This window comes from Sorex araneus, chromosome 8 (genome assembly GCF_027595985.1).
Source record: "Sorex araneus isolate mSorAra2 chromosome 8, mSorAra2.pri, whole genome shotgun sequence".
Lineage (NCBI taxonomy): Eukaryota > Metazoa > Chordata > Mammalia > Eulipotyphla > Soricidae > Sorex > Sorex araneus.
Genome location: NC_073309.1, coordinates 26,414,163 through 26,558,341, shown reverse-complemented (window position 1 = coordinate 26,558,341; position 144,179 = coordinate 26,414,163). Strand labels below are relative to the sequence as shown.

Below are 144,179 nucleotides of genomic sequence, written 5' to 3'. Positions count from 1 at the left end.
CAAAGCCAGGAGGAACCCCTAAGCATTGCTGGGTGTGACACCCCCCAAAAATGGAGGTGGGATAACTAGCTTAAATCAGCTAGAATTGCATCTTTAGGCAGCAGTGGCACAGCCATTGATTCCTTTGCTTCAGATATCAGGAATCAATGGCTGTGGCGCATGGCTGACTCTGGTTCATTCTCAATACCTCTAGGAGTAATTCCTGAAAATCTGGCTCAGTAATTCCTGAGCCATACGTCAGCCCTGGGCACCACCAATTGTATCCCAAAATCTCCCACACCTCCCCAAAACGATCAGAGTAATTTATTTTTCCCAAAATTACCAACAACCCAATTCTATTGGGGAAGATTGTGTTGGCTATGTAGGGAAAATTGTGTTGATGTATGGGTGTAAAAATCCATGTAGACTTATTTTGAGATTAGGTCAGTATTATTGCCATTGATATTTTAAAGATGGGGACTGGGAAGTTTGTACAGGGGGTAAGATACTGGTCTTGCATGAACAGACCCATTTCGAATCCCTAGCACCACATATGGTCTTCCAAGCACTGTCAGTGCGACCCAAAACAAACCCCCAAAATTGATATTTTGAACATCCCCTTATAGCCTCCACAGACCTGATGATCTCCAGAAATTTCTTGTACTGAATGTTTTTAACTTGCCCCTCTTCATACAAATTAACTCATTTCTCATGTTCTCATTTTGCTAGGCTTATCAGCACCCGTACCTCGGGGTCGAAAAGGGAAGAAAGTAAAGACTCAAGCAAGTTCATTTGATATACAGAAAGCAGAATGGCTTCGAAAATATAATCCTGAGCAGTTACTTCAAGATGAGGGGTACAAAAAACATATAAAACATCATTGTAACAAGTAAGTAGTAGGGTATTTTCAACTGTTTTTGAAATTGTGGTTGTTTTTTTTTTTAATTTCTTTTGATTGTTAAAATGTGCAGATTTTATGTAGTGACAGTGTGGTTGAGGACCGTCCTAATCTTAATCTCACAGGGTATCTAATCGTCAGTAAATTATGGTACCTCTGTGTTTCTGTGTGCATCAACAGAGAAAAATAAAAATGGCCTCCGAAAGATAATATATTTTATTTGGATATTAAATAGTGATTGTGAATATTTTTGTGAAACCTATTTCATATATATATGTATGATCATAATGAAATTTAATTGGGAGTAACTACTATTATAAAAATCTTGTGTACAAATTCTTTTCTGGTTTTAACTCCCTAGATTTTCTTAACGATTAATACTTCATGTCTTTTGCTTCTCCCTGATTTTTAGGGTTTTGCTTCGTGTCAGAATGCTGTATTACCTAAAGCAAGAAGTCATTGGAAATGAATGCCAGAAAGTATTTGATGGAGTTGATGCAAGGTAAATTAAATGGCATGTTTATATTGATTTTTCAGTAGCATTGTGTGGGGAAAAAATAATGTGACTAGACAAATTGTGTGTTGAGTGGTTCCTTTCTCGGTGAAACTCACAGGAATCAAAATCCACCAAAATCATTCCGTGCCAGTTTGTTGCATTTCTTCTATTAATCTCATCTTTAACTCTGCCACTAAAGGTTATACATAGTAATAGCAGTAATAACTACAGCAGTGATTATTAGATATACAAATATCTTAGTCATTCCTGAAACACTTTTTGAGCTCTCATTATGTAGGTGCTGTAAAACTCTAGTGATACAAAAACAATGCAGTCCTCATCCTTAAGGAAAATTTGACTTCAATGAGGAATATACAGACCAACATAATTGTAACGTAGCAGTGTGTTACGTGCTTTGTTTACCAGCAGTTGCATCTTGGTCTTTAATACTATAAGTAATTCTTCCCATTTTTCTCAGCCCACTGTCTGTAGCAGTTATTTTTTAAAACCTCCCTGCATACATTGAACTCACTGGCCCTATTTTGTAGAGGAAATGTAGGTACCCCATCAAACAGAAATTAATTCAGAAACAAAAAGGAACAGGAACTTCCTGGCTCCAAATCTAAAGCTTAATCTCTCTGTGCTCATTTTTTGCATCTTGCCTGTTATGTTTTACTGGAAGAGATTTGATGGTGATTGACTTTTGTTGTCTACATGTGACCCATCCAACACCCTGCCTGGTCTCTCAGTTCCTGTCCTTTATCTTCCATCATCTTTTTTTTCTCTCTGCTACGACCACATACATAAGTTATGTACTTAAACTTGGCATCATCAGTAACAGTGTACCACTTAAATCTGGATTTCAACCATCACAGCCTTCCTTCCAACTTGCTTAACTTGGGTACTTTTCATTTTAAATCTCTAACTAGATCATATTGCTCCCCATCATACTACTGCCTCACCGGAGTCACTGCATTCGTGTTTCCACTTTCCTCATTATTCAGTCTATATTCTCTATATCCTGATACTTGTCTCACTAATTGAAGTCCTTTGCCTTTCTTTCTCTCTCTTCTATTTACTTCTTGCTTGCTCCCAAACAGTTGAACATTGCTGGAGAAAATCAAGCAAATCCTGCTATATCAAGGCACTTCAAATTTATGAGCATTGTCCTCAAGTGAGATTAAACACGAGCTGTTTAACCCTGGTAACTGGTAAATTTTGCTTTCCTACTCTTGAAGAGGACCATTCCACCCTCTCTCTGCAAACCATCTTTCCACCCTACCATCGCCTTCCAGTAATGATTTTGCTATATATTTCTTTTATTTGGGGGGTTGGGGCCTTCCAACTCTAGTGCTCTGGGACGCTGAGGCCATCCTGGCAAACTCAGCCAACTGGGCTGGCAGTCCAGTTGCTACCTACCATCATTTCTACTTGCACATTGCATGGCTGTTTCTGCTGTTCCTTTCCTCGGGATAAAATAGAAGTGTTCCCTTCTCCTAAGGCACGTGTGTGTCTTGGAACTCTTCTCTGACCATGTTTTTTGCTTTTTGGGGTTTTTTGTGTTTTTTTTTTTAAGGTCACCTGGTGGTGCTCGGGGGACCATACAGTGCCAGGGATTGAATTAAACCCAGGGCTCCCGCATGCAAGGCTTGCGCAGCAGCCCTTTGAGTTATCTCCCTGGCCCCTTCTCTTACCTTCTGAGGACTTATTCCTGTAATTCTTTCCTTTCTTTCCAGAATTATTATTTTCATTTTCTTTATTGAATTATGTTGGCATAACATACGTCTTAATATTCACTTGTTTTTAAAAAAAAATAAAGGAAGAAACTCCTGTAATAACTATCATACTACTCCATCTCTCTGCCTCTTTTCCAACACTCCTTAAAACATCGTTAATGATCCCCCTGCAATGCTTGGGGGTGGCGCATGGTGCCAGGGGCTGCTGCAAGCAGAACTCAGCTTGCAACTAGCCAGCAGTGCTAAAAGGCTCCCAGGGCCTTCCTGGGCAGTGTGGTGCCAGGGATCCCACTCAGCTTTCCCCTGACTCCTGCCTCTGCTACTTTGTCATGTGTTTTCTCTTCAACTTATTCTTTCATCCCTACTATCCTCATGAGTATGGTTCTTAGCAAGGCCACCACTCATGACCTAAAGTGTGACCAATTCTCTAAATTTCTTCTCTTTATCCCTTTTTTGGCTGGAGCGATCGCACAGCGGGTAGGGTGTTTGCCTTGCACGCAGCCGACCCGGGTTGGAATCCTCCGTCCCTCTCGGAGAGCCTGGCAAGCTACTGAGAGTATCCTGCCCGCATGCAGAGCCCACGGTGTATTTGATATGCCAAAAACAGGAGCAACAAGTCTCCCAATGGAGACATTACTGCCTCGAGCAAATTGATGAATAACGGGACGACAATGCTACAGTGCAGTGCTATCCCTTTTTAAAAGGAAAACTAGGTATTCGTGCTGCACTATATAGGTCTGTGTATAAGTATTCATGCTGCTTATACCTATCTGGTTGTCCTGAGCTCTCTTCACAATCTTTCCCTTCATTGAACTAATCTTATAATGGTCTATAAACAGACGACTCTTAAATTTGCAGAGTCATCCTAGACTTCTTTCCAACCTCTAAGCTCTCCAAGTCCAATTGATACCTTAAAATTTCCAGTTATCAAAATTTTGTGGTACCAGGGATTGAAGTGTATGTTCTGCACACCCAGTCCAATGGTGTCATTCCTGATTCCTCTCTACTCCTTAAATCTTGTGAAAAGACTTGTTAGAGCATATGCCAAATCTGAACCATCTTCACTGTATTTTCTTCTAAATCCATACATAGTCCAAGACTTCATTGTCTCATTTAGATTTTTTCAATGACATCCTTATTTGATCTCTTCAATAAGAGATCAAGCTTTTGCCTCTCTAGCATCCGCCCTTTATAGAGCAGCTAACATGGTTTTTCCGGAGCAGCAGTCAAGCCATAGCACTTTTATTCTTAAAATCTTTCAGGTGTTTTTCATTTCTCAATTGATAAAACCCAAAATCCCTACAAGACCCTGAACAACTCTGATCTTGTCCTTCATTCTCACTTACTCACAGTGCTTCAGTCACTGGTGTTTCTATTCCTCATATCATAAGCTCATTCTTTGCTATTCCTTGTAGTACAGATTACTCAGTCCTCTGATTTTTTCATAGAACCACCTCTTCAAATGCACCTCTTTAAATAATTCAGACCTTACCTCCTTAGATAGCTATTTCCTGTCCACCCTACTTAAAGCAGCCCATCTGTCATTCTGCACTATTAATTTTATTCATGATACACTTTTTTTCAACTTTGTTTAAACACCATAGTTTACAAAGTCATTCATAATAAAGTTGTTATGGGAATTCGATGTTCAGACACCAATCCCACCACCCATGTGACCTTCCCTCCATCATTGTCCCCAGTTTTCCACCCACCCACCAAGCCTGCACCCATAGCAGGCACAAAATAATTTATTTTTATAGTGCTCGATACAATAAAATGGCTAATGGAATTAATGAAAAATACTTCACTAAAAGAAAATTTGTAAGTATTGTTTTGTCTCACAATGGGGTCATTCAAGTCATTGTTGGTTGACTGAGCTCTTGGTTACTAGCTGAGCCTTCTGTTTCTGCTTTTATTAATTTATTTAGTCAGCTCTGTGCTTCTTTTCCATCTAATTTGCTGTGCTCCTCCTGGGCCGTCGGTATTGTGGAATTTGGAGGTTTCCTGACTGCATGCTGCAGGAACTCCAGGATCTGTAGAACTGGGTCGATGAATTTCAGCAGTTTGGCTTAGCATGCATCTTTGCAAATAAATTAGTCTTGAAGCAGTGAAGCTGGGTTGTTAGTTGGTAGCTGTAGGGTGTGGGTGCAGCTGCCAGGGCTTCTACAAGCTGGGGGCTCGGCCTGCCCAGGCCCAAGCATTTTCAGCTCGGTGTATTGTGTACCTGTGCATTTAGCGGCTTGACTTGCAACTCTTCTGAAGAGTTTTGCCATCAGGCATGACGCTGGGCCATTGTGTTTACATGGCAGCAGCAATGGGATGTGTCTGTGTCTGTGGCTGCTTGGGCTTCCAGCAGTAGGGAGTGTAGGGGGAAGCTGCCCCACCATGACACATTTTAATATTAAAATATATATATATATATTTGTGTACTATCATTCATTCAAATTTGCCTTCATTATAATATACCTTCAAGTAAGTTTCTTGAAGGTAATTATTCTGCTTTATGACTAGTCATGATAGTCATGCGTCCAGTCCCCTGAATATGGACAATACTAAATTAGCACTTAGCAAACATTTGTTGACTTTCACTTGACTTGGCTTGATCAAATGCACTTGTGATTTCCTAGAACTGCTCTCTGTGAATTGTTCCTTATTATCTTTGATTTATCTCTCCCTTTCTTGCTTCATCTCTATTTTTACTTCTCCCTCAATATGCACAAAGTCTCTGGTCATACTTTTGGACGCAGTATCTCTTCACACTTCACCATATTAATACTCTCCTTGATTTCACAGCCTGCCTTCTGAGAAAAATCTGTGTCTGCCCTCAGCTTTTCTCTCTTCTCCCACTCACTATGCATTCTTCACAGTTGTGCTTCTGCCCTCTCTGCCAGCACTTGCAGTTGCTTACCAAATTCTTGGTGATAAATTTGATGATACCTAGATGTTTATCTTATTTCCCTTATTCGACAACTTCCTTTTTTCTATGTGTATTCTACTTTTAATCACAACACCTTAACATGGTTATAATACCGGGGTTTGATGTACAAAGTCACTTAACCTCAATACCACCAAGACCTTCCATCACTGTCCTTGACTTAATTTAAATTGGCCTCATCCAGCCCACCCCCACTATTCCCCTATTATTTGGTAATCTCAACTTTATAACCCAGGACAAAAGGTTTTTCACTGTTTCAACACTATCTCTTCCCTTGATTTTTTTTTCTCTATGTGACAGATGAATGAGATAACTTAATGACATCCATCTAGTTCTATCCAAGTTGCAGAGAACTGCAAGATTTCATTTTACCCTTAGAGCTGTTTTACTAGTCCTTTTTGTGTATATATCACAACTTCTTTTTACATTTATCTGTCATTGGACATTTGGGTTGTTTCCATATCCTGGCTTTAATGCTTCTGTGATACCATTCTCTTAGAGGTTTTCGCTTTCTGCTTGTTACTTTTGTGCATCACTCTCTTCTTTAAATGTCTCTCAGATGTTTTTAGTTCTTTCCTTTTTTACTTACCTTCTTAGGTGATCTCATTTGTTTTCCAGTTCATTTCTAAACTAATGTCTCTAGTCCACATTTCTTCAGAACTTCAGATCCATATTTCTCAAAAATATGCCAGGATTTCTGTTGCTTGTGGATCTTGGTGGGGAGGGAGGGAGACAAACCAGTGGTGCCCCTTCCCCTTCCTAGTTCTTTGTTCATGGGTCACTCCTAGCAGTGCTTGAAGGTATTGTGTGTGGTGCCGGGGATCAAACTGAGGTAGACTAAATGCAAGGCTCTCCAACCCCTAGAACATGTGTTCTTGGTGGAACATCCTCTCCCCTTCTTTCCTCCGTTCTCTCCCTTTATTATTCATCTGGCTTCAACTTAGCCTGACCTCAAGTCAGGGTTAGGCACTTACCCGGAGTCCCCTTTCATTGCATTGCATTCATCACACAACATCGCAATTACCTCTCCCGAAAGACAGGTGAAGCTTACTGTGGCCATTATTAACACTTTGTGAGCCCTCTATATTTTGAATGGCTTATATAGCCTATAGTTGTAAAGGAGAATTTATGCAGAAAATATCAAATGTGCTGAATTTTTGAACAGAAATAAATAACTGGAACACATGTGCCTTCCTATATTCCTTTTCCTACCAATTAATGGAGACTTAACATACACATGGCACTCAGGTTCAAACCATGAGGAATAAACAGTGCCTTCTGCTTTGTTCAAACAGAACCCTCCACCTCAGATGATAATCATGTTTTAAACTTAGAGTGACTCCTGATGGTAATGAAGAAGAGCTGCGTGACACCCTTTCCCCTCCTCCCCACCCCGCGTTTAGGGTTCCTGTCTCCTGTGTTCTGTTCTCATTATCTCAGTTCCTAGGCTTCGTTTTATCCTTGCGAGGAATATAATTTTTGAAAAAAAGTGGAAAAAACTCAAAGAGACAGAGGGATAGTACTAGGCTTAGGGCACTTTCCTTGCGTGCACTTGACCCCAGTTCCATACCTGGCACCAGATAAGGTCCCCCAAGCACCACCAGGAATAACCTCTCTGCACAGAGCCAGAAATATCCCTGAGCACTGCCAAGTATGGCCCAAAAACAAACAAACAAAAATTTTAACACATTTTTCCTCATTTTCAATTTTATATAACCACAGGAAAATGTTTTCCTACTATTATCTAATAAGCTTGGAATTTTTTTAATTGTCGAATTAAAAATTTTTAATTTTTAAATAATAATTTGATGTAAGGTGTTTGTTTTAAGTGCAGGAAATTTTCTTTAACAATCTAGAAAGGCGTCTTTACTCATTTCTCCATATCCCCTGGATTAAAACACTTCTGGTAAAACATTAATGAAAATTTTAAAAGTAACTTACCAAATTTTCATTCTTCGAATCTTATAAGACTTTAATTTTTGTTACCAATTTCTTTTTGATTAACTGTATCCATGATTAAATATTTATGGGTTCTTACAGACTAGCCTAAGAACGTAACTATATCAGTTTATTTCCATACGAAAATTTATTTTGAATTTTGCAAAACAGTCAACTTACAAGTGAGCCTTATCCACACAACTTAATCCTAAGTACAAAATTCACCATTTTTTTTTAAATCTGTAGGTCTTTATTAGTTTAATAAAATTATGGCACCAAGACTAAGAGATTTAAATTCTACTTAGTATAATTGGTATGTAGTTTAAATAGTTTTCTAAATTGATGATTTATGTATATCATTAGGGAAATTCTTGGCTAGATTATTTTATTTCCTGAGGTTATTTACCCTGATTCTCTTGATTATTGAATATAAAAGTGATACATGAGCCTAATTATTATCTTCACTTGCTGAATCTCATCAAACATTCCCCACATGCTACTCTAAAGGAGACTGTGGTTAAAAAAAATCACTGGCAAAGAAGTGCATATTTCAGTTCTTACATACCTATCATGTTTTCCTCTTTTGATGTGATACTCATTGCACTTGTAGAATGTTTCTAGAGAAATAATAATTTCAGATGATAAGAAGAGTAAAAGAAAATTATGTTTGCAAATGCTACAGTTGTCTCATACTTAGAAAAGCAGCCAAATTACTGAAATACCATAGAGTTACTATAATTTTAGTAGTTTATTACATTGTCATTTTGTGACATGGTGTTATATGCAACATTAAAATTATTCTTTGAGTGTTTTAATCAAATTATGAACCAGAGACCTTCCATTTCCTTTCCTTATAAGCAAAACTAATTTTTTTAAGTATGCTTTTCTTAGCAACAATTTTTTTTAATTAGCTAATAACCGTCTTTAAAAGACATAATTTGTCTTGTAGCATAAAGTAGTTCACTTAACATTTTTGGGTCTCAGTCTTCTAGTATACAAGATGAAATTTTTGAGCCAGATTATTTTTGTCAAATTAACTGTTGACAGTTGACTCCACTTTCCAAGAAAAGCTTTGTCTGTATCTAAAGGAAGTCAGTGGAATTAATAGAAAATAATGGAAATAATATTATGACTCCTTAAAAGTCAAATAAACCTAATGAAGCTTATTTCTTGTTACACTCAATAATACTCATTTGTTTTATGGTAACTGATAAAAGTGAAATAAAATAATTAAAAATTTTTTATTGTGGTAATTGCAGAAAGTAGAATTCTTAACTTCAGTTTCTAAAAATTGCAGTGCATTGCACAGTAAATTTCTGCTTCCCCTTTTACTTGTTTGCAATAATTCATAATGTTATATTGTGATTTTTTCTTTTTTAAAGTGATATTGATGTTTGGGTCCCAGAACCAGACCACTCTGAAGTTCCTGCCGAGTGGTGGGATTTTGATGCTGATAAGTCACTCCTAATAGGAGTTTTTAAACATGGTAAGTCAGACAGACTTGAGGTAGTCTTTTGTATATTGTAATTCAACCAGTTCCGTGTATTCATTGTTTCACGTAAAGCTTTATAGCAGTAAACATGACTGTTACCAAATACGTGATGCAAAGCTTATACTGCCAAACTGTCAGCCACTTCATTTCCTCATGGCACACTCGCTCTGGTTCTCTTAGCCTCAAGAGAAGTCTCACAAAGCATTCCCTCTCAGGGGTAGTTCTTGACCGAAACGTGTTTCATATGTGCCTGTGTGATTAGTGTTTCCTCTTTTTAATTTTGGCTGGAAAATGTAACCTAGACTTTAAAATATACATATTTCCAGATCATGTAATGTGTGTGATGATTTCTAGAAAAGTTTAACCTGTATGTATCATTTTAGCCTCTAGCTTTTTTATTCCAAGACTTGTTGTTATCAGTTTGAGGAATGCCTGTGTTTCTAACTTCGTTTCACTTTTCTTTAATTGGTGATTTCTCCAGGTTATGAAAAATACAACACCATCCGAGCAGACCCAGCATTGTGCTTCTTGGAAAGAGTGGGGAAGCCCGATGATAAAGCAGTTGCAGCAGAGCAGAGGGCCAATGATTTTATGGATGGGTGTGTGCCTTTCAGAGTCCTGAATTTTCCATGTCTCTATCAGCATCCGCTACTCTATACAAGTGATGCTTGGTTTAAAACAATGTAGTAGTAATAGAACCGGAGCAGCTTATAGGCTAAAAAGAGATGTTGTTACTCAAGTAAATTAGCACTTTCCTCTGGCCAACCAAGAAAGTAGACCTGCTCCACACTCATTCTTTTTTGAGGAGTCCCTTGATTTTTTTGTTTTTTCCATTCTTTCATTTTTTTTTTCTGCTTGTGGGTTTTTTTATTTTCTTTGGGGGGGTCATACCCAGCAAAGCTCAGGACTTCCAGCTTTGCTTAGGGGATCACATGGGAAGCCAGGAATTGAGATTGGCCAATAGATTGGCCACGTGCAAGACTGTATGCACCCTACCTTCTGTGCTATCACTGTGGCCACAACCATTTTTTTTTTTCATTGTTAATTGTCAAGACTGTTAATGCCATAAAATTGTAGGGACACAAGGGGAAAGTAGAAACAAGATTATGGTTGGAAATGAAATATTCTACATCTTATAATATTGTTTATTATAGTTACTATAAGATTGTTTTTTAAACCAAAAAAGAAGTTTATGATAAAGTTATTAATAGTACATTTAAAATTGAACATGGGAGCTGGAAGTATAGAACAGGGGTTGAAGTGCTTGTCTTGCCTGTAGCTGATCCTGACTCAATCCCCAGTACCACATAAAGTTCTCCAGACACCACCAGGAGTGAGCCTTGAGCACAGACAGGTGTGTGTACGTACACACACACACACACACACACACAGGATTAGAAGTTAGAACTATCAGATTTCTTCATGAAACTGTGTTCATATTATGGCCTGGGCCCCTCTGACTTAGTTTGACCTTTGTAACATACCAAAATGTCCTTCACAAATTTCTGCTTGTCCTATTGAGAATTTTTAAGTCCAGTACAATTAATTTTGGCATTTGTTGCTACTTTAACAGGGATGTGGAAGATCCAGAATACAAACCTGCCCCAGCTCTCTTTAAAGATGACATAGAGGTATGCATTGGATCTTATTTTGAAATCACCCATTCTTGCTATCCTATGATTTCTTTTGTTTGCTTTCTTTGCAATTTTTTCCCTTATGGTGTTTATTATATACAATTCTCCTGTTGCTGAGCTCACTACTCTGAGTTAACAGATACCACGAATATTCATTCTGAATTTGCCTGATCTCCCCTTTCTAGGTAAAATGAAGGCTAGTTTGGGCATATGGATGAACTAGGGCTTGCCCACATGTTACATTACTAGAAAATTTAAGAAACACAGAATTTCCTTAGCTAAGTGAGAACTAGATACTAAAGGTACACAGTCAAATATTAAATGCCTCTTTTTTTTGTTTGTTTTAATTTAATTTTATTTTATTTTTAATTTAAATTGTATTGAATCACCATGTGGAGGGTTACATAGTCTCAGGATTATGTCAGTTATACAATACTCAAACACCCTTCCCTTCACCCGTGCCCATATTCCATCACCAACCACCCCATTATACCTCCCGCCCCCTCCCGCCCCCCCAGTCCCCGCCCTTGTAAAGTGATAAGTTTCACTTCATTTACGCTTTATCTTGGTTACAGTCCATGTTTCAACACATAACTCACTATTGTTGCTAGGGTTTCCCCCCAAAAAAGAAAAGACAGTCCCACTGTCAAGGAAGCATTTGATGGCTCTCCATTGCTGAGAATGTAGAGATGTTAAGTCCCGCTGTTTGTTACATAACTTTTCTATTTTTTTCCCCCCTCGTCCCGTGCCACCGAGTTCACACCTGTTTAGTAATCACCACGCTGCCTGACAAAGGGAAAACAAACCAAAAAAGATGGTTATTTCCCGTCATCAGCCGGCGTGGGGCTCTGGCTTAGTTGATAGTCTGGTAGAATGTCTGCAAGCAGTTTCTGGAACCAAAAGTAATACGCTGGTATCGGCCCCAGCTCGAGATTCCACCAGCGTCCCGCTGTTCCAAGTACATAATAATTTATTCCCTTGTATCCCATTCCCACGCCACCAGGTGCGTGTCAGCTTAATGGACATCATACTATGGTTAACGCCACGCCGCGTTTCTTCCCGAGAAAGAAGGATATTTCTTCTCAGCCGGCATGGGGATATGGCTTAGTTCAGTCTATAGAGATGGCTACCACTTTGGTAGCCTTCAATATTTCAGCAAAAGACTTACTATTCTTGTTAGGATTTCCCACCAAAGTCCGACCCATTAAAAAGGAACCATTTCATATTGGTGATGATTAAATGACAATAGGTTGCGCGGCCATGGCAGCGGCCTCGTGGCTTTGAATTTCTGTATAAAGTCCAGGGAAAGTACAGCCAGAAATTACACGTCGCTACAAACTTTAACCCTATTATGGTCCCCCCAAAGTCCAACCCATTACAAAGGAACCATTTCATATTGCCGATGATTAGATGACACTAGGCTGCCGCGGCCTCGCAGTTTTGGGTTTCTATATAAAGTCCAGGGAAAATTCTGCCTAAAATTCTATCGCTACAATCTTTTACCCTTCAACAAAAAACTCAGTACTGTTGTTTGGAGTTTCCCCTCAACGGTAAGCCCTGCCAAAAAGGAACATTTACACGTTGCTGACAATCAAGAGATATTAGGTTGTGTGGCTGCTATCACAGCCGCGCGGTTTTGGATTTCTATATGAAGTCCAGGGAAAATTCTTTTGGTAGTTGCATCACTCGCTGGCAGCACCTAGGCCAGTAGCTCCGAGCACACAGTTTGGAGGCATTTTGGGGGCGCCGCTCGTGTCCAAAGTGGTTCAGTTGCCTCCAGGGTCGATCTCGCGCAGGGCCGGAAAGCTAAATACCTCTTTTTTTCCCTGATGCCTTTGGTTGAATCCCTCCTCCACCTAGGTCTCGTATATATTTGTGGAACATTTGTTCTAGGTTTTTACCTGTGTTTGCAATCCAGGAGGTTTGAAATGGAAAGCTAGAGGAATTCTGAGCCAATAATTGCAAGTGCCCCTTTTTTTAGAAATTCAAAGGGGAAAAATATTGGTGAAAATAATCTGTGGAGTAAGGTTGATTGTGTTAAGAAATGAGGAATTTCTGTAGTATTTATTGCAAGATCATGATAAAGTACAAGATGATGGCTATAGATATTAAGTTTTTTTAGCTGAAATTACTCTTACAGGCCAAAGAACTTAGATAGTGATACCTAACACAAGGGCAGAGATGAGTCTTTTGCCAGTGTGTGATGGCAAAAACTGAAACTCATGTCCTTCACTGAGCTTTACATTCTGATAATCAACACAGAGCAAAACAAAACAGAAAAAAAACATATCTCAGGTTGACTTCTGGATAAAAATAATCTCTCCTCAGAACTCCCTAGCCATAAGCCTGCTTAAGAGAAGTCTTAAGATTATGCATAGTTTCGTTCTTATACTCTTAACAGATGGGCGATAAATCATTAGACTGAAAATTTTTTTTGAAAGAGGTGCAGATGATGGAGGTTTGGTTCAGTGATAAGAGTTTATGTATGATGTCCTAGATTTGATCATTAATCCATATACAAAACAGATATGAGACCACTGAGCACTTCAAGGATAGCCCTTGGACTCCTGTCACTTCCCCGCCCAAGTAGGACCACACAACTGAACCTACATGCGAACCTTGAACCCGATTGGCCGTTGCCTCTTGACCCCCTGGCCAGTGCTATACAACTTTATAAAGTTGTTGGAATTTAAAACACAACATATCAGTTTGACATTATACTAGAGTAGATTAGATAACATCTCATGAGAAAAGAAATTCAGAAAGTAGATAATGAGGAGAGTTTTGAAGTTTGGGGGAGTTTTTGGGAGTTTTTTGGGGTTTGGGTGTTTTTGTTTGGCTAGTGGACACTAAAGAAGCTGCCGGCCCTGCAAAAGCTGACTCCGGAACAGAAGCTGATACTTCACAGTAGCTGAGCAGTAGAGGACCACCAGAATCAGACACTGACTCCTGACATTCCCAGTACTTCCCCATATGCCAGTACAGCACCACAACACTGTGTGTAATCTCCAACACACCACCACTATATAGTCACAATAACACCAAAGGAGAAAAATATATATATATATATACATATTTATATATATATATTTAAAAAGCAGCAAAATTCTTTCCTCCTACAATGTTTGTTCAGCTCCTTCTTCTGACTAGCTGAGAAAAATTACTTTAGACTCCAGATCCATTTTCATATATCCAGCAAACAGTATGGGAGGCAGCATATGGGGAGCTGAGAGACAGTAAATCAATAACCAGCATAATGGAATATATAAAAAACTGTTTTAGAGACAGGACATGATAATGTCTGAACTATATCCACTAGTCTAGGAGAAAGTGGAACACATAAGGGAAAGGCCCTGTTCTTAAAAATATCAGTTTGAGAGTATTCTGACTTGATAAAAGACGTGAATTCTCAGACTCAAAAGTAAAATAAACCTTGGCAGGATAAATAAAACTAAATTCCCTCTAAAAAATGTTCTGATGGAACTGCAGATAAAACAAAGATAGAGATGATTTTGAATGCAACGGGGTGGGGGGGGCGGGAAACACATCTACAAAGGAATCAGGATTCCAACTTTAGGTCAAACTATTAGTCTTGGAATTGGAATAAAGTCACCAATTTTTTAATTTGTTCAATTTATGGTAATGTTGGGCTGCTTAATTGGTGGTGTATTGTTGACAGATTAAAAAGTTAGATACTTGGCAAAAGCAAACTGCTAAAGCTAAAAAGGAAAGATAAACAGGTAATCAGATAGTAATTGATTATCTCTTACTTGGTATAGAGAATAGAACTAAAATTAATGTTAGTGATAAAATCTTCAACATATTTACAATTAGAGGAAGGATGGAGGGGGAAAACATTGCCTAAAAATAATCATAGAAAAGAAAATGATTTTAGAAAGTAATGACTGTTCTACGTGTCAGAGGCAATGGTGAAATATGAAAGGAAAATTTAGAATAATACATTTAAACTTTCGTTTTTGCTAAATTGAATTACTAAACAAAATATTTTAAAAGATATTCTCTGTTATGAGATTTGATTTTCTTATCTAGATCTTAAACCCATTGTGATAAATTTCTGTTTTCTTTTAAAAGGATGATGTTTCCTCACCCGGAGATCTTGTTATAGCAGATGGAGGTAAAAGTGCTATTCCTTTCCTTAATTTAACTGTTATTATGAATTAACATTTTCATGAGGCCATAAGCACAATAACCTAGTGTGCTTTTACATTTGTGGTGCTCACAAGCCTCTGTCTGTCAGGGCTTGCTCCGGGCAGTATCCTGGGGATAATGAAGTGGTGGAGATCCCCGGCCCCCTGCGTGCAAAGCATATATTCTCACACACTGAGCTGTCTCTCTAGCCTTATTTCTTTAATGTTTTGATTCCTATTGGAATAATTTTAATATGAGAGAATTTTGTTCAAAGAGTTTCTTTTCAGCTTTTCATGAATTTTTACTTACCTTGCAATTTATTTAAGACAATAGTGTCGCCAGCTACTGATCATATACCTGACTTGCAACCATGGTATTTTCTGTGCAAGTGAAACTCCCTTTAGGTAGATAACATGGTGGGAGCCTAAGAGACAGAATATCAGGTAAGATGCTTGATCTGGTTCGCCCTGGCACCAAAGATGCACCCACAAGCCATGACAGAAGTGTTCTGGAGCACAGAGCCAGCAGTAAGCCTGGGCATAGCCAAGTGTGGCTCCAAAACAAAGCAAAAAAGAACCAAGGAAGCAATATATAGATGTTTTCTGCTGAGTGAATTTTTGCTCCTCTGGTAACCTGCTTACTTGGAGCTGCTCTTAAAGTCTGTTGTATTGTTTTCAGGGCTGTAATTAAAAGAAACTTTTGTGATTAAAGGATTTTCATTTCTTTTTCCACACAGTCAGTTTGTAAGGAAAATAATTTTGTTTTGTTTAGGGGCCACTCCCTGGGTGCTCACTCAGGAACTTTTTGTGGTTCTGTGTTCAAGACTGTCCCCTGGTCATTTGCTTAGGGACCATATGCAGTGCCAGGAATTAAATGTGGGATAACTACATGCAGGCAAGATCCTTAACTGGCCAGCCCTTTCTCCTGGCCCAGTAAAAAGTTATGTTTTTTGTCTTTTCTAAATGTTTATTTGTTTGTGGGTCACACCCAGAGATGCTCAGGGGTTATTCCTGGCTCTGCACTGAGAATTACTCCTGGTGGTGCTCAGGGGACCACATAGGATGCTGGGGATCAAGCCTGGGTCGGCCATGTGCAAGGCAAGCACCTTACCATCTATACTTTCTCTCCAGCCCCCCAGAAAAAAATTTTCAAGTAGGAAGGTTTTGCTCTTTATATGTTTCATTATAGTATCTGTTTAGTTTTGTTTTTGTTATTCTCAATTGACTTGAGTTTCTTTCACCTTAGATGGTCAGCTGATGGAGGGGGATAAAATTTATTGGCCTACTCAGTCAGCTTTAACCACCCGTTTAAGGCGTCTCATCACTGCTTATCAGCGAACTAATAAAAACAGACAAATCCAGCAGATACAACCTACTTTCTCAGTGCCTGCCAGTGTAATGCAGCCTCTTTATGAAGAAGCCACTCTGAATCCTAAAATGGCAGCCAAGATAGAAAGACAGCAGAGGTAAGATTACAGCACAAATTTCTAATATAAGACCTCTAAATATCACTGATAATTCTGTAGGTTGTTAGAGTGTAATTATTTCAGGTATAAGAAATACTTACGGGTAGTCAAAAATGTTATGCTTCTATACATGTATAAATACATGCTTGCACATACACATATATATACATATATATGTACATATACATATATATGTATATATATATATATATACACACACACAGATATGGTAAACCTACTAAAGGTTACTATGAATTTTGTAGTTCTTTGTCATACTTTATACTTAATTATTCTTTGCCATGTTTGTGAACTAAGATTGAAAAATGTCAAGAAATCTCAATAAATCATCAGGGTAAAATATATTTAAACTACTCATCGCATTTCTTTTATCTTTTCATTATGAAAGTATAAAATAAAAGCATTATGGAAGACAGTACTGTCTGTCCTTTATACAGAGGATGAACTTTTGAACTGAACTTGGAAGAGTCCATATTAAGAGAGGCAAGCTTCCCTAGTCCCAAAGCCGTAACTTCTTAAAAAGATAGTATACATGGAAAAGAATGAGTTTTTTTTGTTGTTTTGTTTTGTTTTGGGACCACACCCAGCCAGTAATGCTCAGGGAGCAATCTGCACTTAGGAATTACTCCTGGCAGAGCTCAGGGCACCCATATGGAATGCCTGGGATTGTACCTGAGCCCATTGCCTGCAAGGCAAATGCCCTACACGCTGTACTATTACTCCAGACCCATGGATACTAATGTTTAAGAATGTTTCCTGAGGGGGCTGCAGCGATAGCACAGCGGGTAGGGCATTTGCCTTGCACGCGGCCAACTCGGGTTCGATTCCCAGCATCCCATATGGTCCCCTGTGTACTGCCAGGAGTAATTCCTGAGCGCAGAGCCAGGAGTGACCCCTGTGCATCGCCGTGTGTAACCCAAAAAGCAAAAAAAAAAATGAATGTTTCCTGAGTCCTTGGATGTTATCTGGAAGATAAATCTCCTTTGTCTCATTTGCAGCCCATTCACTGTAACAAGATTTAATCTGAAATTTAGGTTTTTAGTTCTCTTAGAAATAAACATTCATATACTACTGCCTGTGCGAATACAGAATTCAGTTATAATTGTATAATAACACCCATCCAATATCACAGTATCAGTATTTTATTTCTCCCAATTCTATGTTGCATTTCTTCTGCTTCTGTCTTGTTGACTGGAAGGTCCAATATGGCCTTTCTCCTAAGTTTTTTGTTGCTGCCAGCTGGTAGTTCAGATTCTAAGGAGCATTCCAAGTAGCAAAATCAGAAGCCTGATTGCTGAGGTCTGTCCTCAGCATTTACAGAGTATCACTTCTGCCATTTGTTGTTGGTTAAAAAAGAAAAGAAAGAATGAATGAAAGAATTACAGGGCAAACCAAGATTTAAGGGAAAGAGAAATAGTTTGTACCTGTCACATACTTCCGTCTTTTCAGACCTGGATTTGTCTCACTAAAGTACTGGTTTTACCTTGGTTTTCAGTTACACTTGAGTACAGAGGTTTCTGGTACATTTCTCACATTGTAAATGTGTGAACAAATATTACTGTCTGATAGAAAAGAAGCATGGACGGGTCAACTCACATTTTTTATTTATTTTTTATTTTTTTATTTTTAATTACTGAATCACCATGAGGGTACAGTTACAGATTTATACATTTTTGTACTCATGTCTCCCCCATACAAAGCTCGAGAACCCATCCCTTCACCAGTGCCCATTCTCCACCACCAGTAAACCCAGCGTCCCTCCCACCCTCCCCAGTCCCGTCTCCCCCTACCCCAAACTGCCACTATGGCAGGGTATTCCCTTTCGTTCTCTCTCTCTGATTAGGTGTTGTGGTTTGCAATAAAGGTGTTGAGCGGCCATTGTGTTCAGTCTCTAGTCTACATTCGGCATGCGTCACCCCTCCCCCGCATGACCTCGGACCACATTTTACTTGGTGTTCCCTTCTCTGAGTTGCCCAGAATGAGAGACCAGCCTCCAAGCCATGGAGTCAACCTCCTAGTACTTATTTCTACTATTCTTGGGTGTTAGACTCCTAGTCTATTATTCTATAGTCCACAGATGAGTGCAATCTTTCTATGTCTGTCTCTCTCTTTCTGACTCATTTCACTTAGCATTATACTTTCCATGCTGATCCACTTATATGCAAACTTCATGACCTCCTTTTTTCTAACAGCTGCATAGTATTCCATTGTATAGATGTACCAAAGTTTCTTCAACCAGTCATCTGTTCTCGGGCACTCGGGTTTTTTCCAGATTCTGGCTATTATAAACAGTGCTGCAATGAACATATAAGTGCAGATATCATTTTGACTATACTTTTTTGCTCCTCTGGGATATATTACCAGCAGTGGTATTGCTGGGTCAAGTGGGAGCTCAACCTCTAGTTTTTTGAGAATCGTCCATATTGTTTTCCAAAAGGGCTGAACTAGTCGGCATTCCCACCAGCAGTATAGAAGGGTGCCTTTCTCCCCACATCCTCTCCAACAGTGGTTGCTTTTGTTCTTTTGGATGTGTGCTAGTCTCTGTAACTCACATTTTTTAAATGTACATACAAGGCAGCCACAGATTTAATTAATCCTTTAAAGTGTGGGGGACTTGAAATGCTTCAGACTTACTATTGTCATTATATTCATCAGTAATGAATTCTTTAGTGAAAGATATTTCATATTTCAGTGTTGCTTTTTCTTTAATCTGATTCAATACAGATGGACAAGAAGAGAAGAAGCTGACTTTTATAGAGTTGTATCAACGTTTGGCGTGGTATTTGATCCTGACAGAGGGCAATTTGATTGGACAAAATTTAGAGCTATGGCTAGACTGCATAAGAAAACTGACGCTAGTTTGGAGAAGTATTTGTATGCGTTCATGTCTATGTGTCGGAGAGTCTGTCGTCTTCCTTCCAAAGAAGGTATTTTATGTAACTTTTCCCCTTGTTTCTGACAGGAAGCAAAATTACTAAAATCAGAAATTTTATAACTCTTTTCTTCACTAATTTTTTACCAATTTTTCAGAACAGTAAATCACGATATTAATCCTACATTAAAATGAGATCTAAAGAGAATAAAGGCACATGTTGAATTTTGAGAATATAGCCAGTGTTTTTACTTAGTATGAGGTTGGTGATCAAGGGGGCAGGTGGAAAATAAAGGATAGCTTTTGGTAAAGAGGACTAACATATTTTTCACCTCCCTCTTACAGAAACTGTGCTAAAGGACTTATTTACATGAACGATCTTTACAAAAATGGAAGCCTCCAGTCAAAAGTTTTTATAAAGGATTTCAGTAGGGAAAAAGTTACTCAGGGCTTTTAGCAATAACAACCACCAAAAAATAAATAAAAATAAATACCAGCTAAGGAACTGGGATAAATATTGTCTTCAGAGCCCACAGAAATAGCTCCTGTCAGTAGAGCAGATAAAGCTATGTTTATGCAGTTATTTTTGTTATTTGTTGAAAACATCCCTGCCTACTCTGATTGCACAGTAAAATATAAATTGCATATGTATTTTAATATATGGGTGGTTTCATAAAATATATGGGTGGTTTATTAACTTGCAGTGGGTTTGGTTGGGGGTTTGGGTTAGTTTGGGTTAGTTTGCTTTTGGCTTATGGACCACACCCAGTTATGGTCAGGGCTTACTCCTGGCGCTACTCTCTGGGATCACTCCTAGCAGTGATCCCGTGTTGGGGGTTGAATCCAGATTGGCACCCTGCAAAGCAAGTACCTTACCCTCAGTATTATCTCTTTGGCCCCTTGTCTGTTTATTTTTATTTTATTTCCTATCAGGTTTTGTTGTCAGTCCACTCAACATGGTTGCCCAAATACCAGCCAGTATCAGAGTGGATTTTAATCTTACTTTAAATCTGTTGTAAAACCATACATGCATTTTAAAAAACAGATAAGGCAGAGAGAGTACTGTGTTGTGCTTTGTATTTATGATTTCCAATAGGCCTTCTTTTTATTATTCTTAATTTCCATCAGGAATATAAGTTACATCAGTAAATTTTTCACTTTTGATTCTAGGGCAGTTGTGGGGTAGAGGGGTGTTTGGGCCACACCCAACAGTGCTCAGAGCTTTTTCTGGCTCTATGCTCAGGAATCATTTCTGGGGACCACATGTGATGCCAGGGACCAAACCAAGACCAATCTCATGCAAGGCAATCACTTTACCGTCTATACTATCTCTCCTACCTCTTTGGTTCTGGTTTTAAAAGGGAAAGGACTGATTACTAATACTGGTCAACAGATGCTGTTTCCTTGTTGGAAAGTTTCCCAAACTTCTCCAGTTATAATCCCCTTAATGCCTCAATAATTGTCTTTCACCTAAAGCCAGAAAGTCTGCTCAATGCCCTGGAGGTCTAATAAGTTCTGTTTATCATCTGTTCATCTATCCCATTGGTTTTTTGACCTTTATCTGACCATGGTACCCTTCTAACCTTGTTTCCTTCCTCTGACCCCCGCCCCGCCTCATGCCACCATAGTGTCACACCATGGCCCCTGATTTCCACAATTTTCACCTCCTGTGGCATCTTTGGAATATTGTGGGGGCCCACTAGGGAGTCATATAGTTGTGTTACAAACATTGATCTAAATAACCTAATAAGTGTGACCTAACAATCTTGGTAATTTTTTGAAAATGTAGCAAATTAAAAGGACTAAAACTAACCACATTTACATACCAGTGGGATGTGTATGGTTACCGGGCCCCATACCTTGGAAGTGGAATGGAATTGTTTCTTCTCCTACATGGTCCTTTTTTTCTTGGTTTTTGGGACAAACCCAGTGATGTTCAGGGGTAACCCTTGATTCTGCACCCAGGTATTACTCCTCGCGATGTGCAGGGAACTGTATGTGGTGACAAGGATTAAACCCAATCAGCTGCATGTAAGGCAAGCACCCTGCCCACTGTACTATCTCTCCAGCTCCACAGTTTTCATTATTTGCAGCTAATGTTTGATTACTCTCAATTAGAAAGCGTCCCATTTTGGTGGTCTGGGGACTGCCCTCAGGGTTCACTCCTGGCAGGGCTCAGGGGACCATATGACATGCCAGGGATCGAACCCAGGTTGGCTGCAGGCAAGGCAAGCACCCAACCCATTATTGTTCTCCTTTAAGTTTTTATTTTGAACTACTTTTATGCTTTTGGAAAAGTTGCAAAATACAGGGAGTTTCCATATAACTTCTCTCTGCCTCACATAAAGTTAACGTTTTCCATAGCCACATTATTGTATAATTATCAGATCAGGAAATTAATATGTGCGTAATGCTTTAAACTATCTGTTTCAATCTTATCAGTTTTTCCATTGATCTTTTTTGTTCCAGCATTCCACATTGTATTTATCTTCCTTTTTCCTTAGCCTCCTGTTAACAGTCTGTGAGTGCTCCTTAAAATTTTTCTTGTCATGAAAGATAACCTTGAAACTAATGATCAGCGATGTTGCCATGAATCTCAGTTTGTACAGAGTTTGCATTTCCCATGACTGGATTGAGGTTATATATTTTTACAGGAGTACTGCAGAATGATGAGTCTTTCTAAAGCATAAGATCTTGGTGTTTATTAGGCCAATGTGTCATTACTGTTGATGTTGCCTCTTATTGCATGGTTTAAGTAGGTGAAGCTGTTTTGTTTTTTGTTTTTTTGTTTTTTGTTTTTCAGTATAAAATTATCCTCTCCTGCAGTTAACAATTATCTTGAAATATGCTTTTTGTCCTAAAACTTTTTAACCTTTTGACTGTTGACCATGACAGTTTTTACTATAAATTTGTACTACAAGTAAAAACTATTCCCTCCCTCATCTGCTTAATCAGTTATTCCTGTCAGTTTCAGCTTACAGTTGTTTATTTTATTCTACATCTTAGAACCCAATGCTATCACTTATTGTGATTCTCATTTTGTTCCAAAGTTAACAATTAGACTCTCCTTTAGGTGGCTCCTGTGTTAGTTCCAGTTTTAATTCCCTCTCTGTTTTAGGACTTCTCATTTCAGGCATCTCTCCTCATAAAGTAATGCCCTCAAGCTAGGAGCTCTGACCAGTATTTGACACTTGTCCCTTCTGAGTACACTGTAGTTCCCTAGTTACCTTGGTACGAGTAGAGAGGAATGGGCTTATGTTTATGGATAATATTTAGTAGCTTTAATCCTTTAATATACAGCTTAGTAAAGACACAGGATGTAGAGAATTTCTTGAAAGTAAATTCTTGGCAATATGAACATTACAAAATTTTCTATTATTTTCCAAAAAGCCATTGTTATATAGTTTGATTTTTTTTTTTATTTTTCAAACCTTTTACATATGCCTCCTTGTTTAGTAATATTAAAAAGAAATTCTAGAAACTGTATGCTTATATTTAGTAAAAGTATTATAGAAATTGCATTATTTGTTTTAAATATATAGTGACAATAGTTCTGAGGTTAACATTTTTTGTTCTTGCCCCAATGTAGAATTGGTAGATCCGAATATTTTAATCCAGCCAATCACAGAAGAACGGGCGTCTAGGACTTTGTATCGTATTGAACTTCTAAGAAAAGTACGGGAACAGGCCCTCAGACATCCACAGTTGTTTGAACGCTTAAAGCTTTGCCATCCAAATCCAGATTTACCCGTTTGGTGGGAATGTGGCCCTCATGACAGGGACTTGCTCATTGGAGCTGCTAAGCATGGGGTAAGCCGGACAGACTACCACATCCTCCGTGACCCTGAACTCTCATTTATGGCAGCTCAGAGGAACTACAGTCAAAGTAAGATGGCTCACTCAAGGACTCCTACCCCACTTTTACAGCAATATCAAGTAGCACTTTCTGCTTCTCCCCTTACCTCTCTGCCTAGGCTCCTTGATGCTAAAGGTATTCTAGAGGACATGAAAGTTAAGAGTGAAAACCTTAAGGAGGAGCCTCCATCTTCTGAAGAAGAATCTATGTCTTCTGAGGAAACCAGGACATTAATAAAGTCCGAGCCTGTGAGTCCAAAGAATGGCGTTTTACCACAGGCTACTGGCGACCAGAAATCTGGGGGAAAGGGCGACACAGACAGGCGCATGGTGGCAGCCAGAACAGAACCCCTGACTCCAAACCCAGGGTCTAAGAAGCAGCAAGTCCACAAAAGAGGATCAGAATCGAGTTCAGATTCGGATTCGGATTCTGAGAGATCATCCTGTTCTTCCAGATCGTCATCATCTTCGTCTTCATCCTCCTCTTGTTCTCACTCTCGGTCAGGCTCCAGTTCTTCTTCATCCTCCTCCTGTTCTTCAGCTTCGTCTTCATCCTCGTCCTCCTCCTCCTCTTCCTCCTCCTCATCTTCATCTTCATCCGAAGAAAGTGACAGTGAAGAAGAGGAAGTCCAAAAGCGAGGTATATGCTTCAAGTATATTTGCTACTTTGCAGACACTGTTGCAAGCAGAGAATGGAAACAATAGATTCAGAGACTTAAGCATGTTTAAAAATATATATCTACAAGTTTTCCCTAGAGAAGCACTGTTTAATAGCAAGCTTGAATTATGGTCTGCAGTCCATGTTTAGTATTCCAAGTTAGAAAATAGAGATTTTGCATAATTTTATTCCTTTGTGATTGCCTTATAGTCAGAATTTTATTTTTTTTATGGAACAGCTTTGTCAGTGAACAGATGTCTGGATTCTGTAATAGCCACAAAGACTCTTCAGTTAAAAAGTCAGATCTACATGTTCTCGTAGGCTCTGCGTGGCAGGTCCCTACTCAAATGACAGGAAGCATATATAGTTTGTCAGTCAAGTAGTGGTAGATGGGTCCTCTGCTATGGATATCCTTGTGGTAGTCCAAAAGGTCAAGTGAAAGAAAATAATTGGCATCAGATAGACACAGGAGTCATCCTGACTTTAGTGTCTGGAAACCACCAGGAGCCAGCATCTATCCCAGAGACATCACTTTCAGAGCAAGCATAGGGTCATGCCCAGTTATAAGTGTCATCCTCATCAAGCTGTATTATATCCCAGTTATCCCCGTCAGGTACTGGTGGTCTTCCCTGTTCAGATTGCAGTCTCAGCCATTTTATTTCCAGGGAAACAAACTCAAGAATTAACTGACGGTCAAGTATACAGAGAGGAATGTTTGCTTAACTCTTTGACCTTAGAGTCCTTAATATACCATGGTTTTAGTTTTTATGCTCATTTTTTAAATAATGGATACTTTTTTGTATTCTAGGTGAATTGTAAAGATTTGAAATTGTTAAAAATAGACCTTTAAAATTTTAAAGCAATTTGTAGAACTGTTTTATTCAGTCTTTCTTTATACTGTTATTGTTCTTAGCAGAAGGTACCCCTCATATGAAAGCTTATGATGAAGAAAGTGTCGCATCTCTGAGCACAACACAGGATGAGACCCAGGACAGTTTTCAGATGAACAATGGGACACCAGAGTCAGCTTATATCTTACAAGGTGGATATATGCTGGCAGCTTCATATTGGCCAAAGGTAAATGAATTAACTGAGTTAAGCCAGTTTTGAATTTCATCTGATAATCACTTTTTTAACAAAGAAAATCATGTTTCACTTGTCATTTTAATAACAGATATTATGTAGAAAAACAGGTCACTGTAAAATGTAGGATAATATCTTGATATTATCAAAAATATCCATTATTACTGAAGTAAGTTGACTACCTAGCTGTGCTTATTTCTCAATATATGACCTCAGAATATTTAGAATAAAGCATTATGTTTACTTAAAAGCTAATAAGCAAGTGCTTCTTTATAAACTAAGGACCAGGAATGTAGTTAATTGTAGAGCATTTTCCTTGCATATGTGAGGCCTTGGGTTTGATCCCTGGCACTGGAAAATAAAGAGAAAAAAAGAAATTTCTGTAGCCAGTTGTAATGTAGAAAAAAAAAATTAAGTACATGTACATGTAAAAGTTAATATAGATTAATACAGTTCTTCCAAAGTAAAAATAGATTGATACCAAAGGACTTAGCATTTAGAAGTGAGATTGGGTAATGGGGGAGGTCCTCAACTCTCTCTCTATTCCTAAGTTGTCTTAATTTTTTTTTTTTAATACTGGTCACTCCAGGCAGTACTTGGGCCCACTGGGAGCCTGGTGGTGGTAGGTGGGGAGGAGGCATGTAAGATAGCTCTTCCTGAGTTATCTTCCTGGCCCTAGTTTGAATTTTTTTAATAAAACTTCTATATTTATAAAAACAGAATATAGTGGAGCTGGAAAGATAGTATAGTGGGTAGGGTGCTTGCGTTGCATGCGACTGACCTGGGTTTGATCTCCAGCACCCCAGATGGCCCCCTGAGTATTGCCAGGAGTGATTCCTAAGCTCAATACCAGGTATAAACCCTGAGCACCTCCATTTTTGACCCAAAACACATAACAAAATTGCAGAAAAGTATCTTTGCAATACATTTTTTTTTCTTAATTTCATCAGTGAGTATATGTATTTGAGTAACTTCTTAAAGAACTCTTGTTCAGCAGAAGCTAGAGCCACAGAACAGCGCTTAGGATACTTGCCTTGCACAAGGCTGGCCCAGGTTCGGTCCCTGGAACCCCATATGGTTCCAGAGCCCAGCCAGGAGTGATTTCTGATACTGGTTATGGGACTGGGAGTGGGAAATTGTATGTTTGGAACTTGATCATGAGTGACTTTGTAAATCATGATACTATGAACAACTTTGTAAATCACAGTACCTCAATTTAAAATAAAAGTTTATTTTAAAGAATTCTAGTAAGTATCTGAAGGTGTGTATGCATACCAAATGCCCCTTAGTTATACCAGCATTAAATCGATCCCACCTCTGAGCCTTTTCATTCCCCAGAAGTCTAGCCTAGTTTTTTGTTTTTTTTTTTTTTTTTTCTTTTTGGGTCATACTCGGCAGTGCACAGGGGTTACTCCTGGCTCTGCACTCAGGAATTACTCCTGGCGGTGCTCAGGGGACCATATGGGATGCTGGGAATCGAACCCGGGTCGACCACATGCAAGGCAGACGCTCTACCCACTGTGCTATTGCTCCAGCCCCATAGCCTAGTTATTAAAGTAGAACTTTGATGTTACATGCTTTTCCAGGATCGGGTGATGATCAACCGGTTGGACAGTATTTGTCAAACAGTTCTGAAAGGGAAGTGGCCTTCAGCTCGAAGAAATTACGATGCCAACACAGTGGCCTCTTTCTATACCACAAAACTGCTGGACAGTCCCGGAGCAGCCACAGACTACAGCGAGCCCAGTGTCCCCACTCCTCCAGGTGCCGGTGTTAAAGAAGAGCATGACCAGTCAGCACAGATGTCAAAGGTGAAGAAGCATGTACGAGAAAAGGAGTTTACAGTGAAAATCAAAGACGTATGTTTATTTTTATTGCCCTAGGGCCTGATTGCGATTGCGGTGTGCAGCATGCTTTTCCTGCAAATGGCTGCCTGCTCTTAACTCTCACTTCCTTCACATACTTGTTTTCTGGTATTTGGACTGTTTTCTTTTTGACATCCAGGTTATTAAACTTGAACAGTCTACTAGGAGGATCACCATTAACTGTTTCCCTACCTAGACCTGAAAATAGTCCTGCTGATCAAGACGCTTTCTTAAAACAATCTGACAATTTCTAGTTGTTTGGGTTCTTTTAAATAATAGATGAATGGTATGTCAGTACACCTTCGGTTGAAACATTCAGCATGCCAGTTACATTTTATTTTTCAGTATTACTTTTGAGCTAAACTGATTAGTCGGTGACTGAAGCGTAGATTAGATTGCATCCTCTCAGCTGTCGTGTGAATAGGAGATTTGTGTCTGGAGCTGAAAGTATCACATGTACTAGTAATATTTTTTTGAAATAAATACATAACTTTGTTTAGCTCAGGAAAGTAGAGGTAGGGCCTTTATTTTCCAAAGATTTAAGAAAGAAATTTCCGTAGTTCTTACCCCCGCAAAATGATGTTTTCTTCAGTTGATTTCTGAACAAGAAGAGAACATGAATGAAGTTTCAGGACATTTTACTTCTTTTTTCCCTAAGTAAAAATTTTCTCTAGCTATCCTGCAGCCAGACTCTCGTGTTTTAATCGTGTCTTTGTCAATAATGGTGTTCATTTCGCAGGAAGGTGGCCTGAAGCTGACCTTCCAGAAGCAAGGGCTTGCCCAGAAGCGGCCGCTGGACAGTGCCGACGGCGCTGCAGGCCAGCAGCAGTACCTCACGAGGCTCCGGGAACTGCAGAGCGCGTCGGAGGCCAGCCTCTCCACCTTCCCGAAGGCCATGCCAGTATCAGGTGAAGATGCGCAGAGCAGCTGCCTTAGAACAAAACATCCCCTGTCACTTTCACATCTTTTTCTTTTGTGATTAAAAATGCTTTTTTTCCCTCCCTGTACAGGATGGTAGGGATCTCTTTTAAGTCAGTGCAGTAATTAATACTTACATTTTGGGGGATTGGGTTTTATGTTTGTTTCGTTGTTGTTGTTGTTTTGGTTGTTTTTTGTTTCCTTGGGGTTGTGGGAGCATACCCAAATGATGCTCGGCGCTCGCTCCTGGCTCTGCACTCAGGACCCACTCCTGGCAGTACTCAGAGCACGTTGCTGGGGATTGAACTCGGGTCAGCAGCGTGAAAGGCAAGCAGCACCCTGCCTGCTGTACCATCTCTGGTCCCTGCAATAAAATTTTAAATCTAAGTATTTATCGGGGGCTAGAGAGTTAAAGTTGAATGGCCGGAATGCGTGCTTTGAATATGGGAACTCCAGGTTTGGTCCTCGGCAGTGTTGCCCTGGCAGTGTCACATAGGAACGATTGCGATCGTGAGCACCACTCTATATGTCCCCTGTGCCCCAAGCGCCCTCCCCTCCCTGCGTCCCGAGCGCCCTCTCCCCCCCAGATCATTGTTGGGATTTTTTTAATGTGTGTTTTAAAGAGTAGATAGTAACTTCATGTGTGGAGTTTGAATGCTAGGAAAATGTTTTGTCAGTTTAAACATTTAAAGTTCAAGCATTTCTTTTTTTTTTTCTTTTCCTCTCTTTCTCCAAAATTAAAGCACCCATTCCAAGATAGCAGAACTGAGTAGGACCAGAGTTGGTGCTGAACTCTTCCCTTTTGTTTCTTGTTTTATCTTGCTTGTTCTCTCGCCCCTCCCCCACCTTGGATTCTAGTATGCAATCAATCAGTAATGTTTATAAATATCTCACTATTAAGTTAAGATAGTTTTTCGATTGTTCTTTTAGGTTTTTATGTTTGTGGGGTTTTGGTTTTTCATTTTTTTTTTTTAATTAAGAAGTCAAGGAAGGGGCCAGAGAGATAGGCCAATAGGTAAGGCACTTGCCTTGAATGCAGCCAACCAATAAATTACAATTTAGTTATTTCCTAGAGTGAATTAAGGTACCTTTGCAGTTAAGATATGAAAACAGCCAGCAATCTTGATTTAGTTACACAGCCAGCCAAAGGGCAAAGGAAAATTAAGGGATCCATAGGACTTATTTTAAAAGTTCTCCTTAAAAGCTGGAGTCATAGTACAGCGGTCAGGGTGCTTGCCGTGCATGCAGCCAACTTGCATCATACCCTTGGCACACCTGGTACCCCAAGCAACACCAGTAGTGATCCCTGAATGCGGAGCCGGAAGTAAGCTCTGAGCACCTCTGGGTATGACCTGTCCTCCCCCACCAAAAACTGTTTTCCATAAAAGATGTGTTTCTGGGGGCTGGAGCGATAGCACAGCAGGTTGGGCGTTTGCCTTGCATGCGGCCAACCCGGGTTCTAATCCCAGCATCCCATATGATCCCCTGGGCACCACCGGGGTAATTCCTGTGTGCAGAGCCAGGAGTAACCCCTGTGCATCGCCAGGTGTGACCCAAAAACCAAAAAAAAAAAAAGTGTTTCTTACTATCAACTGCTATTTTAAAGAAGCATCAAGGGTGCCAGAGGTTACTGGGTTAGCCCTGTGCGAGGGCAAGCACCTTACCCGTTATACTATCTCCCCGGCCTAATATTTTCCTTGAGCAAGGGGGTTCACGATTACTTGCTCTTTGAAGACAGTAACTGAGTTTTACTCTTCTTTAAACCATCATACTATCTTATGTATAGTTATTTGATGAATATGTGTATGAAAATGTTAAAGGCATGGAACTGTTTCATACTTTTATCAATATTTTTATTGAGTGCATACTGAAATAAGGAATGAGAAAGTTTAATTTGGCAAGTAAATAGTGTAATCTTTTTTTTAAAAAAAGTAATGCCTAAAGGGTGCGTTTATTACAGGAATGGAGTCTAGAAAATTTTAAAAATTAGATATTAAAAAGAGGACCACAATTAAGACCAATGTTTCAAAGTTTTGAGAGTTAAAAAAAGATCCAAAAGTCAACCTAATTTAATATTTTGACACAAGAAGTAAAGGTCAATCAAGCTTTTTTTAGAAACAAAGTAGGGATTAATGGGTTCAAAGCAAGGAGACAAGTTTTTTTCTCACACCTGTGAGGAGAAAGTCATACTTCTTTCTCTACAGGGGGATGTAAGAGATGTCTGAATATTGGGGAATGACAGGGGGCAGAGTGGACAGGAACCCAGAGGGTGACATAGTAAGACCGAAAATCCAGCCTGGACACTTGCCTCATGTTGAACAGTCCTGGCAGCTCTGCTTTTTTGTGCCTGGCAGGTCTTGGGTGGTCACCATAGCTAAATGTGTGACTGTGACAGCCAGGTGGGGGTGTGTAACACGTGGTCCATTACGAAAGCAGTCAGACAAGGGAAGGGGGAAACAGGAGACAAGTCAAAGGTGGAAGAGGGGCGGGCCAGTAGCATAGCACTTGTGAGACCCTCAGCCTTCTCTGGGGACTCACACCCAGTCGAGAGAAGCCTGATGTGATGGATAGTCACCAGCTCCATCAGGGTAAACAAAAATCAGGAACCTGAGGGTTTTTTCCCTTGACTTGGAGTCTTAACTGCTCCCTTTTTATCTTGTGTTTCTTTTTCATAATTTCTCCTCAACATCTGTCCTTGTAATTTCAGTCATTTGCATTAATTATAGATTAAGCATTTATTTCTGAAAGAAAAAATAGAAGTACCTGCCTTGCATGCAGCTGACCCAGGCTTGATCTCTGGCACCATATAAGGGTCCACAGAGACCTTCCGGGTGTCACCCAGAAACAGCACCAAAGTGGAAGAGGCCTAGGTGACAGTTTTCCAAGATTTTAAATGAGAAGCAGCAGTGTTTCTGGATTGCTTGCAGTGTGGTATGCAAATAAGAACTGACACCGTGTGTGTGTGTGTGTGTGTGTGTGTGTGTGTGTGTGTGTGTGTGTGTAGAGAGAGAATATAATATATAATTTAAAAACTGTTATGCTTTTTTTTTTATTTGATTAGGTTCTTCCGTTCAATCAACCCTTGGTGCCAATGGAGTTATATTAGACAACCAGCCTATAGTCAAAAAACGACGGGGAAGGAGGAAGAATGTGGAAGGTGTTGACCTCCTCTTTTTTAACAGAAATAAACCGCCTAATCATGTAAGTAATGCAGTGCTTAGAAACTGCTGGTCCTGTGGCCAGAGAGATAGCCTAGGGACCAGTGGCACCTTCCTTGTATGCACGAAGACCCAAAGTTTGGTGCTTTTGAGCACCAAATGATCACAAGTCCCACCAGATGCGCAGTGGCTCCTCCCCCGTACTCCTGGGCCCAAGCTGCTCCTTATCTTCTTGGCTTGGCATTGAATCACCTGCCCCATCAGCTCAGTATTGCCAGGAATTAGCCCCTGGGCTTCTGAATACTGCTTGGGAGTCCTAGAAAAAATTGATTCACAGCTCTGGGGACTGGAAGATACCCCAAATGACTTTTGCACATGCTTTGCAAGTGGGAGGCTCAGGTTCAACCCTCAACACTACATGGTCCCCTGTGCACAGCTGGGTGTGGCAAAAAAAAAAAAAAAGGCAACGACTGATCCTCGGGTACAAAATTCAGTCCTAGTAAATGTACATTTTCTCTCTGTGAATGTTTGAATAGTAATAATAATTAGGAAATTTTAAGAATACTGCATGGTTTTAGATTATTACATCTTCACTGTATCACTGTCATCCCGCTGATCAACAATTTGCTCATATGGGCCCAGTAACGTCTTCATACATCCTAGCCCTGAGATTTTAGCAGCCTCTTTTCACTTGTCCTTCCCAACAGTGCCGTATTACATCTTAGTAGAATCTAATACTAGCCAAGATCCATGAAAAAAAATTATTTGATTTAACAGAATTTTTAACAGTTCATTGGATCAAAACATAAATAACAAAGTACGGGATTAAAAAAAATTGTTGGGGCTGGAGAGATAGCACAGCGGGTAGGGTGTTTGCCTTGCACGCGGCCAACCCGGGTTCAAATCCCAGCATCCCATATGGTCCCCTGAGCACCGCCAGGGGTAATTCCTGAGTGCAGAGCCAGGAGTAACCCCTGTGCATCGCCGGGTGTGACCCAAAAAAAAGCAAAAAAAAAAAAATTGTTGTTGTTTTTCTACAGGTTGCTTTAGGCTTAACCACCTCACAGATATCTGCAGGGATCAATCCAGCACTATCCTATACTCAGTCTCAAGGAATTCCTGATGCCGAAAGTCCCGTTCCAGTTATTAATCTTAAAGATGGCACAAGACTTGCAGGTGATGATGCACCGAAGAGAAAAGAATTGGAAAAATGGCTTAAGGAGCACCCAGGTTATGTGGAAGATTTAGGAGCTTTTATTCCCGTAAGTGATATCTTATAAATATTAGGATATTCACGGCTCATGAAACCTAGAGTGATGCAACATAAATTCTCATTCATATAAGCTAAATATCTGTTCTGCCCAAGATCTAGAAAAGTTAGCAGGAAAAAAAAATCATTGCAGTGTTTCACAGGATACAGGAGTCATATTTCATTTTCTCATTCTTCATTCAGTAAATTTTAACAATAAAACTCTCCTTCAGTATACAGAGTGTTAGAACCACTGAAGGTTGTAAAGATATAACACTTTAATTCCTTTCCTCATTTCTACTCCTTTACAATAGCTGTAATAATCATAGAAAAACACTGATAGACTTTGCTATTTTACAAAGAAACTGAAACACTGATTTTTGTTTTTTTTGTAGTTAAATAATCTAAGGCCACGTTGTTTAAATTCTATGTGTGGGGTGTGGGATATTGGGGACATACCAGGTGGTGCTCTGTGCTCACTCTTTTTTTTTTTTAAGGACTCTTGTCTTTTTTTGCATTTTGGGTCACACCCGGCGATGCACAGGGGTCACTCCTGGCTCTGCACTGAGGAATTACCCCTGGTGGTGCTTAGGGGACCATATGGGATGCTAGTAATCGAACCCGGATCATCCAAGTACAAGGCAAACGCCCTACCCGCTTTGCTATTACTCCAGCCCCCTGTGCTCACTCTTGACTCTGCTCAGAGGTCAATCCTCAGTGTGCCAGAAATCAGACCTATTCTGGCCACATGCAAAGCAAGCTCCTTAACTCCTGTGTTATCCCTCTGGCTCCTAAAGTCTTAAATTCTTGTCCAATCTACTACTCTTAAGCTCTTCTTCATATTATAGAACTTCAATTTCTATGTCTTTTTAGATGTACAGTGAACTTTATTAGAAATGAGAATTAGGCTGGAGAGAAATTACAGCAGTTAAAACACTTAACACTCTGCCTCAGTTTCATCCCTCACATTGCGTATGGGCCCCCAAGCCCCTCCAGGAGGGAGCCCTGAACACAGAGCCAAGAGTAAGCGCTGAACACTGCCTGATGCGGCTCAAAACCCCACTCCCTCACCACAACCCCCAAAGGAGAATTACTACATTTCACTTACCTTCTCATCATGCTCTTAAATGTTTATTTCTTTTCTTTTGCTTTGGCTTTTTTTGGGGGTGGGGCAAGGGGCCAGGTTGTTTGTGGAGCAACAGGCAGCGGTGCTCAGAGATTGCTCCTGGAGATCTCGGGATCATATTGGGTTCCAGGAATCAAACCTGGGTCAGCCACATGCAAGGCAAGCCCCTTACCCACTTGACTGTCTCTCCAGTCCTCATTCATTGTTTCATGGGCATATAGCTTTTTTTACTCATAGAAGTCCATTATTTTGTTTTTAAATATTTTTCTATCCTTGACATATAAAATATTGTGTCAGTCTTCTTGATATTTCTGTGGACTTCATATTGTAAAAGAGTTATGGCATAACTGCTATGCCAGCATTTCTCAGCCTGCAGGCAAATGGCCTCATTAGCCCCCAGGATATTCCAAAGGGGTCACAGGTAAAAATTATTTAAATGGGAGATCATGGCATGAAACTTAGAGGCCAAGCAGTAGGACAAGGGGGACACAGGTTGACAAAAAGATTAAAACAAGAGTGTGGTTGAAAAAAAAGGTAAAAGCACTCTGCTGTAGGGGCGGGTGAGATGGTACAGTGAGCAGGGCCTTACATACCAGACCGTTGGCTTCCAAGGCAGGTCCTCTAAGCCAATGTGTTATTTGTCCAGGCCCTCCCACCCCACCCCCGCTGCCTCTTTAAATTTTATTTAAATTCTTAGCCTCAACCCCAAGGGTTCAAACACTACTCTGAAAAGACATTTCCTCCTATGTTCATTGAAGCGCTTTTTACAATAGCCCAAATCTGGAAATACCCCAAGTGTCAAAGAGGAGATGACTGAATAAAGAAATAGTGTATATACACAATGCAATATAATCATACAATTTGCCACTATCAGGGATAGATTTAGAGAGTCTCATGCTGAGTGAATTAGTCAGAAGGAAAGGAACATACACAGAATGATCTCCTGTCTATGGGATATAAAGAAACATAGTGAGGAAATAGTGTTCTGTGACCAAAGGCAGCAGAACACAAGAACTGATCTCTAGAACTAAGCTTACCAAGGGCAGGGTGTATCGGGATGGACAGGATGGGACCCTGGGAGAGTAGAGGGAAGTGAGTATGCTGGAGGAGGGAGAAGTAGTAGAACATCATATACAGGAAACCCTGTCATTTGCAGAATTAAGAACCACCGTGCCTAAAATGGTTCAATTATATAAAATTAGTCCAAGCCTAATTTTCAAATGCAGAAATGAGCTAGTATATTCAGGCTTCTAGAACTTACACTTTTCCTGTGGTGGTAATGGTAATTTTGGTGGGTGGAGGCCCACACCTAACAGTTCTCAGAGCTTCCTCCTGATTCCTTGGCAGGGTCCCAGAATCCATGTGGGGTGCCAGGGATTAAGCCCAGGTCAGCCACATGCTAAGCAAGTGCTCTAACCAGTGTACTATCACTCCCGTAACACTCCAGCCTCAAAAGTAGTATTTTCTATCAAAATTAAATCTTCCTTTCTTCTGTAGTTGTCGGATTGGGTTATTAGTTTGAGCCCTTTATTTTTTTAACTGATGTAAACCTCTATTGATATGAATTTACTCTTTAGTACTGTTTCTGTTGTGTCTGATAGTTTATTTCATTATTTTCATTTGTTGAGCATAATCTTTTTGTTTCTTTTATTTCATCCTTAAGCCAGTGTTATTTAGCAGTCAGTAGGTTGATTGGTTTCAAATTAATAGAGTTTTCCCCAATCTTTTCTTATGCCTAATTCCATTCCTACTTTCCTGGCATTATGGTAGGTGAAGGCGCTTGTTATGGTTGCTATTTTTGTCACTGAATGGGTATTATATATATCTCTTAGATTGGATACTTAAATTGAACTCTATTGTACAGTTTTCTGAAGAATGTTCCATGTGCACTGGTAAAGAATGTATGGTCAGGGGCTGGATAGCACAGCAGGTAGGGTGTTTGCCTTGCATGCAGCCGACCCGGGTTCGATTCCCAGCATCCCATATGGTCCCCTGAGCACCGCCAGGAGTAATTCCTGAGTGCAGAGCCAGAAGTAACCCCTGTGCATCACCAGGTGTGATTCGAAAAGCAAAAAAAAAAATAAAAATAAAATAGTATGGTCAGATTATTGTGAATGGGGAACCCTGTATATGTTGGTCAATCCCAGTTCTTCCATGTCCTCATTTTGAAGGTCCTATTTCCATATTGTTAAGATACTGTGTTTTGTTGGTCATTCAGTGGTGAGAGTTCAGTCTCCCACTGCTGCTGTGTTTTCATCAGCGTGCTGTTTTAGGTTGTTAGCAGTAACTTATAGCTTTACTGCCCCGTCATATATGTGCCTCCTGCATATATCCTATCATAAGAGTTACATCCACTTGCCCTATTGATCCCTTAACCTTTAAATAATGTTCATCCTGTCTTATTGCTTTCTTTAGCTTGAATGCTATTTGTTTTGATACAAGTGTAGCTGTCCCTGCTTTTATTTGCTTATATTATGCCTCCCAGTGTGGGTGGCAGCCCTGGAACAGCCCGGCCTGGAGCAGTCAAGCCTGGGAGCATGCAGAGCTGGAGCGGTCAGTTACCCCCGCTATGCCAAGGACCCCCAGCTGCAGGCCCTGTTGCCTTTCCCGAAGAATTCTCCTGCCAGGGATTTGGAGAGCATCTTGGAAACCGCTGGGGAGACTCAGAATCTCATCCAGCAGACTGAATTATTTTAGTACTCAGCAAATGGTGGATATATTCCCTAGTCTCTCCACGAATGTGTCATTGGGAGAGTCTTAGAGACAGGTGGATTGTGAGACTGGTGGCTGCATTATTTGGGTGTTGTCATTTAGACTTTGGGGTCTCTGCCTTGATATCCTGTCTATTTGTGGAGGGTGGTGATGGGAGGTTTGGGAACCTATGCTGCCGCCCAATATCTCTCTGCCATAGATAATCTGAGGAAATTCTCGCTCGGTCTCTATTCTAGACTCTCATCTCAGGAATAGGATAGAGGTTGGCTCGTGTTCTCACACTGTAAATTACCTCTGCCACTTTTGCTCTATTAAGACTCCTTTTTTTCCTCATTAATCTCATATTTTCAGAAAGACCCTTTCTTTTTCTCCTTTGTAATACCAACATCAGTGATCAGCCAGTTGGTTTAGAAGTTTAAGTACAAATAAAGAAAATCTACGTGTTTGCCTTTGAAAAAAGCTATCTGCCCTTAACATTCCAGATATAAAAAGAGTTCACTATGTTCAGCATTGTGGAATAAAGTGTGAAGAGGCAAGTGAGAATAGAATTGTAAGGCATACTCATAAAGCAGTGAGTAGTCTGACATGCCAGAATTATGTAGAGAGATGAACGGGATAACACTAACTATATTGAAAACGTAAATTGGCATCAGGCTGTGATGGGACTGGAGAGTTAGAGCTTTGATCTCTTAGATTGTTCTCATTGGTTCAGAATGGCTACGAACATCGTGCTAACAGTTGTAGAGGTATGCAGCATGATTTAGGGAAAGGAATTTTTACTGCCACTTGCCAGCTCTGTGACCTCAAGAAAGTTGACCCGCCGAGCCTTGTTTTATTTGTGAAACAGTATCTTATATGGCGAGTGAGGTAGCTCAGAGGTCAGGGGTGTGTGGATGCTGGACATAAAAGTTGATACCTCAGCACCACATGGTGTTCCCCTCCTGCGCCCCACAGGCTGTCGCCCTGGTGGTCCTGGGCATCCTTGTGTCCTGGCATTGAATGTCCAGCCTGCTTGGCTGAGTTCCACCAAGGTGTCTTGAGCACTGCCTGGGAGGACACCCCCATCCCTCCTCCCCAAAATATTAAGTAAAATAATTTAAAAGAATAACATCGTAAAGAGTATAGAAGGGCTATTAAATGAAAAGGAAAGAAGAACCATGAGCACAACTGTCACAGCTGTAGATTGTCTCACAACACAGATTATCTGATGTTTCGGGTGAAATTTATCAGGAAAAAAGAAGTGAAGAAATGTACATTGTAGAGAAACTACTCAAGCATTATGGGTAACACTTCAGGTAACGTTCTTGGGATACCGTTGTCTTTGATAGTATTTGAGGAAAGAACTGTGTCATGCTCATTTCATATCCTTTGGTAAAGCATTATTCCTTACTAGGGCGATAGTGGGAAATTATCACTCTGGGCAGGAACTGAGTGCTGAAAGGAGATAAAGGGATATACATGATAACCTTTCAGTACCTGTACTGCAAACCATAATGCTGAGAAGGAGGGAGAAGTGAGTGAAGGAAAGAGGGAGGAGAGAGGAGAGAGGCCAGGGGGAGGGCGTACTGTAGGGAAATTGGGGACATGGGTGGTGGGAAATGTGCACTGGTGAAGAAGCAAGTTGTAGGAGCATTGTATAACTGAAGCTCAATCATAAGCAACTTTGTAATTATCTATCTCATGATGATTCAATAAAATTTTTTTAAATAATAGTAAGGCAGGCCGGGGCTGGAGCGATAGCACAGCGGGTAGGGCGTTTGCTTTGCACGTGGCCGGCCCGGGTTCGATTCCCAGCATCCCATATGGTCCCCTGAGCACCGCCAGTAATAATTCCTGAGTGAAGAGCCAGGAGTAACCCCTGTGCATCACTGGGTGTGACCCAAAAAGCAAAATAATAATAATAATAAGGCAGGGAGAGATGGGGTGGGGGGAATTACTCCTTTACATGCTTGCCTTACACATAGCTGACCTGCGTCTGATTCCTGGCGCACAATATGCTCCCCAGAACCCACCAAGATCTCTGAATACAGAACCAGGAGTAAGCCCTGAGCACAGCCAAATATAGCCACACACCCTCCTTCCACCCCATTCCCCACCCAAAAAATTTCTTGGGCCAGAGCAGTAGTACCAGGGTATATAGTACAAGTGGTCAGCCAAGCCTTGCCAGGGGTGATCCCGGCAGTAAGCTCTGAACATTCCCAAGAATGGCCTAAAAACCAAAATCTAAAAACTGCAATTGTTTTTATAGAATAATTTTGATCATTATGATCACACTATCACTGTATCATTGTCATCCCATTGTTGATTTACTCAAGCGGGCACCAGTAATGTCTCTATTACACTCAGCCCTGAGATTTTAGCACCCTTTCCTTACTGTCTTTCCCAAAGATTGGAGTCTCTTTCAGGGTCAGGGGAATGATGGTTATGATGGTCTTAAGTAATGGTTTTAATATATTAGTTGTTGAAGAAAAGAAGATCTTGTAATATTTACTAAAGTTATGTATTTTTTATTTAAATGTTTTGCATCTAAATATTTAAAATGTAACTAGAGTGTACAATTTTCAATAGTCTTGTCTCCATATAATACATATTTTATATATTAAAGATAAAAGACTATAGTATTTACAAAATAAAGATAGTAGTAATATTATATTTTTTATTATCATAGGATTAAATTGCTTGGAGCAACTCATTCGTACTATTTGTACTGATAAAGATTTTAAAGCTATTTCTTTGTCTATATATTTCAGAGAGTGCAGCTCCACGAAGGGAGACCCAAACAGAAAAGACACCGTTGCAGAAACCCCAATAAACTAGATGTCAACAGTCTCACAGGAGAAGAACGTGTCCAGCTGATCAATAGAAGAAATGCCAGAAAGGTATTTATATACACATTAATCTCTTTATATATGTGTGTTTAAATATTTATTTATTTGTATATGTTTTATATTTTTTAAGTGTATTTATATGTATGTTAGTCTTGAACATCTTTAGATCTTAACTTAATCTTTAGATCTCCAAAGAGGTCTTCATTCAGTAATTGTAAAGATCTTGATTTATTTTTTTCCCTTGTCCCTTACTATTTTTTTCTTTTAATTGTGAAAGACACTCCTTGTGGTGCTGGGAGGGCGGGAGCCCGGCAGGGGCACGAGGCATGTGGTACCAGGGCCTCCAGGAGTCGCCAGAAGTCTCCGTTTTCTGTTGTGAGCCCAGGGATCACGCAGCCGCAGCGTCCCTGGGGTCCCTCGCAGCATTTGGGGCTGTGCTAGAAATGAACCTGAGGCCTCGAGTGTCATGTTCTGTGAAAATGAAAATATTGCATAAGTTTATAAGAGACATAAAAAGTCTTCAGAACTGGTCCCTGTTGTGCTCATCTTCTTGCTTTAATGAGTGGTGGATGGTAAGTCAGGTTTTTCTAACTACTGCTCTGCACATTTTCCCAAGTCATTTTTATCATGATCTGGATTAGATATTTAGCCATTCTTGCTTCTCCGAGTAAACCAGAGAACACTCATTCATGTAAGTTTATAGCTTTGTTGTCTTTGATTTTCTATGAATTTGATTTGGGTTTTATGGTATTAGAGCTAGAACCCAAGGCCTCCCATGGGTGCAAGGCATGAAATATACCACTAAGCCATATTCCTAGCCGCTGGCTTTTTTGTTTGCGGGTTTTGGTTGTTTTTGGAGTTTTTTTTTTTTTATTATTAATTAGTGAGTCACCATGAGGGTACAGTAACAGATTTACACATTTTCATACTTGTGTTTCCCTCATACAATGTTCGAGCACTCCTTCCTCTACCAGTGTCCATTCTCCACCACCAGTGAACCCAGTATCCCTCCCACCTCCCAGTCCCATCCCCCCCACCCCCACCCTCCCTGCCTCTGTGGCAGGGTATTCCCTTTTGTTCTCTCTCTCTCCTTTTGGGTGTTGTGGTCCGCAGTAGGGGTATTGAGTGGCCATCGTGTTCAATCTATAGTCGACTTTCAGCATGCATCTCCCCTTCCGAGTGAGTCCTCCAACCAGAGCTTAGTTTATGTTCCCTTCTCTATCTGAGCTGCCTTTTCCCCCAGCATGTGAGGCCAGCTTCCAAGCCATGGAGCCAACCTCCTGGTACTTATTTCTACTATTCTTGGGTGTTAGTCTCCTACTCTGTTATTTTATATTCCACAGATGAGTGCAATCTTTCTATGTCTGTCTCTCTCTTTCTGACTCATTTTGCTTAGCTTGATACTTTCCATGTTGATCCACTTACATGCAAAATTCATGACTTCATCTTTTCTAATAGCTGCATAGTATTCCATTGTGTAGATGTACCAAAGTTTCTTTAACCAGTCATCTGTTCTCGGGCACTCGGGTTTTTTCCAAATTCTGGCTATTGTAAACAGTGCTTCGATGAACATATAAGTGCAAATGTCATTTCGACTATACTTTTTTGCTTCTCCGGGATATATTCCCAGAAGTGGTATTGCTGGGTCGAATGGGAGCTCAATTTCTAATTTTTTGAAAAGCGTCCATATTGTTTTCCAGAAGGGCTGAACCAGTCGACATTCCCACCAACAGTGTAGAAGGGTTCCTCCCCACATCTCCCCACATCCTCTCCAACAGCGGTTGCTTTTGTTCTTTTGGATGTGTGCCATTCTCTGTGGTGTGAGATGGTATCTCATAGTTGTTTTGATGGGTTTGTTTTTCTTTGTGGGTTCTTTTGGTTTGTTTTGTTTGTTTTGGTTTTGGGGTCACACATAGTGGTGCTCGGAAGTCACTCCCAGCAGTGCTCAGGGTCTGTAGGGGTACTTGGTATCAACCTCCAGGCTCCTGAACACAAAACTCAGCCCACACAAAGAAAAAAAGAAGAGAGAATCTCTCAGAGGGGCAGATTACTTACTGAGTTCCTTTACTTACAAGTAAACTCAGGTAAATTATGTTTTCTAATTCTATTTACTTTGTTAAATGGCCTCACTGCTGGTATAAAAATACACAAAAGCATTTGGATTTCTTAGAAGAAATAATTGAATTTGGAAGAGACCATTTATCCTGTTGCTTGTTGCTGCTGTTGTGGAATCATCACTGATGACATTCGTGGCAGCCAGGACCATACCCAGTGACACCTGGCCGTCAGGGCCACGCCAAGCCGTGCCATAGGAATATTTAGAGTAGGCAGTGGACTTTGACATGTTAGTTTAAAAGCTGGTCCTGACATTCACTTTGCACTTTATAAAACTTCTCTGCTCTTAGTCCTTTATTTGTGAGATAAAAGTAAGACTTCCTGGGGGCCGGAGCAGTAGTACAGCAGTAGGGCATTTGCCTTACATGCAGTTGACCCAGGTTTGATCCCAGTCACCCCATATGGTCCATGAAGCCCACCAGGAGTAATCCTTGAGCACAGAGCCCAGAGTAATCTCTGAGCATTGCCAGGTGTGGTCAAAAATATGTATGTGAAAGAAAAAAAGTAATACTGCCTCAAAAGAATACAATGAGAATTAAAATAAATTATATATTTAAAGTCCTTGGGGAAGGATAGTACAGTGGATGGGTCGTTTGCTTTGCACACTTTTGACCCAGGTTCTATCCCTGGCACCCCATATGGTCCCCTAAGCACCACCCGAAGTGATCCTTGAGCCCAGAGTCAGGAGTAAGCCCTGAGTACTGCCAGGTGTGGACCCAAAAAAACAAAAACAAAACTAATAACTTATCGGTAGAGTCCTTAACATAATACTTGGGAAATAATAACAAGAACTACTTGTACTGCGTCATTTTATCATAAAACCCTATGAAGAAAGTATTGCTGTTGCCCATTTTTTACAAATCAGAAAACTGGGGTTCAGAAATCTTCCGTTCAGGTTAACATAACTCAAGTGTGAACTAGGCTATATTTCCTGTTAAACCTAGTAAATGCATAGTAAATAGTAATTATTTCTAGTTACTCTATAAAACATTTAAACTTTACTTTGCCACATGTTTATGTTATATATTAATATTCCCGATGGATTCTGATAATTCTGTTCAGCATAAAGGAGACTGTCAACAAGAGGTCAGACAATACATGCTTTAAGGAAAGAAACTACAGCACAGAATAAAAAATTTTAAATGTGTTCGTGTTTCATAGTTTTCAGATACCTAACCATCTGTTTTTCATTTATAGGTTGGAGGTGCATTTGCTCCCCCTTTGAAAGATCTATGTAGATTCCTGAAAGAAAATTCAGAATATGGAGTGGCTCCTGAGTGGGGCGATGTTGTTAAGCAATCTGTGAGTATTCATAAGTGCCAACCCAGACATCACTGGGAAATTAAGTGCTTTTAATTAACTCTTAAACTTTTAGTTACCAAAAAAAAAAAAAGGATAAGGTCAGGAAGATAAAGGGCATGAGCACGTGCTCTGCCGGAGGGAGCCTGGGTTTGATCCTCGCCATCCCACCAGCTCCTAAGCACTGTGCTAGTCAGTAGCCCCTCACTGTGCCAGGGATGGTCCAAAAAAACAAAACAACAAGGCCAGGGACAAGGCTCAGTGGGAAAGTGTACTTCTGCTTAACAATTGTCCATAACAAACTGTACTCCTTTTTTATCACACTGCGAAAAAAAAAAAAAACACTCCATGAATTTGTGATGCTCTCAGCCCATGTTTTCTCCTTTGCATGGTACATATTTTGCAGAAATTTATTGAGTTAGGCTACACAATTAGGACTGGAGCGATAGCACAGAGGGTAGGGCATTTGCCTTGCACGCAGCTGACCTGAGTTCGATTCCTCCGTCCCTCTTGGAGAGCCCGGCAAGCTATCGAGTGTATCCCACCCACACGGCAGAGCCTGGCAAGCTGCCTGTGACATATTCAATATACCAAAAACAGTAACAACAAGTCTCACAATGGAGATGTTACTGGTGCCCGCTCAAGCAAATCGATGAACAACGGAACGACAGGGCTATGGTGCTATATTTTCTTTGCTCCCACGTTTTCTTCTAGTACTTTTTTTGTTTGTTTGCCCATTTGTTTTTTATGGTGCTGGCAATTAAACCCAGATCCCCACAGCCACACCCCAAGCATACCCTAACAGATTTTTTGAAGAGAATAAGATGATCATTGTGAAACAGAATTTTAAAAGTAGTCCCATGAGAATCCTTCAGGCTTACCTTACCAATTGATGTTCCCATAGACCACCATGCACGTGACTGTCCAGCCCCTGCAGTGTGGTTATCTGAATGAAGATGTATTGTTCAGTAAATACACACTTGTGTAAAAAACAAACAATCAAAACCGGTTTTGCAGTTTAGCAGATGGGGGGGTCTCAACAGGTGCGCAGTGCTAGGGAGACTGCACATGCCAGGATTGAACCCAGGGCTCCGAATAAGCCAGGCATACGCATCATGAGCTGTTTGACCTTCTCTCTGGCCCCGGTTTGGGGTTTTGAAGACTCCGTTTGGCGGGGGGGAGGGGAATGAGTGTAAAATATCTCACTAATTTTATATCAGTGACAATATTTTGGTTGTGTTATGTTCATAAACTATACTAATAATGGTATTGTTAACTGGGTTTGTTGTTGTTTTGGTTTTGGGGGCACATATGGCTTGTACAGAAAAATAGCAAACACCCTCCCTGCTGGACAGTCGGTCCACCCCAATATGAAAATGTGTTATCTCTTTCACAGTTGACTGCATCCATGCAGGATAGAATTTTCCATAATAGTAATTATAAATAATTACTCGTTTTTAACAGAATATTTGTATAACAAAGTCCTACCTACTGATAGGATTTTAATAATATGACTGTTAGTAACAAATACATTTCCCCCCCGCCCCCAGGGATTTCTTCCAGAAAGTATGTTCGAACGCATTCTCACTGGTCCTGTTGTAAGAGAGGAGGTAAGCAGGCGAGGGAGACGGCCTAAGAGCGGAATTGCAAAGGCGGCGGCAGCGGCGGCGGCTGCAACAGCCTCTAGCGTTTCCAGCAGTCCTTTGCTGGCCAATGGCTTACTTCCAGGTGTGGATCTCCCAACTCTCCAGGCCTTACAGCAAAACCTACAGAACTTGCAGTCGCTGCAAGTGACCGCGGGGCTGATGGGAATGCCTGCCAGCCTTTCTTCCGGAGGAGAAGCTAAAAACATTGCTGCAATGTTCCCCATGCTGCTGTCAGGAATGGCCGGACTACCAAATCTGCTGGGCATGGGCGGACTCTTGACAAAGCCTGCAGAGTCTGGAACGGAAGACAAAAAGGGAAATGACTCTAAGGAGCTGGAGGGCAAAAAAGAAAGGACAGAGAGCCAAAATGCAGAGAACGGGGGAGAAAACTCTGTGTCAAGTTCTCCTGCGACATCCTCTACTGCTGCATTAAACACAGCTGCGGCTGCCAACCCCTTAGCTCTTAACCCGCTGTTACTATCCAATATACTTTATCCAGGGATGCTTCTCACTCCAGGCCTTAATCTTCATATTCCAACTTTGTCCCAGTCCAATACTTTTGATGTACAGAAAAACAAAAACGATGAGATAGGCTCCTCCAAGTCTGTCGAAGTAAAAGAAGAAGATTCCAGAGTCAGAGATCAGGAAGACAAAAGGGGAACTGAACCAAGTCCTCTCAATGAAAACAGCACAGATGAGGGTTCAGAGAAAGCCGATGCTTCATCTGGGTCTGATAGTACATCATCATCATCTGAGGATTCAGATTCTAGTAATGAAGACTGAATCCCCGGCTGCACTTAAATTATGAACTGATTTTGGATTTTTTTTCCTTTAATTATTAATTGTAAATACCCAGTGTTGAGTGCATCAATAACTTACTGACCGAACATTTCAGTTATTTGTTTAGAAGTGCAAACTGCTTTCAGAGACGTTTTGCATGTAATATTTCTTAAGATTCATAAGTTTCTGAACTCGTATGTACTATCAAATACATAAAGGTGTAAAATTACAACAAAAGGCATTATAATTTTGTTGGGGGTTAATTTTATGAAAATTATGCTCAATAAGAGTTGTATATTTAATATATTTGCAGTGAACACAGAATACTTTATGCATATTACTGATTTAATTTGAATATAGTTTTACAGCCTCCTTGACACCTATAATTTACAGATCAAAACTCAGCAATAATTTGGGCAGCTAATGAATGTCATGAAAGCTGTAGAATCTACGTCACCATCCATTGCTTTAATTACATGAAAATGCTCTAGTGTTGTGATGCACTGCTGATGTTTCCAATTCAGGTACAAGTGTGTTTTAAAGAAGAAATAAGTTTCCCAATCAGCCAATTTGGCTACCTGTTACCTCAGCTGAGTTAGTTTAGGAAGTTTACATTCATTTCTAATTCTATACTTGTTTTCAGGGGTTTTTTAAACACATCCTATCTATCATGTTAATCTGGCAAGAAATAATGACTTGCTTTTTGCTGAGCCTAACTCTGATCGCAGTAAAATCAAGTCATAAAATAATCCTGTGTCATGTAACTTTGGCACCCTCTAGACATACTTAGTTTTAACTTTTAAAAGTTTGGCCTCCTACTAGAAATAATTATGTCTCCGATGAGTAATGTCTGTTTCCAGGGTTCAGAAAAGGCAAACTCATGAAATGCCACTGTAAAAGAACTTTACACACAGCATACTTCATGTAAAAGAAAGTGTTTGTTCGCTTTATTTGTGTAGGTTTCTATTTGTGTTGTATGTCCTGGAAATCGATCCAAAATTAACAGAATAGTGATTAAACAATATGCAGAGAGTCTAAATTCATTTTCAGTTGCTAGATATAAGCAGACTACGTGTTGCCCGGAATCAGTGTTGGGTAGTCAGTATATATTAAACATGCTGAGTCACCCATTTTGAAAATGCACTTTGAATAATCAAAAGTACACACGTTATACATGTAAACAGCAAAAATGAAGTCCAGAGCTTCTGATCAATTTCTTAGAACCCTTTACCGTGTAAAATTTGTTTGATATTTGATTTGTGATATGATTTCTCCTGCTAAAGCTGCTATTATTCTGACAAGGTAGAGGTCCACGTTCATCTTCATATATATTTAAAACAGAACTGAATTTTATGTCAGATATCATCTACATCCAAAGGAGAGATAAGTTTTAACATTTCACTGGTACTTTAATAAGCCAGTGGTGAGTTAGTGAGGGGATCAACAGGGGAAAATAAACCCTACTTCTCTCCACAGGGGGAAAAATAACTTTCAGTATGTTTTGATAAAACTGTTACTTTGTCATGAATTAAGCAATTACATTGGATTTTCTAAGACCTTTACCAATAAATTATGTTTCTGTATGTAAAAATAACTAACTCCTTATTAGAGAGACAGTGTTATATGTATTTACAAAATTATGAAAGTTTCATTGGGATTGTATTGATTTTTGTAATTTCCCAAACTAGTACTTTGAATTGATAGTCCTTTATGCAATGTCTTAGCAATAGTCACTCTAATACCCATCCAGAAGTGGGTAGTAATTCTTCATCATGAAAATGATATATTTACTATTTAGTATCTTCCCTTTGCAGTATTGCACTTTTGTTTAACTAGAACACCTATGAAATAGCCAAAGTTTTTCAAACACAGTTAACTTAGTTTGCCAGTGAAGTATTTCAATACCATCTATATTTTCCTTCCCTCCCTCCGGTTCTACCCTCATGATCTTAATTCCTTTCCTTCCCCAAATTGAAAAAGAAAAAAGAAGAAGAAGAAGAAAAAGGGGAAAATATCCCTCGGTGTTGTCACTAAAATCTAATTTATATCAAATGTATGAGATAAAGTATTTTCCTAATTATGGTCAAATGAATTTGGTTAACATCTTAGTGATTCTCTTTCTATGTAATAAGGCAATTGCATTTTTCAAAGCATTAAGAATAATATTAACTTTAGACATTCTTTTGGGTTTCAAGACACTTCTATTTAGTATTGATTGAGGGAAAGTTGTCCAGGTATCAGCTATAAAAAACAAAATAAAACATGCAAATATGGTTGTGTAAAGTTAAGGGTTATGAGGAAAAAAAATCAGTAGAATTACATAATACTAAAGTTGCAGTTGAAAGGATATCCAAGTATGTGTTGGTAGTTACTAAAAGAATTATAGCTGTTATTGCCTTGTATTTATAGCCCTTGTTTCAGGTTTCATGATTCAAGTCTTAGTCCAATTTTCCTTTTGGACATTTGCAATATTTACCAGTTGTGTTTTGTGTAGTCTGAATTTGCTTTCTGTAGTTCAGCAAACGTCTTAAAAAGTCATTTGTAATTTATTAAATTACTTTCTATGATGTTCTATAGAGCAAATGGAAGTTTAATTATTTTTTATTAAACATATTCTTTGACTACCCATGATGTCAGCCTCTGTACATGATAATACTTTTGATTGAATTGTATATATTTTTTTCATCTTAGTTATAAATGGAGTAAGTTGTTCATCTTTAGAAGGAAAGTATACTTTGGAGGAATTTTTTCATAGGGCTCACATCCGGTGTGGAAAGGGTGGGGCCTCGGAGCTAGCTGTGCAGTGCCACGCATCTAACTCAGGCTCCCCTACATGCTGGTCATGAACGGTCTCCTCGGGCCCACGTTCACAACTTTGTTGTTTTTCTTTTTAATTTGGTTTCGGGCCATATCGGCCTGTGCTCAGGAATCACTCTGGGTGCTACCCACTGTACTGTCATCTCACTGGCCCCTGAAATAAAGTGGTAAGGCAGAAATTACAGTTCACAGTATCATGTATTTTTACATTCATAGTGTCACAGTGTATCACAGTAACACAGAAATTACAGTTTACAGTATCGTGTATCAGTCACATTTTTACCTCAGTTTTGGGGAGGGGGCTTTGGGCCACAACCCAGCAGTGCTCAGGGCTTAATCCTGGCCCTGCTCAGGGATCCTGTGAGCTCAGAGGACCATATGCTTGCCCACATCGAATTCGGGAACACTGTGTGCCAGGCAAGTGCTGTGCCCACTATATTATATCTCCGACCCCTCCAGTTTTTTACCTCTGCCTTAAAAAGCAAAATCCAAAATAACTCACATATACCTAACCTCTTCAGTCCATTTTGAGAACCTGTAATTATATTTCCCTTGCTCTTTATCTTTCCTAATCCTTTGCTAATGTTAATAGCATTGGGGGGGTTTGTTTTTTGATAAAAAAAAATTTGTTTTCCTGTTACAAAGGTGAAAGTGAAATCCCTATACACATAATTATCTTAAATGCATTCAACTGTATTTTTATTCTTATAAAACATTCTTTGTGGTGTGTGATAGCAGGGAAACAAGCCAATTCTTGCACCCAAATGCCCACCCAGAGGAGTTTACTCCAGTGCTGGAGGGGAAAATAGCTATGTTAGAATTTATTTTGTGTGTGTGGGTAGGCGGGTAGCCACACCTGGTGGAATTCAGGGCTTAGTTCTGGCTCAGTGCTAAGGAATTGTTCTTGTCGGTGGTCAGGGGACCACACGGGGTGCCAGGGATCAAAGCTGGGTCAGTCACGCGTAAGGGAAGTCCCCTGCCCGCTGCACTCTCTCTCACACCCTTGGCTAGGTTAGATTTTTTTTTTTTTTTTGAGAGTAAATACACTATATAACATTCTGTGTGACCTATTTTGTGGTATAGAAGAGAAACACTTTTGCTGTTATTTTTCCCAAACCCAAAGTCAGGGCTTACTTCTGACTCGGTGCTCAGGGACTGGATGAGGTGCCAAAGATTGAACCAGGGTAGCTTCATGCTTTACTATGGCTCTGACTCTAGAAAAGTTGTTCGGTGTTTGTTTATTTTTGTTTTTGTTTTTTCCGGGGGTAGGGGAGGGTATCACTACGGAATACAACTTGAGTACAAGGCTTAATTTTAAATACAGAAGTTCACGAAGAAAAGAAGGCAATCATAATCCCACTCTGATACACTGTTAATGTAGAAACTGAGTCATAAATATGTTATGTACTGTATCACTGTCATCCCGTTGCTTATCGATTTGCTCAAGCAGGCACCAGTAACGTCTCTATTGTGAGACTTGTTACTGTTTTTGGCATATCACATACACCATGGGTAGCTTGCCAGGCTCAGCCGCGTGGGCGAGATACTCTCGGTAGCTTCTCTCGAGAGGGGCAGAGGAATCAAATCCAGGTCAGCCATGTGTAAGGCAAATGCCCTACCCATGTGCTGTTGCTCCAGCCCAATTTTTGTTACACATAACAAAATTCATGCCGACCTCAATGTGACCTTAATTGGCAGTACATAGGGCCTCAATAATTAAAATGTGATCATTTTACAATATCGGTTTCAATATTGGGTTAAGGTGGGCTTTAAATTCAATGACTGATGTCCTTTTAGAAGAGTGGAGGAGGGGGGAGGTCATGGGACGACAGGCAGAGTGATGGACTCATGCAGTGAACAGCCAGCCAACAAGAAAGCTTACTAGCAAACAAGCTGAGAGGGAGAGACAAAAGATGGTGCTTAGGAGCCTGCCAGAGTCTCAATCTTGTCAACATGTTGATTTGGGGCTTCTTGCCTGAATTGTGGAAAAATTGTATTGGCCACCCAAGTTCACCGTAACTTGTTACATAAGACCTAATATACAGTAACTTTCTACGTAAGAAGCTAATACCCCATAGAGCGATACAGGCTACTTTAAGTATCAAACACCACAAATAATCTAAGCTCACACCTTAAAGGGCTAGAAAAAAATTATTAGATGAAATAGTAAAACTTAGAGCATAAATGAACAAAATAGACATCCCAAAGGCCATCTGGAAATAAATGAAAAAGGTGGCTTTTTGAACAGAACAAAATAGATTCATTTGTAAGCACAAAAAGAAAACAAAAACGGGAAGTTAGCAAATGTACTGCAGAAATGCAAAGGATCGTAAGAATGTTATTTTTTAAAATATGGTCACAAAGTGGCCAACCTAGAAGAAATGGACACATTTTTAGAAACATTCCAGGACAGAATCAGGGGCTGGAGAGAGTACAGCCTAAGGCACTTGCTTTGCACACAGTCCATCTCTAGAGTTCTACCCCTGGCACCACATACGGTCCCCCCCAACCCTCTCAGGAATGATCCCGGAGCACAGAGCCAGCAATAACTCCTGAGCACAACCATGTGTGGCCCAAAATATAAAACAAAGAATCACAGTTTTTTTAAACCAGAGACCCATCATAAGTAACAAAAGTGAAACAGAAATCAAAACCCTCCCCAAAATTCAAATCCTAGGGAGTAGGTCAGTGACTCAACACGTTGCAAGCGTGGCATCTATTCAATCTCTGCTGCCTCCACATGCCCACATACGCCACGCAAGGTCCTTGCAGCTTTGCTGTGTGAACCCAAGGTTCTGCTGTGTGTGATCTTTTGCCTCAAAGAGTTATAGATCTGGGATGCTACAACTATTAAAGGAGCATCACCGCTATCGAGTATTACTAAAAAATGTGCAAGCGGGGACTGAGAAACAGTTCAGAGGTTAGGGTGTTTGTCTCTCACACACAGTCAACAGTGGTTTCATCTCTGGTGATGTATATGGTCCCCTGGGCCCCACAAGGAGTGACCCCTGAGTATGGAGCCAAAAGTAAACCCTGAGCTTAGCTGGGTATGGCCCCCAAACAAAAAGGAAATAAATAATAATAAAGGAGTGCATTGCTGACTAGTACCACACCAAGTGAGCATCACAACCTGGTGTGCAGCCCTCAGTGTACAGCTCCCAAAATTATGCATGCATCACCGCCAGCATGTGTGTGAACTCTGCTTATCAACAACAACAAATGAAGAGATGAAAGGAGGGAAGCGAGGGATCAGTTCTCTTCCCTAGTGAGTTCAACGTCACTTTCAAAGAATTCCCACCTATTCTCAAAACTCTCCAACAATTAAAAAGAAGCTACAACTTGTGGGCATCCTGTGAAGCTAGTATTACCTGGTATCTAGCCCAGGCTATCTGATGAAGATAAATGTCGAAAAAACTCAACAAAATGCTACTAAATCAAATTCAGCAGCACATTAAAAGACATAATCATTTATATGGGCTTTTGAAATAAAGTGTTGAATAGGTGAAAATAAGACCTTGAGTTTTTCATTATTCTTCCCTTTTGAGGGGGTTTGGGGGGAGCCACACCCAGCGATGCTCAGGGGCTACTCCTGGCTTTGCCCTGAGGAATTATACCTGGTGGTGCTCAGGGGACCATATGGGATGCCTGGGATTGAACCTGGTACATGCACGCAAGTGCCCTACCCACTGTACTATTATTCCAGCCCCTGTCTTCCTTTTATTAGAAAATAAGATGTGGAGTCAGAAAGGTAGCTCGAGGTCAAGCGCATGAGCAAAGCTGAGATTTGATTCCTGTTACCACACGGCCCCCAAAGCAGCACCAGGTGTGGCCCTGATGTCCCTAAACATTGCCAGGCCAAATGCTAAACATTCAGGTGACATGATCCCTTTAAAAAAAAAATAAGGTGTTTACTATCAAAGACTTGGTGCAGGGGTACACAAAGTGAAAAAACATTAGTGCAGAACACAGATAATTTTTCCTCTTTCTATCTAGAGACACAAATATTAATAAGGCTGCAGTTACATTGTTCACCATTTGATAGCCCTTTTTCGTCGAATACAGCATGGTTCTCTTGTTATCCGACACGTTGATGCTGATAAGCACCAGCAGTGGCTCTCACTTGGATGTGACTTACCACATCTTGCAGGGCTGGTATCGACATGCTAAAGAATCTTCCCTATGGGGGTGGGGGCGCATTCCCAATGGAGCACAGGGCTGACCCCTGGCTCTGCATTCAGGGGTTACTCCTGGCTAGGCTCAGGGCACCCTATGGGGTGCCAGGTACAAAGCAAGTGCCCTACCTGCTGTCCTATCCCAATTCTTCATATTTTGGTGGCTGTGTGTGGTGGGCTCTGAAGTATCCCATATGCCTTCGTATCCGTACGCCTCACACATGAAAGGCTCTACTGCTGGGCTCCATTCCCAACCTTCCCACGTGTGGGGGGATTCTTCTAAGCAGTGCTCAGAGAGCTGGGGGCCACTCCCAGCAGTGCTCAGTGCTCAATCCTCAGTCAAACAATGCCAGACCTGAGGTATTCACCAGAGCCACCCCAGCGGGTGCTCGAGGGACCATGTGGTGCCAGAGATCACACTTGGGACCCTGAGCATGCTGGACACGTGCTTCAGTCCTTTGAGCTATATCCTTGGACTTTCGAACATTTTTAAGGATTTTCCCATTCTACTCTTTTTCTTTTTTCTTTTCTTTCTTTTCTTTTTTTTTTTTTTTTTTGGCTTTTTTGGCCACATCCAGTGGTGCTCAGGGGTTACTCCTAGCTCCGCACTCAGGAATTACTCCTGGCAGTGCTCAGGCAACTTTATGGGATTCTGGGAAGGGAATGTTGGTTGGCCACATGCAGATAAAAGCCCTACCTGCTGTATTATCGCTCCAGCCCCTTTACTCTATACATACATCTTCTTTTTTTTTTTTTCTGCAGTGTCAGGATCAAACCCAGGGCCTCACACATGTAAGGCAAGTGTCTACCACTAAGTGACATGCCTGGTCCCTGTAATTTACTTAAGACTCAATTATTGAGCATCTAAAAATTTTTTGTCTCTAAACTTATCACTGATTTGTGATGATGCATTTTAATAAGTACTGTATAGGCATACTTAATAGGAATTATTTAAATACAGAATTATTTTTATGAAACCTATCATATGTATGCACAATGTATCTATGGAATAGCATATGAACAGTAACCATAAGAAGGCGACAGTGGCTTCCTAATAAAAGAAAAGGACTTTTTTCCCCCTAACTTTATTTAAACTTATAAAGTTATTTAGAATACAGTTGTTTGGGGCATCCAGTGTTCCAGTACCAATCTCACCACCATTGTGACCTTCACCACTGTCCCCAGTTTCCCACCTGCCCGCTTCGCAGGCAAAAAAATAATTTTAGATGGCAACAAAATGGTAAGTGGAATTATTAAAAAATAGTTCAGTAAAAGAAAAGTTGTGAAAATTGTTCTATCTCACGATGGGGTTACTGAAGTCACTGAGGATTGACTGAGCTGCTTGTTGAGACTCCCGTGTTACTGCTCTTGCTTACTGAGCTTAGTGAGTTTCTATGCTACTTTCCCATCTGATTTGCCGTGCTCCTACTGGGATATCAGCACCGTGGAATTTGGAGGTGTTGCGCAACCGCATATGTGCTCCTTAAACTCCAGCAGCTGTAAAAGTGGGATGACTCTCAGCTTGCCCCCTCCTGAGGAGGCCCCAGAGTTTTCAGCCCGAAGACCAGTGTCCCCAAGAGTTTCATCAGCTTGGCATCGGCTTCAAGATTGGTTGTAAATAGTCAAGCTGGGTGTTTACATGGCAGAGAATGTGGAGTGTGGGTGCGGCCACCAGGGCTTCAGGCAGGGGACTTGGCCCTCCCTCTTCCCAAGGGGGCCCCAGAGTAGAAAAACAGACTTTAAAACAGAAGTTACTCAAAATAAGGGAAAATGTTTTCTTGTAGAAGTATCAATCTAGCAGAAAAGTTTGATACAAATGAATATGCATGCACCTAACAGCAGTCACAAAGTACATGAAGCAAAAACTAGCAAAATTGAAATGAAGAACTATATAAGTCAACATTAATAGTTAGAAAACTTATTATCCCACTTTCAAAAATGCAATAGAGACCGTAAATGATATATGCCTTAGAAACATCTTCCAAATACTCCCCTTAATAATAGCAGAATACTTGTTCTTTTAAATAACACAAGGACCATTTTTTTAGGGTTGATCATATGATCAACCGTAAAATAAATCTCAAATTTTAAAAGGTTTAAATTATACATGGTATATTTTCAAACCCAATGGAATTAAATTAGAAGTCAGAAACAAAACTTGGAAGTTCACAAATAGTGGAAAATAAACAACACACTCATATGTAAACAATGCGTCAAAGAAGAAATCTGAGGAACTTAGAAGACAAACATAGAATCCAAACACATGAGATGCAGTCTAAGCATAAAGGAAAAGGAAGAGCTAAAAATGTTTACATTAAGAAGAAAACCCCTCAGGGGGCTGGAGCAATAGCACAGCGGGTAGGGCTTGCATGCCTTGCATGCCTTGCATGCGACCGACCCGGGTTCGACTCCCAGCATCCCATATGGTCCCCCGAGCACCGCCAGGAGTAATTCCTGAGTGCATGAGCCAGGAATAGCCCCTGTGCATTGCCGGGTGTGACCCAAAAAGAAAAGGAAAAAAAAGAAAACCCCTCAAATCAACCTATATGTCTTCTTTTAAAAAACTGGGAATAGGAGGGGCTGGAGCAATAGTACAGCAGGTAGGGCATTTGCCTTGCACGCGGCTGACCCGGGTTCGATTCCCAGCATCCCATATGGTCCTCTGAGCACCATCAGGAGGAATTCCTGAGTGCAGAGCCAGGAGTAACCCCTGTGCATCACCAGTGGTGACCAAAAAAATCAAGAAAAAAAAGAATAAGATTCACAAGAAATCTTTTTTTTTTTTTTGGTTTTTGGGCCACAATTGATAGTGCTCCAACTTTTCTTCTTGCTCTGCACTGTAGAATCGCTCCTGTGGGCCACAGGGTACCATATGGGATGTCAGAGATTGAACCCAGGTTGGCAGCGTGCAAGGCAAGTACAACCCTTACTATCGCTCTTGCATGCAAAAGCATTTCTTACAACCTCTCCCCTCAGGGTCTTTGCCCGCTTCCTTAGTCCTAAGAGATGTTCTCATGCTGTGTGTTAATGTGGAACCCAATCCAGAGGTAGATTGCAGGCACAAGGGGGTTTGGGGGTGGCAACATGCCTCTGAGAACACTCCAAGTGTCATACCCAAGGACGAGTCTCTCCCTTGGACAGGAGTCTACAAAAGGCCGTGGAAGGTCACCATGCAGACCCCGGAAAAGGTCGTTCATTTGAGCAGACTGAGCTCTCCTCCTCCAAAGGATTGACTGCTGACCACCAGCCCAGAGGGCCTCCAGACAGAATTCCCTACTCCGACCATAGCCATAAACGTCTAACTTATACTCCCAACCAGCCCTGGGTAAACAAGAAACCCATCATCTCATCCTCTCAGGTTGCTAAGCGCCTGAATAAGTCTTTTTCCCACACCAACCCTTATCTTGTGAGCCTCCAGACTCGGCTTTGGTCAGAGCGGGACCGCTGCTTGAACGCTGGCACCACATGGCCCAGGTGGAATATCGCTAGGAGTGGCTCTGGAGCCCCTCCTAAAGCATTGCTTAGGGGGTGCCCCAAAACAATAATAGCAATACTCCTGAAATTAATCTGTAGATTCAGTGGAATCCCTACAAAAATACCAAGTGGCCTCTATCTAGAAATTCACAATTCAATCTTAAAGTTTATATAAAAATGTCAGAACACAGAAAAGCAAAATCAACTTGAGAAAAAAGAATAAAGGAGAGAGAGAGAGAGAGAGAGAGAGAGAGAGAGAGAGGGAGGGAGGGAAGGAGGAAGAGAGGGAGGACGGAGAGAGGGGAGGAGGGAAGGAGGGAGAGAGGGAGGGAGGAGGGAGAGAGGGGAGGAGGGAGAGAGAGGGGGGGGGAGAGAAAGAGGGAGGGAGAGAGAGGGAAGGAGGGAGGTAGCGGGGAGGGAGAAGGCTCAACAGGCTGAGGGCTTTGTACGGGGAGGCTCAGTTCTATCCCTGACACTTCATGGTCCCCCAAGCACTGCCAAGAGCAATCCTCGAGCACTTCAGTATCCCCAGAGCACTGCTAGGTGAGACCCCAAACAACAAACGTAGAAAAAGAAAACTGGAGAACTGATACATCCCATTTCAAAACTTATCATAAAAATCTACAGAAACCAAATAGTGTTGGTCCAGGAATTAAAATAGATGCACGGTCCCAATGGCACAGAAATGAGAGTTCAGAAAATAAACCCACTTTGGGGTCTATTGATCTTTGTTTCTCTGGCTTGGGCTTGGTTTTCGTTTGTTTGGTTTAGTGTGAGGCAGGAATTTGGGCCCATCCAGCAACGCTTAGGGGCTCTTCCTCTCTCCGTGCTCAGGAGAGACCTCTGGCCGTGGGGTTATGGGCACTGCTGTTATTCAAACCGGGGTCTGAACCCAGTACTACCTCTCCAGCCCAGGTCTCTTGCTTTTTGAAAAGGACGCCTGAGGACCATGTGGGTTATTTCTCGCTCCGTGCCTGGGGTTATTTTAGCCATGCTCAGGGGATCATGCAGTGCTGGGCATCTAATCAAGACCCCTTGCATGCAAAAATAAGTGCTCAGACTGTTGAGTTGTCTCTCAGCTCTGGATTTGAATTTTTTTTTTAAATTATAAGATCATCACCACAATCTTTTTTTCTTTTCTGAGGGGATGGCCTTTGGGCCACAGCCCCTAGTGCCCAGGGGGTGACTATCCACTTCCCGATCAGGGATTGCGCCAGCAGTGCTTAGGGGTCCATGACATGGTTGGCCACAAGCAAGGCATGCACTTTAACCCCGTGCGGCCTCTAACAAGGCTTGCATTTCAACCCCTGTGCTACCTCTAGAGCTACCTAATCGTAGAACATTTATATCACTTTTTCCAAAGAAACTTCAACCTTGGGCTGGAGATTTAGTACAGCGGGCAGGTGGCTTACCTTCCATGCAAAATAATGCTATGCTCTGAATATTTGGGAGTTGATTGACTCTGAAATATATCTGCTCCTGGGCATCCATTATAATTACTTGCTTCAGGCTTCAGTTGCTGTAGTTCCTAACACCCCAAAAGGGAGATCCTGCCCTGGGACTGGGATGGACCCCGGGTGAGTGGCGAAGCTACCCTGGGACAGTCTAGGAAGCCTAAATGCATGATCTTGATGCAAGCTGTTATGACTTAAAAGATAGGACCCCCATGGGGAAGGGCAAACTGAATTGGCCTGAGGACTTAGTCTGGGATTAAAGGACTTAGTCTGGGACTTAGTCTGGGGTAAAAGCCTTGCTTGCTCTCAGAGAACTAAGAGACCAGAGAACTAAGTTTGGGATCTTTATCTCTTTTACTGTGTTTATCCAAACAAACTGCAAGTATTGGTAAGAAGTGGACTTAATTGTTTGATTAATTCTTTGACTTATTTGTTTGATATATTTGACTGGAAGGAAAGAGAAAAGCAATATAGAAGTCCCTGGGAGACAGAGCATCTCCTTGAGTTAATCTCCCCCCAAGAATTGCCTCTGCTGGAATGTTTTAGCTCTGTAAATCACATAGACATGCAGTCCTACACCTCTGACCCCTTCCGATGCTCTGTAAGTATGCTAGCAGCTCTGCATTAAATGGGGCATTTTCACCATCAGGCTGTGGTCCCCTATCTCTCTGTGTCTCTGCTGGAGAGACCTGGGGAAGACAGGACGAGGCTCTCTGCTACTGAACGCCCGAATGCCCGTGTCGTGCAGCAACCACGCATTTTGTGAACTCACACCTGCAACACGCATTTTTTTTAAGTCCATTTTGCAAAGAGAAATATTTTGAATGATTTTCCCTAAACACAGGAGATGGTTCAAAGGGCTACTTTGTATTAGAGAGTTGTTCTGGGTTCGATTCTCTGTACCACACAATCCTGCAAGTAAATACTGCTGAGAGTTTCCCCAGAGCACTTCCAGATGTGGCTGAAAAACAGAGAGAGAGAGAGAGAGAGAGAGAGGGAGGGAGGGAGAAGGTAAGGAGGACGGGAAGGAAGGAAGGAAGGAAGGAAGGAAGGAAGGAAGGAAGGAAGGAAGGAAGGAAGGAAGGAAGGAAGGAAGGAAGGAAGGAAGGAAGGAAGGAAGGAAGGAAGGGAGGGAGGGAGGGAGGGAGGGAGGAAGGGATGGAGGGAGGGAGGGAGGGAGGAAGGAAGGGAGGAAGGAAGGGAGGAAGGAAGGAGAGGAGGGGAATGGGGGGAGGGGAGGAAGGTTAAAGGGAGAGAGGGAGGGAGGGGGAGGAAGGAGAGGGGAGAGGAAAGGCTGATGGGGGAGGAAGAGGAGAGGGGAGGAAGAAAGGAGGAAGGGATGCAACTGACCTGGTATCCAATATGATCCCCCACGGTTTCCAGGAGTGATCATGAGTACAGAACCAGGAATAAGCCCTGAGCACAGCTGGGTGTGGCCCCCAAACAAACAAAAAAGAAATGGAAATGTGGAGGGCTAAGGTTCCAAAAATGCCTGCTACCACTGCACTCCCTCCCGGTTTAGCTCTGGGACCTGATGCCCCCTGGTAATGAACTTGAGACTTTTCTCTGCACTTAGCTTGTCTCCACCACAGGCAGGTGAATTCCTGCTCTGTGCACTGGAGGCTGCAGGTTTCAGGCCACTGAGGGCACACAGCGCATCCTCCCCCCACTCCTGACAGCCCCGCCTCCAGCATCCTCACGCTCACTCTGACTGGGCACCCACCTACTAACTCTCACCCACACTGCTGGATCCTCCAGCTGTTGCAAGCCCGATATTGTCCAAGACGCACTCATGGACTTTGCCACTGACTTTCCAAAATGACTCTTATAAACTCCCATAGAGGGGAAAGTCAAGTCACATCCTCAAACTGTTCTCCACCCTCATCACCTTCCTTTAAAAAGGAAAGACAATCCTGCCTCTTCTCTCTCTCTCTCTCTCTCTCTCTCTCTCTCTCTCTCCTTCTTCTTTGACCATACCTGGTGCTGCTCAGGGATTACTCATGGCTCTGCACTCAGAAATCTCTCCTACCAGTGCTCAAGGGACCATATGGGATACTGGGGATCAAACCCTGGTCAACCATATGCAAATGTGTTATTAAGATACAAACACATATATGTTTGTGTATATGTATATGTATATATATATACGGTCCAGTTCATATATATATATATACACACACATATACATATACATATGTGTGTGTGAGTAGAGTGATAGCACAGCAGGTAGAGCATTTGCCTTGCACGTGGCTTACTTGTGTTCGATTCCTTCATCCCTCTCAGAGAGCCTGGCAAGCTACCTACAGTATCCCGCCCCCACCCTGGCAAGCTACCTGTGGCATATTCATATGCCAAAAACAGTAACAAGAAGTCTCACAATGGAGACGTTACTGGTGCCCGCTTGAGCAAATCAATGAACAACGGGACAGGACAACAGTGCTACGGTGTGACATATATATATATGGTTAAATTGATTAGAAAATAAAGGGAATTATTAACACAGCAATTAAGTTAGCAGTTACCTCATGGAGAACTGGTTATGGCCCAGCAGTAAAAGTCAGCATCCTCAGCTACCTTAATTACTTAGTTTCATGTTACTCTCTCTAATAAAAGAAAGGAGGAAGGTTACCAAAAGGTCCTTCTGGTGACTAGGTGGAAAGGAAATAGCCTGAATACCAGAAGAAAGATAATAGTTGACACAGAAGTGTTAAAAGCTCAAGTGTTTGAGGGTTTGTTGCCACCAACCCCTCCAATAACGCCATCAGCAGTAATTGTGCATAATAACAGAGGGACTGGGAGATCGGGCTGTGCTTATTCCAGACCATCCGGCTGCCTGTGACTGAAATCTGTAGCTATTACTGTGGGTTCAATTTTCAGTGACAGCTTCACATTCACAATAAACACAACCTGTTTGGGGGGGCAGACCTGCTGGCTCCTCGGGGCGCTCATCAGTCTACAGGCTGGCTGAAAATGATGGCAAATAAAATACCAGGAAGCTCAGATCTCAACAAGAGACGTTCCATCCACCAGTAGGGTGGTCTCTATCCTGCCTAAGTTGATAGCACCCTCAAGTGGAAATCTAAATCTAAATCTAAAAATGCTACAGGCATTTTTACTTGTAGCAACCCATCTTTTAAAAATATTTATAGAAATGTGACAGCCTCTCAGTGTCTGTATTGCAAACCATAATGTCCAAAAGTAGAGAGAGTATGGGGGAAATTGTCTGCCGTAGAGACAGACGGAGAAGTGGGAATGGGGGTGGGTGGGATACTGGGGACATTGGTGGTGGAGAAGATGCACTGGTGGAGGGATGGGCGTTGGATCATTGTTTGACTGAAACTCAAACTTGAAAGCTTTGTAACTGTATCCCATGGTGATTCAATAAAAAAAAAAAATATTTGTAGAAAGGTCAGAGAGACAATATAGTGAGTAGGATGGTTTGCACCACCATATGTGGTGCCAGGAATGACCCTGGTCGATTCCTGGCACCACATATGGTGCCCCAAGTCCCTCCAGCCCAAGAGTGATCTCTGAGCACAAAGCCAGGAGACCCTGAACATAGCCAGATGTGCCACCTCCCCCCACATTGTAGGAGACACATAAAAAAATTGCAAATAGTGTGGTTTCCCTTAGTGCTAGAGTGGCCTTTTAATAAAATAACAAGTCCTTGGCAGGACTTTGGCTATGGGCCCCAGGTTACAACTTACTTCCTTCTTCCTTCCTTCCTTCCTTCCTTCCTTCCTTCCTTCCTTCCTTCCTTCCTTCCTTCCTTCCTTCCTTCCTTCCTTCCTTCCTTCCTTCCTTCCTTCCTTCCTTTCTTCCTTCCTTCTTTGCTTTCTTCCTTCCTTCCTTCCTTCCTCCCTTCTGAGCAAAAGCATTTTTTAATTGAAAAAGATATGCGGAGAGAGAGAAAGAAACATTACTCCAGAGTAGGAGAGGAAATCTAAAACTGATTTTCACTAGTAGCTAGTAACCTGTAAAAAATACAAAGGCGCGCACATGTGAGGGGGTGATGTGATGTGTGTTGTGTTGTTCACGGGCTCTCGCGTGGCAAGGCTAAAAGGACAACCCCCATGTTATCCTACAGTAACCCATGTTTAAAAATACTTGTAGAAAGTTCCGAGACAGTGTAGTGAGTAGGAAAACACGAAAGAGAGAAATACGCATTCAAGAGAGAACACAGGTTTGGAAGAACAACCTCCCAACATTTTTTTCCCCCTTTCCAGCTCAGGGATCGAATCTAGAGCCTTACTCATGCAAAGGAAGGGCTCTGCCCACTGAGCTGCACCCCCAGAAACAACTTGCTTTTTGAAGAGGTGGGAAAAGCACCCCTGGAGCTTACACAACGCAGTCAGCCAGGGTTAAGGTGCATGGGGAGAGCAAAGACACCCCGGGAAGCAGCCCAGCAGGGTGAGCTCTTGTACCTGCCGCCTGCCTGACTCTGCAGGGCTGGAGAAAGCCCCTCGAGTTCCTGCGGGTCCTGAGACCCTGCCAGGCTCACTGAGGCTGGGTGGGAGGCCCCTCAGCGGGCTGCATGGGTGCTGGTCCCCACACCGAGCTCGCCAGGAGCCCTGGCTCTCAGACTGAAGGGAAATTATACTCTTGGCGGGAAAAGGAAATGTCAGTTCTGACTTTCACTCGCGTCTTTCTGTTTGTTTTAATATATTTATTTATTGTTGATGTCACAGAAAGGTATCAGAGAGACACTTGCCCGCACGGCTGGCTCTCTTCCCTGGGGCTCCTCAGAGGGGATGGGCTCCAGCTTCCCTCCCCAGCCCGAGCAGAGCTCCCGGCGGCCGAAGACCACCGGAAACTCGCCTACAGCCATGCTCGAGGCCCCTCTCCACACGTTCAGACGGGCCTCACGCATGAAGGTACCGGCAGAGGAACCCAGGTGTGTGTAATCCCATCAACGGCCAACATCCAGAGACTTAAAAGCAAGCTCTCAGAAGCGCACGGTCTCCCTCTGGGAGAAACTGGCAAGCTTCTGAGAGTTTCCTGCCCACATGGGACAGCCTGGCAAGCTTCCCATGGTGTATTCATATGCTAAATCCATTAACTAGCTGGATCTCATTCCCCTGACCCTGAAAGAGCCTCCAGTGCGAAGGCCAAGGCCTGGAGAGACTTCTAAGATCTCAGGAAAAGGACGAATGGAGAGCTTACTGAGCCCGCTCGAGAAATCGATGATTAATGGGATTTCGTGATTCGTGATTCGTGATCACAGAAGTGCCAGGGCTGCCAGGGCCACACTTAGTACTTAACATGCTCTGCCACTTGAAGATCAGAACTGCCATTGTGATCGTTGATGTTCTAGTACCACCCGTGGTGGTTTGCAGTCTCCGGTCTGAGTCAGGAGCAGTGAAGGATGGAGAATCTTCTTCCAAATGGGCTTATTCACTGCAGCTGGTGGAGGGGAGGGGGTAAAGGCCAGCCAGGGGTGAGAGCATGGCGAGAGCAGCAGAACTAAGATGGTCAAAGTGAAACATGGACTTAGCAGCTTAAGGCTTGCCCCAGCCCCACTCCCCTCCCAGGAAAATGCCTGAGAAACTGCCGAGTTTCCAGTGTTGACTGTTTGTCCTAGTCAACACCTGATGATAGGCTCTTGACCTTCTCTTAGAACATGTTCTTGAAGGGGTTTAGAGTTCTGACTACTTCTGTCCCATTGAAATCCGTGTATAATCTTTTTAAGGCAGGAATGTTTTCCTCAAGGACCTGAAATCCATTCCTTTGAAGTGGAATCATCAGCTAGGAAGGGCCTTGGAGCGCTGTGGGAGGATGCAAACCCCGTTCAATATTTGCCTGCTGGCTGACACAGCTGCTCTAATCACATTTTCACTCACATTTTCACTCACCAACCTGGTAGGATTTTTTCTTCTTTTTTTTTTTCCAGCTGAGCTCCAAGCTCTCCCCATTCCTTCTTCTTTAAATTCTCCAGTTAAGTTACCTAGTCACCTCTGCATAAATAGAATGCCCTCTCTCTCTCTCTCTCTCTCTCTCTCTCTCTTTGTTGGGGAGTGGGTGGGCAGGGTGTACTTGGCAGTGCTCAGAGTTTACCCTGGCTCTGTACTCAGGAATCATTCCTGGCAGTGCTGGGACTATATGCATTGCTGTGGCTGAAACCAGCATCATCACTCACAAGCTAGGCTTTTGTCCTCTCTCTCTCTCTCTCTCTCTCTCTCTTCTCTCTCTCTCTCTCTGCCTCTATTTTCTTCAGTTTTAACTTGCCTGGCTTCTTTACAGTATGGTGGCTGGTTCAAGAGTAACGTAGGAAAGAGGTGGGATGCCTAGATCTCCCTTGACCCTAGAACATTTAGGGCAGAGGACAGAAAAGGAAAGAAATCAAATGAGGCTCGGGCTGGAGTGATAGATAGCACAGCGGGTAGCGCATTTGCCTTGCATGTGGCCAACCTGAGTTCGATTCCCAGCATCCCATATGGTCCCCTGAGAACACCAGGAGTAATTCCTGAGTGCAGAGCCAGGTGTTACCCCTGAGCATAGACGGGTGTGACCCCCCCAAAAAAAGAGATCAAAGGAGGAGGTGAGGAAGAGGGTGAGAAAGGGAAGTCATGGGGGCACAGGGGCTGGAGCTTCGGTTATACTGTTGATGTGAGAGTGTATAGCCGCATATCCAAAGCACAGACGCAACATCACTGAAAACATGGATTTAAGATGCAACCTCCAAACTTTGTAAATTGTCTGCCCTGTCAAAGTGGGGGGCAGGCAGGGGGGCAGGAGAAGGACCATGAGAACACTGGGAGTGGGAAATTGACACTAGTAATGGGATTGGTGTTGAAATATTGTAACATCTCCAGGAATAATCCCTGAGCAAAGACCTGGGAAAAGCACCCAGCACACTGGGTCAGCAAGGAAAAAATGGAAGGAAGGAAGGAAGGAAGGAAGGAAGGAAGGAAGGAAGGAAGGAAGGAAGGAAGGAAGGAAGGAAGGAAGGAAGGAAGGAAGGAAGGAAGGAAGGAAGGAAGGAAGGAAGGAAGGAAGGAAGGAAGGAAGGAAGGAAGGAAGGAAAGGAAGGGAGGGAGGAAGGGAGGGAAAGGAAAGAAAGAGAGAGAGCTGACTGGCCTGGGTTTGATCCCCAGCATTTCATATCGATCCCAAACCCTCCAGGAATAATCCTTTTTTTTTTCTTTTTGGGTCACATCCGGTGATGCAGAGGGGTTACTCCTGGATCTGCACTCAGGAATTACTCCTGGTGGTGCTCAAGGGACCATATGGGATGCTGGAAATTGAACCTGGGTCGTCCGCGTGCGAGGCAAATGCTCTACCTGCTGTGCATAGCTCTAGCCCCCAGGAATAATTCTTGAGTGCAGAAACAGGAGTAATCCCTGAATACTACCATGTCTGGCTCAAAAACAAAAAGACAAAACAAAAATTTTAAAAGAGACTATTTCCCAAGATACATAAAGTATTCATAAATCTCAATAACAAAAAAACAATAAACCTCATCTAGAAATACGGGGAGAAAAATTGAACAAGTATTTCCTGAAAAAAGACATAATGATGGTCAACCCCCTTTAAAAGAATGCTCATCATCACTTTTCATCTGGGAAATGCAAACAGAAATGACAATAAGTTATAACCTCGTGCCAGTGAGAATAGCCTATATAAAAAAGAATGGAAAAAAACAGTGTGGGTGCAATGCAGGTTTTTCATTTGTTTATTTTTGCTTTTTGGGTCACACCTGGCAATGCACAGGGGTTACCTCCTGGCTTGGCACTCAGGAATTACCCCTGGTGGTGCCCAGGGGATCATATGGGATGCTGGGAATCGAACCCGGGTCAGCCGCGTGCAAGTCTGTTAAAGTATGTGCACAAATATGTTCATTGCAGCATTATTCACAATAGTTGGGATCTATTTGAAACAACCCAAGTGCCCATTAACAGAGGAGTAGATAATGAAATTAGGCAAACGTACATAATGAGAAAATGAGATTTTTTTTTAGTGTGTTTGGGGTGACACCCAGAGGTGCTTAGAGCTTACTCCTGGCTCTGCACTCAGAGATCACTCCTGGTGGAACTTGAGGACCATCTGTCGTGTCAGGGATCTAAGCAGGGGCCGTCGCATGCAAGGCAAGCGCTCTACCTGCGATACTATTGCTGCAGCCGTGACATAAAAGAACTCTTACAGCTTGCTGCAACTTGAGTGGAATTGAATAAGTCATGCTAAGTGAACTAGGATGGAAAATAAAATACCAGATGATCTTGCTTATAAAGAAATGAAGTAAGGAAAGAGAGCATAAACCTACCCTGAGATACTGCCAAAGGAACCTTGAACTGAGGCTGCAGAGGTGGGGTGTGAGGGACAAAAGACCTTGGAAAGCGGTGGCGGGTTATTGACATTCTGGTGGTGAGAGTGGTAAAGTGACGCTGCAAATAAAAGAACAATAATACAAAAACTATTACACACCACAACACATCACCAGATTTTTTTTTTCAGAAGGAGAAGGACAAATACTGGATGATATCATTCATTTATTTTGAAGAAACAAAACAAGGAAATAGACAGTATAGAACAAGTCCTTGGGCTTGGATTGCAACATTGAGATTACCAAAGTGGGAGGCAGGAAGGGGATGGGCGTGAAAGAGTTGGAGGAGAAGTACAAGTCTTTACCCCCTACAAGGATATTAGTGAAAGGCTTGGGCACTTTGCTGGCGGTGATATGTCATTGCTCTACATCAGAGCCAAAAGGTTAGCACTGCTGCAAATGTATTCCCTTTAACTACAAGCGTAATTTTTTTTAATTTTTATGAAAAAATCAATCTCAAGGAAATTTGATTCCTCCTCCCACCTCAATGTCTGGAAGAACAAGAAATTACAAAATAGCTCTGTTTATTTTATGTGGCACAGGAAGCTTTGGAAATATTCGTACTAACAAGCAGAGCATATTTCAATAAAATGCACATTTAGTGGTATGTGACCATCATTGTATTTAAATCGCTTCTCCTGTTTTTTTTTCGGGTTTTTTTTGGGGGGAGGGGCTCACACTCAGTGACCCCAAAAGCCGTGGAGTTACTGCAGCGAGGTGCACTGGGGGCAGATGTGGAGCTGCTAGGAACCAGGGGAGCTAGTGATGGAAACTGAGTCTCCCATTGACCTTCCTAGCTCTTAATTACATTTTCTTCAGTACATGGAATCCAACTCTGAGCATCACACATGGCAGTCATGAACACCATGACCGAGTCACTTCCCAGGCATAGAATTTTTTAGAAAGATCTAAGGAAAAATTTACCACAATAAATAATAATAATAATATTTTCTCTTTTTTCTCCAGCTTGCTTTCCAGACACTCTGGCTGAGCCTCACACATGAATGAAACCCACGGAACCCAGATAATGCAGAACTTTGTGACATTGGACTCTGGACTCAATGGACCAGAAGCAGAGATCCTCTGCCTGCTATCCCCCAGTCTCTGGTGACCCAGGGATCACACCCATAAGCCACACTCTGCCACACCCTGCCTGCACCAGATCATCTCCTCATCAGCCACCCTTCAGATCTCAATGGCTGCTCCTCCCAGAAGGAAGTATAAATGAGGTCCTCATAGCCATGCCACCGACTCCATGCCAGGCTGTTTTTACTTGGGGCGCCCCAGAGGGGGGCAGGTGGGAACCCCTCCCCCCAGGGACCCAGCCCCAGCAGCTGACCTCCACTACCCAACCGCCATCACACTCCAGGCCACTTTCTGGGCACATTACAAGACATTTCCTACCCATTTTCCATAATTACCACAACATATTTGATGGAGTTCAGACAGTAGGCAACAAATCATAGAGAATGCTATATATATATATCATCATCATCATCATCATCATCATCATCATCATCATCCCGTTGATCATCAAATTTCTCAAGCGGTCTCAGTAACATCTCCATTCGTCCTAGCCCTGAGATTTTTAGAAGCCTCTCTTTACTCATCCTTCCCAACAATGCCGCATTGGAGGCTCTTTCAGGGTCAGGGGAATGAGACCCAGCATTGTTACTGGTTTTGGCATATGAATACACCATGGGGAATTTATGAGGCTCTCCCATGTGGGTAGGAAACTCTCAGTAGCTTGCCAGGTTCTCCCAGAGGGAAAACTAGGCTATAAGATGTCATACAGCTGCTTTTGGGAGCTTGGTTTTAAGTCTCTGGGTGTGGGCCATTGGTGGAATTACATGGTGCTGGGGGCAGTCCCTGGGTGTAACCGCCTAGCTAACTGGAAAATGGGAAATCTGGGCAGAAGAGGCCCGGTCCCGATCTGAGCAGGCTTGGAGGTCTCAGCCCCAGGTCTCACACACCTGGGTTCCTCTGCCGATACCTTCATGCGTGAGGCTCGTCCAAACGTGTGGAGAGGGGCCTTGAGCATGGCTGTGCCTAGGCCCTGGAGGTCTTCGGCCTTGGAGCTCAGCTTGGGGTGGGGAAGGAAACTGGAGCCCACCTCCTCCGAGGGGCCCTGGGGAAGACAGCCAGGTGTGTGGGCAAGAGATTCTCTGGCCACATCCAAAGACTTAAAACCAAGCTCCCAGAAGAGAGCAATGCAGAGAGTCTCTTGCCCGAAGAGTGACCCAAAAAAGCTAAATAAATAAATAAATAAATAAATAAATAAATAAATAAATAAAATCTCAGGGTTGGGAGGAAGAGAGATGTTACTGGTGTCCGCTCAAGCAAATCGATGAACAATGGGATGACAGTGATACAGTGATATATTATCTTAGTAAAATATTGATAATCACTTGTATCACTTGTCTTGCCGTTAATCTTCAATTTGCTTGAGCAGGCGCCAGTAACATCTCCATTTGTCCCTGTCGCATGCTAGTGTAGCCCAATGATATCTGCTCGCTCCAGGAACAGGAAGAGCCTCAAACCATTCATTCAGGGCCTTGACAAAGAAGTCTGACCATCTTGTTTGTGGGCGGCCATGTGGTCTTTTGACGTCCCGTGGAATCCAGTCAGTAACAGCTCTAACCCAATGGTCATCTCTGAATCGCATTACATGTCAGGCCCATCTGATTTTTGATGTCTTGGCAAGTAAGACAGCATCCCTGATTCTTGACCATCGATGGAGGTTGAAACTCTGGATTCCTTCTCTCACTTGAGTGAGATGTGATACTCCTAGCATAGCTCTTTTGATTCCTCTTTGGGATACCTGAATAGTGTTCTCATCCTGTTTGCATAGGGCCCAGGTCTCTGAGGTGTACGTTAGTGTAGGAAGAACGGTAGATCAAAAAGATGTGCCTGGAGTTGGAGATCCTTTGTTCTCTTAACCACTTCTTTGACACTCTTGAAGGCATTCCACACTGCTCTCTTCCTCCTGCGCAGTTCTGGTGCCAAGTCGTTCCTCATGTTGAGTTCTTGAACTTATAGCTATGAACACATAGCTGCTGCATTCGGAGATGTTCGTTCCATTGAGAACAAATGGAGTGTCAGGGACTAGTTTGTTTTTCATGAGAATCGTCTTTTTGAGGTTCAGCTGCAGTCTGACCTTTCCATACTCGTGGTCAAAGTTGGCCAGCATTTGTGCTGCTTGGCCAATGTTTGGCGTTATGAGAACTATGTCATCGGTGAAGCAGAGGTGGTATAGTTGTCAACCGTCTACCTTCAGTCCCATTCCTTCCCATTCCAGTCATCGCATGACGTTCTCGAGGGTGGCACTGAAGAGTTTCAGTGAAATAGTATCTCCCTACCGAACACCTCTCTTTATGTCAATGATCACTTCCTTGTAGAATGGTGAGATCCTGCTGGTGAATTGGCAATACAGCTCATGGAGGATCTTGATGTACTGAGTTTGAATGGCCTTTTTGGCTAGGGCTTTGATGATCGCTTCAGTCTCAACAGAATCGAAGGCCTTCTTTAAGTTGATGAATGTTAGACAGAACAGCATCTTGAACTCTCGCGAAACTTCAGTGAGCTTGGTCACTGTGTGGATATGGTCGATTGTGCTGAATCCTTTTCAGAACCCGCTTGCTTGCATGGTTGTCCTTCGTCTAGTGTTCTGCCTATTCTATTCAGGATGACACAAGTGAAAAACTTGTAGACGACAGACAGCATGCAGATTGGGTGATAGTTGCTGATGTCATGGATGTGTCCCTTCTTGTACAACAGAACTGTCCTGTTGGTTTTCCACTGGGATGGAACCTTGCATTCAGGTAGCATGTGAAGAGCCGAGCCAGTGTATTGATGAGTACTGTCAGCAGATTCTTCAGGTGTTCGGATCTGACCTTGTCTGGACCGGGTGCTCTACGAGTCAACAAGACCCGAAAATAAGATCCTCTGTCTGCCTCCTCCAATCTCCGGCACCTTAGGGAGGCGGTCAAACCCAGACACCCCACCCTACCCAAGCCAGATAAATACCTCACCGGCCGACCCCCACTACCTCCACTACCCAGCCACCGCCATGCTCCAGGCTGCTCTCCTGACCATAAGATACACCATAAGACACTTAATACCCATTTTCCATAATTCCCCCACTATATTTGATGGGGTTCAAATATGGCGTGAACCATGGGAACACCTTTAAGGGTGATTGGAGGCTGTCCTAAAAGCCTCCATCTCTCTCAGAGAGCCTGGCAAGCTACTGAGAGTATCCCTCCCACACGGCAGAGCCTGACAAGCTACCCATGGAGTATTCAATATGCCAAAAACAGTAACAACAATGGGCTTCATTCACCTGACACTGAAAGAGCTCCCAACATGGCAGCGTTAAGAAAGATAAGCAAGGAGAGGCTGAAAAAATATCAGGGATGAACTAGACTGCCAAAACAAAGAAAGACTAAAATGACTGTACTTTTAACGCACATACTCTGGCATTGGAAGCATCCATCGAGGACCTGATGGTGCAAGCACAGAAGATCAAGTACGATGTCATTGATCTGACCGAAACGAGAAGACATTGATCACATCACGCCATTTTCTTTTTTAAAAATTTTATTTATTTATTTATTTATTTATTTTTTAATTAGTGAATCACCATGAGGGTACAATTACAGATTTACACATTTTAGTGCTTGTGTCTCTCTCATACAATGTTCGAGAACCCGTCCCTCCACCAGTGTCCATTCTCCACCACCAATGAACCCAGTATCCCTCCCACTCCTCAGCCCCATCTCCCACTCCCCCATCCCGCCTCTGTGGCAGGGTATTCCCTTTTATTCTCTCTCATCTTTTGGGTGCTGACATCAAGCCATTTTTGACACTGGAGAAGAATTGTTCCTCGAAACATGCGACAACAGAGGTGTCTGTGGCGTTGGTGTCCTTGTCAACATGAACTTGGCCATGAGCATTGATTCATTCGAATGCCTAACAACCCGAATGGGACGATTACGCTTGAATAGATGTGGCTCACTGCTGGCAGTTTCTATCTTCGTCATCTACGCACCAACATCCAACTACGATGAAGAAGAAATCGAGAAGCTCTACATAGAACTGGAGAGGTTCTATATAGAAGACCACACCTTCTACAAGATCATTGTTGGTAATTTTAATGCCAAGATAGGACTGAGAAGGTCGCCCGAAGAACTCCACATTGGGACCCATGGCCTAGAATGGAACAATCGGGATGAGAGACTGTCTGAGTTCATCATGTTGACCAAGACCATCCATGGTAACTCACAGTTCCAGAAGGCCGAATATAAATGCTGGACATGGGAGTCTCCCGGTGGACAGTTCCACAATGAAATTGACTACATCATATTCAATTGAAGGTTTTGCCTGACCGATGTTGCTGTTGTTCCAAAATTCCAAACGGGATTGAACCACCGTGTCCTTCATGCAAAATTCTATTGCACAGAGTGGGGAGAAAGGTCTGCAACGTTTAAGTTTAAGAAGGGAACTCCCAGAATGACCACCAACTGGAAGCTCTTTGGCACTATTGCGGCAACGTGGGAAGATGCCCATCGTGACAACATCAACAAGGAATACAATTGACTGGTTCAGCATCTCGATGACTGCTCGAAGAATGCTGAGAGTGAGAAAGCCACAAACAGATGCCTGTCTTTGGAAACTCTGGAGCTCATTCATCAACGTGGTTTGGTGTGAGCCTCAGGCAACCACAAGCTAACGTCCGTCCGAGCTCGAAAAGCTGTGTAGAGAAAGCGATAAAGGAAGACCTGAAAGAGAGAAGAGCAGCAGTGTTGGCCGATGCGGCAGAAGCTGGGAAAAGTACTCACAATGCTCGCCTGTCCTTCGCCAACTATAAGACCAAGATGACTGCCCTCCGACGTCCTGATGGATCTATCGCATCTTCCAGAAGGGCAATGGAGAGAATTATTCACGACTTCTACTCAGATCGCTTTGACAGCCATGTCCACCTGCCCACATACCAAATTCCATAGGATGGATATGTCATTCCCAATGTCCTCCCTTCTGAAATCTGACACGGCACTTCATTGGTAAAAATATTGATAATGGCACCAAAAAATACTAAAGGAAAAAATTTTTTTTCAGTGAGTGGAGCCACATACAAGGCAAACACCACTAAGCCACATCCCTCCCTCAGTACTCTTGTTTTAAAACTTAAGCCTCCCCAGCCTAAAGAACAAGGAAAAACAAGGCAAGCACTAAGAGGTGTGAAGCACTTTCGTGGAAGCCCTGTTAAAAAAGTCATTCAGATTCGAAATAATGATGGTGGGAAGGGGTAACAGTGGGTGGGATTTGGTGTTGGAATATTGAATGCAATAAATTATTGTGACCAGCTTTATAAAAATAAAATAAAATAAAATAAAATAAAGTCATTCAGATTACTTTTACTGAAGATTTCATATGAAAGGGCTGTACAATTTCAACATTGTCCAGGGGGCAGAGAACAAGCTTGGTGGGTTCCAGAGAATGCTTCTGTTTGATTGTGGTTTGGGCCACACCAGCTCAGGGGATCAAACACGGGTGGACTGCGAGCAAGGCAGGTGTCTTAGCTACTGCTGTAAGTCTCTGGCCCCGCAGAGAATGCTTTGCAGCAAGCAAGACCCTCTTGGTTCACTAACACACAGGGAGCAGTGCCCCCCAACGCCGCTGGGTGTGGCTATCTCCCATCCTCAGTTGTTTTGATGAAATCCCTTTGACTTGTCTGTATCTCGAGCCTTCTCCTAGCCGCCCCCCCCCCTTATACTATCGGTCCCCCCAACCCTCTTTTGTTGCTTTGCTTCTTCTCCTTAGTATAGGAACATCGAGGAAAACAAAAAGCAAAACCAATGCCTTACGGCTCCTGCAGTATATAAAAAAAAAATCCATACTCTACCCATTTCTAAGTCGAAGAGGACTAGAAAGTGATTCCATTCTAAGAGAAAGCAAAATAGAAACAAAGGGACAAAGTTAAGCCCAGTGGGTGGTTGAGAATAGAAGGAATGTGTGCCCCCTTCTCAAGGTGGAGAATTGTTCTTTGAAAAAAACAATAAGCTTACAAAACAACTAGCAATTTAGGAGTCACGGAGAAATTTGAATTTAGGTCCCTGCTATTAACTTTTTTTTTTTTTTGTAAGCTTCCATTAGATTAAATCGTTTGTTTTTTAAACGACAACTTGGACATTAACTCTTCACTCGTTAATGAATCTTCGATGTTTTCTCGTCCGTACAGTCATCAGGCAGAGAGGGCCAAGATATAGACAGAGCCCTGCATTGTCCCTTTGATATCAGCCGCCAGAACACGCGCGCGGCAATGAGCCGGAATGATTTTTGACTCCCGTGGGCCCCCGCCCGGGACTACATTTCCCAGCAGGCGCAGCGCGGCTCTACGGTGGCCGCGCGGGGCGGGCGGGAGGCTAGCGAGCGAGCGCTGGTTAGCGACGGCGCAGTCGCCGTGCGGGCGGCGGACGGGCGGGCGCTCCGCGGTTTGAATGGCTGCGGGCCGGCTCCCTCAGTTCACCTGAGAACCCGCTGGCCAGGCAGGGCTCCGCGATGCCGTCGGGAGGCGACCAGTCGCCGCCGCCGCTGCCACCGCCGCCGCCGCCGGTGGCAGCCGCCTCGGAGGAGGAGGAGGACGAGGACGACGGCGGCGGCGGCGGCGGCGAGGCGGAGGAGGACGCTGGGCAGCCGCCCCGCTCGCCGCCGGCGCCTCAGATCCTGCAGCGCTTCGACGAGCTCTGCAGTCGCCTCAACATGGACGAGACGGCGCGGGCCGAGGCCTGGGACAGCTACCGCGCCATGAGCGAGAGCTACACGCTGGAGGTGCGTGTGGCGAGGCTGGGGGGCCGCGGGGGTCCGGCTCGGCTCGGCTCGGCCCGGCCGTCTAGTGGACAGCGCCCGGGCTGGAGGGGGCGCTCGCTTGTCCTCCCGAGCCCGGCCCTCCCGGGAGCAGGTGCCGCGGTCACGGTCCCGCGGTGGAGGAGGGAGGGCAGGGGGTGGGGAGGGGGAGCGGGCCGGCGTGCAGCCCTCCCACCCCCGGACGGACCTTTCGCTCCCCGAGCCCAGGACCGCGTCCCCGAGCGGACGGCGCGTCCCGGGGAGCCCCGTGCGGGGCCCGCGGTGGTGTCGGGACTTGTCAACAAAGACGCGCTTTGGGGCCCGCGGAGCGGACCCGGCTGCGAGGCGGACCCCTCTCTTCCCCGCCCCTGCCCCACACGCTCCTATCGGGCACTAGAAAATGAGGACCGAGCCCCCCGCTGCAGGGCCCGCGGGCGCCCCGGGGACCTGCTCCACCCCGACACCCCGGACCCTCACAGCGGCTGCGAGGCGCGCCCGCGCGCCGTGGCCCTTTCTTCTGCCCCGACGGGGCGTGGAGGAAGACGGCCGTGCCGGCCAATGAGGCTCCGCGCTGCAGGCACCGCCCTCCCGGCGGGCCAATGGGGAGCGACGCGGAAGTGTGCGTGTTTACGGGCCGCGCGCCGGCCGGCGTGTGTGGAGGGGGGTTAGCCCGGAGCTCTGGCCCCTGCCGGAGCAAGCTGGCGCCACGCTTTTTTTTTTGGGGGGGGGGCCGGGGGTGTGCGGGGTGCAGGGTTGGGGGGAGAGGGGAGTCGTCCGGTGACTCTCAGAACCTCGGCATCCCCAGCTGGCTTTTGGGCGATTTGCCACCTCCAGAATTCAGTCTTGTGAGACAGACGTCAGCTGGAAATAGGTGTCTCTGCCTCTTAGAGCTGTGCTGGACGGTAAAAAGAAGATGAAAAAGTGTCGGGTCCTGGCCTTTAAGCACTTGGGGACAAGTGCTTTAGAGTTTACAGAGAAAACTCTTTCATTACTTAGGTGATTTGGCTGAAAAGTCACGTTCCTCTTTATCTCTGGGTGATTTCTGTGATCAGGCAAAGAGGATGACCTTTTTAATTGCTGTGTGGGTGTAATGGGCAAAAGGACTACCCAAATGATCTCTTACTTTTTCTTTTCTTTTTTTTTGCGGGGGTCACACCCGGCAATGCTCAGGGGTTCCTCCTGGTTCTGCACTCAGGAATCACTCCTGGTGGTGCTCGGGGGACCATATGGGATGCTGGGAATCGAACCCAGGTCGGCCGCGTGCAAGGCAAACGCCCTACCCGCTGTGCTATCACACCAGCCCCAAACTCTTACTTTTTCACCCTCCGATTAATCCTGCCAATTAGAAAAGCATTATCAGTTGAGGTGTATAGTTGGGTGTTTCAGTTCATAGGGACTAAAAAATAGGAGGTCCAGTATAAAGTCCTTATAGGCGGAATGATGTGAGCAGGTGATGAATTATAGATGGCTGATAAATTATTATTGGCTTTAGCAAGTTTTTATTTAGTTCTTGGACCACACCAGCAGCTGTTTTGGGCCTACTCCTGGCTCTGTGCACAGGCATCATTCCTGGTGGGGCTCTGGGGACGCTGTTTGGTGCCAGGGTCAACCAAGTGCAAGGCAACTGTTCTACCTGATATTCTAGCTCTCCAGCCCTTAGTAAGTTATTTTTAAAACATGCTTGATTGCTCAATACTTTTACTATATCAGTCTCCGATTCTCAGCTCACATTACCTAATGAATGAATACATAAAAAAAAAATTATGGTCACTGGTTCTCAGCTAGAAACTTTCTTATTCTGGAGATGGAGCAGTGAACAAAAACATAAGAAAATCCCTACCCATGGGGAGCTTGTGATCCTGAGTGTTGTAAGATACTGTGAGATGTTTCATGTAAGTGTATGATGTAAAATAAAGCTTACATGGTAATACAGAATACTAGTTATAGAGTGTTATCTTCAGATTTTTCTTATCTTCTTGTGTTTTCTGTGTCTAACACTTGAATCTCAAGGCGCACATTTCTCAGATAAGAAAATGATTTTCTGTGCATTTTTGCCCTCTAGTATTCTGTTCTCATGTTGGGACTCCCAAGGCACATATCCTGAAAGAGCCAGGTTGAATTGTATTTCTTGTGTAATCTTGCAAGTTACTTACCATATTTTTTTGACACATCCAGTGATGCTCAGGGCTTACACCTGACTCTGTGCTCAGATACCACTCCGGGTGGCCTCAGGGGACCATATGAGATGCCTGGGGTCCAACCTGGGTTGACCACATGCAAGACAAACACCCTACCTGTTTTACTATCACTCCAGCCCACATAGCATCATTTTCACTTGTGCGATTGGTTGAGAGTCAAGCAGTGTGAGGGATCACAGACTCTTGCCCTGTTCAAAGTGAGGGAACAAGGACTTCTACCTTCCTCCAGGTACAAGAATGTCAGTGTTACATTGCCACATTAAAAGTCACATGCTGGGACTGGAGTGATAGCACAGCAGGTAGGGCTTTTGCCTTGCACGCGACTGACCCGGGTTCGATTCCCAGCATCCCATATGGTCCCCTGAGCACCACCAGGAGTAATTTCTGAGGGCATGAGCCAGGAGTAATCCCTGTGCATCGCTGGATATGACCCAAAAAGGAAAAAAAAAGCTCACATGCTAGGGGAGAGAGCTCTAAGGGCTGGTGCCCATGCTTTGCATGCAGCAGACTGGGATTCGATCCTCAGCACCACCATCAACGGACCCTGAGCACTGACAGAACTGGCAGTAGCTCCTGAGCAGCACTGGGTGTGGCCACTCAGAAAAATAAAAAGAAAGAGAGGTCTTGTGGAGGCGTAGGGTCATCTTTGAAAATACTTTCTGAAGGAAGAAAAACATCTATAGAGGCAGGCTGGGGGCTTGTGGGTAGGAGTGCAATTCGGGCTATTGGTAGCAGGAAATGTACACTGGTGAAGGGAGTGATGTTGAAACATTGTATGACTGAAATCAGGAACAACTTTGTAACTGTGTATCTCACTGTGATTCAGTCAAAAAAATATTTAATGGGGCTGGAGTGATAGCACAACTGGTAGGGTGTTTGCCTTGCACGCGGCCAACCCGGGTTCGAATCCCAGCATCCCATATGGTCCCCTGAGCACCGCCAGGAGTAATTCCTGAGTGCAAAAGCCAGGAGTAACCCCTGTGCATCACTGGGTGTGACCCAAAAAGCAAAAAAAAAATTAATTTATGCATTATGAAGTTTCTCCCATAATGCATAAAAGGAAAAGGAGAGAGAGAGCATGAAGGAAAGTGCCTCCCGTAGAGGGAGGCTGGGGGTAGGGGGTGGGGTGGGGAAACGGGGGACATTGGTGGTGGAAAATGTACACTAGTGGAGGGATGGGTACTGGATCATTGTATGACTGAAACCCCATTATGAACAGCTTTATAATGGTCTATCTCACGAATATCCAATTAAAAAAAGTAATGAAAAATAAAGTATGGTGGAGTTCATGCCCAATTCAATCAGCTTAATCAATGGCTGAATAAATAGCAATACTCTTACATTAAAAAAAAAGTTTCTCAAAAATATAACTGAGAAAAACTAAGGAGTTTTGGGGCTGAAGCGATAGCACAGTGGGTAGGGTGTTTGCCTTGCATGTGGTCAACCCAGGTTCGATTCCCAGCATCCTGTCTGGTTCCCCGAGCACCACCAGGAGTAATTCCTGAGTGCATGAGCCAGAGTAGCTCCTGTGCATCACCGGGTGTGACCCAAAGAGAGAAAAGAAAAAAAGAAAAACTAAGAAGTTTTGTATTGAAATATTTACGCATATATTTCAATGTATACTGATACTGGATATATAATTGAATCGAATATATAATACTGAATATATATAATATATATAGCTCATTACCTAAACATTAATTTTCTTTTTTTACAGGGAAATGATCTTCATTGGTTAGCATGTGCCTTATATGTGGCTTGCAGAAAATCTGTTCCAACTGTAAGCAAAGGAACAGTTGAAGGAAACTATGTATCTTTAACTAGAATCCTTCGTTGTTCAGAACAGAGGTAACTATGTTAGAGTTTAAAAGTAGAATGTCACTGAAACATAAAACCTCAGACATCATAGTGACCCTAATGATGCTTTTCATAATTTTCTGAGCGTTTTTATTTATGGAATGATTAATTTAGAAGTTGGGTCAAGGTTTTTCTTAACTATATCTGACTTAGTAATAAGTAATAATTACACTTATTACTTAGTAACAAGTAATAAGTCAGTAACAAGCTTTACTTATTTGGTAAAAAATACTTGTAGTTTGAAGTGTTAGGCAGATATGAATAGTTTTCTATTAAGTTTATGATTCATTGTATAATATTGGTGGTTTTAATAAGTATATTTAGAAACCAACAAGGAGGAAGGAGTCAGACTAAGTTTAGGACGGCGGTTATCTTTGAGGAAGAAGAGTGGAGAGTAGGGAAGGGGAGGAGGGCAAATGGGAAAATGGACAGTTACTCTACAATCTGGCAAAATTTGTTCAACATGCTAATATTTGTTGAATTTGGAAGTAAGGTATATGAATGTTGGTTAAATTGTTCTTAATATTTATATATTTTATAGTGTTTTGTACGTTCCATCCCCAATGCTTAGCTCTCAGAAATGAAAGCACGGCGGGTAGGGCGTTTCCCTTGTATGCGGCTGATCCGGGCATCCTATATGGTTCCCCGACCACCACCAGGAGTAATTCCTGAGTGCATGAGCCAGAAGTAACCCCTGTGCATCACCGGGTGTGACCCAAAAAGCAAAAAACAAAACAACAGCAACAAAAAAAGTAAAGAAATTCTCATGTGATTGCCTGGTGGTCTGAATCTGATGTGTCAGTGCTTCTGTCACCAGTGTAGGGCTTGGAGCCACCAGGACTGTGCTTGTTTTGCTCAGGGGGACGTGTGGTGCTGAAGATTGAACGCAGAACCTCACCCCTAAGCTTGTGCTCTTCTACTCAGGCTATCTCCCCAGCACTTTATTTTATGATTTAAAAAAAAATCCTCAGACTATAGCCTCCTAAGAATAGAGTAGAAAAATAGGAGAAGTGACTCAATCTGTAAGAGATTAAGCTACTGTAAGGCGTGGGTTTCAATTTCTTACTGCTGTTTAATGAGTTTAGTTTGAAGTATGTTTATGTACTTTACGCTGGTGTTAATGATACACATCTCATTCAAAAATTTTTAATAACAGCTTAATTGAATTTTTTAACAAAATGAAGAAATGGGAAGACATGGCAGATCTACCCCCACATTTTAGAGAGCGTACTGAGAGATTAGAAAGAAACTTCACTGTTTCTGCTGTCATTTTTAAGAAGTATGAGCCAATTTTTCAGGACATTTTTAAGTATCCTCAAGAAGAACAGCCTCGTCAACAAAGAGGAAGAAAACAAAGGTATGTTTCTGTAATTGTTGATGTTGCAATTTGTGTTACAGTCTTCTGGTGCCTAAAATCAAACTTGGGTCTTTTTCCATGCAAAGCATATGCTGCATCCCCTTTGGTATAGTTTTAATCCCTGTGTTTGTCCCTCAGATTATTTTAAAATTTTATTTATTTATTTTTCGGTTTTTCGGGCTATCCCCAGTGAGGCTGAAGGGCTATTCCTGGTTCTGCACTCAGGAATTACTCCTTGTGGTGCTTGGGGACCATATGGGATGTTGGGATTGAACCTGGGCCAGCTGCCGGCAAGGTAAGTAAGTGCCCTACATGCTGTACTATCCCTCTGGCCCTGTGTTCCTTAATTTAGTTTGCTCTTTTAAATTTTATTTATTTTAATTTCTTAGTCACCATGAGTTATAAAGTTACCATGTTTGTGTTTCAGGCACCATACCTTTCACCAATGTTCATCATCCTCTACCAGTGCCCCAACTCACCTCCCCTGCTGCAGCCTGGCTCTATGACAGGCATTTTATAATTTTGTTGTTGGGGTGCACACCTGGCAATGGTCAGGGGTTACTTCTGGCTCAGCACTCAGGAATGACCCTTGGCAGTGCTCAGGGCACCATATGCTATGCCCAGAATTGAACCTGGGTCTGCTGTGTGCAAGGCAAATGCCCAACTCACTGTACTGTCTCTCCAGATCCCCCTTTTAATGATAATTTTAGGCTCTGTGGTTTGCATTACTGTTATTGATAGAGTTTTGTATTTGATGGTTTTCCACCTTTCAGCACATCCTCCGACTTCAGAGTGATCACTCTTCACCACCATTGTCGAAATCTTATCTTTATCCTAGAGTGGCACCCTCACTCCCCAGAGTGGCAAGCTTTCCATTGAAGACTGCTTCTCATGTTCTTCATTTCTGTTGGCTTTGGGCATTTGTTACTCCTTCCCCAAATATGTTTCTTTGCGTTCTGCATATGAGGGAGATTTTCATTTTGGTATCTTTCCCTCTAACTTCTCAGCATGGTACTCTCTAGATCTGTCCACATAGCAGTAAATTGCATGTTCCATTTCTTCTTACAGCCGAGTAATATTTCATTGTGTATGTGAATTATAGTTTCTTTATCCAGTCATCTGTTTTTGGGCATTGAGTAGTTTCCGAATTTTGGCTGTTGTGAATAGTGCTACAATGAACATAGGGGTGCAAAAGATTTTTCTGCATTGTGTTTTTGGCCTCATAGGGTATATTCCAAGAAGTGGAATTGCTGGGACAAATGTGTGTTCAATTCCTAGGTTTTTTAGGAATGTTCATATTGTTTTCCAGAAAGTCTGGGCCGGTTGACATTCCCACCAGCAGTGAATAAGGGTTTCTTTTCCCCCACATCCATGCTAACACTGGTTGTTTTAAAATTTGCTTCTTAAAGAAGAAATGTGATTTCATAAATAATCTTTTCCATCAGTAGTTTTAGTAATAATTTCTCATTGTATATTTGTTATGAAGAGTTTGACTTTCATAGTGCAAAACATACGGGTCTCAGTTTATATAACTTTTTCCTTTACATTTAAACAACAGAAAATGGCCCATCTTAGAGATTTTATTAATTAGCCACCTTGGGTTAGATTTTGATTACTTGATTTTCTGTTATTGAATTGGCTTTTTCTGTTGTCTATTAAAATTGTTTTTTTTTTAAATTTATTGAATCACTGTGAGATATAAAGTCTATTGTTTATTTTAATTTATTTTTGGTTTGGGGCCACACCTGGTGGTGCTTAAGGCTTACTTCTGACTTTGTGCCCAGGTATCACTCCTGACAGGCTCAGGGGACAATACTGGGTGCTGGGGATCGAACCTGAGTCAGCTGTATACCTGACAAGCACCCTACCTGCTCTATTATATCTCTAGCACCTAGTTCTGTTCTTTTATGCATATTATAATATATAGTACTACTTCTATTATTTTTCTTCTTTGCGGGGTGAAGGGGTAGCACACCTGGCGGTGCTCAGGGCTTAACTCCTGACAGAGTAAGGACTATATGAGATGTGGCGATGGAACCTTGTCAGTTGCATTCAAAGCATGCACTATCCACTGTACTATCTCTATGGCCCTTTATTATTTATCTTTTTAGGTCACACTGCATAGTAAAAATACCTCCCTGAGATGGCTACACTACTTTTATTTTTTGTTTGATTTTGGACCATACCTGGCAGTGCTCAGGGGACCATATGCAGTGCCAGGGATGGAAACCAGGCCAGCCACATGAACTGGACTGTAAGGAGAGAAGGTGAACTAAACCTACTATGAGTTTGTGCTTTCTGCTATGTCTGCAAAGTCTGTAAAAACACCTGATTAGTTTTTTTCATCTTTTCTAATAGGTAATCGTAATCATCAGATAGAAATTCAAGCTTTTATCATAAAGAATTTTTCATGAGGTACAGATGAAAATTTGTTCTTAAAAAAATTGAACTAACTCCAGGCTTACCATCCTGATAAAAGTACTGAATGCCCTGAATAAATATGTAGCACTGCACTGTAGCACTGTCCCGTTGTTCATTGATTTGCTCAAGTGGGCACCAGTAACATCTCCATTGTGAGACTTGTTGTTACTGTTTTTGGGTTGTTACTGTTTTTGGCATATCTAATAGGCCACGGGTAGCTTGTCAGGCTCTGCTCTGCGGGCAAGATACTCTCGGTAGCTTGCTGGGCTCTCTGAGAGGGACAGAGGAGATGCCTTACCTGCTGTGCTATCGCTCCAGTCCGAGTAAATATGATGCCCTCCTAATACTTGTATTGCATACCATAATGTACAAAAGGAAAAGGAGAGAGTAAGAAGGAAAGTGCCTCTCATAAAGGTAGGCTGTGGGTGGGGGGCGGGTATTAGGGGTTGGTGGGAGACAGGGAATTTGGTGGTGGGAAATGTACACTCATGGAGGAACGGGTGCTGGAATATTGTATGACTGAAGCCAAATTATGAACAGTTTTGTAATGGTCTATCTCACAGATACTCAATTAAAAAAATAATGTGTAGTTCATACCTGCTCCAGTCAGCTTAATCAGTGACTGACTAAATAGCAGTACTCCTACATTAAAAAAAATATAGAATACAGGACTAGAGAGATGGTACAGGGATTAAGATTATACCCCAGTCAACCCCAGCACTGCCAGGAATGATCCCTGTGGACACAGCCAGGAGTAAACCCAGGATTTGGCTCACTAGTAGATCACATGCCTCTTAGACTTGAGGCCCTGGATTGGATCCCCAACACTGAAAAACATTTTTATAATTAAATAAAATGTAAGTTTTTGTATATACCTGTTTTAGTTTGCTTTCAGTTTTGGTGAATAACTGTTTCTAAATATAATGTTTGAATAGAAGTGTTTTTCTGAGTCAGAACAGGGCTGTTGTGATTATTTTCAGAAAGATACGTAGTAGTTTTTTTTTTTAATTTTATTGATTCACTGTGAGATATAGTTACAAGCTTTTCAAACTCCCATCCCTCCACCAGTGCACATTCCTCACACCAATATCCCTAGTATACCCCCCACCTTTCCCCCCCTTCCACAGCCTCCATGGCACATAATATAAGATGCATAGTATCTTCTTAAAACAATTTTTAAACCCCACCCAGTGGTGCTCAGGGGCCATTCTTGGTGCGGTGTGCAAGCTCTAACTACATGCAAAGCATGCTGTGAAGTTCTTTGAACTATCTCCCTAGTCCATTATATCGTCTCTGATTAGATTATATAAACTAATAAAAATCTTTCAAAATATCTTTTAAAACTTAAATTTCTTTCCCTATATATACTAATAGTACCTTTTGGCTAATAATGTTAATAGCAATTTTTACTGTAATAATAAATATGGATTGAGGTTTTGTTCTTGTTTTGAGGTTACAACTGGTGATGTTCAGGGACTGCTTTCATTTATTTATTTATTTTTATCGAATCACCGAGAACAGTTACAAAGCCTTCAGGATTAAGTCTCAATCATACAATGATCCAACACCCATCCCTTCACCAGTGCACAGTTCCACCACCAAGACCCCAGTATACCACCCTCCCACTCCCCACCCTTCCTGTGTGGCAGATGATTTTCACTTTTCTCTCTCTTTACTTTGATTACATTCAATTTTCGACAGAAAACCCACTATTATTATTTGGAATTTTCCCCCAACAATCAGACCTGCCGAAAAGGCATCATTAGATCATTTGTTTTCTATTGCTGATAATGAAGAGCCTATGATGTTGCATGGCCGCAAAAGCGGCCGCACGGTTTTGGAATTCTGGTATTTTAGAAATTAAATTCAGAGGCATTTCTGCTAGCATCTGCTGTGTTCCAAGATTGGTTTGTGTGCCTCTGGGATCATGGCTGTTAGGAGCGGAGGAGCTGTTCATGGGCAGCTGCTTGGGGTCTCATTGGGGCAGGGAGCAGGGCTGGTTTTGCCCCACCCATCTTGAGATTTCCCGAGAGAGGGGCTGCTTTCAGTGGGGTGCTCAAGGTTTGCTTTTGGCAGTGCTTGAAACCACGAAGTGCTGGGTGGGTCACACCCAAGATTCCTGAATGTGAAGCATGTGTCCAACCCTCTGCACTATTTCCCTGCCACTATTGGCATTTTTAAAAAACTGGGGCAGGGATTCTTTTAAGAATTAACCATATATTCCTCCGGTTAACCTTCTTGACACCCTTATAAGTTTGATACTCTTACAGCAAGTATTGGAAAATAAGCCTCTGAGAAGTAAAAGAATTTGACTGAGATCATGTAGTCAGCACGGAGCTGTTACTGAAACTTAATTATTCTGACTCCAGAACAACCCGTGTGCCTCACTACAATTATACTGCATGAGTCGTCAAAAGATTGTCACCAGGTGTTACTAAGCATTTACCATATAAAGTACATTATTAGATCTTATGTAGGGCATAGAAGCATCGATCTTTAAAATGCCATTGAGTGTTAATTAATTGATTTTTAGAGCGTTAAATAGCTGCTTATGATTGGGTTTCAGTCGTATAATGTTCCAGTACCCATCCCTCACTAGTGTAATTTCCTAGCACCAGTGTCCCCAATTTCCCTCCCAAGCTCTTCCAACTATCCCCCTATCCTAGCCTGCCTCTATGTTGCATACCTTTTCTCTCTCTCTCTCTCTCTCTCTCTCTCTCTCTCTCTCTCTCTCTCTCTGTCTCTCTCAATGTACTTTAGTACTTTATTAATTTAAAGTACTGTATTAGATGCTATGCAGGGCATAACCTTTTTTTTAACCATAAAGTTTTTTTTTTAAGCCATAATCTTTTTGAGAGTTTACAGTATAGTTGGAGAAAGGCGGCTAATAGATTCTACTTTGTTCAGTGCAGCATATTATAAAAGTCATGTCAATGTAAAAGGTAATAGAAATACAGGATTTCTTTATTGTGGGCAGCATACCTGGTGTGCTCAGACTTACTCCTGATCCTGAGTCCAGGGATCAGAGCTCCTGGCAGGGCTTGAAATCAGATGCCAGGAATTGAAATCAGATCAGTTATGTGCAAGGCAGGCATATGCCTGACCTGTACTATCTTACCTGCTGTACTATCTCTCCAGTCCAAAACAGAAATTTTTTTTGTTTTGTTTGTTTATTTGGGGCTATACCTGGCAGTGCTTAGGGCTTTTTCTTGGCTCTGGACTCAGAAATTACTCCTGTAATGCTTGTGGAACCATATGCGATGCCGGGGATCGAGCCTGGGTTGGCCACATGCAAGGCAAATGCCCTACCTGCCATACTGTTGCTCTGACCCCCAGATAGAGGATTTCTGAGAGAAAAAATGAACCATGCTGTGTGAGACAGTAAGGTAAGAAGATTACATGGATTAAGTAGAAATAGGTCTTGAATGATGGGTAGGATTTTAATAAATTGAGTTGAAGCTATTAATAGAATCCTTTCATTTTGGTTTCATTTTGGGGCCACATCTGCAGACCCTGTGATGCCCGGGGGGCCATTCCTGTGCTTGTACTTGGGGGATCTTGTTGTGCCGGTAACTGAGTATAGTGCAGCCTCATATCGTGCAGCACAAGTGCTCAAGTGATGAGTCACATTCCTGGCCCTAGATAGGCCTCTGATCACTGTATCACTGTCATCCAGTTGCTCATTGATTTGCTTGAGCGGGCACCAGTAACGTTTCCATTGTGAGACTTGTTGTTACTGTGTTTGGCATATGAATAAGTCACAGGTAGCTTGCCAGGCTCTGCCGTGTGGGGAGATATTCTCAGTAGCTTACTGGGCTCTCTGAGAGGGGCGGAGGAACCGAACCTGGGTCGACTGCATGCAAGGCAAACGCCCTACCCGCTGTGCTGTCTCTCCAGCGCAGGGCCTCTGATCCAGAGAATAAAGAATAAAGGCACAGAAATAGCAAAGCAAGAGGAAATCGTGTTTGTTCTATGGTTCTTAAGTTTGTGTGTTTGTATAAGTTGGTAGACATCAAAAGTAGATGATTTGTGCTGTGCCCATGGTAAGGAGGATGCTTTTAAAGCAGTCCATTCGCATTTAAACTGTGCTATAAACTTATGGAATAAATACATTATTCCTATGCCACATAGAAAAATCTTTTGGCATACGAAGAGACTGGAAAGCTTATGTACCTAATGACAGGTTGAAAGTAAACCCCAGCCTCCTGAGACTTTCCTTAGAGTACCCTGTTTTGAATGGGGCTTTGGAATGTGGTTAATGCAGTGTCTCATCTAAACATTAGCAAGGATGGAGAGATGGTACAGCTAGCAGGGCACATGTCTTGCACTTGACCAATCCTGGTTCCACATCCCTGGCATCACATACAGTTCCCTGAGCATCTTCAGAAATGTCCCTGAGCACAGAGTCAGGAGTAAGCCATGAGCACTTCCAGTTGTGGCCTCCTAACTAAAAGTAAATGAATGAAAATCAACATTAGCAGATGTTTTGGTAGAAAGGCTAAACTTAGTCTGAAACTCCTTACAGCAGACAAACTTGGCATGTACTCTTGGAAGTAGAAGCCTATAATTAACATATTAAAAAACTTCTTGTGGTTTGATGTAATCTGGAATGTCTTTAGGAAAGGACCATTTATAGGTCAGCAGCTATGAGAGAGGGGGAAAAAACATGGAAATACCTGACTTCAAGACATGGGTCTCAAAGCAGTATTATCCCTGGGGACTGGGGTTGGCTCAGCAGGAGAGCACATACCTTACAGCTGCATTAAGACTTGCTGGTGTTAGTAAAATAACTTCTGTTGCTCATTTTGTTTTCTGCCTTAGCTATATTGACCTTGAAAGGCTTTTATTGTTCTTCACAATTAGTTTTCTGAGACGAACTCTCTCTCAGCTATTTTCCTGCCAATATTTGATTAAAGCAGCACTTCTTTTCCATGTGAAGCTGGATCTGTTATCACTCCCTCCTAATGTGGGTTTTGAATTTATACTATTCCACTATAATTTCTGTTGCTTTTTTCCTGATTTTTCTACTATCTCATGATTCATTTTTTTTTTCTTCCTCCAAAGGCGGCAACCCTGTACAGTGACTGAAGTTTTCCATTTCTGTTGGGTGCTTTTTATATATGCAAAAGGTAAGAAAAGGGTAGTATTTAGATATCAGTTTGAATATTCAGATACTAATGAATGTATCAGAAAAAAAAATTCTCAAATTTTCTCAAAGGATTTAATTCCAAATACATTTTAGGTTTTTTTCTTTTGTTATGCCAGGCATTGAATATAGTCTCATGTTTGCAAGCCATGTCTTTTACTATTAATCCACATCCTTGACCCCTCCCAAAATACTTTTTTTTTTTTACATGGATCACCATGAGGTACAGTTACAAATTTACAAACTTTCATGCTTACGATTTGGTGCCATTCTCTACCACCAATGATCCCAGTATCCCTCCACCACCCCCTACCCCTTCCCCTCACCCCGCCTCCCCTCTGTGGCAATGCATTCCCTTTCGCTCTCTCTTTTTGGGTGTTGTGATTTGCAATGTAGGTATTGAGTGGCCATCATGTTCGGTCTGTAGTCTACTTTCAGCTCGCATCTCCCATCCCGAGCGGGCCCTCCAAATACCTTTTACTTGGTGGTCCCTTCTCTATCTGAGCTGCCTTTTCCCCCAGCATGTGAGGCTGGCTTCCAAGCCATGGAGCAATCCTCCTGGAACACAGCTCTACTATTCTTCCCAAAATACTTTTTAAAGTACTGCTTTTTCATAAGAGTATTCTGAATTCTTTTAGAATACCTAGATTTCTTATTAATTGGAAATTCCTTTTATTATAAAACATGTTAGATCTTTTATACCCAAATTTGTTCTTCAGAATCATAAACTAAAATCATAGAAGTTCTGCTTTTGTCTTTCTTGAAATGTATTTTTCACAAAACATGTGTTGTTTAGTTGAGTGGAAATGCTCACCCTAAGAAGCAGTTTAGATTATTTTGTTTTTGGGTCACATGCTAGGGATTTGCTTCTGACAGTGCTTTTGGGGAGAACATGTGGTTCCAGGGAATGAAACTGGGGCTCTGACTTTCAGAACATGCATGCACCCTAGCCTTTAGTTGTCTCACCAACCTCTAGATTACTTTTTGTATCTTGTTTGGATAAATATGCCTTACTAAAAAATTTTAGAAACATTTTATTTTCTTGATTTTTACTTATCTCAGATAACCTACTTGTCATCTGCATTTAATGAAATATTTTTATTATTTTTGTCCTCTATTTATTTGTAAAAGAGATTCTGCATAGAAATTCAGAGAAAAGAAAGTATTATTTGTATTTGTTACATAACATTCCTCTGTTGACAGTGTAAAATGCTTTGCCTTTAAGATATAGTTCAATAAAATGCAAAGCTGCAAAGACTCATTTGGAATTTTCTGTCTTACTTGAGATACCAAACCTCCTTCCTGATAAATTAACAGGATCTGGAAGTTAAATATGTTATCTTTGTTTAGAGAAAGATAAAATGGCTCCACAAAGTCTATTTTCTGAGGTCAGGATTTGAAAATATAAAATGTATCAGTTGGGACCTTCTAGAGTTTTAATTAGATTCTGATCCTTAGAGGCATTTCAGATTATTTTTATTTTTTTAAATTACAGTACTGTTTTTTGCTTCTTTGGCAAATGTACATAAATGACAAGTTTAAGCTTTTCAAGTATTATGGGCTTTGTAGCTTGAAATTGGTGGGTGACACTTCCAGTTTCACTTTTGAATCACCTTTTGCGGGTGGGGTGTAGGACGAGGGTTTGGACCATACCTGGCAGTGCCTTGGGTTTACTCCTGGATCTATGCTCAGGGATCACTCCTGGTGGGCTCAAGGAACTACATAGGGTGCTAGGGGTCGAACCCAGGTCAGACGCATGCAAGGAAAGGCACCTACCCTCTGTACTATAGCTTTGGCCCCATGAAGCACAGAATATTTTAATATTAAACTGCTCTATAATGGAACCAAGCAAGTTAGTCTCACTTTGTCAGTGCAGTTTAACCTGATAACATTTACCTTTCTGAATATAGAAAATTATTCTCTAATGTTTACAACTGTACCAAAACAATCCTGATACACTGAGTTAAGTGGTAACTTGTTTTGATAGAAAGGGGAGGAAAAGTTTTTCAAAGTAGAGAAACCTTGAAACAAATTGTATGTATTTATATAGTTGAGGAGGAATTATATGGGAAAACATTGAGGTTTTGACATAGTTCTTCAAATGTATGTTACCTATTGAAATCATCTTGGGGTCTAGAGAGAGAATACAGTAGGTAGGGTATTTGCTTTGTATGCCACCAACCCAGGTTCAATCCCCAGCATTCCATATGGTTCCCAGAGCACCATCAGGAGTGATTCCTGAGTGCAGAGCCAGGAATAATCCCTGACCATTGCCTGGTGTGACCTAAAAGCCAAAATAAATAAAGATAGAAAAAAAAATAAATTGAATTCATCTCATTCTAAGAATATGCTTCCTACTCAAATCAATAGGAAGCATATAAAAAAAGCATACTCAAAGTTATCTAGAAAGATTTTTAATTTCCAACACCGAAAAGACATATCCACCTTTAAAAATTGCTTTTAATATTAGACTTGCATAAATGGTGTATTTCTGCAATTTAAAAGTCTTGGCTTTCTATTTCTTTGTTATAAAGCACCAGCAGTTATCCCCATATATTAACTCTACAACTTAAGTATCTTTAATTATGGCCCTGTTCCATTAATTTTTATGAGCTTATATTAATATGGTAAAAGGTATTTTAAAAGCTGTTATAGGAGACTGACTATAGGTTCTGGTATTTTTAAAATATGTGAAAAAATAGGGGCTGGAGCAATAAATAGCACAGCGGGTAGGGCGTTTGCCTTGCACATGGCCAACCCGGGTTCAATTCCCAGTATCCCATATGGTCCCCTGAGCACCACCAGGAATAATTCCTGAGTATACAGCCAGGAGTAACCCCTGTGCATCGCCGGGTATGACCCAAAAAGCAAAAAAGAGATATATATGTATACATATATATGTGAAAAAATAATTACATGACTCATTTTTACAGTTTTTATTATCAAGTATTTTTGCTTATTTATTTATTTTTTTGGGAGGAGGTCCCACATCTGGCTGTGCTAAGGACTTATTCCTGCCTCTGCACTCAGGGATTACTCCTGGTGGTGCTCAGGGGACCCAGAATCCAGTCTGGCCACATGCAAGGCAAGCACCCTACCCACTGTACTAGTTTTCCAGTGCTCAATGCTAGTATTATTATTATTTTTGCTTTTTGGGTCACACCCAGCGATGCTCAGGGGTTACCTGCCTCTTCACTCAGGAATTACTCCTGGTGGTGCTGCGGGACCACATGGGATGCCAGGGATTGAGCCTGGATCTGCAGTGTGCAAGGCAAACGCCCTACCTGCTGTACTATTTTTTAAGTAAAATATTTTCTTATAGATTGTTTTTGTTTCTGGTTTTGGGTCACACCCCAGGGGTTCTTAGGGACTGGGCACTTGTGGCTCTGTGCTCAGACCCTACTCCTGGTGGTGGACAGGGAACTGTACGTGATGCTTGTGGTCAAACTGGAGGTCAGCCACATGCAAAGCAAGCACCTTAACCCCTGAACCATGTCTCTGGGCCAGAAGTTTTCTGTATTGTGAGGTAATTTATGAAATAGTTTAGGGTTGGAACTTTTGGGGGAAAAATAACAATGATAAAATTTTGATTAGCTTAAATGCATTTGATGTTTTTAATGATTGTTGAGTGAAAAATGGTATTTTAGTAAGATTTCTACTTTCACTAAACTTCTAGAAGCATATTAGAATTATTAAACTATAAGAGTGATGTTTCAAAATGTAAATTTGCCAAAACACTTTATGCAGCTTTTGTATCAGCTTTTCACTGTATGGTGTTGTAAAATGTCATTTTACTACAGAGAAAAAAAATTGTGACTTTGATAAAATTTAATTCTACAACTGTTTTAATCCTGTAGGCAATTTTCCCATGATTAGTGATGATTTGGTCAATTCTTACCACCTTCTGCTTTGTGCTTTGGACTTGGTTTATGGAAATGCTCTTCAGTGTTCCAATCGTAAAGAACTTGTAAACCCTAACTTTAAAGGTAAGTTTGTTAGCAAAGATTATTGGGCAACCCATCTTTCTCCATTATGTTTAATTCTTGGGAATTGCTTATGTAGTGCACAGTATGTACTTAGAATTAGAGAACATACATGCATTTGAAAGTTTCATCATCATACATACCCAACAGACTTATAATTAGGGGTTGAGCTCTCTTTAAGAATATTTAGGTTTGGGCTTGAGCGATAGCACAGCGGGTAAGGCATTTGCCTTGCACGTTGCAGTGCTCAGGGCTTACTTATTACTCTATGCTCAGGAATCACTCCTGTCAGACTCAGGGGACCATATTGGACGTTGGGGATAGACCCAGGTTGGCTACGTGCAAGCAGTTGCTCTGTCCCGCCCTACTATTGCTCCAGCCCCTGTTGCTGCATTTTTAATTTAGTTTGTCCCTTTGTTGCTGTTGTGATGACTGAAAGTCACATGCATTTGGTTGTGATGCCCACACAATCACATTGCTTGCTGAAGGGTGCACACATCATTTATTTTATTTGTAATTAATTTAGATTTTAGGGCCGTATTCAGCCGTGCTCAGAGCTTACTCCTGGCTCTGCACTCAGGGATCACTCCTGGTGGGGCTCAAGGAACCATATGGGGTACTAGGGATCAGACCCGAGCCAGCCATCTTGTACAAAGCAAGTGCCCTGCCATTGTACTATCTCTTTCACACCTGAGGTATACTTAGAGTTGAAAGTTAGGCTTTTTGCCAGAGAGATAGTACAGGGGCTCAGGCGTTAGCCTTGCATGTGGCTGGCCATGTTTTGATTCCTATCACCACATGGCATCTTCCAAGCACTGCCAGGAGTGATCCTGGAGCACAGAGCCAGGAGGAAGCCCTGAGCACTACCGTGTCTGACCCTGTTGCCTCTTGCCAAACCCTCACAAAAGGATGTAGACTTCCCTGTGCTCTTTCCTATACGTGAGTGCTCACTATATACTCACTATATTATTCATATTTAATTTACTATAACCTGGTTTGTGGAATGTTTCTTGATACCTTTGTTCTATGATTCTATGTTTGTAGGCTTTTCTGAAGATTTTCATCCGAAGGATTCTAAACTTTACTCTGACCCACCTTGTGTCATTGAGAAACTTTGTTCCTTACATGATGGCCTAGTTTTGGAAGCAAAGGGAATAAAGGAACATTTCTGGAAACCCTATATTAGGAAACTTTATGAAAAAAAGGTTTGTAAGTAGTAAGGAAATAATGTAAATGTATTCTCCGGGGAAAGGTTTGATTTAATGTGATGACTCAAGGATCTCTTCTTTCATCATAGCTCCTTAAGGGAAAAGAAGAAAATCTGACTGGGTTTTTAGAACCTGGGAACTTTGGAGAGAGCTTGTGAGTATTACTGTAAACTCTTTGAATATTTTAACTTGTATACTTTGGGAACCTTAGGACTCAATGTTTTTATTACTTTTTGGAAATTGAGACTGTATCTTGTGAGAGAATATAAGGAAGCAAACAAAAAGTGATCAGCTGCTACTCTAAGCACATGTTTTTAAAATTTATTAAAAATAATATAACCAAAACTTATTAAAAATAATATTACCAAATAATCAACAGTTACTTCACTGTCACTGTCACTGTCATCCCATTGCTCATCAATTTGCTCAAGCGGGCACCAGTAACATCTCCATTGTGAGACTTGTTGTTACTGTTTTTGGCATATCAAATACACCACAGGTAGCTTGCCAGGCTCTGCCATGTGGGCGAGATCCTCTTGGTAGCTTGCCAGGCTCTCCGAGAGGGGCGGAGAAATCAAACCTGGATTGGCTGTGTGCGAGGCAAATGTCCTACCTGCTGTGCTATCGCTCTAGCCCAACAATTACTTAATAATTTTTATTTTTGTTTTTTTTTTTGGGGGGGTGCATTCCCAGCAGTGCCTGTTGCCCCAGGGGATTCAAATGGGCTCCCACATGCAAAGAATGCACTCTAGCATAGATTGTAGTCTTGGAAGTAACTAAATTATTTTGGCACTTGTACAGTGATAACGTGAGATGAACAATGAAGATTTGTAAATGCATCCAGGTCTTCAAAGGTACCTGGAGCATCCAGGAAAGAGAATTAAGTTCCAGCTCCTTTTTTTTTTTTTTTTAAACAAGGACCTCCTTAGCAATTCTTAGGGCCCTGGAGGCTACAATGATACTTGGCCTACAGTGAGACCTGAATGTTTAATGCCTCATTGGCCTGGGGATTCTGGCATCCACCAGGACTACCTTGTGACATTCAGGACCAATACCTGGGCTACACCCTGCAGTATTTGGGGCAGTGTTTTGCTGGGTATTGAATCTGGGCATGTAGGACACATGCTCTACCCAAAGACTATCCTCCCAGCTAAATACCTTGAGCTTCATATTTGAAGCCTCAGTTACTAAGTAGATTGGTGTATTCTGAAACACGATCACTGTATAGTGACTGAACTGATCTAATGTAGCAAGCTTGTATTTTATTACTTTTTTTTTTATGCTGGGTATTAAACCTGGAGCTCTTCATAGAAGACATGCGCTTTACATCATAGAAGACATTAGCTGATCTATATCCCTGCCTCTTCAGGTGTACATTTTACATCCCTCAGGTTTTTGCTTTTCGGGTCACACCCAGCGATGCTCAGGGGTTACTCCTGGCTCTTCACTCCGGAATTACTCCTGAGAGTGCTGGGGGACCATATGGGATGCTGGGGATCGAACCTGGGTCGTCTGCGTGCAAGGCAAATGCCCTACCCGCTGATATATCTCTCAGTTTTTATAACAGTTTTCTCACTAAAATTTAACTTTCACAAAACGTGTTGTAGCTTTTGTTTATTTATATTTTGGTTTTTGTGTCACACTCAGCAGTGCTCAGGGCTTACTCCTGACTCTGTGCTTAGGGGTCACTCCTCACGGGCTTGGGGGAACCATATGAAATGCCGGGGATCAAACCCGGTTGCTGCATTCAAGGCAAATAAAAGCCTTACCCACCGTGGTATCATTGCTCCAGCCCCAAAATATGGTAACTCTTAATAAATAAAAATAAAAAGTAACTAAGCTTCCCCTGAAATGTTACTGAAATGGCAGTTCTTTGAATGTACATTTTGTCTGTTTCTTCCCCCCCTTTAGTAAAGCCATCAATAAGGCCTATGAGGAGTATGTTTTATCTGTTGGGAATTTAGATGAACGGATATTTCTTGGAGAGGATGCTGAAGAGGAAATTGGGACTCTCTCAAGGTGTCTGAACACTGGTTCAGGAACAGAGACTGCCGAAAGGGTGCAGATGAAAAACATCTTGCAGCAGCACTTTGACAAGGTGAGTTGAGCAGTTTAGAAGAATAGAGATGTGGGGAACAGGCACGCCACAGAGGCTCTGCTTTATTTCAGGGAGGAAGAGAAAAGTGAGAGAATACTTTCATTGTTTTCAGTGTTTGTTTTGGGGCCACACCCAGTGGTGCGCAGGGATGACTCCTGGCTCCATGCTCAAGGGTCACTCCTTGAGGGCTCAGGGGACCGTATGAGGTACTGGGAATCAAACCCAGGTCTGCTGTGTGCAAGGCAAGCACCGTATCTGCTATACTATGTCTTGGGCCCCCTCAAATTTCTTTTCTATTGATCTGAGAATAAGAGTATTTCATTTAAATTAATGTACCAATAATACTTGTTTTGAAAAGATGGGTTGCAGCTAATTAGAGAGAGAGAACAGAAGGGAATACCCTGCCACAGTGGCAGGGTGGGGTGGGGGGAGATGGGATTGGGGAGGGTGGGAGGGAGGCTGGGTTTACTGGTGGTGGAGAATGGGCACTTATGCTTCCCTCATACACCGAACTTTGTATGAGGGAAGTATAAGCACAAAAGTGTATAAATCTGTAACTGTACCCTCACGGTGATTCACTAATTAAAAATAAATAAATTTAAAAAAAAAAGAAAAGATGGGTTGCCTATACATATTGGACATAATGGGTATATAAAAAATGTTGATTGATCTAAATTGGTGCCTTCATCTAAGATAGTGTTTTTCATCTGGAGACCATCTGGCACTCTGTGGAAGCTTAGGTTATTCCATGAGTACTAGAGGAGAAAAATCACATAAATGGGGGGCTAGTGCACAAGACTAGGGAGTCAACCAGTAGGACAGGGCCATGGGAGGGAAACAAGATCAGAAGGGGACATAGTTGGTGCTAGCGTGAAAAACACCTGATCTAAGAGACTGATAATCCATTGTCTTTTTATGGTTCATATCTCATTTTATTTTATTTTATTTTGGGGTCTTTTGGGTCACATCTGACTGTGCCTCACTCCCAACTGTGCTCAGAAACCACTTGGTGGTACCTGGGGTACTATTTATAGTGCTGGGTACTGAACCCGAGTGGACAGTGTGAAAGGCAATCACTGTAACCACTGTGCTGTCTCTGTGGTGCCTAATTTTATAGTATTGTGACCTGAAAAATACTTGGTATGATTTTAATATTCATAAGTCCATTAGTATTTGTTTTGTGTCTTAACATATGATATATACTTAAATGTTATGTGTGCACTTGAAAAAAATGTGTTTAGCTATTTGGGAGTGAAATAGATGTCTATTGTCCCCATCTGTTCTAACTCATCACTTAAGACTATTACATCCTTATTTATTCTGTTTAGTTGGTCTGTCCGTAATTGCAAATGGGTTATTAAGGTGTCCTCTCTGTAGTACAGGGTATCACTCTTTGAATCTATTAATAGTTTCTCAATGTGCTTTGGTGTTCTTTCATTTGGCGCATTAATTAGCCTAATGTCTTCTTGTTTTCTTAAGCTCTTAATCAGTAATGTCCATTCCCATCTGTTACAGCTTTTTAGCTGGAAATCTATGTGATCAGATATAATTCATTTTTTTCAGAAGTGACACTTATTGGGGCTGGAGCAATAGCACAGCAAGTAGGGTATTTGCCTTGCTCGTGGCCGACCCTGGTTCGATTCCCAGCATCCCATATGGTCCCCCTGAGCACCACCAGGAGTAATTCCTGAGTGCAGAGCCGGGAATAACCCCTGTGCATTGCCAGGTGTGACTCAAAAAAAAAAAGTTCTATTTATTTGTAGGATTGTTTTTGAACTTTTTGCTTTGAGCCTACATTTTTTCTTGGAAGCTAAGGTGTGCTTCTTTTAGGTAGCAAAATATTAAGACTTTTTTATTATATGATTCATTTCTGCTATGCTATGCCTTCTGATTGGTAAATTCTGACCATTAACATTTAGGTAGTTACTGAAATAGTTATTGACCTTATTTAGATATTTCTTTGATGTGCTGCTATTAATTTTGTCTTTCTCTTTTTCTGGGGTCACACCCGGTGATGCACAGGGGTTACTCCTGGCTCATGCACTCAGGAATTACTCCAGGCGGTACTTGGGGGACCATATGGGATGCTGGGAATCGAACCCGGGTCGGCCGCAATAGAACCAGTGCAAGACAAATGCCCTGCCCACTGTGCTATCACTCCAGGCCCTCTCTCACATTTTTTTCTTCCTATACTTGAATGCCATTTGTTTTTGGGGAGAGGGGTTCCCAAGCAGTATTCTGTAGGTCCTAAACTCCAGCTATGATTCTTGACCAGCTGGACCAGGCTCAAGAATATGATGCTTTTTGAACCCTGCAGAGAAAGGGATACCCAGGCCACCCCAGCAGTGCTGGGAGGTCATACTTAAGTGTGGCTTGGGGGCCACCTGGACTGCACCTGGCAGGGGGGACCATGTGGTACCAGGAATTGAATTTGAACTGGGCACATGCTGGGTATAAGCCTTAACCAGTATATTATTTTCTGGTTCCCTAACATATGTTTTAGTTCCTATACCCAGTTTTGGTTTGCTTAGTTTTGTTTTTTTGAGGGGCCCTAGAATTAGATTTGGCAGGGAGCAGTGCTCGGGATCAAGCCTGGGATCCTGGTCATGCCCAACATGTGCCCTAGCCCTTTGAACTCTTCTTGACCCGCTTTTCTAGTTTTTGAGATGGTTTTCTTTAGAAGATTTTTCTTAAGGTTGTCCTGAGATTTGTATGAGAAGTTCTATTTTTGTGACCTAATAGGCAGATCAAACTTATATTCATTTTATATAATGAATATAAATTTGTGTTTTCACTCTTGTGGTGCCTCCAATGCCCGCTTGAATACTTCTGCTGATTTACTACTTCTCAAATTGCTTTTCATTTTATGAGACCCTTTAATGTATCTTGCCTGGGTGACTTAGTGGACATAAATTGCTCTAATCTGCTAGAGTAAAGTATGATTGGCTGAAAATTCTTTTCTTTCAGCATTTTGAATATCTCAGCTCATTCCCTTCTGTTTTCTGTGGTTTTTGTTTTGTTTGTTCTGTTTGGTTTCTGGTAAGTTTATGGATAATCTTATAAGGGATTCTTTATATGTAATTAGTTTTCTGTGAAATGCGTGTAGTATAATGTTCTTTGGGGGAGTTGGGGATGGGGTATGAGCCTTACCTGATGGTGTTCAGGTCTTGATCCTGGCTTTATGCTTAGGGGTCATTTCTGGTGCTCAGGGGACCATAGTCAGTGCCCTGGATTGAACCCTTGCTGCATACAAGGCAAGCATCTTAACCCCTGAACTAGCTCTCTGTCCCTAACTTTTTGCAGGGGCTATATACAGGCATTGCTCAGGAAACTGGGCCGGTAGGGCTAATCTGACTGGCAGGTGATGTAGTCTTGGGCCAGTGGTACTTGGGTGCACCAGGGCCATGTCTTCAGGACCCACCAGGGCTACTACGGCTATGCAGTGTTGTTAGGTGTTGAACCCAAGTGTGTGTTCTGCCACTTACAGCCATATCCCAACCCCAAGAGTGATGTATATGTATACATGATAAAATTTCTTGAGAATAATTCATGTTTTTCATATTTATGTTTCAAAATGTTGATTTAAATTTATTTCTGTATTGAATATCTATCTACTTCTGGGAGAAAGTGGTAGATTCTAGTAACTAAGACTGAGGTGGTTTTCTGCATTAGGTTTTTGCACCTAAGAAGTTTCCTACTGATTTAGATGGACTTTTGCTAAGTTATGGATTTCATTTGGATTCTATTAAATTCATAGCTTCTTTCTGCCAATCATTTGAGTATTTATAAAAATAGATTGCGAGGAATCGAGATAAGGTGTAAACGAAGTGAAACTTATCACTTACAAGGGTGGGGACTGGGGAGGTGGGAGGGGACGGCAGGTATACTGGGGGGGTTGGTGATGGAAGATGGGCACTGGTGAAGGGAAGGGTGTTTGAGTATTGTATAACTGACATAATCCTGAGAACTATGTAACCCTCCACATGGTGATTCAATAAAATTTAAAAAAAAAAAATTAAAAAAAAATAGATTGCGAGGGACTGGAGCGATAGCACAGTGGGTAGGGTGTTTGCCTTGCACACAACCAACCCTGGTTCAATTCTCAGCATCCCGTATGGTCCCCTAAGCACGGCCGGGAGTAATTCCTGAGTGCAAAGCCAGGAGTAACCCCTGTGCATCGCTGGGTATGACCCAAAAAGCATAAAAAAGCAAAAAAAAAAAAAAGATTGTGAATATGAAATTATTTCTCAGAGGTACTCATAAATTTTCAGCCTATTTTTGTCTATACTTAAGTTTCGAAGGAGGATTTATTGGGAAATATGCTTTGACTTAGAGTTTTAACTTTTTTGTTTTGTGTTTTGGGGCCATACCCAACAGTGCTCAGGGGTTACTCCTGGCTCCGTGCTCAGGGATCACCTGGGAGGCCCAGGGTGCTGGGGATCAACTTGGTCATTTGCAAAGCAAACACCCTGCCTGCTGTACTATTGCTCCAGTCTCCATAGTTTCTTTCTTTTATTTTATTTTTTTTTTTACCACACCTGATGATGCTCAGGGGTTACTCCTGGTTCTATAATCAGGAATCACTCCTGGCAGTCTCAGGGGATCATACCTGCTGTAAGGCACCTGGCTCCCTAATTTTTTCTTTTCTTTTTGAGTCATACCTGGCGATGCACAGGGGCATTCAGGAATTACTCCTGACGGTGTTCAGGGGACCATATGGGATGCTGGGAAACGTGTGCAAGGCAAACGCCCTCCCCACTGTGCTATCGCTCCAGTCCTGGCTCCCTGATTTTTAAGGAATACTGTTTTAAGTTGATTACAGCATAAATGAATGGTCTTATATTGGCATCATGCTTAAATTGAAAGCATAGTTATTTGAATCATGAAAATGTATTAAAAATGAAAGTTAAAGTCTGATTAACGTGAATTACCGTTATCTTGACTTACTATTCCTGATGTAATTTAAAAGTTTTTCTGACCTGAAATAATGTGCTTTTCCTCTCACTCTAGTCTAAAGCACTTAGAATCTCCACACCACTTACTGGCGTGAGGTACATTAAGGATAACAGCCCATGTGTGACCCCCATTCCTACAGCTACACATAGCTTAAGTCGCCTTCACACCATGCTGGCGGGCCTCAAAAATGCACCAAGTGAGAAACTGGAACAGATTTTAAGGTTAGTTTGAGTGCTCCTTGTCTTCTGATGTCTGGCTGTTGAGCATTATCCAATTTTCTGTTTTACTCTTTCATTATTAATGCTCTAATTCATCCATTAGTAATTATTTATCAAGTGCATCCTCAATCCTGTTAACTTGTAGAGGATACATAATAGAAGATGATGATTTTTTCCCCTAGTATCTTAATCTATTTGGGCTGCTATAGTCGAATACCATATATTGAATGGTTTAAGAACAGCAAATTAATTTTTCAGTTTTGGAGGCTGGAATTCCAAGATCAAGGCGCTAGGAGATTCAGTTTATGGTGAGATTTGCTTCTCATTCATAGCTTTTTGCTGTCTTCACATGACTTAAGGAGGCAAGGGAACTTTCTTAGATCTCTTTCTCTTCATCTGTCTCTCTCACTTTCTTTCTCCCTCCTTCCTTTTTTCCCTCCTCCCTCCTTCTGTCTGCCACTCTCTGTCTCTCACCTACTCTATCTTCCTTCCTCCACCCCTCTTGCCCTCTCTCCTTCTCTCTCCACTCTTCTCCACACAGATATATTTGGGTGTCTATGCAGGACTAACCCAGCATTACTCGGCCCTAAGGTGTCTTTCATTAGGACACTAATGCCATTTGTGGGACCTCTGTCCACATCTTAATACCTGCTAGAGGCCTTCACATTGGGCATGAGGTTTAATTTGGGGGAATACAAACATTGCGTCGATACTTGAGTATACTATAGGAGACAGTAACACAATACTAGAGATTGTAGAATAAAGTGCTAACGTATTTATTACTATTGACTGTTCTATCTTTAAGATTTCTTCAGGGAAGGAAATAGGGGAGGGGATTCACTGAAAATGGATGTACAGGACCTCATAAGGAAGATTGGACTTGAGTAGATTTCTTTTCCTTTTTTCTTTTTAGGTTTTTGGGCCACACACAGAAAAAAGTTTGGAAAAAACTTCCTACAAGACTCCTCTTAGTCTTAAAATTTTCCCATGCATTTTCATGAATCTTATTTATTCATAAATTTTATTGTAATTAACCCCTGAAAATATATATTTGTATATCCTCTTCCTAAGTCATGTTTGTCAAAGAGAATTTAGAATTCGGAAGGATTTGATACATTTTAAAAGTTTGTCTTAATAACTAAATATTCCAGATAGTTTTTTTGTCTCTAAATAAAATAGTTCACATATTTTGTAGTTATTTTCAACAGATACTTTGTAATTATCTTTAACAGAATTATCAGGTACTTTTATTTTGTGTCATTTTCTAAGCTTGCTACATTTGGTTTGTTCCACAACTGGCTGTGATCAGGGCCTTTTCCTGTTTCTGTGCTCAGGCCTGACCCCTGGTGGTGCTATGGGATCACATGCAGTGCCGGGATTGGTCCCCGGGTTCACTCAAGCAAGCTTCGTATCTGTGTGCTCTCTCCAGCCCTAAATTTGCTTCATTTTACATTGAACATGTGCATTAATGATTAAGTTAAAATAAAGTTGTTATGAAAGCCTACATGTGAGCGACTTGGCAGGTGTGATGCTGGTGGCCCCACCAAATCTGCCTGGATGGCCCTGGTGGTCCATCCAGCTCTGCATCCTTGAGCCCTGAACAGAACTGCCGGCCTGGTTGGTGTATTGCTGGAGTGGCCCCCAGAACTCCTAAGCATCACTTGGAAGCCCTTCCTCCCCACCAAAAGTCCACATGGCAATAATTTGTAGAATTGGAGATCTTTTGCCTTTCTAGTTAAAAATAGAAATCAATGAAATAATCTTTGTTTTGAAGCAAAACTGTGGAATTCCAGTAATGGTTTTGCATGGGTCTATGCATCTCTTCATTCTGTTTTTTTTTTCCAGTTATTTTTTGCTCGTTTTGTTAAGCCAGGGATAGAACTAATAACTTCACATACCACTGAGCTACATCGCCAGCCCCAGGTTTTCTTCCAGTTCTCTTCTTTTGGGAGAGCTAGGGGGAGGGATTTTTTTTTTTGGTGCTCCTCCTGGTGGTGCTCAGGGCTTACTTTTAAGTCTGCATTCAGAGATCACACCTGGAGGTGCCCAAGGGATTGTATGTAGTGCGAGGTATTGAACTGGGGATGCGGCTTGTAAACCAAGCACCTTAATCTCTTTACTGTTTCTCCAGCCCCTTATCCAGTTCTTTTATTTTTTTGTTTGCTTTTTTTTGTTTATGGGCCACACACAGGGGTGCTCAGGGCTTACTTCTGGCTCTGCTCTCTGTGCTCAGGGATCACTCCTTGTAGGCTCAGGGGGTCATATGGGGTCCTAGGGATCGAACCCAACACAAGTCTGCTTGTACTATCTCTCTATCCAGTTCTTAATGTGTGTTGTATTCTCCCTTAGGGAAATAGTTGAGGGCAATTTAGTTTGTCATCAGTGATTGCTGCTGATGGGTAAGTAGGGGCCATTTTCAGATGGACATCAGTCAGTGAGCACTAGTCAAGGTTACTAAACTTATTACTGTAAAGTACTACTTCTTTCATGAGAAATGCATTTACTTCTCATTAGCACAGCAGATAGGGCCTTTGCCTTGCACATGGCCGATCTGGGTTCGATTCTTCTGTCTCTCTCGAAGAGCCGGCAAGCTACCAAGAGTATCCTGCCTGCACGGCAGAGCCTGGCAAGCTACCTGTGGTGTATTCGATATGCCAAAAACAGTAACAACAAGTCTCACAATGGAGATGTTACTGGTGCCCGCTCAAGCAAATCGATGAACAATGGGATGACAATGATACAGTGATACAGTGCTTACTTCTAATAAAGTACTACCTCTCTCATGAGAAATGCATTTTCCAGACACAGTGATAATACCAATATCTTCTGTAAGTAGGTACAAGATCTCCTTGATTATTTGGGAAGTGTATAGTTTCTCAGTATTTTATATTTACAGATTTGAACAGTTACAAGAGTGTATATAGCTTATCATGTTATGACTTAGCAGACCTTTATTATATAACTTATCATTTTTAGGACATGTTCTAGAAATCCAACCCAGGCTATTGCCAAAAGACTGAGAGAAATGTATGAAATATATTCTCAGCATTCCCAGCCAGATGAGGATTTGGGTAATTGTGCTAAAGGTAAGGCTTACTATTATCTGTATGTGTTTATCCTCTGCTTTTTTTTTTTTTTTTTTTTTGGTGCTGGAGAGGGTATACATTTAACTGTACTTGGGACAGTGCTATTCTGGGGACTGAATCTAGAGTTCCTCACATACTTCAGCTCTTCACTTACCTCTTAGCCCTGCCTTCATCGTTGGAATTTAGCTACATGAAGTCCTTCCTTGGTAACTGAGTCAAAAATGCGAAGATTTAAGACTCTTAGAATAAGGCTTAGAATATAATTATTCAGGGGGCTGTAGTGATAGTACAGCGGGTAGTGCATTTGCTTTGCATGAACCTGGGTTCGATTCCCATCATACCACATGGTCCCCTGAGCACCGCCAGGGTAATTCCTGAGTGCAGAGCCAGGAGTGACCCCTGTGCACCACCAGGTATGACCCAAAAAGCAAAAAAAAGAAAAGAAAAAAAAAGGAAGAATTCAATTTTCCTGTCAATTAAATGGCTTCTGAGTCCTTCTCAATATAGAATAAATTTTCTCTTTCTTTTTTTTTTTGTTTTTTTTCTTTTTGGGTCACACCCGGTGATGCACAGGGGTCACTCCTGGCTCTGTACCCAGGAATTACCCCTGATGCTTCTCAGGGGACCATATGGGATCCTGGGAATTGAACCTGGGTCGGCTGCATGCAAGGCAAATGCTCTACCCACTGTGCTATTGCTCCAGCCCCTAGAAGAAATTTTACAGTATTATCTTTGTTATGTTAGACTTGGGGCATTTTTGTGCCCCTAGAAGAAATTTTACAGTGTTATCTTTGTTATGTTAGACTTGGGGCATTTTTGTGTGCCAAATTTGTTTATTCTTTATTACTTATTTATTTCAAAGACATGCCTCACCCTCTTTTTTTTTTTTTGTCACACCTAGCAAAGCTTAGGAGTCCCTCTTGGGATGGGGACCCCAGGGGCAGGAAGGAGTGCTCCAGATAGAGAGTCTCCGGTGAAAAGTGGCCTCGTGTTGAGGGACACCAGGGAAGGTTCTTTGCGTGTGATCTTTGTGTTCTTTATTGTTCATGCAGAAATTGCCAGCAGACATTTTCGTTTTGCAGAGATGCTTTACTATAAAGTGTTGGAGTCCGTTATTGAGCAGGAACAGAAGAGGTTGGGAGACATGGATTTATCTGTGAGTAAATAAACAACGTATTGATCAGCTTAATAAAGGCATCCCTGAGTGTGACCCAAAGAGCACACCTCATCCTGCTTTACGGTCCATTCATGCTTCCTATTAGAAACCTGTGGAAACGACAGTTTTTATACTGAGACATCATGGAAGGCAGTTTCTCCTCCTCCAAAACAGGTTTCCCAGCCTTGGCCCCCGTGCCATGTCAGTGATGATTCTTTGTTGTGTGGGGCTGTCTGGATGAAGTTTCAAACAAGCAAATAAAAACCCATTAGTAAGGAAATAATCTGTTGCTTTGAGGAATATAGTACTGGGACCTAAGGAAGCTTGAGTTCTGAGCCCTCTCATCTCCAGTCCCACATGCATTATTTCTTACAGCAGAAGAGCATTTTTTATGGCTTACAATTTTAGTAAGACCCTCGTGAAAGATTTAAAGCATTCAAACTTAACCTTAACTGACTTTCAGAAGACTTTATTGTATAGGTCACATGTTTACAATAGCATTACCTCAGTTGACTTTTAAATAAGAGTTTTTGTTAAAGCATATGGGAAGAATAAACTAAATATTGAACTGACGGGATTTTAGTGAACCATTCCTCTGTAGTTAATTCTTTATCCTAGTTTTTAAAAAAAATTTTTTTGGGGGTTGTAAGGGCTCTATGCTGTACCAGGGCCTCACACATTCGAGGCAAGTTTCTACCAGTGAACTACACCCCTGACCCTCTTTTTTTTTTTTCTAGATTTTATCAGCCAAGATGTGAATATTGATTTTTTTCCATTGTCAGAGATTGAACCTAAGGTTTCACACATGTGCATATTTATTTTTAAACAAATTACATTTGTTCTTGCTAACATCAATATCAATTTTTTAATCTATTTTAAAATCTATATTTTTGTTTTGTTTTAGGGCCACACCTGGCTGTGCTCAGGGCTTATACCTGGATTTGCATTCAGGAGTCAGCCCTGGCAGTGTTCAGGAAACCATAAGGGGTGCTGGGGTTAGCCATGTGCAGGACAAGTGCCTTACCTGCTCTACTGTCTCACTGTCAGCTTGAGATTAATTTTTGAAGTTAAGAAAAAGTTTCAATGAAATCAGGCATATATTTTGCACTAATCCAAAAGTAACTGGGTCTGAAATGTCTTGTTAGAGCAGTGTCATGTTTCTGTACGCTAACAACTCTGTTTTACAGGGCATTCTAGAACAAGATGCATTCCATAGATCACTCTTGGCCTGCTGCCTTGAAGTCGTCACTTTTTCATATAAGCCTCCCGGGAATTTTCCATTTATTACTGAAATATTTGATGTGCCGCTTTATCATTTTTATAAGGTACTTCTAAGAACCTGATGTTGAAGTAACTATAGACGAGGCAGGGCTTCTGTTGTCAGTCATCTGGTACATTCTGATATATATGTACATTTCTTCATTTTTAACTGTGATTGTGACTATGATTAAGGGGAGATCCTTAAGAATCATTTAAATTCTTTCTAAATGGTTTAAATTTTGAAGAACTATTTTAGGTAAAGGGTTCCTGGATTTCTTTCTTTATCTGATAAAGAAATTTAGAATACTGTCATTAACTAAAAAAGGTTTTTTGAAAAGTAGCAGTTTCGTTTCAGCCTATTTTTAATTTTCTGGAAATTAAATAACTATTTATCAAAGTAAAAAAAAATTCTCTTTATTTTATATTGAGGCTCAGTTGTAGCATTGATTTGGTTGTTTATTTGGTACTGATTTAAGCATATAAATTCATTGTAACTTTCACAGTGTTCAAAACTAATTTTTAGGGGTTTTTTTTCTTTTTTTTTTTGGTGGGGAGGCAGTGGCCACACCTGGTGGTACTCAGGGCTTACCCCTGCTCTGCATTCACTCCTGGCAGGCCTAGGGGACCATATGGGGTGTCAGGAATTGAATCTGGGTTGGACACATGTACGGCAAGTGCCCTTCCTACTATACTATCACTCCAGCCCCTCCAAACCAATTTTTTTTGGGTTTTTTTTTTTTTTTTTTTTTTTTGCTTTTTGGGTCACACCTGGCGATGCACAGGGGTCACTTCTGGTTCTGCACTCAGGAATTACCATATGGGATGCTGGGAATCGAACCCACACGGACTGACTGTTTTGGGTTTTTTAATATAAAAATTTCAGAATAATGTTTTTTTTTTTTTCCTGGTAGTGTTGTGTTACTTGGGTCTAGCAGTGCTGGGGGCCAATGAGGCTCTAAAGCTGTGTTGGGACAAGCAGTGTAGTACTGAGATTGAACTTGGGACCTTGTGCATGCAAGACGTGCTCCAGCCAGCCTTTAACCAGGGAGAGCTATCTCTCTGACCAAAGAGTAATGGTTTGCAACCTTAGTAGACAAAAGCATGTTCTCATTAAAAGTTTTTTCAAATATAGAATGCCGGGATTGAACCCGAGTTGGTCGTGTGCAAATTATAGCCCTCCCCACTGGGCTATAACTCCGGCCCTTTCTTGCCTTTTATACATGTGTATTTCACCAAGTCGCTTTCTCGAAGTGGAGCCGTGTGGTTTGCGGGCGTATTTCACTCACATGGAGACAGCTGCCCCCAGTCCCTCCCAAGAGAGACATCCCAGTGTTGTCTTTCCCGTCAGTCTTACAGGAGTGTTCTCATTTCTTCACACCTCCAAGGACAATAAAATTCCCTCTCTTTTTTGGCAGTGATGGGGAGGTGGTGCTTGGGGTGCTGGGGATTAAGCCCAGGGCCCTGCATGAAGAGCTTTTGTCCGACCAGCTGTTTGCCTGGCCCTGACACTCTGTGTTTAAACATATGCCACTTTAGTATTTTGCTATTTTAATTTATACTGTTCTGCTTATTAGACTGGAGCAGGTAGGGCTTGCATGCAGCCGACCCGGGTTCAATTCCTCCGTCCCTCTCAGAGAGCCCGGCAAGCTACCGAGAGTATCCCGCCCACTACAGCAGAACCTGGCAAGCTCCCCATGGCGTGTTCGATATGCCAAAAATAGTAACAAAAACTCTCACCATGGAGACATTACTGGTGCCCGCTAGAGCAAATCGATGAGCAATGGGATGACAGTGACATAGTACTGTACAGGAATATATGATATTCAAATAGTAATTATAAAAGCTTATTAAAAGCTTCCTCTTAAAAGGAAGAAAAGTGTTTCTAAATAGTGTTAATTAAACTTTTTCATAAATTGTCTCATTTCTATAAATGTGTAAAAATATTTTTGCAGGGCTGGAGCGATAGTACAGCAGGGAGGGCATTTGCCTTGCATGCAGCCGACCTGGGTTCAATTCCCAGCATCCCATATGGTCCCCTGAGCACCTCCAGGGGTAATTCCTGAGTGCAGAGCCAGGAGTGACCCCTGTGCATCGCCGGGTGTGACCCAAAAAGCATATATATATATATATATATATATATATATTTGAATACATCTACCCAGTTTGCTTTCACATCTAATGAAATATTTTGTAAACGTTTACTAAAAGTGAGCATTTAAAAAAATTTTCAGGTGATCGAAGTATTCATTAGAGCAGAAGATGGCCTTTGTAGAGAGGTAGTAAAACACCTGAATCAGATTGAAGAACAGATACTGGATCATTTGGCTTGGAAACCTGATTCTCCACTCTGGGACAGAATCAGAGACAATGAGAACAGAGTGCCTACCTGCGAAGAGGTTTGTAAAACACATACTGTCTGTCTGTCATGAAAGAACAACAATATATGTATACAAAATCCTCTAAGAATGCACTTGAACTCGGTGTCTACCTGAGGGTGGTTCCTGGGACACATGTTATAATCATGTCTGTGTCCAAGAAGCAAGATGTGTGAGAAATAACTTGTGATTGCCCCGAGGTTTCAGTGACAGAGTAGGGGTTCAGCCTCCTGTTTTGATTTCCCAAGCAAATTTCTTACCTTAGAATAGTTGGTATTCTAATTCTCCACATTAGTTATAAAATATGATTTATAATTAATATGCAGTTGTTAGATTTTGACTATTTTAAGATTGCAAGAATTTAGGGGCTGGAACAATAGTATAGGGGGTAGGGTGCATGCAGCTGGCCCGAGTTCACTCCCAGGTATCCTATATGGTCCTCTGAACACCTCCAGGACTAACCTTTGAGCAATTCCGGATGTGGCCTCAAGACAAAACAAAAACAATAAAAGATTGCCAGAATTTTATTGTGGTGGTGGCCACACTTGATGCTGGGCAAGTGCATGCAACGTTGTGTATCGAACTCAAGTCGTGGTGCGTGTAAGACAGGTGTTCTACTGTGAGAAATACCTTGGGCTTAAAGATTGCCAGAATTTGGGGGCAAGTGGCCTTCCAAGATGTGCTCAGGGTCCCTGTCAGCTACTATACTCAGTCAACTGGACCAGCAGTTCATTGGTAGGGCTTGGGGATGTGGTGCTCTTCATGCCCAGTGGTGCCCGGGGCCTGATAGTATTAGCAATTGAACTTGATCCTTGAGCATACAAGGCATGTGCTCGTTTTGTTTGTCTGTTTTTTGTTTTCTTGTTTTGGGACCATACCTGGAGATGCTCAGGGGTTACTCCTGGCAGTGCTCTTAGCAACTGTATAAACAATATTTTATAGGTCATGCCACCCCAGAATCTGGAAAGAGCAGATGAAATTTGTATATCTGGCTCCCCTTTGACTCCCAGAAGAGTGAATGAAATACGCACTGATTCTGGAGGACTTGGAAGAGGTGAGTTAAAAACATTAGAGAAGAGCACCAAAACGGATAAAGATACAGGATAAAGAAGCTATGATACATATACAGAATGGAATGCTACTCGGCTGTGAGAAAAGATGAAGTCATGCAGCTTGCCGATACTCGGATGGGTCTGGAGAGTATGTTGACTGAAATGAGTCAGAGGGAGAGAGACAGACACAGAATGATCTCACTCATTTACCGGTTATAAAGAAAGTAAGGGAATAACTAAAGCCCAAGGGTAATAGAAACCAAGAGCAGGAGAACTGGTCCTTAGTAGGAAGCTTGTCAGTGAATGGGTTGGGGGAGGATTGATCAGGGACAGGGCCACTAGGACAGTGATAAAGGAAAGAGTAGTCATTCTGGCCCAAGACTGGGTGCTGGTAGGAGGCACAGTGACATGCATGATACTCCATCAGTAATAGTATTGTGAACTACAGTGCCTAAAAGGTGTGTATGAGATGGGGGAAGAGAAAAATGTGCCTGCCGTAGAGGAAAACTGGAGACATTGGTGGAGAGAAGTGGACATTTGTGAGGAATTGGTGGTGGAACATTGTATACCAGAAACTCAATTATGAGTAACTTTCTAATTTTGTAATTCATGGTGATTCAATAAAAACTTTAAAAAAATAATAGGGTGAAGAATCTGTGACTAGCACCTGGGAATTTGCCTTTACTACAAGTAAAATTAATAGGGTGTATATAGAAGAAAATGTTCTGTGCATTATATAGCTACATAGATTACTTAAAAAGTAATATTTTTGAAGATTTTTTCACTGTTTTTGGGCCACACCCAGCAATGCTCAGAGGTTACTCCTGGCTCTGTACTCAGGAATTATCTATGAAGGTGCTCAGGGAGGACCCTGTGGGATACTGGGGATTTAACCCAGGCCAGTGGTGTGCAAGGCAAGCATCCTACCTGCTGTACTATTGCTCTGGCCCCTGAAGATTTTTTTCTTTTTTTTTTCGAGGGAGGCAGTATGAGAGTAATTACAGGGCTGAAGGCAATTGCCTTGCATGTGGCTGATCCTGGTTCGATCCGCAGCACTGCATGATCCTTGACCACTGCCAGAAGTGATCCACAAAAATAAACATAATTAAATCCAAAACATGCATGCCCATTCTCATTGAAGAATGTTATTGAGTTTTAATTTTTATCTGTAGAAAAGACAAAGATGATTATTTATATAAATGTGTAGGGGAAATGCTACTATAGTAATATCAAATCTGTCAAGTCCCATTATCAAGTAGTGACTGACTTTTTGCTTTTTTGCTTTGATACTGGGATGAGCTAAGACCTCATGTATGCAAGGCAGGCACTTTATCACTGATGGAGCCGCTTCCCCAACCCTTAAGTAATAACTTTACAGAAAATCACTTTTATGTTAATATTAGGTAGAAATGATCTATTACCAGTAATATAGAAAAATAGAATTATTCTTTTATTTTATTTATTTAATTATTTTGGTTTTTGGGTCACACCCGGCAATGCACAGGGTTTACTCCTGGCTCTGCACTCAGGAGTTACCCCTGGCGGTGCTCAGGGGACCATATGGGATGCTGGGAATCGAACCCGGGTCGGCCTCGTGCAAGGCAAACGCCCTACCCGCTGTGCTATTACTCCAGCCCCTATTCTTTTATTTTTAAAAAATATTTTTATTGGGGCTGGAGCAATAGCACAGTGGATAGGGCATTTGCCTTGCATGTGGCCAACCCAGGTTCGATTCCCAGCATCCCCGTATGGTCCCTGAGCACTCTCAGGAGTAATTTCTGAGTGCATGATCTAGGAGTAACCCCTGTGCATCGCTGGGTGTGACCCAAAAGGCAAAAAACAAAAACAAAATCAAAATATTTTTATTAATGAGCCATAATTTACAAAGTTGCTGATAGTTGAATTTTAGCCACACAATAAAAATTATTCTTTTAATTGCTTCTAATCATAAAGGCCTAATGGAATTGAAAGATAATATCTAGTGTGATTTAGCAGATGAAGTTAAAAAAGAGAGTACGATAAGACAAAAATTCCTTTAAATTTTTTTCTCCCATAATGTTGCATCATTAGTTGGATATAATGGATGATGTGAATCCTATCCTTTTTGTTTGTGTTTTAATTTGTGAAATATTTCAGATACTTAATTTTGAATATAACAGCTTAGATGGAAGTTAGATCTCAGTCTCTTTGCATTAAATGATTTGATTTCTTTTTTTCATCCTAGGCATAACATCTCCAGCCACGTTATATGACAGATACAGCTCCCCAACAGCCAGTTCTACCAGGAGACGTCTGTTTGCTGATAATGATAGTCCCTCTGATGGAGGGACAACTGGGCACATCCCCCCGCAGCCCCTAGTCAATGCTGTCCCTGTGCAGAATGTATCTGGGGAAGCGGTTTCTGTCACACCAGTTCCTGGACAGACTTTGGTTACCATGGCAACAGCCACTGTCACAGCCAACAATGGACAAACAGTGACCATTCCTGTACAAGGTAAGGAAGGGAGAATTGGATCTTGAGGGTTCTTTTATCTCCACCTTTGGTTTTTTTTTTTTTTTTTTTGCAATCCAGTGATGCTCGGGTTACTCCTGGCTCTGCACTAAGGAATTACTCCTGGCAGTGCTTGTAGGGGGAAGAGGGGATCATACGGGATGCTGGGGATTGAACTGAGGTCGGCCATGTGTAAGGCAAACGCCCTACCTGCTGTACTATCACTCTGGCCAGATCTCGAGTTCTTTTTCTGTGAAATTCATTGGCAACTTACGTGAGATTTAGCTGGAGAAAAGGTTAGAGGGATTGAGAGATGAGAAATTGGACTTCTCTACTGGGAGAATCTCATAGTAATCACATTTTATTTATGTTTATTTTTATGGTTAAATTTTATTTATTTATTTATTTTATTTATATTTTTCTCTGAAACAAACTGCAGGTATTGCCAATGAGAATGGAGGGATAACATTCTTCCCAGTCCAAGTCAACGTTGGGGGTCAGGCACAAGCTGTGACCAGCTCTATCCAGCCCCTCAGTGCACAGGCCCTGACTGGAAGCCTAAGCTCGCAACAGGTGACTGGAACAACCTTGCAAGTCCCTGGCCAGGTGGCCATTCAGCAGATTTCTCCAGGTGGACAACAGCAGAAACAAGGCTCACCTTTAACCATCACTCATATGAGACCCAGGAAGACCAGTTCTTTATCACTTTTCTTTAGAAAGGTAATTTCTCATGTATTGTTCCTCGGGAATAATCTTGGGGATCATAAAGGTTTAGATGAGCAACACATGAAATATTTTGTTTTTCTACCAGGTTTACCACTTAGCTGGTGTCCGCCTTCGGGATCTTTGTGCTAAACTGGATATTTCCGATGAACTGAGGAAAAAAATCTGGACCTGCTTTGAATTCTCCATAATTCAGTGTCCTGAACTTATGATGGATAGACATCTGGACCAGTTGTTGATATGTGCCATTTATGTGATGGCAAAGGTGAGTGCCATTTAGAATATAAAAAGAAAAGAAAGTTAAATTTCCTGAACTCTCAGAACACTTTCTTTTTGTTTTGGGCCACAACTGGTAGTGGTGCAGGAACTACTCCTGGCTCTATGCTTGGTTGGGGGTCATTCTTGGCAGTGATTAGAGGCCCAGGTGCTGCTGGGAATTGAACCCAACCTTTCAGCCTGCAAAGCGTGCACTCAGCCCATTGAGCCTTCTCTCTCATCCTTAGAACACTCTTCGGAAGCGTTATTTAGATGTAATTCACATGCCATATAATTATCCACTCATCCGTTATTGGGTAGTTGGGTTGTTTCAGATCTTCCCTATTGTAAATTTTGCTGCATTGAACATAGGCTTGCATATATCTTTTCAAATTAATATTTTTGTGTTTTTCTTGGGATAGAAGGCAGTGATGAATGGGATTGCAGGATCATGTGCTCTATTTTTTTTGTTTGTTTGTTTTTGGGTCATACCTGGCGATGCATAGGGGTTATTCCTGGCTCTGCACTCAGGAACCACTCCTGGCGGTGCTCAGGGGACCATATGGGATGCTGGGATTTGAACCCGGGTCGGCCGCGTGCAAGGCAAATGCCCTACCCGCTATGCTATCATTCCAGCCCCCATGTGCTCTATTTTTAATTTTTGGAGAAGTCTTCATACTGCTCCTTATAAAGTTGACAGTTCTTACCCTTCAGTGAATGAAGGTTCCCTTTTCACAGACAGCAGTAGCTGTTTCCCAACTTTTTGAAGTGGTCAGTTTATAATGTTTGAGAAGTATTATCTCCCAGTTCAGTGCTCAGGGGTTGTTCCTGGCAGTTAGTGCTCAGGTAACCATGTGCTGGGTCTTAAACTTGGGGCTCCCAAATGCAAATGCAAAGCATGAACTGAACACTGTAAGGTACCACCTTGACTTGCATTTTTATTTTTATTTGCATTTTCCTAATGATCTGTGATGACGAATACTTCTTCATATGCCTGGTGTTCATTTGTATGTCTTTTTTGGCTTCTGTCCTATTTTTTGATGTTTTTTGTTAATGATGAATTTATTAGTCCTTTTTCAGATGAATCATATGCAAATGTTTTCTTCCATTCAGTTGGATGTCTTTTCATTTTAGCCATTGTTTCTTTTACAGTTCAGAAACTTCCTAATTTGATGTCATCCTGTTTGTTAACTTTTGCTGTTTTCCAGGCCAATAGTGTAGTCACTGAAGATGCCTCCCAAGTCAATATCAGAGACTGCCAGTGTTTTTTTTTTTTTTTCAATTCACTTTATAGATTCAGATCTAATATACTGAGGTTTTTGAATAAGTTCTGGGTATGGTGTGAGAATCTAGTTCCAGATCAGTTTCCCCAGCACCATTTATTGAAGAGGTTTTCATTTTTCCATTTCAGGCTCCTACCTCCTAAGCATGCACCTAATTTGTCCATACATCTGAATTATGGAGAATTCAAAAGCAGATCCAGATTTTTTTCCCTCAGTTCATTGAAACTATCCAGTTTAGCACAAAGATCCTGAAGGCAGACACCAGCAGTGCTGGGGATTCTCCTGGCCACCACAGCAGTGCCTGAGGGCCTGCAGGGCCGAATCTGGTGGTGCTTGGAGCCTTCATGACTGCACCTTGCAATGCTGGGGGGGACCATGTGGTGCAGGGGACTCAATGGGGTCTGATGCACACTTCACTGCAGAAGTGTGTCCTGGACCCTGCTGTAATTTTTATTACAATCTACTTTTTTTTTTCCCTTTTTTTCTGGGTCATACCCAGCTGTGCACAGTGGTTACTCCTGGCACATGCACTCAGGAATTTCTTCTGGCGGTGCTCGGAGAACCATATGTGATGCTGGGAATCAACCTGGGTTGGCCACTTGCAAGGCAAATGCCATGCCCGCTGTGCTATTGCTCCAGCCCCTACAATCGACTTTCTGCTTCATTTGAGCCTCATTTTTTCCTCTTCCCTTGTTATCCCATGCAGTGCTTATATTCACAGTGTAGTGGGATTTAATAGTGGTAGTTCCAGGGATTGCACTTACCACTTGGAAATATGGGGATGAAATTCTCTAGTCCCTCACTCTAAATTCTGAAAGAACTATTGCTGCAGCTAGGGTACTATTTTTTCTACTCTGAGCACTATGGATACATTGTTCCATTTCCTCTCTGCCTTTATATGTTCTGAGAAGTCTCCTACCATTTTATTCGGATTCCCTGGTTAGTGAAATTCTTTTCTCTTGATATATTTTAAGATTCTTTTTTGCTTACAGGCTGAAATTAGATTTTATTTCAAAATGATAAATAAGTGGGGGAATAGTTTTTTTTTTTTTTTTTGCTTTTTTTTTTTTTTTTTTTTTTTTGGGGTCACACCTGGCGATGCACAGGGGTTACTCCTGGCTCTGCACTCAGGAATTACCCCTGGCCGTGCTCAGGGGACCATATGGGATGCTGGGATTCGAACCCGGGTCGGCCGCGTGCAAGGCAAACGCCCTACCCGCTGTGCTATCTCTCCAGCCCCTGTGGGGGAATAGTTTTGACAGTGTACCTCCCCAGGCTTGTGAAGTTGGAGTAGTTCCACAAGAACTCCAGTTCAGACTCAGAAGGACTCTATCCAAACTTGTGATTCGCTGATCGTTAGGGATTTTGTAAAAGCTCTCCACCCTAATTTAAGGGTGTTTTTTTTCCCTCCATTTTGCTTGGAATTCATTGAGCGTCCTGGGTTTGTAGATTAAAATGCTTTAAAATTTTGGAATCTAGGATGTGGCTTGTAAATGAGAGAGATTTCATGTGAGGCCCTGGGTTTGACACTCTGAGTTGTGCTGAGTGTGGCCAGCCCAGGGCTTGTTGAGAGTGATGTATACGCATGCGCATGCCCACCCTCCCACCTCCTCCCCACACCACCAAAGGGCTAGAGAGATAGTGGGGGTTAAGGTGCTTGCCTTGTTTGATCCCTGAAACCCCACATGGGTGGGACTGAGCACTACTAGGGGTCCCTCCTAAGGACAGATCCAGAAGAGCTTCTCAACATTGCCAGGTGTGGCTCAAAACTCCAGCCCCCTTCCCCGCCCCCACAAAAACAAAAACAAAACAAAAACCAACCACAAAAAAGTGAAATTGAGAATCTTTCAACCTTTATTTAACAATATTCTCTTTATTTTTCTGGTACACCTGTTATATGTACATTATTAGTGTTCTCTGAACGGTTAATTTTTCTTTTTTTTTTCAGCTTTCATGGTATCTTAAGTTTGATGACTCCTTTTTCTTTGCTAGTTAAAATCTATTTTGCACCTCCAGTGAATTTTTTATTGTTATTGTACTTTTGTTTCCAGGTGTTGGTTCAAATACCACTGATTCCTTGCCACTAGTTACTTTCCTTGAATAGTAATTATTTGTTAACTATATGAGCTAAGGACTGTTTCCAGGAGCTTAAGATGTCTGCCTTTAAAAATACTGTTTTTGCTGGTTTTACTAAGCAGCAGGTTTATTATCTTGCTAGAAGTTAGTTCCTCTCTTTACTTTTTTGCCAGGTGACAAAAGAAGACAAATCCTTCCATAATATTATGCGTTGTTACAGGACTCAACCACAGGCTCGTAGCCAGGTAACCAACCATATTCTGTCTCAGAGCTGAAATTAAAACTTAACAGTTTTTGATGATTGTAAAAACAACAACTACAGTGATTCTATGGACTTTTCATCAACATAATAAACAAGAAAAGTCTTTAAACTTCCAAAACATTGAGTTTCATGTTTATCTTATTTTTCCCAAAAGGTAACAAAAGGGTTTGTTCATAGTTCAGATAATTAATTAGATGTAAATTAGAAAGTTATTTGATTTTTATATCACTTTTCAGTCTGATTAAGGAAATATTACTGTATACTTAACTAATAACATAAAATTAAAATTTAGCAATTATCTATGTCAAAGAGGCATCTATGAAATACCCACGTCCTTTTCTGACGTGGTTTATCACTGTATCACTGTCATTCCGTTGTTTGTTGATTTATTCGAGCGGGCACCAGTAACGTCTCTATTACACTCAGCCCTGAGATTTTAGCAGCCTCTCCTTACTCGTCTTTCCCAATGATTGGAGGCTCTTTCAGGGTCAGGGGAATGAGACCTATTGTTACTGTTTTTGGCATATTGAATACGCCATGGGTAGCTTGCCAGGCTCTGCCATGTGGGCGGGATACTCTTGGTAGCTTGCTGGGCTCTCTGAGAGGTATGCATATATCCTTTACTATATTTTGGGATATGAATACGCCATGGGAAGCTTTCAAGGCTCTCCCATGAAGACAATAAACTCTTGGTAGCTTGTCAGGTTCTCCTAGAGGGAGAACAAGGCTATTACATGTCATGTGACCACTTTGTGGCCGCGCGCTTCCGGGAGCTTAGTCTTACAGTCTCTGGATGTTGGCCGTTGGTGGGATTACATGGTACCAAGGGCAGTTTGTGGGTGTGGCTGCCAAGCTACTGGAAAATGGGGGGTCTGGCTGGAGAAGGCCCAGTCCCAATCCGAGCAGGCTTGGAGATCTCATTTAGACTTGATTTATGGTTGACTATTATTACTCCAGCCAAACGATCCCTGACGTAATAGCAACATGACTTTGGCTATATATCTTGACAACTATCACTCCATGTGGTTATTGTGAGAATTAAGTAACATGTCACAGTTTATAGGTTAGGATATGCTCAATACTAGTTTGTTCCTTATTGTCTCTGTGAAGGTCTATAGAAGTGTTTTGATAAAAGGGAAAAGGAAAAGAAGAAATTCTGGAAGCAATGATAGCAGAAGCCATGAGAATTCTCCAACAGAACTAAACAAAGCTAGAAGTAAGTGGGATCTTTATGGACTCTTACACAAAATCAGGAGTTTCTTTTATTTTTATGACCTAGAAGATTAAGGATTATTAATGAAGTTACTATATACAAACTATGAAAATGCTTTATTGTCAAAGGGTTTGTTGGAACAATAAACCAGATTCTCAATTTAGTAGTAAAGCTGTCCTTCATCTCATAAGCTTGAAGAATGCTGCATCCTCCATTTGATTCCCAGGGCAATTAAAGACGGTTTCAGGCAGTAATGTGTTGACTTTAGTTCCAGAAAACTCTTGACAGGTGAACTGAAACTAAGCTGTTGAAATACTACCCCTAATTGTTAGGTTCCTCCACTTAATGCAGGGTTCAGATTCTAGAATACTTGGTATAACTTAACAATGTAATCTGCTTTCTAAGCACTTGCTTATATTTACCGCGTGCGCTAAAATGAATCTTACTGCTTTGCTCCTTAATATGAAGAGTGAAGTGCCCACCTGTTGACACTAAATAGGTAGCTCTTCCTACTGAGTTTTCAAACTGTCTGCGCTCCCTTTGTGTTTAACACTCTTTGTTCTGTGGGTTGCAGCCAGCAGAGACTCCAGTCCTGTCATGAGGTCAAGCAGCACCTTGCCTGTTCCACAGCCTGGCAGTGCCCCTCCCACACCTACTCACCTGACAGGTGCCAACAGTGACATGGAGGAGGAGGAGAGGGGAGACCTCATTCAGTTCTACAACAGCATCTACTTAAAACAGATTCAGGCGTTTGCCTTGAAGTACTCACAGGCAAATGGAGTAAGTATGGCAGGGATTATTTCATGCTTTTTTTGAGCCGTGCCTAGTGGTGTTCAGGGGTTACTCCTGGTTTGCTACCTACCCCACTCCCTGTCCCCCTACCCCACTGCCCCCAAAAGAAAAATTTTTTAAAAAAATAATTGGTACAGGCACTTAAGTATTAGCTACTTGTATATCCTTTGTCTTGATCTGGTGATGCCAGGGATGAAACCTAGAGTCTCACTTTATAAGCACTCTGCTGCTAAGGTCTATCTCTATCTCTGACCCTCGACTTTTGAACTTTTAAGTTAAAATATTTAAAAAGAATCCCTGGGGGTGCGGAGTGATAATACAGCAGGTAGGGTGTTTGCCTTGCATGCGGCTGAGCCAGGTTCGATCCCTGGTATTCCATATTGTCCCCCAAGCTGTGCCAGGAAGGATCCCTGGATGCAGAGCCAGGAGTAAGCCCTGAGCACCACCAGGTGTGGTCCACCAAACCAAAATAAATACATAAATAAAAAGAATGCGTGGTTACAAATTTTGTTTACCCTTTTATAATTTTTTTTTAATAACAGATGGATACTCCTCCACTCTCTCCCTATCCGTTTATAAGAACAGGTTCTCCTCGCCGAATACAGTTGTCTCACAATCATCCAGTGTATGTTTCTCCACATAAAAATGAAACAATGCTTTCTCCTCGAGAAAAGATTTTCTACTACTTCAGCAATAGTCCTTCAAAGGTGAGCTTGACATAGTTCTTGGTTTTTACTAGCCCCAGAATGCTAGGGATGATGGGAACTGCCAGGAAGAAGTGATGAATAAATCCTAGTAGAGCAAGAAATGGTTTGGGCTATGGAGGAGAAATTTAGGCTTAGAAATATGTAACATTTATTTTCTCTGTTCCTACAAATATATTTTGAATACTTTTTTTGGGTGGAGGGGGACACCTAGCAGTGCTCAGGGGTTACTCCTTGCTCTGTACTAAGGAATCACTCCTGGCGGTGCTCGGGACCATATGGGATGCTGGGAATCGAACCCGGGTCGGGTTCGTTCTACGGGGATGCCAGGGATCAAACTTGGGTCGGCTGCATGCAAGGCTAGTGCCTTACATGATGTACTATGGCTTCAGCCCCCACATCTTGAAAATTCTGCTGCAAAAATCTATGCTTTGTTTTTATCATATTTGTTAAATATTTGAATTCACTAGGGAAAAAACAATTGGATCTCTAAATTGATTACTGAGTGTCTGTGTCTAGGGCAAGCAGAATCTCTAGCCTCTTGACTCTAGGCTAAACGGGTTGTGGTTGGTTAGACATTTTGTATAGAGCAGTGAGATTATCATATGAGCACACAGATTTGTGTGGTAGTATCTACTTCATGCTAGAATGGGGAGGGAAACTTGTTAGGCCCTTAATCCATGAAAAGTGAGCAAGTTGTTGGGATACCCAGAAGGGCGTCCAGGAAGGGCATTAGGGGAAAGAAAGAAATGTACTTAAGGCAGTAAGGCTAGGTTACTGGCAATCTTACACTGTGCCAAATGCCACTGGTGGTGTGGGGGAGATAGCTCAAAGGGCTACAGCGCAGCCCCTCAGTTTGACTGTCAGCATGGCATGTCCCTCTAGTGCCACTGGGCCAAAGCTAGCCTTCATCACTAGACAGCTTGGCCGAATATTCCTAAGAATGGCCCTTCCCTTACCTCCAAAGAAAAAGAAGTGTCACTGGATCTTAAAGGCCCTTATGTATGTTTATAGATTTTTATGTATATAGATTACTTAAAAGAAATTCACATATGTAACAAAAGGTCTGAATTCTAAACAGACTTAAAGACTTAAAAGAAATACACATATATAATAAAAGGTCTGAATTCTAAACAGAATGGTGTAGTATCGTGAAATAGTAGAGGGGAGAAGAATATTGTTCTAAGACAAAATACAAATGAGTGTGATATATGATCTTTAATAAGACCTGCATAGAAAAGCATAGCTATATAATGGGAAAAAAGTGGAAAACTTTAATGTAGACCAGCGTTGAGAGTTACCATTAGATTTTTTTAATACCTCTTTGCTGATGATGATAGTAAGAAAGTATACTTAAAGTAGTCAGAGTTAACATTTCCTGATATCATGGGGCTAGAAAAATAGTACGGGAGTTTAGACACTTGCTTGTGGCCAACTAGAGTTCCATTTGGGGGCTGTAACTTAGCAGTGTACGGGGCTTACTCCTGATGGGTTTGGAGGACCATATGCGTGGGGGATAAGGCAAGCACCCTACCTACTTTCCCAGCTAAAATTGGATCCCCAGCACCACATAAGTCTTTTGAGCACTGCCAGGAGTGATCTCTGAGCACCACTGGGTGTGGCGCAAAACTAAAAAAATAAAATAAAATAAAAATTTGTGTGATGCAGTGTAACACTGTAACGGAAATTTATTACAACAAATACCTATTTTATTAACGGTATCAAATTATGACCTAAGGTTAGCGAGCTTAAGAAACTAGGAAAAAGGGGCTGGAGTGATAGCACAGCGGGTAGGGCATTTGCCTTGCACGCGGCCGACCCGGGTTCGATTCCCAGCATCCCATATGGTCTCCTGAGTGCAGAGCCAGGAGTAACCCCTCTGCATTGCCAGGTGTGACCCAAAAAGCAAAAAAAAAAAAAAAAAAGAAAGAAAGAAACTAGAAAAAGAGCTGGACTGAATGAAATAGACAAGTTAGAGAAAATTCATGTAATTAAGGGCTGGAGAGGTAGTAATAAGGTAGCACCTGCCTTGCATATGGCTGATCCTGGTTCAGTCCTTGGCAACACATGATCCCCTGAACACTGATGGGAGTCAGAGCCACGAGTGGCCCCAGAATTAAAATAATTAAGCTCTACCGGATATCGAGTTTAAAAAGGGTGAGAGAACAGAGGTTTAGGCACTTGGCTTGCCGGTGACCCACGTGAATTGATCCCCAGCAGAGCATATGGTGCCCCAGGCACTCCAGTCGTGGTCCCTGATCACAAGTAAAGCCCTGTGCATAGCCAGATGTGGCCCAGAACAAAACAAAACCAGTCAGGGAAAACTATAGCGCACAGTTTAAGACCTGCAGACATTAATAAAACCATGATGGATAAAAATAAACTTCCTGCAACAAATGCAATACGATGCAAATAAAATAGGACCAGTTCTTTCAAAGATGTAAGCTGCCAAAGCCCAGTAGTGTCTGTAGTTCTGAATTAAAGAAATTGAGTTTGTGGCTTAAAAACTTCTTAAAAGGGTAGATGACTGCACTGGTAAGATTTGTAAGATTATACAATTAATAAACAATCAAGTGTATTTCTCTATGTTGGTAATAAAAAGATAAATTTAGAAACATTAATAGCATTAGGACTTAGAGTTAGAAATAAATATTTAAAAAGTTGTACAAAACTCTTAACCTAGCAACTACTACATAACCTTGGTGATAAAAATCAAGGGTTAATAAAATTGGGGCTGGAGTAGTAGCACAACGGGGAGGGCATTTGCCTTGCATGTGTCTTACCCAGGTTCGATTCCCAGCATCCCATATGGTCCCCCAAGCACCGCCAGGAGTAATTCCTAAGTGCAAGGCCAGGAGTAACTCCTGAGCATCACTGGGCATGATGCAAAAAGCCCAAAAATTAAAAAAGGAGAGGGGCTGAGGAGACCGTACCTGTGTGCAGGCACTTGCCTTGTCTGTGACTGTCCCTAGTTCAATTCCTGGCATGGCATTTGGTCCCCTGAGCACTGTCAGAAGTAATCTCTTGAGCATAGTTGGATGTGCCTCCCCCCATCCAAAAAAAAAAAGGGAAGACAAATAGCATATTTGTGTGTTGTAAAGTATCAGGATGTTAGATTTCACTTGATAAATTCAGCCGAATTCTGGTCAAAATTACAGCAAAATAGTTTGTATAGCCCACATTTACATAAAATTGCTAAGAACTAGAATAGTGAAAATAATTTTGAAAAAGTGGGAGGAATCACTAATTTCAAGCTTATTGTAGATTACTGTAAACCAATTTCAAGATTACTGTGACCTACAGTAATCAAGAGTGTAGTGTTATGAAAATGGTATATATCAATGAAAAAAGAAAAGAAAGCACAAGTAACCACACATCTAGTACAGTAAAGTGATTTTCAAGGAAAGTGAAAAAGAAATTTAGTGGACAATGACTAGCTTTTACAACACTTGGTACTAAAAAATTGAACATCTGTATATAAAACTAGATATCTTTTGTACTATCTCAGTCTCCCCCCAAAACCTAAAATTCTAAGCGAAAATATAGAAAATCTTTGTGAATATGGGTTGTGCGAGGTTTTTAAAAATATAACAGCAAAAGCACAGTTTATGAAAGATTAGTAAATTGTATTTTATCAGAATCAAGAATTTCTGCTCAAGACACTGTAGAAAAAAAGGGATAAAAAAAGTCAGACTAGGAGAAACTTTCATAGAACTCACCTGATAAAAGATTGTATCTACACTAAAAGATTATCAAAATTCTTTAGAAATACATTCACATTTAAAAGTGGGCAAAAGATTTGAATATACTTCCCTCTTAAGTCTGTTAGGATGGCTACAGTCTTAAAAGTAACACTAACAGGTTTTGGTAATAATGTAAATTGCTGGGAAGAGTGCAGAATGATAGAGTATAGCCATTGTATTTGGAAAACATCTTGGCAATTTCTTAACAAGTTAAACATATCCATAAAACATTATAACTCAAAGTTACTTCAAGAAAAAGTTAAACATATCCTTACCATACAACCATTAATCTAACTCCTAATTAACATGGTAATTAGGCATTAAGTCACTATAAACATTCATATACATGTTGGTATTCCTAATTGCCAAAAACTAGAAAACAATCCAGTGTCCTACAGCTGATACAACAAATGGGTAAACATTGTCTGAGTGGTATACCCAGACAGTGTGCCTCTAGGCAATAAAAAGGATTCAACTACTGGTAGATTATATAAACTAATGTCAAACATTAGTGAAAGGTACTCGATACAATGGTCACTCTGTAAAATTTCATTTCTGTGACATTCTGGAAAAGGCAAATACTATAGGAGATATCAGTGGTTGTTTGGACTGGGTTAATTATCAATGAAGGAATTTTTGGGAATGAACAAATTTTTATAGTGTTCTTGTGGTAGTTACATGGAAGTACTTTTTAAATAAGTCAGGCTGGATTTACCTTACATAAAAAAAAACTTATTTTTGTACAAAATCATTAAGTGTTCAGATCAGTAGTTTTTAGTCCTGCCTGTACATTATTTCACCTAGGGAAGTTTTTGAAAAATGCACAGAATTGGGAGTGTCCTAGTTATTAATGGTAGGTAACACTAGGTTGTTATTCGGGGGAAATGTTTGTCATCTTGATAAAAAAGAGGATTTTAGTGATTAAAGGTCAGGGAAGAATATTACAAAGCCGAAAGCAGCTTGGGTCCTTGAGCCAACCATCCTAACATTTATACCATCAAAAGAATTATCTGATACCACACAAGATCAATTAAGATAACACTAATCACTGCATGTTTCATTGGATTGTTACAGCCTATTGCATAAGTTATGAAGTTATGCCTGGAGCAGTGTTTTCTTGATGTCTTTTGACCATGGTCCCCTCTGACCTTTCCCCCCACTGACCTACCAGTTGGCACCCCAGTCTTACGCTGTGGTGCCCTGGGACTACCCTGAGGTACTGCCTCCATGGCCTGCAGTTGAGAAATGTCCTTAAAATACACAATTTTGATTTTTTAATATAATGAGCTCATTCCAGAACAGAGCACAGCTGCCAGAATTGTTCAGAACAAACAGTGAATGTTCCTGGGGACTGGGTAAGGGTAAAAGTTAGGTATTTCCAGAGGGCAGGAGTGGAGTGACGGACGAGCCCTGGGTTTGATTCCAGGGGAATGGTTCCCTGAGCACCCAACACCAGAAAAAAAGAACAATGTGTTTAAGCTGTTGTGTATCGTATATAAGTTATATGCACAGCACCAATGTGTAATGTATTAATATGCTAAATGTGCTTTGTATATTAAGGTCTATACTTACATAACTTACATAGTACCTGAAATATATGAATAATATGTATACATTTAACAAGTTAAGAAATATTCATGTGGAAGACTAAACATGGCAGGTGTAGGAAAGAAAGGTGAAAGAACATATTCTTAGAAGTGCATGTGCTGACAATAAAATTGATTTTTGGGGGGCCACAGTGATAGTGGCATTTGCCTTGCATACAGCCGACTTGGGTTCCCATATGGACCCCTGAGCACTACCAGGAGTAATTCCTGAGTGCAGAACCAACCAAGAGTAACCCCTGAGCATTGAGTGGTGTGGCTTAAACCAAACAAAAAACCCATAAAACAAGAAAAACTTGATTTTATTTAAAATTATATTAAACAGGGCTTGCCTTATGTGTTTGTACCGTTTGACCCCCAACCCACCAGTCTCCCAGCACCCAAGCATCAGCAGGCACTGCCCCGAAGGGACCCCCAGGAGGCCTGGGTCACTCCCATCCCCAGAGCTCCAGCAACACATCCACTCCTTGGGCCCTCATGCTGAACCACTGGACTGCTTAGCTGACAGTCACCTGGAGCCCGTGCCCCTCGCCCCAAGCACCGCAAAGAAAGCGTTAGAAAATTATTTTAAAATAAAATGTGAATATTATGATAAAATGTGTAGGACTTTAAAATAGTTGGGGCATGGTAAATGAATGAGAGTCGAGATCAAACTGGCTGAATTCGTTGAGGTAGGGTAATGGTCATGATCCACTGCTTTTCTACTTTCCTGTGTGTGAGATTTTTATCTTAAAGAATGTACATGTATATGTCTAGTGTGCTTTCCATTAGGAAATATGAACAATAAAACAGGACATAAAACTTATTTTTGGTTAACAAGGATCAAATTTGGGGCCTCATACTTGTAAGGAAGAGCAAAAAAATTTTTTTAAACCAGAAAACAATGTGACCTAGAAATGTGGGTGTGGACCAAAAAGAGGGATTCTGGTAGTTTTTCAATCAGGATTCCTCAAATGAATCACAGAACACAGGAAATAATTTGCCTGTATTGTCAGTTCTCTCAAAGACAATATATGATTACTAATATATTCTGTCTTTGAATTTGGGGACACATTGGCTGCACTCAGGGATCAAACCTGGTAGGTCTCGGAGGGTGCTGGGGATTGGACCCAGACCAGGTGCATGCCAGTGCCTTACCAGCTACACCTTCTCCCTAACTCTATTATTACTAGTTGTATTCTAAATCATACTAATAAGTCACTACGATGGATGTCTCAGGGAATTCAGGATAATTTCTCATGAAATTTCCATTAATGATTCTTAAGAATTGAGTAATAAATGGAGAAAAGGGCATAATGCTATTTATGAAATAATGATTTTTCTTAAAGAGAAAAAGCAGTATACGAAGTGACTAAAGAAAGCATAACCATGTGATGCTCAACCACTGGCTTGCAGACCACTGACTGAAAATCAGTTTTGTAACTTTTTTTCCTTTTACTCTAACTTGTAAACTGACTTTGTGGGCAAGTATGCATCAGAATCACCTCTCGGAGCCAGGGAGATCGCCCACAGGACTGGAGTACATGCTTCTCATACAGAGGGCCCATGTCTGATACCCACCACCCCATGGCCCTTGGGCACCATTCAGACCAAGCAGCACTCCATGAAGGGCCTGCACATTCAGGCCTGCACAACCAGGCCAAGTATTGCCAGCAATGGGCCCTGGGGCCCTCAGCACTGCTTGAGAGATTCAAAAATAAAATAATCTCTGGACCCTGGATGTAGCTCAGTCCTAGAGCATTTGCCTTACATGTAAAATCCTGGGTTTCATCCCTAGGGTTGTTAAAAATTTGTTCTGGAGTTTATTAAAGAATTGGAGTAAACCTGCCTTCATCCCAGATAGTTCAGTCAGTAGAGAGGTAAAACCAGAAGGATAGAAAACTTAGTTCTTTCCACTGTAAGGATGTTTAAATTCTTCAAGGTAAATTGACACATCTGAGGTTCCTTTTTAAAGTTTTTGTATGTTTCCCCCCCACTTTAGAGACTAAGAGAAATTAACAGTATGATACGGACAGGAGAAACTCCAACCAAAAAGAGAGGGATTCTTTTGGAAGATGGAAGTGAATCACCTGCAAAACGAATTTGCCCAGAAAATCATTCTGCCTTACTGCGCCGTCTCCAAGATGTAGCTAATGACCGAGGTTCCCACTGAGGTTAGTCTGTTGTATTGAAACTGTCTTTTCATACTCTGTTTAGCAGCATCATTTAATGCATGCTAAGTTATGGGGCTTCCCCCCCTTTATCCTTCTAATGTCCTTAGGATATTCTTACTCTTCCACCTGCCTTTTTTCTCCTATCATTTAGTGCTTTCCATCATGGATTGTTTTAATTTTTTTGGCAAAACTTTTTATATGTACTGCCAAGAAAACATGTTCAGATATGTGTACGAGAGGTTTCTGATATGCTCCGGAGGAGGAACTGTATTTCAATTCATTGCTACCTGGTTTTCTGATGAGCTGTGGTGCTCATAAAAAGCAAAGTAGGTATTTTATCCTCAAACATTTCATAGGAATGCAAGACTTGCATTTCTGAAACACAGGAGGGAGCCCAGATAAGAGTCCCAGGGTCACTAGCCCCAATTCCCTATCCCTTTGTGTAATTCTTTCCTCTCCGCATTAGATGTGGTACAATGTGATAAGTGCTTGATTGTTAAGTGTGCAATGTGTGAGTGAACTTGTATAAGAAGAGGCACTTTAGGGCTGTCATAAGCATGATTTTGTAACCCAGATTTTGCTGTATATTTGCGATGGCACTTTCTACAATGTGAACTTTATTAAGTACAAATCTTCTAAGCTAAACTATGTCTTCTTTAATGCATTTGTACTTTTTTAAGACTGTTAAAGCCCCAGTCGCCACCTTTGGGGCATGTTTTAAATTCTCCTGGTTTTTGTTATGTTGGATCATCAGCTAATATTTTAAATCAAGTTGAATAAGGGAATTAATATGAAAAATTATGACTTGTTCCTTTAGGAGATAGCTATCCAAAAAGACGTGTCTATTAAGGTGATATTTAAAACTATCTTTGGGTGTGTTCCTGACAGTTAAAAAAATAGGTTGGCGCATTTAGATTTTTAGTACATAGTACCATTTATACAAATTAGAAAATGTTATTTAACAGCTATTCAATTATCTACATATACATTTATTAATCACTATTCTAGCAGTTTTAAGGTTGGATGAATAATTTTATTAGGGAGAAAATTCAATTGTAAATTGAATCAATATAAACAAAGTTACTAGGTAACTTCATATTGCTCTGAAATATGGAACTTACACTGTTCAATTAGAATAGTGTTTCTGCAAAAATATTTATAAAACTTCTCAAGATACTGCTACTGTAATTTTATATGAGAATAAATGTATTTTTCAATAAAGCATTTATAAATTAATATTTGATTAGTTATATTATTTCTTCATAAATGACAAAGGATGACCATTTATTGATTTATTTTATCTCTACAAAACACATTAGTCATTCATCGTTTAAATATCTGACTTCATTAGAAACCGTCTTAACACTTTCTCCCTCCAGCCAGAAAAATACATTAAGTAATTTGCTTTAGGAAAAAAAAGAAAAAAAACTATGAACAGTGTTCTGGTTTCTTCTCACCCACCCATATGTACCTCAGTGATAGCCGTTTTCAAATCAGTAAGACAGTTTGCTGAAAACTGACATTCAAATGATTTTCCACTTAAAAGTGCTAATAAGCTATGGAACCTGCTTTCTCTATTTCTCTTTTCCATATTCATATCCTAATATACATACAACTGAAACCACCAATTTAAAAATCATTAGATAGTGCTGGACTGTCTACTCATTAGTTTAAATGAATGTAACTTACCTTTAGCATTATATTCAGAAAAATATTTAGACCTCAATGTCCCCAATAATTTGGAGTACTCACTAGATAACCACCCTAAAGTCACTTCTAACAGAAGTGATGCATTACTTCAAAGAGGTTTCCAGAATTTGCTGTTAGAACCTAAGCATACATGGACAACACTGATATCAGTCATTGTTCACACTTTTTTACTCTTCAGGCAATCCTTTGCCCTTGGTCAGCTTTAACTAGGCCAGAGTCCAGCAGGAAAGTGCACGGTGCACCAGCATCACCCGCTCTTAAGTTGCTACCGTTTTCTCTTCTTTACTGAAAGGTTGTACTGAGCCAGGCTTTACCCAGGACAGGCCAGCAACGTGAACACTTTTACTGTGCTGCTCTTCAGGCTTCTTCTAGGCACAATCAGAAACAGACATTAAACAAAGACTGATGAAATTTTAGCACTGTAGAAACTTTCATCCCTCTCCAAAAGACATTTTGAAAGGGAAAATTGGGGCGTTAAAAAAAATAATTATGTGGGTCTAGACACTCCCTCTCGTAGAGCCCAGCAAGCTACCGAGAGTATCCCGCCCACACGGAAGAGCCTGGCAAGCTACCCGTGGTGTATTTGATATGGCAAAAAACAGTAACAACAAGTCTCACAATGGAGACATTTACTGGTGCCCACTTGAGCAAATCTGATGAGCAACGGGATGACAGTAACAGTGGGTCTAGAGAAATAGTACATTGGTACAGCACTTGCCTGCATGCAGGCTGACCCAGGTTCAATACCCAGCAATATAGTTCCTGGAGCCCCGCCAGGAGTGATCCCTGTATGGCCCAAAAACAAAACAAAAAAGTTATGTACTCACTTTTGGAGTCAGCATCTTTTCTCTGGCTTCATCATGTATAGAAGGATTCCATGGAGAAAAGCTTAAAGAGAAACATATTCTTAGAACTGCTTTTGACTTCTTTACCAAATTTAAATGTCTTTTTTTTTCCCCCTGTGTTTTTGGGTCACACCTGGCGATACTCAGGCATTACTCCTGACTCCGCACTCAGGAATTACTTCTGGTGGTGCTCAGGGGACCATACGGGGTGCTGGGGATGGAACCCAGGTCGACTGCAAGCAAGGCAAATGCCTTACCCACTGTACTATCACTCCAGGCCCATATTTTTTTTTAGTTTTTGGATCCTTTGTGCCATGGACAGAATCCTGTACGTAGAGTGCACACTTGGCTACTGAACAGCCCCCTTGGCCATGACTTCCATTTTTAATGAGACAATTCAGTAGAATCCCCCTACCAAGCATTAATCAATTTGCTAGCATGTAAGTTTTAGATGTTATGTAATTTTATTTCACATAGTATTATAACTTCCAGTACACTGTAGATGGTTTAGCTCATTTAAACCTCACAACCACTGCTAAAGTGGCTGTGGGAAAAGCCTGGAGGAAACACATCTGCCTTACAAGGCTAAGGCTGTGAATGAGATCCCTAGTGTCACCCACGTGTACTCACTGAATTCTGTCCTGAGAGCTCTGTTGTTTGGGGCCCCGGACCACCACAGTGTGCAATCTCCAGTGCATGCACAGGTGTGTGGGGGAGGGGGGAGTACTACAAAGGGTGTGAAAGGTAACAAAGGTACTCTAAAAGGCATGACTCCTGGCTAACACCACTAGCACCATGCCCAGGAGTGTGGCCCCTGGTAGGCAGCATGACCAGAATGTGCTTAGGCATCCCCACCAAGCTTGCATGTGACCTTGGTCACTGCAACAATACAGAGAGTGGGTAAAGGGAATAAAGATGAACATGAGGCACAGTTAGATAACTGCTAGGGAAGTAAAGTCAGTAAGTGCACAGCCAACCAGTCTTTTCTGCTAAGTCCACACTCTTTTTTTTTTGGTTTTTGGGTCACACCTGGCGATGCACAGGGGTTACTCCTGGCTCTGCACTCAGGAATTACTCCTGGCGGTGCTCAGGGGACCATATGGGATGCTGGGATTTGAACCCGGGTCGGCCGCATGCAAGGCAAACGCCCTACCCGCTGTGCTATCACTCCAGCCCCTAAGTCCACACTCTTAACCTCTGTGGTATGCTGTGTCCCCTGAAGTACCCATATGTACAAAGAGGTAAATCCATACTGAGAACCCATTCTCTACTCCTTCAGTCTACCCCACCCCCCCAGTCAGTGTTCAGAGTGCTAGAGGAATCCACTGTTCAGCGTCTCTCCTTTCACAAAATCTGACTGTTACTAGGATTGGTTATTTATTGATTGGGTTGACTGATCGTTTGGTTCGTGGACCACAGCCAGTGATGCTCAGGGCTGATTCTTGGCTCTGTGCTCAGGGTTCACTCCTGCTGATTCCTACTAGGGTCGGCTGCACATAAGGCAAGCTCCTTAACTGTGTACTATCTCATGGGCCCTCTTTTAAATAAGTATTTAAAATTGTTTATTGAAAAAGCTGGATAAAATTGTTCACTGAAACAGTTCTGATGTTTGGGAGCTGGAGCAATAGTACAGCAGGCAGGGCATTTGCCTTGCACACGGCCGACCCGGGTTCGATTCCCAGCATCCCATATGGTCCCCTGACCACCGCCAGGAATAATTCCTGAGTGTAGAGCCAGGAGTAACCCCTGTGCATCGCCAGGTGTGACCCGAAAAACGAAAAAAAAAAAAAAAAAGAAAAAGCTGGATAAAATTGTCTGAAACAGTTCTGATGTTGGGGCTGGAGCGATAGCATAGCGGGTAGGGCGTTTGCCTTGCACGCGGCCGACCCGGGTTCGATCCCCGGCATCCCATATGGTCCCCTAAGCACCGCCAGGAGTAGTTCCTGAGTGCAAAGCCAGGAATAACCCCCGAGCATCGCTGGGTGTGGCAAAAAAAAAAAAAAACACCAAAGAAACAGTCTGATGTTTGGGAGCTGGAGCAGTAGTACAGCAGGCAGGGCATTTGCCTTAATGCAGCCAACCAAGGCTCAGTCCCTGGCACCACAGTGGCCCCCAAAGCTCCACCACAAGTAGTCCCTGAGCACAGAGTCAGGAGTTACCTTGGACAGCGCTATGTGTAGCCCCAAAACAAAAAAAGTTTTGATGTTGGATCACATTACAAAGATGTGGCTATACTTTTTTTTTTTTTTTTTTTTTTGCTTTTTGGGTCACACCCAGCGATGCTCAGGGGTTACTCCTGGCTTTGCACTCAGGAATTGCTCCTGGCAGTGCTTGGGGGACCATATGGGATGCCGGGGATCGAACCCAGGTCGGCCTCGTGCAAAGCAAATGCCCTACCAGCTGTGCTATTGCTCCGGCCCCGATGTGGCTATACTTTTTAAGTTCCAGATCTAAGACCAGCTGACAAGAGGAAGTAAACTGTACCGCAGAGTGCATGTAGTATTTATGTAAGATGTAATACTCACCTAATTGCATAGGGATCTTCTATTTTAGGTTGGTCAAACAAACGTGCCGCGCACACTTTAACACTGTCAACCACTTTACTTTTAAAAAGCTGGACGTCTTTTTCATACCTGTGTTATAAAGTTTAGATTGAAAAGTTACCAATGGAACCGACTGAACTGCATTTTCAAATATATCTTAAATAAACAAAAGCAAAGTAACGTACAGTACTGCGGCCTCTGGGTTGAGGGGGCTTGCTGTATCAATCTTGTAGAAGACTCTCCTCGCATACATTAATACTTGCCAGATATGGTTATGGTTCCGCCTGCAGGGAAACAGGACGCTTCCTCTTACTGATGGATCACTAAAGAAAGCTTTACCTTCTGGGCTGGAGCGGTGACATTGGAGCGCCCTCTTTACATGCAGGGGCCCCAAGCTCTGGAGTACTGCCAGGTGTGCACCTCCCCTGCCCCCGAGTAACAGAAACAAAAAAAGTAGAAGATGAAAGAAAACATCCCCAGATTTACCTCCATTTTGCAAATGCTCTCTTCACATCCAGCTCACCGGAGGTGGGATCGACTAGCGGATGAAAGACGGGAATATCAAACACCAAGCGCTATATTTGAAGAAAGACATAATCCTTAGTGGAAATAATGGCGTTTTAGTCCCAGACAGCTGTAGCAGAAAGCTTCAGGGTAAGCCAGTTGTCTGACTCAAAGCGCTGCCTGAACGGGGATATTTTTTCCTGTAAGACTTTGACAGGAAACAGGCAGATTCAATTTTCTCTACGGACCTGCAGAGACCCTTGCTCACACAGGAAGTGCTACAGAACAGCCTCCAGCCTTCCTGGCACACCTTGCGGGGTTTCTCTCTCTGGCTGGTACCTGTTCGATACCAGTTTGGTTAGAACCAAGGCAGAGGCGGGCATGGCAAGAGATTCAATAGAGAGTTATCTGGGGACAGTGGAATCACCTTTCCCAGCCCTGCTGTCTGGGCCCTCTTTGCTGGTTAACAGATGATGCTGGGCTACTTACGGGGCAGTCCCCATCTGGGTAGTTGTCAGGGATATAAACTGTAAACTTAAATACACCATCCTGGTAGAGGCCATGCCGTATGAATATGACTCCGAACCACACTGCAGGAGAAAAGAAGGACACTTCAAGCCCTACCCCCATGTCAGTAAAACAAAATATGCTGAAAAGAAGGAATCCTTACTTAATGCAGAACGGTATGAAGGCTGCACATAGACGCCCGGTAACTTCTGCTTCACAACCAAGGTACTGGAACAAAAGCAATAATGAGACGGTTTGCATGTGAACAGCACATTCATTTTGTAATCATTAGTTTCCGCAAGAGGCAGAATCTGATGTCCTGAGCCCATGTGCCGATTCAGCACAGACTCACCTGCTGCCAGCTCACTGGCTTTGTTACCCAAGTGCCCGAGACTTAAAACAGAAACCACCTGACCCTCAAAAAAAAAAAAAAAAAAAAGGCACCAGCTTAAGAAATGAAACCAGGGCCAGTGATCTGGGTCCTGGGGTAAAGCACTTGGGTTTTATCCTTGGCACCCGATGGCCCCCGAGCCGCTGTGGATGTAGCCCTGGCGGTGCAGAGCAACTCCAGGAGTGCTCAGCCCCCCGCAAGCACTGCTGGTGTGGCCCAAAAAAGAAATCAGAGTTAAACAGAGAGATACAAAGAGTTGAGTTTTCCCAGAAATCAACTTCCACCAGTCAGCCTGGAAACCAACCTGCAAGTAATCTGAACACCGCTAAGTTCTGGATATTAAATTTGAGGTAATAAATAGTGTTTGTAAAATGATAAATTTATATCTGTGAGTAGAACTCACCTACATATATTCAAAAGCCACTTGAAAATACAGTTTTAGGTAACTGAGAATAGATCAAATGATTAGATTTAATATGATGTAATAGATTTAATTTTTATTAATTTAATAAACTTAATATAATTTAATAGATTTAAATGATTAGATTTAATAGATTAAAATAATAGATTTAATATGGATTAAAATTCCACAGAAGGGTTATTTGGGCCATTTTAAGTGGCAACACCTGACATGTGGCCAGCAGCCACGTTCCGATTTTTGTGGTGTGCATCCTTCACTGCACCATTCCTACATTCGCCTCCCAAGCCAGAAGCCTGAATTCTGTGGGCCTTGCTATGACAGACAGGATGTAATGTGCATGGAGCTGAATGTCCAGCCACGCGGCACACGAGTTCTGGGGCCCAGTCACCTACCGACAGCCTTTCTGCTCTGTTCTTTGTCACTGCAGCTTATGAGTCTAAAGAACTCAGGCTTGTGATCAGACTTTGAAAGAACAACGCTAACCTATTAAGCACACTAATCTGCCCATTATGATTCCTATTGAGCAGCAACAGGGCCTTGTACGACCTTAGTTGATTGGTTTTGTTCCCCTCCGCCCCAGTTTTGGCTGTTTTGAGCCATCCTGGCGGAGCGCAGAGCTTACTCCTGGCTATACGCATGGACCACTGAGCTGTGCTCAGGGCATCATGTATAGTGCAGGGATCAAAATGGACTCAGCAGTGTGCAAGGCAAGCACCCTGACCCCCTGTACCCTCTGGCCCCCGGTGGTTGTTTCCTCACCTATTTGCCATCATACTTCATAGGGCCACACTCACTGGTGCTTGGGCCCCGAGTGTTCCGAAGTGACTGGAACCACATGGTGCCGGGATCCAACTCAAGAGCGTTACACCTGCTAGGCCTGTGCTCTGCCACTCGAACCACCTCCCAGCCCCCACACTTGTTTGTAATGATTTTCAAGTCATCACTCCATTTAAGCCACTAATATTCAGCATGTCAATAGCAGCATGGTTGGAAGATGTAGCTACTACCATGAGGCTTGCCAGAAAGGCTACGTTGTGCCCTAGTGCAGACAGCAGATTTGAGATGACAATAGAAGTCTGTCCTACTCACTGCTCCGCCTCCAACACAAGGCCTCCATTCTCAGGCTCAAGAACCCTGCTCCAGAGTGACACCCAGCCAGTGACACTTGGGTCTTTGGCCCTCTAACCATTACAACATTAGCAGAGTGAGGCAAACATGAGGAAAGTATTGAAAGAATAGTTTAAAAATGGCTCTAGGTACAAAGGAATCACTGAAGAGCTCTCCAGTACATCTGTCTGGAACAAGTGGTTCAATCAAGTGCTACCTGCAAGCATTCGTTGCACCCCTGTGAGTTGGTCTGCAGGCTGTGAGTTACGGTTAAGCTCTTTAACACTGGGCCCCTCTGAGGGCCGGGTGCTGGGTCATCCCTCCTTGCTCTGCAGAAGTGGTCAGCCACCGACATTTAATAGGTCCGGTGACGAGTCCTTCCCTATGGGGAACCCAAATTTTGATAACTTCCTGATGCTTGTGTGGTTCTGCTTTTGAGGGTTGTAGAGGAAAAATCAAATTCCCTTTCTAAACAACACACTTCAAAAATAGGAAGACAGGGGTTGGAGTGATAACACAACGGGTAGGGCGTTTGCCATGCACGCAGCTGACCCGGGTTCAATCCCCAGCATCCCATATGGTCTCCCACGCACCACCAGGAGTAATTCCTGAGAGCAGAGCCAGGAGTGACCCCTCAGCATTGCTAGATGTGACCCAAAATGCAAAAAAAAAAACAAAACGGAAGGCAGCTGCCCCAGTTCCTCCCATTGCTGCCCCCGATGCCCTCCTGTCGGGGGCTAACCAGAATGGAGCACAAGCCGCCACCTGGGCCTAAACCTCAACCAAAACCTCCAGAAAGGAAATTCCTCCCTGACAGAAGGAAAGGTGAAAATCAGATTGCTGACTTCCTGAACTAATAGGAGCTTACCCAATCTTAATTTCTTCCCCTTCCAAACAAACACAGATATTAAAGAAACACATCAGCCTTTAAATCTTATCTATCCAAGCTCTGAACAGGACTCATCATGGTTTGGGAGAGGAACTGTGTGTCGCTGCCCAGGCCCTGATGAAAGATGAAGAGCCGGCACCTGCCACTAGCAGTAACCTTCACTCTGTGCACATGGAGACGAGTGAGGCAGCGGGGGGACTGAGCTCTGAGGTGACGTGGTCCCCAGCACTGCCACGTGGGTAATCCCGAGCCACAAGAGCAGCCTCGGCTGCACCACTGCCCCGTGTGGGACCACAGACACAACAACAAAGGGAAGGGAACTGGGGGGAAAGGACTCACAATTCTGCAAGCAGAGAGTACTCCAAGTAGAAGGGGCCGTAGGAAGCATGCGTGCCGTTTGTTGACTGTGCGGCTGGGGCAGGCGACGTCGGTTTAGTTATGGGCAAAGCATTTTTGGGAATAGAAGGCAGCTGTTTCTTCGGGGCAGTGCGCGGAGGGCTGGTTTTCACGTCCCCTGTTAATGTCTTCTCTTCGCCATCAGTCCTCTGTTCAAGATGAAGTGGGGAGAGCACGTGAGGGTGATCCCTTACTCTCTGGGGCGTTCAAGCGGGGCGTAAGAGGCTCAAGGGCCCCCCCCGGCGAGTCTCAGCTGACTGGGCTGGTTGTTCACTGAAGGGCCCGAGGAGCCACACTACTGGGCCCTGCGGTGGCCAGGGATTATCTAGGACACCCAAGTGGTGCTGGGGGGCGTCCCGGGCCACAGCTGGCAGTGCTCAGGGGGAACCATCCAGTACCAGGAATCAAACCCAGGCCCACAGCATGTGCCATAACCACGGTACTATCGCCCAGTCCCCAGTAGGAGGATTCTTAAATTACAAGATACACCTGCTGTACTCAGTCCCTGAAATTACTCTTCACAAGAACATTCTAGCATGGTGATTAAGATGGATTAAAAGGCCTGTGAACAGGCCGGCTATTGTGACGATCAGGGCAATGCCAAAGCAAGGCCGAAACATCAGAGAACTTGCACTAGCTGCATCTAGTTAGAAGTCAAAGCAGGGCTTACAGGACTTACTTGGGACAACAATAAATAATTTCTCCTCGTGCCTTCCCGGAAGAGGGCTGGGCAGGGTTAAGCAACTATACGAGACCAGGAAAGCTCCCTGGCCCCTCGATGCTCTGGAAGGTCAGGTATGGAGAGGGTCAATATAAGTAACAGACCGGGCATTTCTTGCCCGTTCCTGCCAGTGGCGCCTTCAGAGCTGGTGTCCTTCCCCTGACTCTGAACCCCAGGTTGGCTTCCTAGTCTCCCACTTATGGATTTTCACCTCTGGCCCCCTTGGGATACCCTCGGGGCCCACAGGGGGCCATAATAACCCCTGGCTGAGAAATGCTGATAAAGACTACTGAAAGCAGTTACTTCCTGATATTAGCTCTGGGTTTACAAAGAATAAAACACTCGCTCACTTCCTTGGGTCTGATTTTGATCTTGTCCCTAATGAATGGAACCTAAGCTCTTAGGCATCCTTGGTCAGAGAGATCTAGATGAGTCAAAGACTAAACTACCATCTTCTGAGGCTGTTCTTCACTCACGTATACAACCTAAGCTGCTTAACTGGCTGTATTAAAAGTTGTTTGTCATATTCATTAAAAAAAAAAAAAGATTAACAGTGATGTTCTATTAGAGGTGGAATTAAAGGTTATTTTTGTTTGTACATTTTAAGCTGCCCTAAAATGAAAAGGTAATTATTTTTTACAAGTGAAAAACAATTTAAGAAAAATTAACCCAGTGCTCTGAAGTATGACTTGAGAACATTGAGCTGGCCTTCGCCCAAGGCTTCTCTAGCCCAGGAATCTTGCAGCTGAGTAGAAAAACTGCCTCAATAATGTGTCAGATTTAATCATATATACCTAGAACAAGTCAAAATACCACACTTGTGATCACCCGAATGGTTTCTAGTGGTCTGGGACAGGGCTCGGCTCATGTGGTAGAACACTATCTTGTTTGCAGGTGTGAGGTCCTGAGCTGAACCCCTTGCACTACATGGACCCCTAAGAACATCTATGTAGCTATGGTAACCCCAAGGACTGCTGGGAGTGAAATCTATGTATAAATACATACATATACACACATACACAGAATAATTTCTACTTGAGATCTGATCTCAGTCTCAGAAGTGGAATTCAACTGACAAAATTATCTCGCCAAAGTAAAACCTAAACTAGAGAGACCAGGTGATTTTTTTTTTTTTTTTAAGAATACAGGCAACCACAGTGGCAGGGTGGGGTGGGGGGGAGATGGGATTGGGGAGGGTGGGAGGGACACTGGGTTTACGGGTGGTGGAGAATGGGCACTGGTGAAGGGATGGGTTCCCAAACTTTGTATGAGTGAAGTATAAGCACAAAAGTGTATAAATCTGTAACTGTACCCTCACGGTGATTCTCTAATTAAAAATAAATAAATTAAAAAAAAAAAAAAGAATACAGGCAACCTTGTATGAACTATTTTGGCCTCTATTCTGATGCAAATGAGTATCCTCACTGGAGGTATCAATTATAACCTACTTTGCGAACAGAGCTTGTAGACATGCTCCAGAAAGGGTTCATAACGTGTCCTCCAAAGAAATTTGGTAGTCTGTGTCATCAAACTCTTCTGTCGTCTGAATTCACTTTACCTTAAAACAAGATGGAAAAACACCGAGACATACTTAACACCGACTGTTGAAGACTTCTGAGAGAGTTAAGAGCCAAGTCTCGGGGGCTAGGATACAGCTCAGCATTAGAGCACTTACCTTGCACGGTAGACACCCTCCGTTTGAAACCTGGCATCACAAAAAAAGGGCGCAAAAAAGGGCAACCACCTAAATCTGATCATTAAGATTTGCAGAACCACAACATCACATTACATAATAAATCACTGTAAAAGCCTCAGAGAAAGAAAGTCTTGCTGAATTGAATTGTTTCCCTCAATATCCCTTCCCTCCCTACTCTATGGCTCCAGTTTGCTTTCCTACCTAAAATACCAACAGGAGGCTGTGTGAGACCTTGGCCAGGATTCAGAATATTTAATGGCACGGTTTGGCTTTGGTGCCAGAAATGCAAAGATATGGATTACAACAGTTACCACTTACATGCTATCTAGGCATTTAACTGCTGGGAAAGCTGGGTCCAGAATACACTGTTCCCACATACTTGAAAGGTTATCTGTTCTCAGGGATACGCAAATTAAAGTTCCAAAGGAGTGATTAAAAAAAAAAATTGGCTGTGCTTAGGACTTACTTCTGGCACATTCCCGGCTTACAGCTCAGGGATCACCCCTGCTGGGCTTGGGGGACCATAGAGGTTGCCAGGGATTGAAACAGGGTTGGCTGTGTGCAAAGCTAGTGCCTGAAACTCTGAAATCTCTGGCCTCCTCCAAAGGAGCATACTTTAAATGAGTTGTCTTCTCCCCAGTAGCAAAAGAAATAAGAAGGAAGCAGATAAAGCATATAAGTCAGGGGCATAAGTGGGTTCTGTCATACTCGTGCCCAAGAAACTCCCTTTTCAACTGCTTTTCAGTGTGGGAACTGCAGGATTAGGCATTTAGGGAATTGCCAAGCCATTTGGGCAAATGGGCAGAAGAGTGCAAAAAGAGATTTCACAAACACCCCTGGACACCAAAGTGTGTCTCGGGGCTAAGGTGGTAGCACAGCGGGTAGGGCATTTGCCTTGCACGAGGCCGACCCGGGTTCGGTTCCCAGCATCCCATATGGTCCCCTGAGCACGGCCAGGAGTAATTCCTGAGTGCAGAGCCAGGAGTGACCCCTGAGCATCGCTGGGTGTGACCCAAAAAGCAAAAAACAAAACAAAACAAAACAAAACAAAAAAAAAGTGTCTCAATGATCACGAAAGCCAGTGGGTCAGTCATAAGAAACCCAAAGGAAAAGCTGCACTGCCTAAAGTATAGCAGCTTCTCTGCTCCGCTGACTTCCCCCAGGCTCACTTATGATTAAAACGGAGCTTCCTTCTCCGAATCCCTATCCGCACCCATCACAAGGCTGAAGGGAAAGAGTCAAAAGAGCAACATAAGCACATCATTAAAGAATCCTGCAGCAAACGGTCTGTTCTGCAGAAATCTGTTTCTCTCTCAGAACTGCCTGGTCCCCAGGGGTGAGTATAAAGTCCTGTGCCCTACCTATTACTTTGTTTTGCTTTCCAAGACATCGTGCCACCCAATAATTAAGGGACCCGGGGATCCTGGTTCTTCCACTAACCTGTTGACTTACATCCAGTAAGTTGCAACAGGGCTCTGCCAATCTGTCTTTAAAGGTGCCGATGATGCGGATGTAAATGGGCCATCAAACATGTGTGGGAGCTGTTCCTGTTTGGACCAAATGAAAACAGTGGATCCAGTGGTAGTCGCACCTGGCGGTCCTCGAAAAAGCACCTGCCTGGGGGTGGGGGGCAGCGACAATGAGGCACCATGGATGAGCTACAGGTGTATCCAGGGACAATCAGGACCTGTCAGGCCCCTTCCATGAATGATTCCATGGCCAGCCGGCCGCCCTCCCTCCCTCCCTCCTTTCTTTTTTTTTTTTTTTTGGAGGGAGTGGGTGGGTTGTACTCCCAGCAGTGCTCAGGGCTTACTCCAGGCTCTGACCTCAGGGATCACTCCTGGCTGTGCTCGAGGACCCAATGGGGATGCCAGAGATCAAACCTGGTGGGCTGTGGGCAAGGCAGGCGCCCTACTCTGTACACTATCACCTTTTAAGAATCCAATCAAACCTGTCCCCGGTCACGGTCTTACTAAGCAGGAGGTTCTGTCGCCTGCTGCCTGTGCAGCGACACGGGGGTCTGGATGACTTGGAACGCACTTTTGCAGAGCCCCCACCCCCCAGCCTCCCCGCCCGCCCAGCTCTGGCCCACCCAGGCGCACGGAGCCCCGCGGTATCCCAGAGGAGTGACAGGTAGGGAAACCCGAGGACACGCCCCAGACGGGATGAAAACAATTCCGGGATTTCGACCCGGCGAGCAAGACGAAATCGACCTGCTCCGTAGCGTCCAGCTGCCAAGCAGGTATCCCTGAGCCTGCAGGAACGACCCGCCCCAGGAGGCACGAACCCCCACTAGCCGGGCGCTGCAGCCGCACGTCCGCCGGCACTCCCTCCCTCCCTCCCCGCATCACCCAGAAGCGGGGCTGCATTTAGGGGCGACGGGGAGGTCTGGGGCGCGGGGAGGGGCGGGGGAGCGGGGAGACCCGGAGAAACTATGCGGAACACCCTCGGCCCCCGGGTCCCAGCTCGCCGAGGGCAGCCGGGACCGGCCCCCCGCGCCCGGGGCGGAAAACCATTTCCACGCACGCAGGGAATCTGGACAAACCTGTCTCGGGGTGATGTCAGGCACGGCCACGTCCTGGCCCTCGCAGAGCTCCAGGCCGCCCGGGACCCGCGCGCGCCTCTGCTGAGAGGGCAGGGGGCAGGAGGAGGGGCGGGGAGGGGGGAGGAGGGGACGGAGGAGCGCCGGGGCTCAGTGACGCCCCCCAGCCCAGCCCTCGGCCGGCCGGGGCTGCGGGGCTGAGCCGGGCGCGGGGACCGGGCCGGGGAGGGGAGGGCGGGCTCCGGAGCCGCCTCCCTCGGGCCCGGCCGAGCCAGCTCGCCCCGGCTCCCCGCGCAGCAGGTGCCTGCAAAGCCGGACAGGTGCCCGGCCCCGCCCCCGTGTCCCAGCGCGGCCGCCGTCGCCGCCGAGTCGGGAGAGCGCATAGGACAAATGTCGGGCCCGAGGACGCTGGCGGCCGAGGTGGAAGACTCCACGGGTCCTCGCGTACCTACCAGCCGGCCTGACAGGGCACCTCCCCCGGGTGTCTTCAATGCAGGGGTCCGGGCTGCCGAGCGCGGTCGCGGCCCGACAGCATCTCCGGCCGCAGCTCCAGGACGGCCCCGGCTGCTTCCCCGCCCCGCCTGCTTCTCGGCGCAGGGCTCCGCCCCCGCCCCGGCCACGCCCCAGAGCCCAGACCCTTCCGCCCAGCCTCCCTGCACCCACTGGCTGCCCTACCTGTCCGTCACGGACATTCTTCCGGGGCGTTAGGCCGACAGAGCTCCGTTCTGCCAATCAAATCTGTTCCTCTCGGGTGGGGTCGCTCTGGACCCGCCCCTTACGTAACAGCACCATGAGTGAACTGTCAGTCACAGTTGTCTTGGGCGGGGAGCGACGGGGAGGAAACAAACAAGTACCTGCACGTCATTGGTCAGCGCGTCCGCCAGTCACCATAGTAATCGGCCCTTGGCCGAGGCCGCCTCTCACCCTCGCCGTGATTGAGGCTTTTCGTTGCCGGGGCCAGGGCGGGGCACTGAGGCTGCAGCGCCGCCTCGAGGTGTCTTGGGGGCCGGGCCGAGCTGTGTGTGACCACTCCCCCACCCCGTAGGTGTGACCAGCAGGTTCCGAGGCCCGGTCGGGGAAAACAGCCTCTTTGGGCACTCTCGGTGCTGGCAGCCAGGATTAAACAAAGTCACCGAAAGTTTGTATGAAATTAGCAGAGATAAAAACTATGAGTTTAAGATTTTTTTTAGCAAGCAATTTGTAAAATAAAATAGGTGTACATTAAATTAAAAATTTAAAATTAAAGTAATATTAAAAACGACATATTTGTAAACAGTAATTCCAAAAATGCTGAATTGAAGGAGTAATAAATACAAGATTATTATACTTCCGCTCTTATAAACTTTGGTGATTTACTTTTGAAATCTTTTAAATATCTTTTGTGCTTGTTGGGTTGTTTATTATTTTAATTTTTACTTTGTGTTTTGGTCCACACCCGGTGATGCTCAGGGCTCTGTGCTTACTTCTGGCCGTGCTCTGGGGACATATGGGATGTGGGGGATGCAAGGTATATGGGGTGCAAGGCAAATACCCTACCCGTTGTACTTTTGCTCTGCCCCCTCCTTTTTTTTTTTTTTAGACCTGTTAGGTAGTAGAACCTGGAAGAACAGCTTTATGTGACATTGAGAAAGGCCGATTTGGAATGTCAAAGGATGAAGGAATGGATGGATACAGCTGAGGAGAGCCATTCCCCACACCCCACCACCGCCAAGAAGCTTCTTCATCCCATTTGGTTCCCCCAACCCACCAGGAGTCATTCCTGAGTGCAGAGCCAGGAGTAATCCCTGAGCACTGCTGGGTGTGGCCCTAAAACCTGAGGGGGAAAAATGTAGGGGTTGGAGAGTTAGGCCAGAGGTATGGCACTTGCCTTGAGCGTGACAGCCCCTCCTGATCCCTGGGTTATCCTTTGGCAGAGTTTCTAAGCTGATTCTCTACGCCCTGACTTTTGAGAACTTCTGCCACTGCTGACCCTCTTTTGTTTTACCTCACAAACCCTCACTATGATCTGAACCCTCCCCTGTACCACCTAACCCTTTCCTTCTCCATAGTTTTCAAGGGAGGGGCTGGAGCAATAGTGCAGCGGGTAGGGCAGTTTGCCTTGCACGCGGCTGACACACGTTTGATCCCCAGCATCCCATATGGTCCCCTGAGCACCACCAGGAGTAATTCCTGAGTGCAGAACCAGGAGTAACCCCTGTGCATCCATCGCCGGGTGTGACCCAAAAAGCAAAAAGAAAAAAAAAAGTTTTCAAGGGAAGGTATTTCCCTTAACGATGCCTGGCTTTCAGGATGCACCTTTGTGCTGGCTCACTCTCCTCTTCTCCCGGAATTCTGTGTCTGTGTCCAGCAGAACTTCCAAGGCTGAGCTTGGTTCTCTCCATTCCAAGTGTAATCTTTTATTCTTTTTTTCTTTGTTTTTTGGGTCACACCCGGCGATGCATAGGAGTTACTCCTGGCACTACACTCAGGAATTACTCCTGGCGGTGCTCAGGGGACCATACAGGATGCTGGGAATCAAACCTGGGTTGGCCGCATGCAAGGCAAATACCCTACCCGCTGTGCTAAGGCTCCAGCCCCAAGTGTTTTCTTAAATGAAGCCTATTCTTGGGATGCCTTTCCGGTCTCCTGCTAGCTTGGTATTTTGCCTCACCCAGGAAAGGCGGAGTGTTCTCTCACCAAGTCATTTGAAAAACTTTTGGTTGCTTCTGGTAAAATGACCTTCTTCAGTGGCCGGCAGCCGCACTCTGCTAAAGTTAATCCCCAGGGTTGCTTCCGAAATACAGCCTCCTCCCCCAGCTGGAAACACTCCTGAGCCATTTCCTTTGGCCAAGTTGAATACACTTGGGAAAGCTTTAGTGTCTTTAATATTTGTTTCCATCAATATAAAAATGAAGGCAAACAGGAAGTTTCTTTTTTCTGGCTACAGGTGGTCTCCCTGACTTCTCTCTGGCCCAATCGCTCCCAACTTGCTTTGCAGATGCAACTATCCTCTCTCAAGCGATGCTCTGATTTCACTCTCTACTCTCCGTTAGCAAGCTCATCCTTTCCTGAGCTGGAGCGATAGTACAGCGGGTAGGGCGTTTGCCTTGCATGCAGCCGACCTGGGTTCCATCCCCGGCATCCCATATGTCCCTTGAGCACCAGGAGTAACTCCTGAGTGTAGTAGAGCCAGGAAGAACCCCTGAGCATCACTGGGTGTGACCCCCCACAAAAAAAGTTCATCCTTTCCCCAAGGACTCACGAATTTCTCTGGCTCAGAGCTTCAGATGCACTTATTAAACCCCCCCAGAAATTCAAATATCAGGATCCTTATGGCTACACATACCAGCAGGTAGATTTTTTTTTTCACTTGAGCTACTGGAATTCTGAGATGAGGAACTCACATTTCGCTAAGATGAGAAACTATGAACCATAAGCAGTAGATCCAGAGAGGCCAGGGGAGGAGGGAATGATGAGTTCTGGCTTGGTAGCTAATATTGGGACCAGACTCTTGCTGATGTTACCTGTGTCCAGCAAGTACGCAGTGTCCCCTTCTTCACTGCTGACAACCCAGTCCTTGTTCAGCTCTGCAATGGCAAAGGCCCAGGCTCTCCTGCTGCTGTGTCCAGGCCCGGGAGGGCCAGCAGCTCCTGCTGCCCCAGCTGCAGCCACTCCCACGTTCTTTCAATTCCTTGGAGATAGTTTTCTCTCCCGTCCTACCGCACCACAAAGGGGCCATTACTCGGGGTGTTCCCTTTGCCTGGAACATTCTCTTCTCTCCCTATATTTGATCTCAGCTCGGGTCACCACTTCCGGAGAGGCTTTTTTTTGGGGGGGGGTTGGGGGAGTTTGGATCCTTTTTTTTTTTCTTGCTGGCTTTGCTGGGGCTTGGGCCCAAGGCCTCACACATGCTAAGCGAGGGCACCACTGCTGAGCCATCACCCTCGCTCCCACTTTCTGTTTGTTTGGGAGCAGACTTATTAGTGTCTCCTACACCGACTGCACCATGGACAGCATGAGACCGGAAGTTTATGTGGTAGAGGGACAATAAATATTTGACAAATGAAGGACAGAAGCTACTCGAGGCTATTCAAAACACCCACCACATTGCACACTGTGAGCTCTGCACCCAGAAAAGTAGCTCAGTATGAAAATGGGGATAGTTTGGGGCTGGAGCGATAGCACAGTGGGGAGGGCGTTTGCCTTACACGCGGCCGACCCGGGTTCAAATCCCAGCATCCCATAGGGTCCCCTGAGCACTGCCAGGAGTAATTCCTGAGTGCAGAGCCAGGAGTAACCCCTGTGCATTGCCGGGTGTGACCCAAAGAGCAAAAAAAAAAAAAAAAAAGAAAAAAAGAAAATGGGGATATTTTCAAGGGGAAATGGGGTGTCAGCCTTGAGATAACTGCCTCCCCTGCCCCCACCACCCCATACATGCATGCTATTTTTATTGAAATCACATAATGTACAGTATTTTAAAAAACAATTTCTGTATTGGGGTTTTTTTGGCTTTTTTTTTTTAGACGGGGTCACATGGGTGGTGCTCGGGTTACTCCTGGCTCTGCACTCAGGAATCACTCCTGGCATTGCTCAGGGGACCATATGGGATGCCTTGGATTGAACCCAGGTTGGTCGCATGCAAGGCAAATGCCCTACCTGCTGTACTATTGCTCCAGTCCTTATTTATTGGTTTTGGAGCCATGCCCAGCAATGCCCAGGGGTTATTCCTGGCTCTGTACTCCGGAATTACACTTGGCCATGCTCAGAGGACCACATGGAATGCCAGGGATCGAAACTGGGTCGGCTGCATGCACAGCAAGTGCCTTCCCCCATGTCTGAAGACTTGGCCCAATACTGTTAAAGTCTCATGTTTCAATACCACATCTATCACCAGAGTGTCCACTTTCCTGTATCAATGTTCCAAAGATCCCTCCCACCCCTCAGGTCCCCTCCAGGTACACTTATCCATCAGCTGTCTGGTTCTGATGTCTTTGGGCATTCATTGTTCCATTATTATGTTTATCTCCCACTCCCCAGAGACCTCATTCTCTTTCTTTTCCTCCTCTTCAGATTACCTTTATTCAGTATGATTCCTTCTAGTTCTGGCCATGGAGCAGCAAAGGTCATGATTTCATCTATTCTTATAGCCAAGTCACAGCTCATTGTGTATATGTGCCATGGTTTCTCTAGCCAGTCCTCTGTTCTTAGACATTTGAGTTGCTTCCAAATCTTGACTGTTGTCAATATTGCTTCAATGAACATAGGGGCACAA

The 144,179-nt window shown here is 42.6% G+C and overlaps 3 protein-coding genes across 22 annotated transcripts in view; 2 read left to right on the top strand and 1 right to left on the bottom strand.

Annotated features, from left to right (window-relative positions):
- CHD9 (chromodomain helicase DNA binding protein 9) overlaps nt 1–47,535 on the top strand; it is a 230,944-nt gene extending 183,409 nt beyond the window's left edge. For 8 of the 12 annotated variants that reach the window (XM_055145071.1, XM_055145070.1, XM_055145074.1 and 5 more), the window contains 17 exons: nt 709–868; nt 1,290–1,379; nt 9,365–9,468; nt 9,956–10,073; nt 11,048–11,105; nt 15,201–15,243; nt 16,503–16,722; nt 19,465–19,667; nt 23,202–24,107; nt 25,039–25,202; nt 26,795–27,067; nt 27,813–27,981; nt 31,053–31,192; nt 32,190–32,411; nt 38,987–39,115; nt 42,377–42,481; nt 44,029–47,535. In XM_055145071.1, coding sequence (XP_055001046.1) covers nt 709–868; nt 1,290–1,379; nt 9,365–9,468; nt 9,956–10,073; nt 11,048–11,105; nt 15,201–15,243; nt 16,503–16,722; nt 19,465–19,667; nt 23,202–24,107; nt 25,039–25,202; nt 26,795–27,067; nt 27,813–27,981; nt 31,053–31,192; nt 32,190–32,411; nt 38,987–39,115; nt 42,377–42,481; nt 44,029–44,907 — 3,983 coding nt within the window. In that variant the 3' untranslated portion in view covers nt 44,908–47,535. The remainder of the gene's footprint in view (nt 1–708; nt 869–1,289; nt 1,380–9,364; nt 9,469–9,955; nt 10,074–11,047; nt 11,106–15,200; nt 15,244–16,502; nt 16,723–19,464; nt 19,668–23,201; nt 24,108–25,038; nt 25,203–26,794; nt 27,068–27,812; nt 27,982–31,052; nt 31,193–32,189; nt 32,412–38,986; nt 39,116–42,376; nt 42,482–44,028) is intronic. The other 4 variants (XM_055145077.1, XM_055145080.1, XM_055145078.1 and 1 more) reach the window with 3 other exon arrangements.
- Nucleotides 47,536–72,572: 25,037 nt separating this feature from the next.
- On the top strand, nt 72,573–125,892 carry RBL2 (RB transcriptional corepressor like 2). Of its 3 annotated transcripts, none has more exons than XM_055145288.1 (22): nt 72,573–72,971; nt 76,902–77,032; nt 78,198–78,398; nt 85,884–85,948; nt 89,823–89,951; nt 90,993–91,153; nt 91,246–91,310; nt 93,068–93,254; nt 98,265–98,431; nt 101,405–101,514; nt 102,597–102,670; nt 103,858–103,995; nt 106,162–106,326; nt 107,248–107,359; nt 109,582–109,851; nt 110,288–110,568; nt 110,660–110,836; nt 114,359–114,430; nt 115,558–115,663; nt 116,235–116,440; nt 116,995–117,159; nt 124,485–125,892. In XM_055145288.1, the coding sequence occupies exons 1-22, from the start codon at nt 72,702–72,704 to the stop codon at nt 124,653–124,655; spliced, it is 3,423 nt and encodes a 1,140-aa protein (XP_055001263.1). In that variant the 5' UTR covers nt 72,573–72,701; the 3' UTR covers nt 124,656–125,892. The 3 variants fall into 3 exon arrangements, with proteins under 3 accessions (XP_055001263.1, XP_055001262.1, XP_055001261.1); XM_055145287.1 differs by having other exon boundaries at nt 102,567–102,670; nt 109,597–109,851; XM_055145286.1 differs by having other exon boundaries at nt 102,567–102,670.
- A 41-nt stretch (nt 125,893–125,933) lies between these two features.
- AKTIP (AKT interacting protein) lies at nt 125,934–139,529 on the bottom strand. 7 transcript variants are annotated; one of them, XM_055145295.1, is made up of 11 exons: nt 139,377–139,529; nt 137,827–137,933; nt 136,139–136,248; nt 133,913–134,118; nt 130,929–130,993; nt 130,748–130,848; nt 130,241–130,329; nt 129,940–130,038; nt 129,737–129,844; nt 127,194–127,254; nt 125,934–126,734 (listed from the first exon to the last, which is right to left on the bottom strand). In XM_055145295.1, exons 3-11 carry the CDS (start codon nt 136,178–136,180, stop codon nt 126,624–126,626), a joined length of 882 nt encoding a protein of 293 aa, XP_055001270.1. In that variant the 5' UTR covers nt 136,181–136,248; nt 137,827–137,933; nt 139,377–139,529; the 3' UTR covers nt 125,934–126,623. The 7 variants fall into 7 exon arrangements, with proteins under 7 accessions (XP_055001270.1, XP_055001268.1, XP_055001265.1 ...); XM_055145293.1 differs by having other exon boundaries at nt 137,827–138,003; nt 139,381–139,529; XM_055145290.1 differs by having other exon boundaries at nt 139,381–139,529.
- Between the last annotated feature and the right edge of the window lie 4,650 nt (nt 139,530–144,179).

Bases quoted from the DNA above. Each gene is read 5' to 3' on its own strand.
- RBL2 (XM_055145286.1), top strand. From the start codon at position 72,702: ATGCCGTCGGGAGGCGACCAGTCGCCGCCGCCGCTGCCACCGCCGCCG. The intron at 107,360-109,581 runs GTGAGTTAAAAA...TTTTCATCCTAG, and splicing joins TTCTGGAGGACTTGGAAGAG to GCATAACATCTCCAGCCACG. The intron at 116,441-116,994 runs GTAAGTATGGCA...TTTTAATAACAG, and splicing joins AGTACTCACAGGCAAATGGA to ATGGATACTCCTCCACTCTC.
- AKTIP (XM_055145295.1), bottom strand. From the start codon at position 136,180: ATGAACCCTTTCTGGAGCATGTCTACAAGCTCTGTTCGCAAA. The intron at 130,039-130,240 runs GTAAATCTGGGG...GTTTCCCTGCAG, and splicing joins AGAGCATTTGCAAAATGGAG to GCGGAACCATAACCATATCT. The intron at 126,735-127,193 runs GTGAGTACATAA...GATTGTGCCTAG, and splicing joins AAAAGATGCTGACTCCAAAA to AAGAAGCCTGAAGAGCAGCA.